General features: G+C 44.4%; 8 protein-coding genes and 2 non-coding genes across 13 annotated transcripts in view; 5 read left to right on the top strand and 5 right to left on the bottom strand.

The window, feature by feature from the left end:
- The window catches only part of Pnldc1 (PARN like ribonuclease domain containing exonuclease 1), a 24,747-nt gene extending 14,442 nt beyond the window's left edge, over positions 1-10,305 (bottom strand). Inside the window, exons 1-9 of the mRNA XM_075959299.1 lie at positions 10,230-10,305; positions 9,764-9,821; positions 9,391-9,464; positions 7,094-7,133; positions 6,357-6,480; positions 6,107-6,195; positions 3,406-3,506; positions 667-743; positions 386-529 (exon numbers count right to left, since the gene is read on the bottom strand). Of these exons, the coding sequence (XP_075815414.1) occupies positions 386-529; positions 667-743; positions 3,406-3,506; positions 6,107-6,195; positions 6,357-6,480; positions 7,094-7,133; positions 9,391-9,464; positions 9,764-9,821; positions 10,230-10,305 (783 nt within the window). The remainder of the gene's footprint in view (positions 1-385; positions 530-666; positions 744-3,405; positions 3,507-6,106; positions 6,196-6,356; positions 6,481-7,093; positions 7,134-9,390; positions 9,465-9,763; positions 9,822-10,229) is intronic.
- Positions 10,306-11,882: 1,577 nt separating this feature from the next.
- On the bottom strand, positions 11,883-15,739 carry Mrpl18 (mitochondrial ribosomal protein L18). Of its 2 annotated transcripts, none has more exons than XM_075950743.1 (4): positions 15,549-15,739; positions 15,101-15,287; positions 13,497-13,579; positions 11,883-12,274 (listed from the first exon to the last, which is right to left on the bottom strand). In XM_075950743.1, the coding sequence occupies exons 1-4, from the start codon at positions 15,598-15,600 to the stop codon at positions 12,207-12,209; spliced, it is 390 nt and encodes a 129-aa protein (XP_075806858.1). In that variant the 5' UTR covers positions 15,601-15,739; the 3' UTR covers positions 11,883-12,206. The 2 variants fall into 2 exon arrangements, with proteins under 2 accessions (XP_075806858.1, XP_075806850.1); XM_075950735.1 differs by having other exon boundaries at positions 13,348-13,579; positions 15,549-15,723.
- A 74-nt stretch (positions 15,740-15,813) lies between these two features.
- On the top strand, positions 15,814-25,117 carry Tcp1 (t-complex 1). The gene is made up of 12 exons (XM_075950687.1): positions 15,814-16,535; positions 17,665-17,750; positions 17,920-18,048; positions 19,700-19,797; positions 20,161-20,271; positions 20,638-20,819; positions 21,268-21,394; positions 22,821-22,996; positions 23,339-23,462; positions 23,752-23,944; positions 24,059-24,222; positions 24,818-25,117. The coding sequence occupies exons 1-12, from the start codon at positions 16,472-16,474 to the stop codon at positions 25,032-25,034; spliced, it is 1,671 nt and encodes a 556-aa protein (XP_075806802.1). The 5' UTR covers positions 15,814-16,471; the 3' UTR covers positions 25,035-25,117.
- LOC142842834 (small nucleolar RNA SNORA29) lies at positions 19,932-20,068 on the top strand. Its single transcript, XR_012909495.1, has one exon. It is a non-coding gene; the product is annotated as a small nucleolar RNA SNORA29 (small nucleolar RNA).
- On the top strand, positions 23,520-23,640 carry LOC142842829 (small nucleolar RNA SNORA20). The gene has a single exon (XR_012909490.1). It is a non-coding gene; the product is annotated as a small nucleolar RNA SNORA20 (small nucleolar RNA).
- Positions 25,061-46,738, bottom strand: LOC142832847 (acetyl-CoA acetyltransferase, cytosolic-like). The gene is made up of 9 exons (XM_075943662.1): positions 46,580-46,738; positions 46,260-46,395; positions 35,959-36,125; positions 31,758-31,875; positions 29,198-29,341; positions 27,948-28,070; positions 26,944-27,098; positions 25,626-25,736; positions 25,061-25,389 (listed from the first exon to the last, which is right to left on the bottom strand). The coding sequence occupies exons 1-9, from the start codon at positions 46,649-46,651 to the stop codon at positions 25,219-25,221; spliced, it is 1,197 nt and encodes a 398-aa protein (XP_075799777.1). The 5' UTR covers positions 46,652-46,738; the 3' UTR covers positions 25,061-25,218.
- LOC142842598 (large ribosomal subunit protein eL33) lies at positions 31,062-31,508 on the top strand. The gene has a single exon (XM_075959298.1). It carries the CDS (start codon positions 31,123-31,125, stop codon positions 31,453-31,455), a length of 333 nt encoding a protein of 110 aa, XP_075815413.1. The 5' UTR covers positions 31,062-31,122; the 3' UTR covers positions 31,456-31,508.
- Positions 46,739-50,692: 3,954 nt separating the features above from the next.
- Positions 50,693-71,586, bottom strand: LOC142836450 (acetyl-CoA acetyltransferase, cytosolic). Its single transcript, XM_075950723.1, has 9 exons — positions 71,436-71,586; positions 70,827-70,961; positions 66,190-66,371; positions 61,859-61,976; positions 57,780-57,923; positions 56,277-56,399; positions 54,815-54,969; positions 52,037-52,147; positions 50,693-51,693 (listed from the first exon to the last, which is right to left on the bottom strand). The coding sequence occupies exons 1-9, from the start codon at positions 71,488-71,490 to the stop codon at positions 51,523-51,525; spliced, it is 1,194 nt and encodes a 397-aa protein (XP_075806838.1). The 5' UTR covers positions 71,491-71,586; the 3' UTR covers positions 50,693-51,522.
- A 7,205-nt stretch (positions 71,587-78,791) lies between these two features.
- Wtap (WT1 associated protein) lies at positions 78,792-106,298 on the bottom strand. 3 transcript variants are annotated; one of them, XM_075950705.1, is made up of 8 exons: positions 106,218-106,298; positions 100,307-100,343; positions 97,624-97,679; positions 94,816-94,874; positions 93,590-93,717; positions 87,978-88,156; positions 81,415-81,569; positions 78,792-80,019 (listed from the first exon to the last, which is right to left on the bottom strand). In XM_075950705.1, the coding sequence occupies exons 2-8, from the start codon at positions 100,334-100,336 to the stop codon at positions 79,433-79,435; spliced, it is 1,194 nt and encodes a 397-aa protein (XP_075806820.1). In that variant the 5' UTR covers positions 100,337-100,343; positions 106,218-106,298; the 3' UTR covers positions 78,792-79,432. The 3 variants fall into 3 exon arrangements, with proteins under 3 accessions (XP_075806820.1, XP_075806810.1, XP_075806828.1); XM_075950695.1 differs by lacking the exon at positions 106,218-106,298 and adding an exon at positions 105,987-106,067; XM_075950713.1 differs by lacking the exons at positions 78,792-80,019; positions 81,415-81,569; positions 106,218-106,298 and adding exons at positions 86,953-87,761; positions 105,987-106,067.
- An 11,860-nt stretch (positions 106,299-118,158) lies between these two features.
- On the top strand, positions 118,159-127,074 carry Sod2 (superoxide dismutase 2). The gene is made up of 5 exons (XM_075950685.1): positions 118,159-118,321; positions 118,436-118,638; positions 120,493-120,609; positions 122,216-122,395; positions 123,977-127,074. Exons 1-5 carry the CDS (start codon positions 118,299-118,301, stop codon positions 124,120-124,122), a joined length of 669 nt encoding a protein of 222 aa, XP_075806800.1. The 5' UTR covers positions 118,159-118,298; the 3' UTR covers positions 124,123-127,074.
- Positions 127,075-141,161: the final 14,087 nt, after the last annotated feature.

The following is a 141,161-nucleotide window of genomic DNA, read 5'->3' as shown; positions in this document are numbered from 1 at the left end:
GTTTTACCAGTCTCTCTAGGTTATATGGGTGTCTGGGCTGCGTGTATGTCTGTACATTGTGCATGCCTGGTGATCACAGAGACCAGAGGAGGGGTCAGATCCACTGGAACTGGAGGTACAGATGGCTGTGAGAAGCCCTGTGGGTGCCAGGAATCAACCCTGGGTCCTCTGCAATAGCAACAAGTGATCTTAACCACCGAGTCATCTCCCCATACCCCAAGAAACACTTATTAAAAAAAAAAAGACAACTTTAATCTCTTCTTGGCCTTCCGAATAAGGGTAGGTGAAAAATACAATTTTATTGGCAGAGAAATCTTCAAAACCCACCACCATTAATACAGAAGATAATGGGGGGAAAAAAAACAAGAAAAGAAATGCTTCCTACCTTCTGGGCTTTCACCAGCATCTGAAAAAAGACAGAAAAGCCTCTTGCAGAGAGAAGAATCTGCTCCTTCCAACAGCTGATTTGATCGCAAGAGTCGTGCTCAAGGTACCAGCGATGTGGCTGACTGACTTTCTTCACAATCACCTGCAGCAAAGAGGAGAGCGAGCGTGTAAGGATGCGGCTGGAAAACTCGGGATACACCCGGGACACAAGGCCAGATCTGACTGAACGGGAGAGGGGTAAGGGAATCACTAAGAAGGCACACCCATGTGAGGACTCACCCCCTCATCCTTCAGCACTGTCCAGATATTGGGGAGGGCCTGCCTCAGCACCAATTGGACCTCAAAGGCTTGGAACCCTGCAGCGAGGAAGCACAGGCACACACAGATCCTGGAACACCATCGGACCTTCCCACCCCATGGAGAAAAAGAATAGAAGCCAAGGCCCTGGGACTGGTGGATTGCTCCAGAAGCCAGATTTCAGGACACCTGAGCCTGGGACTGGTGGATTGCACCTGAGGCCTGCTTCCAGAACATCTGAGCCTGTGACTGGTGGATTGCATTTGAAGCCTGCTTCCAGAACATCTGAGCCTGTGACTGGTGGATTGCATTTGAAGCCTGCTTCCAGAACATCTGAGCCTGTGACTGGTGGATTGCATTCGAAGCCTGCTTCCAGAACATCTGAGCCTGTGACCGGTGGATTGCACCCGAGGCCTGCTTCCAGAACATCTGAGCCTGTGACTGGTGGATTGCACCCGAGGCCTGCTTCCAGAACATCTGAGCCTGTGACTGGTGGATTGCACCCAAAGCCTGCTTCCAGAACATCTGAGCCTGTAACTGGTGGACTGCACCCGAGGCCTGCTTCCAGGGAGTCTGAGCCACGTGCATGTGTGCCTGCTGTGATAGGCTAGGACAAAGTCCTCAAAGGAGTGGGTCTCAGGAATGCTCTTCAGTTGGGGACACTCTTGTGGTTGTTTCTGTAGTTTGCAGCTGTTGATATTAATCCTATTAGAGACTAGTACCATTTACAACTCACAAAAAGCACTTCAGGAGCAAAACAGTTAAAATGAAGTATTTAGTAAATTGAATGTGGTAGTGTATCCCTTTGCTCCTACAACTCTGGAGAGGCAACCAGATCGTTGTAAGTTTGAGGTCAGCCTGGTTTACATAAAAAGTTCCAGGCCAGTCAAGGCTACACAGTGAGATCTGTCTAAAGAAATAAAATAAAATAGAGGGGCTGGAGAGTTGGCTCAGTGATTAAGAGCACTTGTTGCTCTTGCAGAAAACCTGAGTTCTGTTCCCAGCACCTACATGGTGGCTCACAACCATCCAAAACTTCAATTCTGACCCCTAAGGCACACGGTGCACACACATACATGGAGGCAAAACACTTGTATACATAAATCTTTAAAAAATATTTTATATAGGGGTCGAAGAGATGGCTCAGTAGTTAAGCGTACTTGCTGCTTCCAGAGAACCCAGGTTCAATTCCCAGCACCCACACATCAGCTCATAATTGTTTCTAACTCCAAGATCTGACACCCTCACACAGACATACCTGCAGGCAAAATATCAAGTCACATAAAATAAAAATAAATAAATAGAAAAAATATTGTAAATAATAAATTCAGGGAAAAAGAGACATTGTTTTACATATTGCAAATTTCTTTTTCTTTTTTCTTTCTTTCTTTTTTTTTTTCGAGACAGGGTTTCTCTGTAGCTTTGAAGCCTGTCCTGGAACTAGCTCTTGCAGACCAGGCTGGCCTCGAACTCACAGAGATCCACCTGCCTCTGCCTCCCAAGTGCTGGGATTAAAGGCGTGCGCCACCACCGCCCAGCATATATTGCAAATTTCTAACAACTGACAGGCATCATATCCACTTCTGTATTTGGTTTATTGTGCTATGTTGTGGTCCTTAAACACTAGAAAATGAAACAATAAAAAAAGAAAGAAAAAAAACAGGCCCAAACAGATAATGAAGGTAGAAAAGAGAAAATAGCTGGCCTCAAGTGACTCTGAGGGTTGGGAAGCTCTGAGTTTTTTTGGAGGGGGAGGTTTTGCTTGTTTTGAGACACCATATAGACCAGGCCGACTGGGAGTCTTGCTATGATGACCAAGCTGGTCTGGAGCTTATAGAGCTCTGCCTGCCTCTGCCTCCTGAGTGCTGGGGTTAAAGCTGTGTGCTCTAGACTGCTGGCTGCATATGGTCTTTGTGTGCTATGCCAGTTCACTCCTGGTAATTCCTTAGGTACTGGCTGTCACTAAGGAACTTTGTCACTGGGTGACACAGGACCCACTGGCTGCTCTGTGCCTTGCTATTGGGACATCACAAGCCCATTCCTAGAAAGACGCTGGTTTGCAATTCTGTCTTCCAGATGCTCACAAAGTTTGCTACACCAATACCAAGAGAAGGTATGAGTCACACAGCCACTGACCTCACCAGAAAGGTCTCTGTCGAGAGGCCGTCAAGCTTATGACTATGGATCCAACTTTTTATTTTGTGTTTGTTTTGGGACAGCTTTGTGTAGCCCAGGCTGGCTTCAAACTCACTATGCAGATGAGGATAATCTTGAACTTGTGCCATGGTACAGGCAGGTTTTACCCTCGTCGCTACAGCACCAGGACAAACGGCACAAAAACATTAACGTGTCACGGCTGAGCGACACTTCTAAGATACATCTGACCTCACAGACTCCATGGCCAGGGTCCACAGACCATGCTCTGAGCACTGCTGCACTAGGTCATGGATTACCAGTTAGTAAAGCAGGACCTCCAGCAGGATGGAAATGATTGGCTCATGAATGATTCTCTACCCTTGACACTCAGTGCGGGTTCAAAAGCCTCTGAGACTTGGGAACTCAGGTCACGACTTTAACCCCAAGATATTAGCAAATATCTCAGACTCTGTCATGAGGCATCTGAGATCAGAACTTATGGGAAAGAGAATGTGCTCCCCACCGTCTGATGCATTGCCATGACACCCCGTGCTCCCAGGTGGGGAGCAATAGCCTCCTGCCTACCAGCAATGCCGGGCAGGGTCATCTGGTCACCTTCCTCAGCCAGGTCCAGCCACTGAGTCACCTTGTCAATCACCACCTTAATCTGGTCTTTATCCAGAGAGCTGAAAATGGACAAAGGAAAGCAGAAAGGTTGGTGGAGATCACACCAGACTCCGAATACTAAGACTAACGTGTCTGGAACCTCTGTTTTTAATGCTGTGACCTCACAGTGAGAATTAGCAGCAACAATGACAACGGTCATTTGTTCTCCATGTCCTTTCATGCCAGAAGAAGGCAAGCTCTTATCTGGGCTCCTCAGAGGTCTACAGGAATACAAGACAGCCTTGATGAGGTGGAAGAAGTGCAAGGGGCCTACAATGAACATTACCGTCAGGATGTCTGCCCATCCGTGCTCCCAGAGAAATCTGTAATGACCTGGCCGGAAACACAGGAAAAGATAAGGACATGGACGAACCCTCTGCTCCTATGTCAGAAATCTAAGCGCTATCTCCAACACTTGAAAGTAGCAAAAGGTTAAAAATTCAAATGGGGAACTGGACAGATGGCTCAGCGGTTAAGAGCACTGGCTGCTCTTCTAGAGGATCCAGGCTCAATTCCCAACAACCACATGGTGGCTCACAATCACCTTTAACTCTAGTTCTAGGGTATCAGAGCTTATTCTGGCCTTCCCTGGTCCCAGGCACACACTGGTACAAACATACACGCAGGCAGGCAAAACACCCACACAAATAAAATGAAAATTTTTTAAAAATTCAAATTGTTTTCCATCAATTTTTATTCTTGAACTTTGAGGATCATTTCATTAGAGTTTGAAAGGGAAAACAACAGGGAAGGCAAGCTGTAACTCTAGGCAGCTGTGAGAGCAGCAAGACAAAGAGGGGCAGAGCGCCAGCCGGGCCTTTAGAGTTAGGGTTCAAGAAAATCAAGCAGATTTGGTAATGGAGGTCAGCAAGTAGCTCGGGGAGGGGCAAGGCTTTGGAGAAACAGTGGGAAAGTCCAGAAGGTCAGGGCAAACATGCTGAGAATCCTGGCAGGTATCCAGAGAAAAAAGGGAAAGTCATCCCCCTACTTTGAGTCTGAACTCAGAAAAGCGGGCAGGCTTAGCAGTGAAGTTCTATAAGTGACTTCCTGTCATTCCTTTCAAAAACCTATGTTCTTATATGTAAGCTTTAAAAATTAAAATTTAAAAAAAATTTAAAAAGTTAAGGAAAAAAACATCAAAATTTCAAAATTATCGAAACCCTATGAAAACCAAATTTTGGAATCAAAGCTATTTGATTTTTCTTTCTGATGAGGGAGAAAAAAAATCTCAATCCCCAAAAGCTTACATAGTCCAAAACTGGCCACTAAGGAGTAGCCATAGCTGACTGGGACCCAAACTACCACCTCACTGTGGTCACTATGAACCTTAGTGCGAACACACGGGAGGCTGCCATTCTGTCAAAGGAGAAAGAAGCAACCTTGCCCAGGTGACAGAGACAAGACCCGTGTTGAGCAGGGTCAGGCAATTTAGGGCCCACACAGACATTCTAGAGTCTTCGCACTCTCTGTGTCTCCAACCTTGTGAATCCTCTGCTCACACCACAGACCCAACTCCTGTCTCTTTGAGCACCAAACTTGAGTGAACTTCTTTTCTCCTTTCTGATTTTCTTTTTTGGGATGAGGATCATGCTGTGTAGCTCAGGCTGGCCTGCACACATAATCATCCTCCCTCATTCTCCGGAGGGCTAGCAGGATAGGATTGCCAGTGTGTGCCACCGTCTTTGATCCTGTCTGTGAGGCATATGAGCTGGTTGTGGGAGAGGGAGCAACCTGTCCTTTCTCAAGTGTTCTCTACCACTTTGTGAGATAGTTTCTGTCTCTCACTGGCTTGAATCTCACCGGCTAGGCTGCACAGCCAGTAAACCCAAGGAATTCACCTCCCTCTGCCTCCCCAGTGCTGGGATTACAAGCATATTTTTTAAAAATTTGGGTTTTAGGGCTGGTGAGATGGCTCAGAGGTTAAGAGCACTGGTTGTTCTTCCAGAGGTCTTTTTATTTATTTATTTATTTAAGGATTTCTGCCTCCTCCCCACCACCGCCTCCCATTTCCCTCCCCCTCCCCTGATCAAGTCCCCCTCCCTCATCAGCTCGAAGAGCAATCAGGGTTCCCTGACCTGTGGGAAGCCCAAGGACCGCCCACCTCCATCCAGGTCTAGTAAGGTGAGCATCCAAACAGCCTAGGCTCCCACAAAGCCAGTACGTGCAGTAGGATCAAAAACCCACTGCTATTGTTCTTGAGTTCTTCCAGAGGTCTTGAGTTCAATTCCCAGCAACCACATGGTGGCTCACAACCATCTATGAGATCTGGTGCCCTCTTCTGGCAGACAGGTATACATGCAGACAGAACATTGTATACATAATAAATAAATAAATTTTTTTTAAAAATTGGGTTTTAAGGCTCAACTGGGGCCATACACGGCAAGCGTTTTACCAACTGAGTTTCACCTCCCAAGCCATAGTTTTTTCATTTCAAGATTAAAATAGCGTTCACATGGGAGCAGAAAGGAGGCAATGGGAGAAGGGTTTTAGCCTCTCAGCAAAGTAGAGGTGGCCAAAGTCATCTCAGCTGAGCGTGGATGGATGGGCTAGTGTCCCCACCTGCAGAGGCCAGAAACACGGTAATGCAGAAACCAAAGGCACTTGGGAATGTGGACCCTACCTCCGGACTCTCCAGTTCCCTCTCAGGATACTATGCTTAATTTTCTTCTCCTGCTCTTCATTCATGTACGGGATGCCATTTTTGAGGAACTGAAGAAGGGAACAGAACGAGATGACTAGTGAGAGCCGTCTGAGGGCCAGGCAGCAAAGCAAGGGGGGCACCTTGGCTTCGTGTAAACAACGGAGAAGGGACATGGAACATTCAGAGGATCCCTCCCCAGTCACAGCCCCCTCCTCCTCCAGGTTCATACCTTGTTATAGTCGAAGCCATACTGATTCAAAAACTGAACACTAGATGCCTGGAAAGAGAACTCTGAGTCCAAGATCCCAAACGTTGTAGGAAAGAGAAAGAAGTTACAGGAGTGGGCTACATACCTATAGAGCAGAGACAATGGTGAGAAGCCTCAAACTAGTACAGAAGGGAAAGACAGACAGACAAAACAGCCAGGCTCATGCACAGGGCCCTGGACTGAGCTAGATTTTCATTCTTAAGGATCTGAACGTTTTCTGAAGGCTGACGTATTTTAGGTGTTCTGTCTAGGGGCCAGAGAAAACAGGCAATGACACTGTCCTTGGGAAGCAAAGTCTAAAGCACAAATAGCTCACTCAAAGGCCCCCCATATTCAGCCAGGGCAGCCAGGCAGTAACCGCCCAACACACATGGGTCAGCCTCCTGCAGCAGCTTCCAGGCAAGGGTATCCCAAAAGGTGCAGCATGCTTTGGACTGCTGGTGCCTGAGAGCGTTTAGGCAGCTCGGCGTCTCTCTGGAGGCTAACACACTTTGCTACCTCCCCGAAGACAGCACAAGGGCCAGCTGATGGACATTAGACACAGGACAGGAGAGGGAGGCCCCACAGACAAGGTGCTCCTGCCAATCTTCAGAGCCAGAAATCAAACAGAGTGTTCAGGACAAAGAGATTCAGATGCCCAAGGTCAAGCTGTCAAACACAGACAGGACAGTGGTGTGTGTTACCGCCGGCATACATACTTGTTTGACTCTCCTTCGATGCTGGAAAACACAGACAACCCTAGAACAACAGAAGTCATGAGTACCGAAGCAGAGACCTGACGGCAACCAAAGACCAAACGTTCCCGCCCATGCTTTGGCCCCACAGACGTGGAGGGGGCGGCAGAATGGGGGTACATCCTCACTGAAAAACAGACTTGCAACACGAGATCTGCCACACCACAGCTTGTGTTGAAATCACCATATTATGGCGATGGCCAGTTTTCCACACACAGACGTATTAGATCAGCATGTTCACAGTTTTAAATGAGCCGAGTCAGGCCTCATGGCACACACCTGTAACCCCAGTACTCGGGAAGGGGAGGAGGATGATCACAGACTGAAGAGTTTGGCTACATTCCTTGTCCAGAGGCTAGGGCAGGAAGATTTTTGTTAAGTTTGAGGCGATCTGGGGTTTCAGTGTGAGATTCTGTCTCAGAGGAGATGGCTCGGCGGGCAAAGGCTCTTACACATAAGCCTGAAGACCCAAGGTTAATCCCTGGCACTGAGGTAAAGGTGGAAGGACAGACAACCTCCACCAAATTGTCTTCTCATCTCCACACGTGTCGCACACTCAAAAATAAAAACCTAAAAAATTAAAAACTCCAAACCAACAACAAAAAAGACAGATCTGACTACTTTGAAAATCCCTGTATTACTAATAAGCCACTCCAAGTGGGAAATCTCCAGAATGATGGAGAACAAAAAAAAAAAAAACAAACTTAAGAGCAATCTCTTGTTCTTTTCAAATATGTAAGAAATTTTTTAAAAAGCAGCAAAGCCCAAGAATAGAGTGGAAAGCAGGCATGCACACACAGAAATATTTATCTCCAAAAAAAAAAAAAGAAAGAAATATTTATCTCCAGAAAAAGCGGGGGTCCGTAAAACCCTCTTTTTTATAATGTTTTTGTATTTGTATAAAATGTTTTTATACTTAATTTTACTGAGAGTCAGGACCCCTATTACAAAGGCAGGCCTTGTAAAAGAAATCACATGACCTGCAAAACCTTAGGTACGATCTAGTCCTTCATATAAAGCTTGTGACCCCAGTATTAGAAAATGTAAATCAGAATAAAATTAAGAGTATTTTTTAGACTATCAGGTTGGGTTAAATTTCAGACCCATACTCGCCAGGGTTTTTGTATGGGAATGTACACTTGCTGTTGCTGGGGTCGGTCCCTGGAAACGCTGTGGTTGATTGGCAGTATTTATCAACACTTTTAAACGCACACACTTTGATTCTGCAGTCTCATTGACAGAGCTATCCCAGATGTACAAAAGTGTAACAATGTGTAAATATGAAGACCACCAATAATAAAAATCCATTTAATTGTACACAAATGGTTACTAAAGGGCTGGAGAGATGGCTCAGAGGTTAAGAGCACTGCCTGCTCTTCCAAAGGTCCTGAGTTCAATTCCCAGCAACCACATGGTGGTTCACAACCATCTGTAATGGGGTCTGGTGCCCTCTTCTGGCCTGCAGACATACACACAGACTGAATATTGTATACATAATAAATAAATAGATAGATAAATAAAAAACAAATGGTTACTAAATATACCTTATTTAGGACATTAAGTCCTAACTTGTAGTTTGTAATACTACAAAACTGTGAAAATGGACCAGGTCCGTATGGTAGGTAACACAGACTTCCAAACTCCAGTAAATAGAAAAATAAAACAAAAATCCCAAATGTAAATATGTGTACAATCCCATTCCTGTAGGTTTTCTTTTTAAAATCACACACACTGGGGCTAGGGAGACATCTCAGTAGTGACAGGGGATCCGTTCCCAGCACCCACACGGTGACTCACAGACATCAGTAACTCCAGTTATAGGGACCTGACATCCTCCTCTGACCTGTGTGGGCACTACATGCAAGCGGTGCATCTGTACACGCAGGCAAAACACTAAAGACATAAAAAACCTAAAAAAATTTAAATCGCATATACTCTGACATATACTTTTGCTCAAATGATGGAACAGGTTTAACAGTGATTGTCCCTGACTCTGGTCTGTTTAGGACCACGAAATAATGCTGGTAAATTCCTGCTTGTACAAAACCCACCACCTTTCACACTGTAGGTGCCCCAAGTGGTATACACACACATCAAAAGAAACAACAAACAAAAACAAACCTGAAAACAGAACAAGCACACAAAATGATACGTAATGCCTTTGAAAATGGTCAAAGAGCAACGAGAAAGCCAGACAGAACAAAAAAAAAAAAAAACCCTTCTCGAACGATCCATAACAAAGAGCTGAGCATCAGACTCACCAATCTGGCAGATTGTAAATTGTTGAACGCTCTGTCGGGTCTTCACATACCACTCAGATGGCAAATCAAAAAGACTGTGAAGAAAGAGGCATCTCATTGCACAGGCAAGGGCATCAGAGGCAGGCTCAGCTACCCTCAATCAGGGACCGATTGTCCTTGGTACAATTAGAGAGCATCTGCCGGCATTTGGCCAGCAAATGCCGCACCTCTCAACAGGTGGAAGCAACCCATCACACCAAAATACCCAACACACACCAAAAAGAAAAAAGGAAAAAAAGCCAACAGGAACCTGCTGGGAAACAGTGCTGGTCTGGAGGGTCTAATTAAGGAGGCACAGGTGAGGCTCACTCTGTGGGCTGTTAGACAGCCGTACCTGATCTGCTGGGGCCGGGACAAGTTTGAACGCAGACCTGTGAACTCTATGTCGAGACCTAGGGTAGAGCAAAACAAACGGGTCCTCAGGCCCAGAGCAAGCCACCAGCTTTCACATCTGTAAATGCTCCAAGCGGTACGAGTGTGTGTGTGTGTGAGCGTGCGTGCGTGCGTGCACACGCACACACACGCACACGCGCACACACACAGCAAGCACCATCTTTCACACTGGAGCCTAGGGTATGGTTCCAAACAGGGCTGACTGGACAACAGTTACAGGAGCCGCGGGTTTGACTGCTTCAGGCCCCCTGTCGGAGTGGGAAAGCCTCCTCTCCTTCCTTCCTAGGGATGCTCTCTGAGCTCCTCTGGCCTGGAGACCCATCCAGTACTGAACCACACCTACCAGTCCCCAGGCTCTCCGTGGCAGGCGACTCTGATGACAGGGCCAGCCAGCCCAGGTACCTTACCCACGAAGTCAGCACCAGCGACAAGCTCCTGCAGGAGTGGGAGGCTCTGTTCAAACTCATCAGCACCCACGTCCATAGCCGCTAGTTCCAGGGCGCGCCGGATGCGGCCGCGTGCTGCCCACGCGTTTCCGCTGCGCAGGGCCTTAAAGCTCGTGCACGTGGCCCGCTTCGGTCGGAACCTGGTTGGTGCGAATTTGCATGGGATACCCACCGCCTTGGTTTTAACGTGCTGGGAAAGTGGAAGCTGTTGCAATCAAGAACTGCCAGCTGTACTGAAGGCATCCTTGGTATCGGCGATCAGCTAGTGTGGCCTTCATCCTGTAGAAATGCCCGCTTATGGTATCCCAGTGACCAGTCTCCATGCTCACTAGTCAACGGTCTGGTATGCCTCTCAGTTCTAGACTTACAGTCTCCTACAGACCTGAGCTTCCAAGTGAGGTGCTTCAATCTATATTTAACCAGAGGAAAGAAAAAATATATATATTCGTGCTGGTATTATCATTACTTAGCCTCCACTTGGGTATTTATTGAGCAAAGAGGATTCCTATGCCATTAGATGCTGAATGTATCAGAATCAAGACTTTTTTTTTTAAAAAAGGGGGGGGGTACGCCTTTAATCCCAGCACTTGGGAGGCAGAGGCAGGCAGATCTCTGTTAGTTCAAGGCCAGCCTGGTAAGAGCTAGTTCCAGGACAGGCTTCAAAGCTACAGAGAAACCCTGTCTGGAAAAACCAAGCAAACAAAAAAGGTACAGTAGCTTGCCATTTTTCTAAAATAATGAATTCTCAAAAGTAATATATTTATTTCAGTCCCAAGTAAAGTTATTGAAGTACCAATATTTGGAAACTACGCTAAAACCCACATGTTTACAAGTGTTTTTCACATTGTACCAACTTTCTGAGAGCTGCCATGATCTCCCCAAGCTCCAACCTAACTTGCATGACGTTAATAACTTTTTGTGTATGTTTCTCAGGCATGTGCACGTGTGCAGTACCTGTAGAGGCCAGAAGTGGGCGCTGGATTTCCAAGAACTGTAGTACTAGCTGTGAGTTACTATTCTGGCCTTGGGAGTCTGTTCCTAGAGAACCTAGTTCCTCTCTAAGAGCAACTGCTTCCACCATACTGAGCCATCTCTCCAGTCCCTTGTATGACTATTTATAAAGCCTTTTCTAGCTGGGCAGTGGTGGTGCACACCTTTAATCTCTGTGAGTTTGAGGCCAGCCTGGTCTACAGAGCGAGTTCCAGGACAGGCTCCAAAGCTACAAAGAAACCCTATCTCAAAAAACTAAAAATAAATAAATAAAATAAAGCCTTTTCTACAGCCAGATTTGAATTCTCAATGAAGTCATCACCATCATATCCACCTCCCATTGTCTGCTCCTCACACTCACTTCTAAGATTTTCCTGAAATCACTAGGGAGCGAGTCCAGGGAAGTCTAGAAGACATTTGCAGAATATCACCATAGCATTTCTGAGTTTACAATTACACTGACATTCAAAACAAAACAAAACACCAGCCACCATCCTGGGCAGCAAGCAATCCTCTCCCTGATGACTGGCCAGGAGCCATCCATGACAGTCAGTGCCTTACAGAAACTTCACATTTCCTCCGTAGCCACAAGACACTAAGAGAGTAAGACAGCAAGGGTTGGTCGTTTGTTATAAACATTTTAATTTGTTCTGCAGATGGTTATAACTGGTAATTGCTTTTCTTAAGTATATCTCTCATGTCCACAAAAAGGGACAAGCCTGCCCTTCATTGAAACAACAAAACCACACAAGCACACAAAGAAGTGGGAAGAGGTTCACTTTAAATAATTCTCAACTGTTACATTATCACTATGAAGCTTTCAGTCTGGTTCTCCTTCCAAAAGCCTGCCTTTCTTTCTTTGTTTAGGAGCAGATTCTTCCTTCTGGTGGCTGGAGGAGCTGATGGTTTTGTGTTTACACTTTAAAGCAGTTGATGTTTCTGTTTCATTCATAGATCCTCCGAGGCTCCTGAAGCACCACACCACCCTCTGTCATGGCGTTCTGTAGACGTTTTATCTGGTTTGAAGAGCAAAGGAAAACAGTTACCCTTCAGAAAAACCTAAAAAATGTTTGCTTTCCAACAGACAATTTCATCTTGTTGACCGCCCAGCCTGCATTGGTTTTTCTGAGTGATCTTAAGAACATAAGAAAAAGGAAACGGAGAGATATCAGTGATCAGCATCTTCAATTCAACTACATGGACAAGTGGTCAGTCTGACAACAGGAAGTGCTAATATCCTAGACTTCAAGGGCTCCAGCATCCCACATCTGAAACTTGCAATACTGACTGACCTCAGTTTGTGCAGAGAATGGGAGCACTAGCTCCTGTGGATTTGCAAAAATCAAGTCACAGGATGTGCTTGCTGTCTGTCACAGTACCCAGCCACAGGCCTAACACATGATATACCCTCGGAAAATAATGTAAGCATATCTGATACCAAGAACTAACAAAATGCCCTCTATCGATTCTGTATGCTGCTAGAGGCTGCACATGCTAGGCAGTACTCACAGAGCTGCATGCCCAGTTCTGTATCATGTGCGTGTGGGTGTGTGTTCACGCACACATGTGTGCACACACTATGGATTAAAGACAAGGTGTCCAGCATGGTAGGCAAGAGCAACCACTGACTTAAAGCCCGAGTCCCCACTTTTCCTTTTAAAATTTTGAGACAGGGTCTTAGTAAGTTATTCAAGCCTTGAACTTGAGAATCTTCTGCCTCAACCCCTCGACAGCTGGAATTATTGACCTGTGTCACCAATAACCAACTTACCACCTTTTTTTGAGACAGGGTCTCACTATATCCCTGACTAGATAGGATTTGCTTTGTAGACCTGCCCTGAACTCAAGAGCTCCATCTGCCTCTGCTTCTACTACACCAGAACAAATTTTTATTTTATTTTAGTATTATTTTTGGTTTTTCTAGACAGGTTTCTCTGTGTAGTTGTGGCTATGCTGGAATTTACTCTGTAGACCAGGTTGGCCTCAAACGCAGAAATCCACCTGCCTTTGCTGGGATTAAAGGTGAGCACTACCACCAACCCCACCCCCAAATTTTTATCTTTATGTAAATATACAGAAATGAGAATACCGAGTCTGAGGATGCCTCCCAAGGAGTTGGCTGGTAGACCATGAAGTTGATTCCGGCTTCTAAGCATCGCTGTGCCAACACTCGTCCTATACTCTCACAAGCCACCACATTTCTGGTACTATACAGGTGTTTTTTAATAGCCCATTCCCGAGTGGATGCCGAAACCACCACCTGGCCGTTTTGATGCTCAACCACTGCCTCTATGTGATGCTGAGTCCTTATAACTCGCAACCTAAGAGGGATAAGAGAATAAACCATAAAACGATCTATTTAACAAAAAGTTAAATTATTTCAGGGGAATAAATGCCTACGTTTCTCAAGAAATTGGTGACTAGGCTATTAAAACAGCTCCGTGGCTAAAGGCACTTCCTGCCAAGGCTCACCACCCAAATTCAGTCCCCAGGTCTTACAAGCTGCAATGTGATGTAGGTGTCTATGGCACAGGTGAAAACCTGTGCACATGCACACACCAACAGCAAGCTGAAAAGAGAAAAACCCCATGCTGACAAGTACCGAGGAAGCGAGCACATGCCACCTACACCCTGCCACACGGTGGTAATCATCTAACGCTGTGGCTCGACAGCCACACACAAATATGTCTGAATCTTAGCTCATCCTGTTTCCCTTTCAACTCCTCGGTCCCTGTCAAGTGGAGAAAAGTACTACACCTGCTTCACAATGGAATATACATAGTTAAATGAAGAAAAATCACAAATTCAAAGCAACTAGCATAGTTCCTAGAAAATACAACATTTTTAATACACAGCCATTTGGGGGCTGGGGAGTACAGTCCAGAGGCAGAGCATACACTTTGTGTGCTGAGGGTCTGGTCTAACCCTCACAGTTGTCCCAAAATAAAATTTAACATTTACTTTTTTGTGCATGAGTGTTTTGCTTACATGTATGTCTGTTGTTACAGCCAGTTGTGGGTGCTGGGAACTGAACCAGGGTCCTCTGCAAGCTCAGTAAGTGCTTTTAACCAATGTGCTATTGCTCCAACCTCCACAAATTTTAAGAAAAAAATCTGTTTAAAGCAAGTATCTCATTTCTATTAAGTCTTACAGCGGGCCTTCCTTTTATTCCGGCCCAAACTTTATTCTATATTATTTATATAGAACTATTTTATAGTTCCAGCTGACCTAGAACTCAAAGATCTGCCTGCATCTGCTTCCCAAGCGCTGGGATTAAAGGTGTGCGCCACCACTGCCCAGCTCACACTGACTACTCTATTGCCATCACACTTCACACTTTATTCAACTCCGGGTACACAGACCTGAGGGTCCCTCAGAGACACTAACCAATCCCAGCCCAGTAGCCTCCTCTACTAGACTGTCCTTTGTGGCAGATGATTATTGTCCTATTCTTTAGAGCTCGGCTTTTTTGTTGTTTCAAGACAGGGTTTCTCTGTAGCTTTGGAGCCTGTCCTAGAACTAGCTCTTGTAAACCAGGCTGCCTCAAACTCAGAGATCTGCCTGCCTGTGCTCCCGAGTGCTAGGACTAAAGGCGTGCGCCACCACTGCCCACTACTCAAGATTTGACATGTCACATCTTCAGAGTCGTCAGTACATAATCTCTTATTCTCGAATTATCGTTAAATTTTCTTCAGGACAACTATTAGTTGTTTGTTCCATGGTCGCTCTCTACTCTCACGTCATCCTCCTGACTCAGTCAACCTCGGGTTTCTCTGGCCGGGTCGGTCAAGGCATTGATGAAAAAGACGTGTAAGGTGCTATGCATAGCCGACTTAAATTACCTGTGCCAGAACTCACGGCTGGGCCACACTGTAGCCCAGCCCCGCTCTTTCCTGGCTACCCCTAAGAGCTCCAGATTCCGAGGGTTCCGGTTGGTGAACTCTGGGGCCACAGCTTCGTTTTCCTTAGTCGCCACATCGTGCTGAATCGCTGGTGTGGAACTGGTCGCGAGGGCTGCCAGCCCACACTCTAGGAAATGAAAACGACCACATGGATCTTTAAAATGACGAACACAGGCACGAGAGGGGCATGCTCTAACCATTCCCATCACGAGACCCAGAAGCGGGGAGAAATGGCCGTCTGACCACAAACCCATAACGTTCTAACGCCACCCCGGTGTGGTTGTGCGTTCACTTTCCCATGCGGAACCGCGGGTGCCAAATCGGATTTGCAAATTCCCGTGTCCCGTGCACCAGGGCACAGCCAATGCAGCGGGGCGAGATTAGTTACCCAGGTTCCTGCAAACAGACAGGCATTTCCAGAACCGCGGCTGAAGCGCCATCGCTGAAGGGTCGGAGGCAAAGCCTCCCGGTGCCCTGCCTCCCTTCGCTCACGGTCGTCCGAGAGGAGGACTAGCCGCAGCCATTTTAACTGAGGGAAAAGCTACAGATGCCAGCAGGCCCTCGGGGCCTCCAGGACCCGGAACTAACAAGCCCCTTCGTGCTGAGTGGTCGGGAGAGCGATCGGTCTCTCCGGTCCGCCAATCGCCGCTGACGTTGGAGCGGAGGGCGGGGCACGCTCCCGGAGCCATTCCTGAGTCACGCGTGGGCCCAGGCTGTATTTTGGGGGTCTGGTCCGCAGAGCTGCACACCACTGGAGCGCACACGCTTCGGGGCTCTGGGAGAGCAGGGTGCACGGTTTTCTCAAAGAGCGGAAGCGCCTTGTCCGCTCCAGCCAGACCGGATCGAGTCTCAGCCGACTGGCCGAATGCTCCCCGACATCTAAACATGGGGGAGTTCAGAGGAGAGAGCTCGACCGCCCATCCCACCACACCCCAACTCAGCCCTACCAACTTTTCTAGAAAGTCCTAGGATGTACAAACGCGCAAGCGCAACCCGAACAAGCGCGCCACAGCCCTCCTTCGGTCCCTGAGTTCGGTCCCCCACTTTCGCGCCTTTCTTTTCCAGCCTCTAATTGGACGAAAATTGTAGGTGCCCCGCCCTCCACTTCCGGCGGTTTCCGTTTTGCCGTCTCTTTTTTTCCCAGCGTGCCTCGCGGTTAGCGGAGAGTGCGCAGCGGGTGGGGTGTGTTACCCAGCAGCACGCGCGCGCGCCGCTCGGGCCTCTCCACGCTGTGTGGTGGCCGCCGTCCGGCCTCGGAGCGGAGATCCCGGCTGTGTGTGGTGTTAGTGAGGTCGGCCAGGCTCCCTGAAGATGGAGGGCCCTCTGTCCGTATTCGGGGACCGCAGCACTGGGGAAGCGATCCGCTCCCAGAACGGTAAGGGCGAGGGAATCCGGGGCCCGGCCCGCGGCGGCGCAGGCCGAGGCCCGATCGCCGTGGGTAGGCCGGGGCCACCCCCTGGGCACCGTGAAGTCCCCCGAGGACACCGGGCCCAGCGCAGCCCTCAACCGCGGGCCGCTTCTGCGCCCCGGCGCCCTTCCGTATAAGGGAAGAACGTTCGAGCACAGCACGCTTGGGGGGAGCGCCCGGGATGGGTATGGGCGTCCACGCCGGGAGGGAGAGCAGCTCTGCACGGAAGGCGAGCTCAGACCTCCGTGCCTGCCACGCCCCACGCACGGCCCCTTTGTTCTGGTTTTTCCGGGTGGGAGCATCCCTGACACGACCCGTTTGGCCCACGAGGAAATATGCCTACAGAATTTCGGTGGGCTTTGCGGGGCTACCTCCGTCCGGGCGGGTGCTTGCATGTCCAGATCTCGCAGTTGACAGCTGTACCCAGGAAAACCTAACGGAACGTAAAGCGAGTGTTAGGAAGCGTGGGCTGTTAGCGGTAGTACGAATTAACACGTGCTTTGCTGTAGCTAAACCTGTTTTCGAAAGCATTTAGCGGCTTGGAATAGTGGTTGTCTATTAATTTTGTAATTCCCCCTCACCCCCGGAGACACGATCACTACCCAGGCGAACTATCTACTATTCTTATTAAAACTTGCTAGAGTGAAGCAGGCGGAAGTGTCCCTTAGAATTTTTCTTGCAGGGATGGAGAGGTGGTTCAGCAGTTAAGAACACTGGCTGTTCTTCCAGAAGACTCGGGTTCAGTTCCCAGCGTAGGAGCTCACAACTGTTGGTAACTCTAGTTCCAGGAGATATGACACCTTCACACCAATGCACATAAACTAAATTCAAATCAATTATTTTTTTAAAAAAAAAATTGCAATGAATAGTGGCAGGATGTTTTTGTGCTTATTTTTTGAGGCATTGAACTTTTTGGAACTTTTGACATCAGTACTCAAAATAAAAATATTTAACCTTCACTAGTTCTTAAATAGGTAACTTTGTCTTTCAAAAAGAGTGAAGTACAGATTTGTAGATTTGAGAAAACCATATGTGGTTGAGTGTCTTTTAGTTTGTGAGTTGATCTAAATTTTTTTATTTCACTGTTCCTTTACAGTTATGGCTGCAGCTTCTATTGCCAACATTGTTAAAAGTTCTCTTGGGCCAGTTGGTTTGGATAAAATGTTGGTGGATGATATTGGTGTAAGTATATCTTAACTGGTTTTGGTTACCTTGATAAAAATAGCTTCAATAAAACCTGGAAATTATTTTCTCTGTAAAGTCTTTGTTTCTACCTAAATACATTAAAGCTGAGTGTATGGCGTCATGGAGCTTGGCTTCTGTGCTGACCCGCTTCCCTCATATTTCTCAGGATGTGACCATTACTAATGATGGGGCCACCATCCTGAAGTTACTGGAGGTAGAGCATCCTGCGGCTAAAGTTCTTTGTGAGCTGGCTGACCTGCAGGACAAAGAAGTTGGAGATGGAACTACCTCAGTGGTGAGAGGCTCCCTGGGACTGCCTAGAGAACAGTCAGGAGAGTTGAACCCATGGCAGAATCGTTTGCTCTAGGTCAGAAATGAGTCAGGTGTTTACGGTCTCACAGACATCCGAAAACGAATCATTGTGACAGTTTGTACAGTCACAAAGTGTACAGTTTAAGTAGGAAGTGAACTTAGGTAGTTGAATATAAGCTGGGGTCTCATGAATTTGGGGCTTATATTTAATCCCCTTGCAGTGATAATGTTTACATGTAGAAAAGAGTTGTTATTGTTGTTTATGTTTTTCAAGACCAGGTTTCTCTAGCTTTGGAGACTGTCCTAGAACTCTTTTTGTAGATTGGCCGCCCAAGTGCTGTTATTAAAGTGTGCGCCACCACCACCCAGTTTATTAAAGCAGAGAATGTTTGGGCTCCTTGGTTTGTTGTTTAATGGATACTTTTGGATTTTAAATGTAGGCAGGAAATCTTGGGAATTCAGAGTAGAAATTTGAGGGAGTCAATCTGCTACCTTACAGGACCAATAGCTAGTTAGTGAGCGTGGTTAGTGACATACACCTGATGAATTATGCAGTGAAGAGATTTCACTTTGCCTTGAAAGAATGGGATCTGTTCCTAAACGATGAAAATGACCTTTGTCTGACTTGTTTATAGATCATGTGACTTAGCAAATACCTTAACTCCTTTCAAAAAGAAGCGGATAGATTCAGAAAAATGGTTATTAGTGTTTCATATTTTAAATGATTTTAAGATTTAGTTAAAAATACTAGACTAGGGGGCTGGAGAGATGTTAACATGATGTCTCATGTTAACATTAGCACTGGCTGCTCTTCCAGAGGTCCTGAGTTCAACTCCCAGCAACCACATGGTGGCTCACAAACCATCTGTAGTAAGGCCCTCTTCTGGCATGGCAGTGTCCATGCAGGAGGAACATTGTATACATAATAAGTCTTTTTTTAATACCTTTATTCTTTTTTTTAGATTTATTTATTAAGTATACAGTGGTCTGCCTGCATGTATGCCTGCAGGCCATAAGAGGGCACCAGGTCTCATTTCAGGTGGTTATGAGCCACCATGTGGTTGCTGGGAATTGAACTCAGGACCTTTGGAAGAGCAGGCAGTGCTCTTAACCACTGAGCCATCTCTCCAGCCCCATAATAAATCTTTTTTAAAAGCTAAAGTTTAAAAAAATACTAGACTAGCACAAATGATTTCAAATGTTAGCTATTTAGCTTTTGTTGCGCTCAGTCTCTAAATGTAATGGGTATAAATTCTGTTGTACTGGGATTTTAGCGTTTTTTGATGTTTATAGCTTGGTCCATTTCCACAGAGTACTTTGTAGTTGTCTACATTTTATGTTTTCAGCAAGCTGCTACTCACTTGTCTGCTGTGGCTGCTTAGTGATGCTAGGTCATACCTGGGCATAGTGCCGCATGCCTTTAATCCCGGCAGTTGGGAGACATTGGTAGGTGGGTCTTTTGAGTTCAAGACCAGCCTGTCTACAAAGTGAGTTCTAAGACAGCCCCAGCTACACAGAGAAACCCTGTTTTGAAAAAAACAAATAAATAGAGGATGTTAGTTCATTTTAAAGCTTTTCTGTATGCACCGTGCATATTGACTGCCATAAATCTTAATGTAGTGTTTACTCAACAGGTAATTATTGCAGCAGAACTTCTGAAAAATGCAGATGAACTAGTCAAACAGAAAATCCACCCAACATCAGTTATTAGTGGCTATCGGCTTGCCTGCAAGTAAGATTACATTCAAAGAAAATGTTACTGTGTAGTGGTTGTAGTTGTCTTACACTGTGACTGATGTAAATGTTGGAGCTGTTGTACCTTAGCGTTCAGGTGGTCCTATTTGAAGTATCCGACCCAGGTACTTTCTTCCCATTTGACTACCACGTTTTCTCCTAATAGATTTTAGTGGCTATGCTTATGGGATAGATGAAAAGTGCCGTGATCTGAAGGGGGAGGACTTTTCGGTGTCTTCCTTCTATATGAAATGGCTCAACAGAAGACCATTGCCTGTGACATTTAACAGTGTGTTAAATGTGGTGAAATGCAAAATTTTTGAGTAGTATGCTTATATTTTCTTTCCCATGCCTGTAACAGGGAAGCAGTGCGCTATATCAGTGAGAACCTAATTATTAACACAGATGAACTTGGAAGAGACTGCCTGATCAATGCTGCTAAGACATCCATGTCTTCCAAAATTATTGGAATGTATCCTTAAATGGTCTAGTGAAATTTGTCCCTATCACCCTTTCACTCTTAGAAATAAGACTGGGTTTTATAGAATGTTAATTTTATGCGGTAAAACTTAAAATGCTTGTCTAATGCAAATTGATCCAGTTAGAGGAAAAACAATTGAAACTGACTGATGCTGCCTGCTGCTGCTTCTCTAGCCTTTCCACAGTGGAAGGGTGCTTGAAATGTAGATGGTGGTGAGTAGACAGAGGTCACCTCGAGGGGAGTGATAGTACTTTCTTCAGGCTGAATTATTTTTAAAAAGAAAGTCTAGTTGAATTGCTTTTTGTGTCCTTGGGTCTTTTATTCCAAGTCTGTTGTCCTTAACAGAAATTAACTCAGAAATGGTGATTTCTTCGCCAATATGGTGGTGGATGCTGTACTTGCTGTCAAATACACAGATACAAGAGGCCAGCCTCGCTATCCAGTCAATTCTGTTAACATTCTGAAAGCCCATGGGAGAAGTCAGGTAGAAAGCATGCTGATCAACGGCTATGCACTCAACTGTGTGGTGGGATCGCAGGGTATGTAAGATTCAGTGTTACATGGGAATTGAGAATGCTACTGTTCCCAGTCACTTTGTTTTGGGTTTTGTTTGGCTGGTTTGGTTTGTCTCTGTTTGTTTTTCATAGTATACATCTACATAGGGTTAAATAGTTGCCATGGGAGCCAGGCATAGTGGCACTGGCGTTTAATTCCAGCATTGAGGAGTGATCAGTAGACAGGTATCTGTTTAGGGCCTTGTCTACACAGTGAAACTCTGCCAGTTTTTTAAGAATTTACAGTGAGTATAGATTGAAATGAATTGTGTGCACTTGTGACTGTCAGGCTTTCCTGAGGTTTAGTGTAATAAATTGCCATCTAAATTTGGTTTATATGTAACATGAATTTTTTTTGTGTGTGATGTATTTAAGGATAACTGTCTTTTATGAACCCTAGCATTGTTATAGTTGACCTTTTATTCATTTACAGGCATGCCCAAGAGAATAGTTAATGCAAAAATTGCTTGTCTTGACTTCAGCCTGCAGAAAACAAAAATGAAGCTCGGTGTGCAGGTGGTTATTACAGACCCGGAGAAATTGGACCAGATTAGACAGAGGTATATGAGAAGATTTTTGCCTGTGAAAGGATGTTTGTAAATCAATACTTGTGCTATGTTATAAAGTAATGGTTAGGCAAGCCAGGCATGTCCCAAACAGGTGGATCATTTAAGCCGATGGATTGTGGTCAGCATGGACAACGGCATTGCTTCAAGTGTTGATACTGTGTATGGCTTCTCACCTAAGCTACTATGTGCTAAGGTGGTGGGACACAGCTGGCAGTGCTAACTGCAGTTGCTGTGACATCGCTCCAGCATGCATGCTCCGCTCCACTTTACTGTTGTATGACCAGTATGTCCATTATGTAGATGTGACATGACTGCAGTAATTGGCTTTTAATCTCATATGTGCTTATGATTTCCATGGCACATGTGATGCCTCCTGGTAGGTTCATCTTGTTAGAAGTGTCCACAAATGAACCAGGCTGTGGTGACACATCTAGGAGACAGAGACAAGAAGATCTCTGCATTTGGGGGCCAGCCTGATCTACAGAGCACGTTCCAGGACAACACAGGCAGGGTAACACAGTGAAACCCTGTCTTCAACAACCAAAAGGGCTACAAAAAAAAAAGGAAAGGAAAGAAAGAAGTGTCCACAAATAAACTCTCATTGCCTAACTTGGCCCAAAACCTATACTTTGCTTCAGGGGTACCTTGGCTGTGCCTTCCATTACCATGACTTCATAAACTCATACTTTTCTGATCAAGCTGTCTGTCTTATAGATTACATACCTCTGGTTTCTGTCTCTGAAGTCTTTTCGTCTTCCCAGTTGTTTTTACATTAACATAGGTTCATTTGAAGAAAGTAAATTTGGACAATCATAGGCTTGCCTCGGACATTAAAGCATCTTCACCATCTACTCTCTAACATACTCTTAAACCTCTCAGGGTTCTTCATTTCCTGGTCTTACATAACTTCTGCTGGTTCAACTCTACACTAAAACTTTTTTTTTTTCCAAGACAGAATTTCTTTGTGTAACCTTGGCTATGCTGGAACTAGCTCTGTAGACCAAGCTGACCTCGAACTCAGAGAGATCTGCATACCTCTGACTCCTGAGTGCTGGGATTAAAGGCATGCGCCTCCACCGCCCAGCATGAATCATTTTCTTATTCCACTATGTAGGGCTTGAGTTCTGCCTCTCATATAGCTTCAGTGATATGCTGTTTGGGGATTGCCATTAATTCTCTACTGCATCCTTAATGTGGGAGGGGCCTCAAGGGGGTGTGTTTTTCTTTTTGCCACCCTTAATTAGGAATTAATTGTTGGTGAAAGAGCAAATGTTACTTTCAAGTGCTTGAAATTAACATAAATTGGACTGATTTAACTTTTGATTTTAGTGGGAAAGAATAACAAGTAGAGTTACAGCAGTATTATCTAAAATTTTAAAGTTGTTAGTTTGGGTTTACTGAAATATTTTCTCTGTAGAGAATCAGATATCACCAAGGAGAGAATTCAAAAGATCCTGGCGACTGGGGCCAATGTCATTCTCACCACTGGAGGGATAGATGATATGTGTCTGAAGTATTTTGTGGAGGCTGGTGCCATGGCTGTGAGAAGAGTTTTAAAAAGGGACCTCAAGCGCATTGCTAAAGCTTCTGGAGGTAGGTCTCTCCCAGCCCGAGACACACTACTTAGTAGTATGTGACTGGGTCACAGGTCTTCCAACTGAAATATTGACACTAAATTTCAAAAACTTTTTGTTTTTCTCTGTTGTACTCTGATAGATTTATAGAGCCATATTTTATTATTTTTAGGTAATTGGAAAAGTAGTTTGATGCTGAGTTGTTGGAAATGAGTGCACTGATTTGACCTTAAAGTGACAGTTTTGTGTTAAGGGGTAGTGTCTTGTCTGTGACCTTGAAATAATACATTGTTCTTCTCATGAGGAAAATCACTAAACTACAATCATGAAAACAAATGTGTGTCTTATGATTCTCATGTAGCAACTATCCTGTCCACACTGGCCAATCTGGAAGGCGAAGAGACTTTTGAAGCTACAATGTTGGGACAAGCAGAGGAGGTAGTCCAGGAGAGAATCTGTGATGATGAGCTGATCTTAATCAAAAAGTAAGAACGACTGTTGTAAGTTACAAAGCAATGTAGATTCCATTGTAAAAAGACTTCTTTTCCATTTACTTGCTGCTCTAGTCTCAGTGATAGAAGCAATTTAGGCATGGGATAAAATTATATTGGACCACTGTGAATTGAGATAGTATTTTGTCTCTTGTACGTGAACTAAACATTGTTTTTGGTGCCTTATGCTTAAATGTGAGCAGGATTTAACCAAGGGTGTTTGTATTGATGCTGCTTTCATTAATTGAAAAATACTAATGACTTCACTTTTTGTTTTTCATAGCACCAAGGCTCGTACATCTGCATCAATTATCTTACGAGGAGCAAATGATTTCATGTGTGATGAAATGGAGCGATCTTTACACGATGCTCTTTGTGTGGTGAAGAGAGTTTTGGAGTCAAAATCTGTGGTCCCAGGTGGAGGTGCTGTAGAAGCTGCCCTGTCCATCTATCTTGAAAACTATGCAACCAGTATGGTAAGGATGGTTTCAGAAAGGTGCCGGAGACAGTGGTGTTGGGTATTCCTGTCGGAACCTACTGCTGTATGCTGTGTTTGCTTTCGTGACGACACCTTGTGTTTTTCTTTTTAGGGATCTCGGGAACAGCTTGCTATTGCAGAGTTTGCAAGATCACTTCTTGTTATTCCTAATACACTGGCAGTGAATGCTGCCCAAGACTCCACCGACCTGGTTGCCAAGCTAAGAGCTTTTCACAATGAGGCTCAAGTTAACCCAGAACGTAAAAATCTAAAGTGGTGAGTTTACAATTTCCTTGTGTTCTGTTGTCCACTGTCATGGGTCTGTTTTAAGTTAAGCACTTGAAGGGACTTGTCACATACTGAAACTTTACAGGCATCATTGTTAATTGGTGCCTGTATGTGTAATGGTGGCTGCTGATTTTTAGCACTGTTGCTTTTAGGTGTCATCTCTGGACCCCATTCTGACTCCCTGGATAGTCTGGAGGAAGTCAAAGAGGGTGACCTTAGGTTATTCTCACCTTTTCAGGCAGCCCCTCAGCTGACAGTGAGTGCAGTCTCAGAAGAGTGTGTCTTTAGATGATTTGGTCCTTCTAAGGACATAAAACATACTCAACACTAAGCCAGACAGCTGTGCTGTCACTAGGCAAAAGAATCTTTTGACTACCAAACTGTATGCAACTACTTGAACATAATATTATCAGTGTGCAACATGTGACTGTGTGCTAAATGTTTGGCAGATGAGGTTTCTCTGCTCCACTACCAGCTTTTCTACTCCCAAAGATAGACTTGTTAGAATCCCAGTCTTGTGGACCAGAACAGCTGGAACATACCGCTTCAGCTTGGTCATTGAATCACATTTTCACCATGACAGGATTGGCCTTGATTTGATCAATGGGAAACCACGAGACAACAAGCAAGCGGGGGTTTTTGAACCAACCATAGTTAAAGTGAAGAGCCTGAAGTTTGCAACAGAAGCTGCGATCACCATTCTTCGAATCGATGATCTGATAAAATTGCACCCAGAAAGCAAAGACGATAAACATGGAAGTTATGAAAACGCCGTTCACTCTGGAGCCCTTGATGGCTGATTGATTGGATTTCCCTTTTATTTATAAGCAGTGTCAGACGCAATGTCTTAGCCTTGGGTGTCTCATTAAAGTACAGAAGCTGACCACCTGGCTTCCTGTCCTCACTTTGGTCCTCTGATTTCACATACTATAGTGTTTCACTGATTTAGCAAGAAGTGTTCAGGGGTGGTGGCTGTCAGGCAGGTCATCCTCTCTGAACACACATTGCTATCCCCATCCCACCCCCAATGCACAGGGCTACCACACCACGAGTCCCGCCCATTCTCTCAAGGCTGTGTAACAAGGTCACTAGAATCCTGCAGCCGGAGGCTCCCAGAGGATGGCCCAAGGCGATGGCTCCTCCATCGATGTTGACCTACAGGAGGGGAGGAGATCAAGTCAGTCTTTTGTGGACACAAGCTAGCACCCCCAGTTTATCTTTGTCCTCTCAGGGTTATGCTAGCAAACCACCCTTTCAACTCCCACTGTCAAGCTTAGGAGTAAATACTGCTGACTCCCTCACTGTGAAAACAGGTCAACAACACTGGGCAGAAGCAGTCTTAAACTTGGACTGCAAGTTCATTAGCAAACAACAAAGCTTGTGTTGGTTACCTTCTTGGGGTTTAGTCCGAGTTCTTTAGCTATTGCAACAGAAAGAGCTGCATAGGCTTCATTGATTTCAAACACATCAATATCTTCCAGGGTCCAGCCTGCTTTTGCAACCTACAGGAAAAAAATGAAGTTAAATCATTAGTTATTAACAAATTCATGATGCATGGAACTCTGGGAACTATGCAGTTAGGTGTGCCATGGTGACCTCGGACTGTCCTAAGGGTTTAAAAGGTGAACACCAGGCTAAATAATGTTCCCAAAATAGCACTATGATGAACTTTAATGACAACACCACAGTGTGGAGGTTACTCTAGGTAGAGCGGCGTACTTGTAGTGTAGGCACTTAAGAGGCTGAGACAGGACAATTAAATTTGAGACCAGGTTGGGTTGTATAGACCCACCCTCAAAACCAAAAGTCCAGGCTGGAGAGATGGCTCAGTGGTTAAAGATCCTGAGTTTAGTTCCCAGTAACCACATGGTAGCTTATAACCATCTATAATGAGATCTGATGCATTTGGGCATATGTGCACACAAAACATGTTAAACAGTACATAAATACACAAAACAAAGTTTAGCTGGGTGGTGGTGATGCATGCCTTTCATCCCAGCACTTGGGAGCCAGAGATAGGTAGATCTGTTAGTTTGAGGCCAGCCTCTTCTACAGAGTAAATTCCAGGGGGCTTAAAAAGCTATAGAGAAACAGCCTTAAAAAACTAAAACCTGAGAGCATAATCCAGTACTTGGAGACTAGTGTTTTGTTTTGTTTTTGTTTTTTAACTAAAGAGTTTGAACTGGCAAAGTACCTGCAGGTGAAGTTCTTTGAATAGCATCTGAGTTTTAAGTTTTAACCCCCAGAACCCACGTTTTAAGAAAGGCTGCCAGGCGGTGGTAGTGCACACCTTTAATCCAGCACTTGGGAGGCAGATCTCTGAATTCGAAGCCAGCCTGGTCTACAGAGCTAGTGGAGACATATACTTGTATTCCCATTGCTGAAGAGGCTAGGGTGGGCAGGTTTTAGGATTAACGTGCTGCAAATGAAACCTGGTAGCATAAACCAAGTGAAAGCGCCGCCTAACATTCCAGAGTGGAAAGGGGAGCTGACAACAGAGCGGCACACTTGGCACCAGGTACATTGGTACACAGAAAAGTAAAGATTTTAGTTAAGGTCACTACTGATGCATACCTGTAACCCTAGCATTTGGAAAGGTACTAGCTGGAGGAGCAGAAGTTCAAGACCAACCTCTTCCTACGCAATCTAAAAGCAGGCTTCTTCAAACCCTGTCCTACATGTGCCAAGTACATTACCAAAGAGACTCACAGCTTGCTTAATGGCTGGAATTGGTCCTACTCCCATAATGCAAGGCTCCACACCAGCTTGTGACCAGGAAACTATTCTTGCTAAAGGTCTCAGCCTTCGACTCTCGGCTTCTGTCTTCTTCATAAGAACCACAGCCGCGGCACCGTCATTCATCCCTGTGAACAAGTGACTTGGTTTCTACAGTGCTCTTCATCAGGTATGTACCCAGGCCACCACCTTTTCCACCTGAAAGCATCAAGTTACTGACAGGTTGGCAAAGCCCTTGCCTGTGATTCATCAGACCGCACAGTGTACTTAGAAATGGTCAGGTTTGGAATATGATGTTGACCATACATGATTAGATGCCCCCAATAGCTATAAAGAAGAGGGGGTCAAAGATGAAACGAAATCAAAGAGACACCCAAAGACTTCCAGGTGCTGGGGGTTCCTGAAACTGGAAAAGTATGTAGTGGATGAACATAGGAGGGTTTTGTTTTCAGATGGGGTCTCACCACGTAACCCAAGCTATCCTAGAATGTCTGTAGACCAGGGTGATCTTGAAACCACAGAGCTTTGCCCGCCTTTGCCACCTAAGAGCTAGAAGTGAAAGCCTGAGAAACTGGAGTTCTTTCTTTTCTTTGGGTGTGGGGGGGGGGAGTAGTCAGGGGAGATGGTGTCCAGACAGGGTTTCTCTGTGTTAACAGTCCTACCTGTCCTGGAACTTGCTTTGTAGACTAGGCTGGCCTCGAACTCGCAAAGATCTGCCTGCCTCTGCTTTCTGGGAACTGGGATTAAAGGTGTGTGCCACCATGCCCAACTACTCTGGAGCTCTGAATTTTACTCTTTTTACTTGTATGTCTAGACTAGATGTCATAAAAGCAAGTCACTGCAGAATAGATTAATAACCAACAATATAGAAGGGATAAACTTTCCCTAAACTCAGCTTCAGGTATTTTGTGTAGAAAGATTTACTTGGTAGACCTGCCAAAGTTGGTTCTTCCCTTAATGCCCTTCAGAAATCGAACCTGTTGCATTGGCAGATGTGACTGTTCCTGTCCCATCAGAAAGGAAGTAAGGTTTCAGCTTGCCCATGGCTTCCATGTTACTCCCATGGCGAGGAAACTCATCAATTTTCACTTCGGTAGAACCTGCAAAAAGTAAAACCAGTTACCTGGGATGAGTACAGAGAAGGCGGAGTGCTGGGAATTGCTAGAATTCCTGCATGCTCCCCCATGAGAACTCTTCATGAGACAGTCTTGCTGTGTTCCAAATCCACAGCCCTTCCTAAGGACAGAGGTTATTAGTATTGTATGCACATGGGTTTGTGTGGGACAATGGTCAGTTATATTTTAAATAAGTGCTCATTGGCCAGTAACCAGGCAGGACGTATAGATGGAACAACCAGACAGGAAGTAGAGGTGGGTCAATGAGAACAGAATTCTGTGAAGAGGAAAGCCAATTCCTCTGCAGTCCTGACCCAGCCACAAAGCAAGCAAACTGCCTCTCCAAAAAAGGTAACAAGCCATGTGGCTAACATAGACAAGAATAATGGGCTAATATAAATTATAAGAGTTAATAAGAAGCCTGAGCTAATGGGCAATCAGTTTATAGTTAATGTAGGCCTCTGTGTGATTTCTTTGGGACTTAACTGCGGAAACCGGGCAGGACAGAAAACTCAGACAACGGGTTTGAATCACGGCATTCAGCTGGCTACAGCTGAGTGGCTCAGGACTAGGACAATCCACCTTCCGTGAGCTGAGCATGAATGTCAGTTATGGATAGGGGAACTGTCCTGACTTGGTATGTCCTCTGCAGATGGGGATGTGAGAAGCACATGGGAACAACTGGAAAGGCTTTACTTAGACTGTGTAGAAGAGTTGTGTCCCCTAATGACCACAGACTGATGCTCCACTTCTCATGGAGCCGACTGCATACACACTGCAGCCGTGGACAGTTTGAAGATGACAGTTTCCTGTGTGACCATATCCCGTGTAGACAGCACTTTCCAGCCAGGTGTGGTGGTGCACCTGTTATCCCAGCACTCAGCAGGCAGAAGCGGGAGAGGCCAGCCTGGTCCAGAGTGAGCTCTAGGCCATCTACACAGCAAGACCATGTATCAAAACAACACATCACCATCAACTCTCTCACATGCCGATGTGTGAAGCCTACACCTCTACAACTTGTAAAGCCCAAAGTTCACAAACAGCCCTCCACACCCTTGGGTGTCAGTCACACCTATAAACAGGCTCGTGTGTACTGTGGTCTCCACACTCACCTTTCCTGGAAGACACCAGCACTGGCACGATCTCCTTGTCAAAGTGGCCAGCTTTCTGTGCATGCTCCGCCCTGTTCTGGGACAGAACTGCAACCTTGTCCTGGGCTTCTCTGCTCACTTGCCATTTTTTGGCTACATTTTCAGCTGAGGAGAAAAAAGAAAAAAACAGGATTTTCAAGAGCTGGGTGTTGATAGCTCGAGTTACTCACATTTACACCAGAACACACCAGCAGTGCACACCCGCAGGCCTCCTGATAGGGCGAGAGGCAGTGCTCTGCAGGCTGGGTCCGCTACCCTGATAGTATACCTGAAAGCTGCTGTCTTTTGAGAGGCATTTCTTCTCTCTTTCTATACATGGAAGTGGAAACTTCCAGAAACCAGTATCCAGATTCATCATTGATATTTTTGTCCCATTTACCTGAACATTCTCTTCCCTAATCATCTGAGGGAAAGATGAACATACACATTCCCTTTTACCTCTGGTTTATAATTTCACTATATACTTTCTGCAAACAAATTATTTACCTACATAATGGGTTGTTTAAAAGTAGAATCAGTTCAGCTTCAAAATACTGAAAAAAAAAAAGTCAGGCGGTGATGATGCACGCCTTTAATCCCAGCTCTAGGGAGGCAGAGGCAGGTGGATGTCTGTGAGTTCAAGGCCAGCCTGGTATACAGGACAGGCTCCAAAGCTACAGAGAAATCCTGTCTTGAAAAACAAAAAAAAGAAAAGAAAAGAAAAGAAAAGAAAGAAAGAAAGAAAGAAAGAAAGAAAGAAAGAAAGAAAGAAAGAAAGAAAGAAAAGAGAATCAGGACTGGTGATATGTCTCTACAGATAAAGATGCTTGTTGCCAAAACTGAAGACCTGGATTCCACAGAGTGGGGGAGTACCTGACTACGACAGGCTGACCTGTGCCCCCCAGGCTGACCTGTGACCTCCAAACATGCACTTTGGTACTTGCATACCTGTGTGTCCAAGTACACACAAGAATAGATTTTAAAACCTTTTTTAAACAATCAGGAAATTTAACAACAATACTATTTCTTAACTAATCTTCAAAGTTTATTTATTGTACCATTAACTCTTAAGAAAAAGCCAGATGCTTTAATTCCATTCTTGGGAGGCAGAGGCAGGTGTGGATCTCTGCATTGGAGGGCAGCCTGGTCTACTGGCATCTCACAACTCTGCCTTCTTTCTCCCAGCATTCAGTTTAGTTTTCTCACCTAGCTCAATTCTGCCCTATCACAGGCCAGTGCAGATTCTTTATTCATTAGCCAATAAAAGCAACATATATAGAAGGACTTCCCACATCACCTCTAAAGAATTCAAGATTCAAAGGCTGAGGTAGAATCCTGTTCCCCAGAGAGGCTGCATAGCCATCAGCTCACCTAGCTCACCTCACATCCCCCAAGAAATTCTCCTGCTTCTCACCCCTCCTTAAAAACCCTTCTCTATCGGGCTCCTCCCTACAGCTTCCTGTCAGCTAGTTGCTGAGGCAGCCTCCTGACCACAGGTGAATTTTATTTAATCAAACACATCTTTGCATCATTAAACAAATGTTCCAAAGCATAAAGAAAAGCAATATTATACAACATCTGAGAATTATTACATTATGAAAAATGAAAAAATACCTTTTCTTGGCAATACTTGGTGGCATACACTTTTAATTCGAACACTTGGGGGGCAAGGATAGGTGGATCGGTGTGAGTTCCGAGGTATCCTGGTTCAAATTCCACTAGGACAACTGTCTAGATAAGACCCTGTCTTAATTAAAAGAAAAGGCAGAGAGGGAAGGAGGGAAAGAAAGAAAGTAAAACCTTTCTTGGACAATTGAAACAGATTAGTGGATCAAGACACTTGTTGCTCTTTCGGCCATCTTGGCGCCTGTGGAGGCCTGCTGGGAACAGGACTTCTAAAGGACAGTATGTCTGGAAGGCTGTGGTGCAAGGCCACTTTTGCTGGCTATAAGCGAGGTCTCCGGAACCAGAGAGAGCACACGGCTCTCCTTAAAATTGAAGGCGTTTATGCCCGAGATGAAACTGAATTCTACTTGGGCAAGAGATGCGCTTATGTGTATAAAGCAAAGAACAAAACAGTGACACCTGGAGGCAAACCAAACAAAACCAGAGTGATCTGGGGGAAAGTAACCCGGGCCCATGGAAACAGTGGCATGGTCCGGGCCAAATTCCGAAGCAACCTTCCTGCAAAAGCCATTGGACACAGAATCCGTGTGATGCTGTACCCATCCCGGATTTAAACCAATGAAAAGTAAATAAATAAAAGTGGATTTGTAAAAAAAAAAAAAAAAAAAAAAAAAAAGACACTTGTTGCCAAGGTGGATGATCTGAGTTCACTTTCCCAGATCCCATGTTGGACACACACAAAAACACACATGAGAGAGAGACAGACAGACAGATCACCAGGTGAACACCTGTTCACTACCACACCATAACAGCTAAGCGGGACAGCCTTCAGACTCACAGCCTACACTACGAACCTCAAGTCACATGCTCTTGTGAACCTTTTCTAAGCCAATGTTTGCAGCCACATCAGCCTTACCTGTGATGCCCATGTGATAGTTGTGAAACGCATCTGTAAGGCCATCACAGAGGATGCTGTCAGCCAGCGGCATCTCACCCATCTTGACTCCTGCTCTCAGGTGAGCCAAGTGAGGGGCCTGGAAACGGACGTGAGAACAGGTTAGACTTGGTGGTCATTATCCTCTCCTTATGAATGGTCTGGACCTGACTTCCTCCCTCTTCATTTACCCATCAAGCCCTTCTCCCCACTACCTGCTTCCCCAGGTCAGGGCCTGAAACCTTTTGGCATTAGCAGACCATCCCACCTGCCTCCTCTTAGGAATCTCTTCCTCTATACTTGCCCGTTTCCATTTCTCCCTCAAACCTGTCCATTCTGGGTTTTAAGTCCTAATGATTCCACTTTTTCCTCCTAGATAGACAAGTATTACCTTAGGTGATGGCATAAAAACCCCAATCATGTACCTACTTTAAAAAATGTTGTGTTTAAAGCCGGGCGGTGGTGGCGCACTCCTGTAATCCCAGCACTTGGGAGGCAGAGACAGGTGGATCTCTGTGAGTTCAAGGCCAGCCTGGTCTACCAAGGGAGTTCCAGGACAGGCTCCAAAGCTACAGAGAAACCCTGTCTCGAAAAACCAAAAAAAAAAAAAAAAAAAGAAATGTTGTGTGTAAACTGGGTGGTGGTGGCGCACGCCTTTAAACCCAGCACTCAGGAGGCAGAGGCAGGCAGATCTCTGTGAGTTCGAGGACAGCCTGGTCTACAGAGTGAGTTCCAGGATAGGCTCCAAAGCTATACAAAGAAACGCTATCTCAGAAAACCAAAAAGAGAAAGAAAGAAATGTTATGTGTGCCCGAAGAGGCCAGAGGGAACTGGATGCCCTGGAGCTGGATTAGAGGCAACTGCGAGGCCCCTGACTATGACGCTGGGAGCTGGGCTGGAGCACGTGTCAGACAGTACCAGCCCTCCACCGCTCTCCAGTGCTCCAGCACATCTAATGTCCGTTTGGACAGGAGACAGAAGGCCCACAGGGAGAACAGTCAGGTTTCCAAATGAACTGAGAGGAGGGTTTCTGAACAGAAGGTTTTTCTACCTTCCAGCATACAAAGGAAAGGGTAATAATGGACCAGGAGTCCACAGAGGTGAGTCAATCATACAATGATATCTAGAAAAGTACAATGATATCTAGGAATGAAAATGACATAATTAAACCCATAATATCATATGCTTATTGTTTTTAAGAAGCAACAAAACAAAAGCCATGCATTTAAGTGGCAGCTCTGGACATCAGTGTTCCCACCTCTAAATTGGGAATAACAACACTAATTGTTGGGAATAACAACACTGGTTTGTTGACCACACACAACAGCCCTAGGTCCAGGTCTGCACTGTAACTGTATCTGACCAGAAAGACTCCATCTATTGTGTGTGACTTTCAGCCTCCTCCTACTGGCTGAGCTCACTAGGACTCCGACCAGTGGCTTCCAAGGTCAGCCCTGGAGCTGCTTCAACAGGAAGAAGATACTGCTCCATTGCAGTGCCAGCTTCAAGGACAGCACTTGGCAAGACGGAGCAGGATGGCAAACCTCCTGGAGAGGGGCAGCTCTCCATGACCCTTGGTCACGATCTTTCTTTTGATTTTTGACACAAGGCCTTGCCGTGTGATCTAGGCTGGTCCTGAGCTTCTGGGCTCACGTGCTTCTCAGTCTCAGCCTCCTGAACAGCAGGGACTGGGCATGCTTCACCATGGGTGTCTTTTATGTGTTCTACCCTCTAGGAGATCAACAAAGTCTGGTCCCTGGGGTTCCTCCCGACCAAGGGCCATGGCAAGAAGGTTAAGTGGCCACCTGTCACTGGACACTTCCTCACAGTGGGAAAACATAAAGACAAGCTAGCCTGTCTCCTGTTCCCTCTGTCCTGCTCAGGTGCCATGTGCTGTGTGTGTGGATCATGGTCTCGAGTATTTGTGTGGACTGTTCTGAGCTCTGGCTCCCAGTCTAAAGTAGAACACTGTCTGGGGTTGTGCTGTAACCTGGACTGATGATCTGTGTCTAGGAACAGGCTGCTGGAGCTGCACAGAATCCTACCTGACCTGTTTGAGTTCAGTTGCCCTAGGACTTTCAGCTGTGGGGCATTGTCTCTAGAGTTCAATCCAATATGAACTAGGGATTTTAAACAGCAGAGTTTATGAGCTCCACTGACCACTCTGTTTAAAGAACATTTAGATCCATCTCTCCAAAAAAGGGTAGCGTCAGCCCTTGTGTGGGCAGTGATGGGTAGATTTCTGTGAATTTGAAGCCAATCTGAACTACATGAGGAGTTATAGGCAAGTCTAAGGTACATAGGACCCTGTCTAAAAGAGGGAAAAATAAACAGAGCATTAATAGTGCTCACCACTATTCCCATCATTTGAGAAGCAGAGACAGGCAGATCCCTGAGTTTGAGGCCAGTCTGGTCTCTAGAGCAACTTTCAGGACAGCCAGGGCTACCCAGAGAACCTATCTTGAAGATAGATAGGTAGATAGATAGATAGATAGATAGATAGATAGATAGATAGATAGATAGATAGATAGATAGATTGAAAAAAAGGAAAACGGAGTTTCAGTGAGATGGCTCAGTGGTACAGGCAGTTGTACCAAGTCTGATGATCTGAGTTCAAGCCCCACAACCCACCTGGTGCAAGAGGAGACTCTGCTCCAGAAGCTGTCCTCTGACCTCCACCTGCCTAGGGGAAGGGGCATGTGCCCACTTTATTTTATTACCATTTCTTTTTTGATATTAAAGGTGTGTCCCACCACTTCCAGCCTCTGTTATTGTTATTATTTTTAGAGAAGAGGAGAATGATAGCAGTGCATGATGGGAAACAACCTACCACAGAAATGAAAAACTTGACAGCATCTCAGGTGGCAATCTGGGGCCTAACCACGATATCAGTCAGGAGCAGTTACTCCTTTGTTGGACTATCTACTATTTATTCTTTGATAATAAGTAGAGGAGTTGAATTATAAATCTGGATGATTCAGGTGGCTGCAATGACCTTGTGGTCACCTTCGTAGGGATTGATATTGCTCAGAAGTTAGTCACCTGCCTGTGAAACAACCGTCACCTTTCTAGTGTTCTTCATGTAATAGACATGTTTATTAACCTTTTGGGCATGGTCAAAAGGAGTTTTTAAACATTTTTGGATTTTTGGAGGTTTTTTTTTGTTTTTTTTTTTTTAGTTTTTCCGAGACAGGGTTTCTCTGTAGCTTTGAAGCCTGTCCTGGCACTAGCTCTTGTAGACCAGGCTGGCCTCGAACTCACAGAGATCCACCTGCCTCTGCCTCCCGAGTGCTGGGATTAAAGACGTGCGCCACCGTTTTTGTTTTTTGTTTTTTTTTTTAAGACAGGTTTATCTGTGTAGCAGCCTTGGCTGCCCAGGAACTCACTCTGTAGACCAGGCTGTCCTCAAACTCACAGAGATCCATCTGCCTCTGCTTCCTGAGTGCTGGGATTAAGTGTGTGTGCCACCACTGCCTGGCATTAAACTTTTAAAGTTTTAAAGAAGACAACTCCTTAAATAAAGCTTTGGCCAGATGGTGGTGGTGTACGCCCTTAATCCTAGCTCACAGGAGGCAGAGACAGAGGCAGGTGGATCTCTGTGAGTTCTAGGCCTGTCTGGTCTACAGAATGAGTTTCAGGACAACCAGGACTACACAGAGAAAGCAAAATAAACAAATAAAGGAAGAGAGAGAGAAAGTTAGTTTTAGATACTTGGAAAATACCCTAAAATTTAAAAAGTTTTCTTTTTGGCACAGTGGCATATACACATACATACATGCATGCATACAAACATATATATGTATGTGTAAATACACACATGTATATAAGACAGCGCCCAGAAAGCAGAGCTGGAGAGGCAAGAACTTAAGGTTAGACTAGGCTATGTAACAATTCCTGGGCTAGCCTTGGCTACATAGTAAGCAGGGATGAGACAGCAACCAGCTAATTTTGGGGGTTCATTTCAGAAAACACTGTATGCTTCTGGAAAAACAGCTTAGAAAAATCACACCCTGGCTCCACTGCCTGGCTGATGAGCTGTTGTTCATTTCCCATCCAACCTGGAGAACAATGGACATTCAGGCAGGGCTCCAGGCTGAGTCGTTTTCTGTGTGTCCGTCAGCAGCACACGAACCCTAGGTGATGAGGATGGTGAGCCCCTCTGCACTTACCTTGCTCATGCAACCATGCCTCCTGCAACCACAATGCTGGAGTCACCTATGGCTATGGACTGGGCTGCAAGGCACACGGCTTTCAGGCCTGAGCCACAGATCATCTGGCAGCTCCATGCTGGAACCGAGTAGGGGATTCCTGCACCCACACTGGCTTGTCGAGTGGGATTCTGCCCACAACCTGGAACAAGGAACACGGAGGCCTCTAAGCCATCAGGAGAAAGTAAAAGATGGGGGGACAAGTGTGGGCTAAATGCCCTCAGGCAGCTAAGTTCTCACAGAGCACAGATGCCTGCTTCCCTCCCTCCCTGCCACTCCACCTGGGACAGATAACACCTTGTGCAACTCCTAGGTGTTTCAACGAGACGCTTCCTCCTCCACAAGCAAGTTCCCAAAGCCTTAAGACAGAACCTTAAGACCTTTCTCTCTAGAGGCCAGACTTTTCCTCCTACTCGGCAAGAAATGTAACCGAGACCAAGGGTGACAGCCAGCCGGTCACATGACTGTAAACACAAGGCATAATTCAGACATGGCGAGCACTTGCTCCCAGGTTCATAGCATATGATACCTAGGAATAAAGGGGGCTATAACTTATTATACCACGAGAAAAGCGCATGTAACAACCTATATATAGAATCAGGCTGTTGTCGGGGTCACAGGACTCCTTAAGCTTTGGCAGGAGATCGTACACCACAAGTTCAAAGCTCTCCTGGGTTGTACACAAAGTTTGAGACCAGCGTGTACTGCATAACAACTTGTAGGCCAGCCTGCACTACCTAGTAAGACTGTCTAAAAAGGAAGGGTGGGGTGGGGTCTGGTGGTTAAAAGTCCTTATCAGCCTTGCGGAGGACCTGAGTTTTGTTCTCAGTACCCACACAGTGCAGGTCACAACAGCCCTGTGACTCTGGCTCCATGGGTCCTGTCGCCCTCTCCTTGCCTCTGTGGGCATTTCTCTCAAGTACTTAAACTCATGTACACATACATATATTTTAAAATATAGAAAATAGCTGGGTGGTGGTGGTGCACACCTTTAAGGCAGAGGCAGGTGGATCTCTCTGAGTTCGAGGCCAGTTTGCTCAAAGAGAGTTCCAGGACAGCTAGGGCTACACACAGAGAAATGCTGTCTTGGAAAAAAACCCAAAAATAAATAAATAAGTAAATAAAATCTACAAGTAACATACGTATATTACATATCATATACACACACACACACACACATATCAGAACTGATAAATGCCTCTCTTTCTTAACTGAGGGGACTGTCCTCAGATGGAATATAACACATACTTAAAAGTAGCAGCAGGCGGGGAAGTTCTGCTCTTCACCTGCCCAGGATCTTCAGAACCAGGAAAGGCTGCCTGGAGTGCTGAGTGGGAGGAGACCAGGAAAAGACTCACCATCGCCCCTGCCGGCACAGACTGAGGCTGCAGAGCCCAGAGGCTCCCATTCTCTGTGGCAACCCTCTTATGGAACCAGAGGACCTGAGAGCTTTACCTTTCAGCTAGGCTCCGCTGGGCCGGCCGTTCACTCCCTAGGAATTCGTTTCTCTTATTCCACTGATTCTTGCATAGCTCACGATGCTTTTGCTTTTCTGCACATTGCTCAAGTAGGTTTTAGGCCTTTTGTTTGTGTTTCTTCACCCAGTATGCTATACTTCACGATACTCTTTGGACACATCTTAGATACCACCCTCATATTCCTTTGTCCTTCCCCTTTCCTTCTTTTTTCTCTTCTTCCTCTTCCTATTTTCTCTCTCTTTTGGAGACAGGGTTTCTCTGTGTAGCCCTGATTGTCATTTTGTAGATACTTCAAACTCATAGATCAGCCCGCCTCCCAAGTTTTTTATGTTCCTATCTTGAGATTTAGGTATCTGGTATCATTTCTTGGCTTGCTCGCTTTTTTCTTTTAAATCATCTATATTCTTTCAGTTGAAGTATTTGTAATGTTCAAGTGGTACTTGGATATGCTAGTGTTGAGTGTGTAGTTTAGAAAATAATTCCTCAGATCAGAAGCTCTGGATGCTTGACAAAAGCTTTATATTATTCCTTGGGAGACTAACAAGAGATGTTTAATAGTATCATTAGGCAATTATCATACTAGCCAATTAACAACAGTGGGCCCTTTGACATCAATAACTCAGAGAACAAATAGCCAAAGATACTATGGAATGTACTGGATTTCAATGAATAAGATTAGGAGTGGGAGGGAAAGGGGTGGGTAAGGATAAGGATTAAATGTTACAGACTTTGAAAGGAGAGCACAGGCAGGAAGAAGTCAGTATTTAGATGGACTTTGAAAAAGTAGTGTGGATGAGAATTAAGAATTAGATTAACTTTGGCAAGAAAAAAATTGAGGTGAGCAGCTGGGAGGGGAAGGTTGAGATGGTCAGTCCATAGATTTTAGAGTCTGTTAAAGCTACAGAAGGTTACAGTCAAGTCAAAAAGAGAGGGCCAGGTGGTGGTGGCACCTGCCTTTACTCCCAGCACTTAGCGGGCAGGAGCAGGTCTACAGAGCTTGTTCCAGGGCAGCCAAGATTACACACAGAAATCCTGCCTCAAAAAACAACACTAAACAACAACAAGAACATAAACACAACAACATAAGTCCTCCAAAAATCAACCCTAAAACAGCAGTATCTGGTGAAATTAAGTTAAATGAAACCCCAGACATAAAATGTTATAATCATATCCAAGAGCACAAACAAATGGTTGAAAGAAACAAGAAAGGAGAAGGATAATATGAAACAGGAATTCAACAAAGAGATAGAAACTATGAAGAAAAAAAGCAGCCTGAGATTCTGGAAATAAAAAGTGTACTAAGTTAAAAACAAATGCTGAGCAATGGTGGACTCCTTTAATCCCAGCACTCAGGAGGCAGAGGCAAGTGGATCTCTGAGATCTCTGCAGAGGCAAGTGGATCTGCAGAGCAAGTTCTAGGACAGCCAGGGCTACACAGAGAAATCCTATCTGAAAAAAAAAATCAGGGGAAAACCCCTCTATAAAGTCTCAGTGATAAAGTGCACCAAGGACAGACGGACAGTTTGGGCTTAAAGACCAAGTAGAGAAACTGTCACAGTCCAGCAAGGACAAAGACAAGAACTCCAAGACAGGTGCAACAGACTGAAAAGACCACATTCATGGGTTATAGGCAGAGATGAAAAATCTCATTCTAAAGGCATAGAAAAGAATTTCAAAAGAATCATAACAGGAAGTTTCCAAGAGTTAGAAAAGAGATGTTAATCCAGGTAAAGGAGCCATTAGGGACACCAAGCAGACCACACCACTTCTTGTCACATTACAATGAAAACACTTAATATACAGAGGAGAGAAAGTAAACTCTAAACATCAAGAGAGAAGCACCAAGTCACACACGAAGGTGGGCGCATCAGAATGACACGTGATTACTCTACTAAAATGTTTTGCTTTATTTTATTTTTGTAGGAGAAGGGCACTTTTCTTCCCAGCTGCCTAGCTAGCTTAGACCTGAAATAATCACATAGAAACTGTATTAATTAAAACACTGCTTGGCCCATTAGCTCCAACTTTTTTTTTTTTTTTTGGTTTTTAGAGACAGGGTTTCTCTGTGGCTTTGGAGCCTGTCCTGGAACTAGCTCTGTAGACCAGGCTGGTCTCGAACTCACAGAGATCCGCCTGCCTCTGCCTCCCGAGTGCTGGGATTAAAGGCGTGTGCCACCATAGCTCAGCTAGCTCCAACTTCTTACTGTCTAACTCTTACATCTTAGTTTAACCCATTTCTAGTAATCTGTGTATCGCTACGAGGCTATGGTTTACTGGCTAAAGTTTCGACATGTCTGACTCTGGCGGTGGCTCCATAGCTTCTCTCTCTCCGCCTTCCTTCTTCCAGCATTCAGTCTATTTTTCCCCATCTACCTAAGTTCTGCCCTATCAACAGGCCAAGGCAGTTTCTTTATTCATTAACCAATAAAAGCAACACATAGACAGAAAGACCTCCCACATCATATTTTAACTTTTATTTTGTGTGCGTTGGTGTGAGGGTGTCAGATCCCCTGGAACTAAAGTTACAGACAGTTGTGAGCTGCCATGTGGTGCTGGGAATTGAACCTGGATCCTCTGGAAGAACCCACTGGGCTATCTCTTCAACCCCCTCAGCTGAAATCATAAAAGCCAGAGGGCTTAGAAAGATATATAACGAGTTCTGAAAGATAAAATACTGCCAACCTATAATACTAAGCCCAGAAAAACTATATGTTATAATAGAAAAAAAGATAAAAAAAACCTTCCATGACAAAAATAGATGGAAGAAATTTTTGGATACTAAGCCAACTTTACAGAGCATACTTGAAAAAATACTTAGAAGAGATAAACAAATTCACCCATGCATCCACAGGAAAGAATACACCAAGCTAGAATAATACTGAGCAAGAGAGAAAGAGAAAGAGAAAAATAAAACAAACAAAAACAATAAAGTTCGACAAAAAGGCAGGCACCAGTGAGCATCTTTCAAAAATAACACTGCATATTAATGGTCTCAATCCCCCAATCAAAAGACTCAGACTAGTAGACTGTGTAAAAAAACAGACACTCTCTGTTACCTCCAAGAAACACTCCTCACCAAGAGGAGGGTGGAAGATGGCGCTGTGGATTCGTAGATGTATGAGTTTAATTTGTTGAGCTCAGGAAGTTAGAAAGGACACAGGAGCGGAGGGGAGGAAGACGTGTGAAGGAGTGAGGGGCTATTAGCCATAGATAGGACAGTAAAAGGGGGAGTACTGGGGTACAGAGATGCGGATGGATAATGGGAGAGAGGAGGGGATGAATGAAAACCCTTTCCGGAAGCCCACTATTCTGTAAGTTAATTAAAAAGCATGTTTTAAAAGGAAGTTTGAACAAAGATGCCCTACAGAAGTGGAACATACTTTCGCCAGGAGACATGGTTGGTAATGTAAACCTGGTCAAAAACCTATGGGTCAAGAAGTCATAAACCCTAATTGAGGGGACCTGAATTTTGTTCCTAGCACTCATGTCAAGCAACTCACAACTGCCTGTAATTCTAGGATAGGGGATTCAAAACCCTCTTTTGGCCTTCGTACATGCTCACATATATGTACATACACGCACACACACAGAGACACTCACATGCTCTAAAGAAACAGAAATGGACAGAGACAGTTGGATCTCTGTGAGTTCTAGGCTAGCCTGGTCTTCAAGGTGAGTTCCAGGACAGTCAAGGCTATAGCAGGAGACCTTGTCTCAACAAACAAACAAATACATCCCCATCCCCAAAAGAAGAACCACACCCCCAAACTAAAACAAAAACTAACCAGCACAACCCACTGTTGTTAACGCCACAAAAAAAAAATCACTTTTAAACCCTAACTTTTGGGCTGGAGAGATGGCTCAGTGGTTAAGAGCATTGCCTGCTCTTCCAAAGGTCCTGAGTTCAATTCCCAGCAACCACATGGTGGTTCACAACCATCTGTAAAGAGGTCTGGCCTTCAGGCATACAGACAGAATATTGTATACATAATAAATTAATTTAAAAAAAAAATAAACCCTAACTTTTTATCCCTTGTCTCTAATGTCTCAGGTTAATATTGTACTATAAAATGTAGTGCGACTTTAAAAGTCCAGAGTCTTCAAAATCTCCAGTGTGTTAAAAGTCCAAAGTCTCTTTAAAAGTCTAAAGTCACTTAACAGTGATTTCCTAAAAATAAAAAACAAATTATACACTTAAAATATTCTTTCTGGGTTTGGTGGTGCACACTTTAATCCCAGCACTCAGGAGGCAGAGGCAGGAGGATCTCTGTGAGTTTGAGGCCAGCCTGGTCTACAGAGCAAGTTCCAGGACAGCCAAAGATACACAGAGAAACCTTGCCTTCCAAAACCAAAAATAAAACAACAACAAAAACAGCGGTCACACAAGTCTAGCAGTATACCTCAAAACCTGATGGTTCAGGATCAGATAAGCTTCTGGGATGCAAAGGGCTTGGGCAGTCTGCTTTTCTGCCATTCGCCCCTGCAAGGTTTTCTGCTGCTGCTGCTGCTGCTGCTCCTTCCCTATGTGCAGCCCTTGTCAGTGGGCATCCCACAACTCTGGCATCTCCAGTATCGTGGATTCCCATCCCACCTGAGGCTTCACCATCAATAATTGCCTCTCAGAGCCTTTCTGGAAAGACTCTGACCATGCCACAAAGTGCCAAGCCTCACGTGCTCTCCAGATCACCTCACAGTTGCATTTTCATGCTTTCGAAACTAGTACCAGACTCCCGGGAGGCAGTGGCGCACGCCTTTAATCCCAGCACTGAGGATGCAGAGGCAGGCAGATCTCTGTGAGTTCGAGACCAGCCTGGTCTAAGAGAGAGTTCCAGGACAGGCTCCAAAGCTACACAGAGGAAACCCTGACTCAAAAAATAAAAAAAAATAAATCAATTACTCTTAGATTGCCAAGTCTGATTTGCAGCACCAGATGTGGCCTGGCCTGACTTGGGCCAGCTTCTGTGTGCCCACCCTGGGGACACACAGGGGGTTTCATCTCAGCGGTGCAGGTGACCTCTGCTCACAGCTGTTTCTCCAGGCCCACCCTGATCAGCAAACAAATATCACATGAGTGGCCTTGGGCCCAGTTCATAATAAACTCTTCTCCCCTCCGATCTCTCATGAGCCAGGCATCCATTGTCCGCATTTCTTACAGTATTACTGTTTTCTAAGCTTTCCCCAAAACGGTCCATTAAATATTACAAATAGAAGGGGATTTTTCAGCCTAAGTCTTCCACCTCCTCCCAAAGGCAACATGATAGCAATTTCTAGTCTAGTGGGTAAATATCTGGCGCCGTGATAAAATATCTAGACAAACTCGGGAAGGGAAGGCTCATTCGGCTTATTTATTTGACTGGAACAATTCTCTTCCACAGCCCAGGACTTCTGGGGAAACCATGTCACAAGCTCAGTCTCCGAACTGCATCCCAGCCAGTCAAGGAGACAGAGAAACAAAGGCACCACGCTGCCTGCTTCCTGCTGCTAATGCCCAGTCAGCTCTCATTAGCTTAAGCAGCCCAGGGAACAGCTATGATAGGATTCTATGTTCAGGATGGGTCTTCCCACCTCAAACAACTGAGACAAGCTCTCGGGAGAAGCCGCAGATCAACCATGTCAGGAGTTCCTCCTTGTTTAGACTCTTCCAGGTGACCTTAGGTTGTCTCAGATTGCAGGTAAAGCTAACATGCACAGGTATTATTTACTGAAGGAATTATTACATTAGACTACCCTTGAACTCCCAGAGATCTGCCTTCCTCATGCACCTGAGTCCTGGCATTAAAGGCATGTGCCCAGGCCTAGCCCTAAACTTCCTTCATTTTAATAACAACGAATGATAAATACTTAATCAAATAAAACATTTCTAAAATGCAGTATATTTTATACTCCATATCCTCAGGGTTTGGAGCTCAGACGTGAGTTGTGAAGGTGGTAGGTAGTGCCACCATTTAGCAGAATATGAGCTGCGTCCTGGAGACCTGGCCCAGACAGTGCTCACCCCTCAGCTCCGGTGCTCAGCACACGGTGGTCACTCGGTAAGATCCTTCTAACGTGCTTGGGGAAATGTCTTGGCTTAAGCGTGACGGATCTGTGTTCAAGTTCCTGCTCCTTTTCAAACTGTGGCCTCGGCGAGTGTGGGCGTCTCAGCTTCATTCACTCCTTTACGGGATGGAGAATGTAGGATCCACGTGGCAGAGGGACAGGGTTAGGTGAGGCAATGAAGGGGAGGTGCTTTGGCACAGGGCTTCCTAAGACACACACTTCATGGGTCCCCAGTGAGCACTGCCATGCTTTGCTTTGTCATGGTTATGTGAGAAATCCTGCAGAAGCTGGTGCGATGTGGAAGAATGTAACAGAAAAACAGGTGATGGAATGTCCTTTGACACGTGAGAAGGCCTTTAAGGAGGGAGGAAGGAGCAGCTGACTACAGGCAGAACCATGGCAATAGCATCACAGTTGAGCCTTGGGGGACCATGAAAAGTGGTGTGGCTCAAATAAGACTTTAGGCTCCACAAGGACAAGTTGACAGAGGGGCTCAGAAAAGACGATTTCCAAGCCTGGTGTGATGGTGAACACTTGGGTAGTGGAGACAGAGCGGGAGACCCTAAGGTCATCGTCCTTAGCTACACATTAAATTTGCAGTGGCCCAGGGCTGCGTGATAGTCTAAAGTCAAAAACAGAACCAAGGGACGTGAGAGATGATAGCTCAATGGTTAAGAGCACTGGCTGCTCTTCCAGAGGCCCTGAGTTCAATTCCCAGCATCCACGTGGTGGCTCACAACTATCTATAATGAGATCTGGTGCCCTCTTCTGGCTGCAGGTGCACATGCAGACAGAGCACTCATACATAAAATATAAATAAATAAAATTAAAAAACAAAAACCAGAAGCAAACCAAAAACTTTCTGGCAAGATGGCTCACTGGGTAAAGGCACTTGCTACTGAGCCTGACGATCTGAGTTAATTCCTAGGACCTGTATTGTGTGTGTGTGTTGGAGGGGGTGGGAGAATGGGGGAGTGGGGGGGAAGCACACCAACTCCTACAAGCTGTCCTTCACCCTCATCCATGCACTGTAACACCCCTCAAAAATCAGTCGGTAAACTTGATTTTAAAATTTTAGAAAGAAAAATATCCAAGACAAACTACAAAACCAAAAAGAAGAAAAGACCATAAGAAAATACAGGTTGAAGCTGGGCGGTGGTGGCCCACGCCTTTAATCCCAGCACTCGGGAGGCAGAGGCAGGTGGATCTCTGTGAGTTCAAGGCCAGCCTTGTCTACAAAGGGAGTTCCAGGACAGGAACCAAAGCCACAGAGAAACCCTGTCTCAAAAAAAGAAAATACAGGTTGAGCGGTCATAGTCTCAGAGTCATCAATGCTCCACAACATGAAACTTCCTGCTACTCACAGTGCCGGGATTCAACTTGGTGCACGGGGGTAGGCTCTGTGCATGCTGGGGGCTCCCACTCCCTACAGTGTCACCCCCAAGCCTCCCCTCTCTCTCCTCCTGTCCCTTTTCTTCTCTGACAAAGGGTCTTGCTAGCTGTTCAGACTGGCTTCAGCCTTGTGGTGCTCAGTCCCTAGACTCCAGGGTGCTAGGTTACACCCTCGTATCACCAGGCTGGGCAACACGAACTTTCCCACGCTGAAATGATGCCATGGTGGAAGTCACAATGATGGTGCTTAACAGGGTTAGGTCATTGTTAAAGACATCCTGTCCCCTTTACATGGGATGCACGAGATTGGTTTCATGTACAAAATCATAAACATTATGTACAACCTCCAGACATTTGACTATTCAATAAATATACCTGAAATTCAATATATATATTGGAAATTTAAAAATCTGTTGGTGGTTTTTAATTTTGAAATAAGTAGCTTTCTATGTATGGACTATTCAGAGGCTGGAGAGACGGCTCAGTGGGTAGGAGCACTGTCTACTCTTCCAGAGGACAGCTTTGATTCTCAGCAGCCACTTGGCAGCTCACAGCCACAACTATCTGTAATTCCAGTTCCAGGGAATCCAGGGTCCTCTTCTGGCTTCTGCCAGCACCAGGCAGGCAAGTGGTGCACAGACACATATGCAGGCAAAACACCCATTCAGAAAACATGGAATAGTCAGCCTGCACACCTGCAGATGGGCGAGGTCCCAGGCAGAGTAAGAACAGAAGTTGGTTGTGAATACTAATAATCAAATCTCTACAATCAGTTCAGATGTATGCCGAGGGACATACGGGATGGCAAGACGGTGAACTCGTGATTTCACGCATGCTAACCATATACGTCACCACTGAGCTACACACCCAGACCCCATGTCTATTATCAACACGGAATGGTCAGGGTCACTGGTCTACAACCCAGCAGGAAGCAAAGCTAAAGTGAAGGGTTCTCAGGCTCTCCTGTCTCCCTCCAGGGAGTGATTAAGCTCCCACGGGTGAGGAACAACCTATCTCGTGACAAGTGGACAGGCACATACCTGTTCTGCTACAGCCATCCTTCCTGCTGCTGGCACAGTGCCAGGCCCACACGCTTTGATCCAATGTGTGGCATTTTAGGGGTGCGGGGGAGGGTCATGCGAACTCTCCTATGCACCAGGCTGGCCTTGCTTCTAACAATGCAAAGGCGGCACAGGTCGGTGGTCTGGGATCACTCAGGGAAGAAGCTTGTAAAGGAGGAGGGACAGAAGGACTCCTGGCACAGGGAACTCTAAGACAAGAACTGTCCGGTGGTGTGTGTGTTCATGTGCAAATAAATGGTGTGTTTCTAATGAGCCCGACCTGTCCTGGGGTTACTGAGGAGTTACCTGCCGCCAAAACGTGCCCAAATATGACCTCGGACACCTCTTCTGGAGCCACCTTGGCCCTCTGCAGGACTTCTTTGATGACAGCTGTCCCCAGGTCGTGGACAGGCACAGTAGACAGGGCACCATTTGAAAGAGCCTATAACGGAATGGGGGAGAGAGAAGGCGTGTGAACCGAGGGAACACTGAGGATGGCAGAGAAGGAGGAAGGGGCCACATGCATTTTAAACTAATGCTTCTCCAAGTCCAGGGCTGCCCAAAGTCTGCTGAGCTCAGATTACCAGTGCCTGACACTTGATACTACAGAGAGACCGATGGGCCACTATTCGGGTACACCCACCTATGGCGGTCCGGGCTGCCGAGACAATGACCACGGGGTCGGAGAATGTGTTCATCCTGCTGCTCCGCTGGCGTCCGCACAGCTCTGGCTGCAATTGAAGAAAACTTTGCTCAGTCCGGGCAGAGCTGGGGACAAGTATACAGCAGCTAGGCTGGCTCAGCACACCTCTGGCCCGCCCCCACCCCCCAGGCTCAGGGAGGGGCGGGGCATGAGCAGCGTGTAGGGGGGAGGTGTTGGTGTGGTGTAGACAGTGTAGGGTCCCCTGTGGGGTAGAGATCTTTCTGGTGTGTATGTTGGGGTGGGTGTGGTCAGCGTGCAAAAGGCCAAGGAGTTGTTGGGGGGTGGTGTGGGGGGAAGTCTCAGGCTGTGGACTTCAGACACATGTAACAGACCCCTCGAATCTTTCTCTGTATCCGTGTTGATCCCTTTTCACATCATGGTTTCTGTTTTTGTGTATTTTCGAAGCGATGAGGGTGACCAAAAATCTACCTTTGGTTCAGCTGGGAATAGATTCCCCTGGCAGAATTCCCGAACCCTGCCATGAGCCAGAGGGAGCACACTTGCTACTGTGTCAACTCCATAGGACTTTCTCCACGTGCGCCTGGGCCCCGTGAACTGCAGCTCACTTGGATGCGAAGAACTGACCCGGTTCTTGTCAAGGGGAGAACCCCAGGAGCCTAGGACGCGGGCGCTTCTGGAAAGTGCTCTGTGGGTCCTCTCCACTGAAGATCTCTTAGGGCCATGGATCTCTGCTGTTTAAAATACCTGTGGCCACAGTCAGAAGTTGCCAGGACTTTCTAAGTACCTCTATGATGTTAGAAATGGACCCAGGTATGTGGGCAAGCAAAGTTTCATTCTGCAGAGATCACACGACTGTGTTAAATCCTGCAGGTTGTGGTTGACGCTGGGCTTTCATCCCTCCCCTCACTGCAGATTGTTTGGCCTCACAATTTTTTTCTAAAGGGAAAAGAATTAAGATTTATTTCATATATATCAGTGTTTTGTTTGTTTTTGTCTGGCTGCATGCATGTATACCACTTATGTTCCTAGTTCCCCAGGTAAGTCAGGAAAAGGCTTCGATCCCTTGGGATGGAGTTAGGATGGTTTTGAATCACCATGTGGTTGCTAACTCAGGTTCTCTGCAAGAATAAATGCAAGTGCTCTTAACCTGTGAGCCATCTCTCCAGACCCCCCAAATTATTGCTCTCTCTCTGTCTAGACATGATTTCATAATGAAGCCATTAGCTGACCTGGAAGTCACTTTGTAGATCAGGTTGGCCAGGAATTCAGACATCAACCTGTTTCTACCTTGCTACCTTGCAAGTGCTGGGGTTAAAGCTGTGTGGGCTAACTCAAGTATAACTTTTAACTTTTTTTTTTTTTTTAAGTTTTTCAAAACAAGATTTCTCTGTGTAACAGTCCTGGCTGCCCTTGAACTCACAGAGCTCTGCCTGTCTCTGCCTCTCTAAGTGCTAGGATTAAAGGCGTGAACCACCCAAAGTGTAACTTTTGAGATCAGATGTAACCTTGAGTACACATTATTAGCTAGAAAAATGCTGACTGGGGAGGGGAGTTTTGTGAGGTGATGTCTTTTCTAATTGAAGATGGACATCCTTGGTCTCATCTAAACTTTTGATAGAAAAGAGAACATTTCACTTACCTTTCCCACAATGCCTTGTGTTATACCTCTTGCAGACTGGCTCTGGCTATCCTCCCCACCCCCATTCCTTCACAGGGCAGCTGCAGGGCCCTCAGCGTTCTGAAAGGACAGTCATTCTGGTTTGCACCTGCAGCTTCGTGTCTTTTCTATCCCATGTCCCCCCACTCTGTGGCCATTCCTCAGGCCCCTCTGTGGGCTGACTGCCCCTCATCCAACTTCGCAGGTCCCCAGGAAACATCATGTCCACCCCAGATACCCCATTATGTTGGCAGCTCTGAAATCCTTGTTTGCCTATGAGCAGACTGGTCCTCTCTATTTAAATTTCCCAGGACTGGGGCTGGAGAGATGGCTCAGTGGTTAGGAGCCATGGTTGTTCTTCCAGAGGACCTGAGTTCAATTCCCAGTACCCACATGGCAGCTCACAGCCATCTTTAATTCCAGTTCCTGGGGACCCAACACCCATGGCAAAATACCAATGTGCATAAAATAAAAATAAATAAAATTTAAAAAATTTCCTAGGATTGAATTTTACTGCCAGCACCCACATCTCCTTACAACTACCTCTGGCTCCAGGAATATCCACTGCCCATGGCTTCCTCAAGCTCTGTATTCACATGAGTACCCCTGCCCAATTTAAAAATGGACTAGAGGCCGGGCGATGGTGGCGCACGCCTTTAATCCCAGCACTCGGGAGGCAGAGGCAGGCGGATCTCTGTGAGTTCGAGACCAGCCTGGTCTACAAGAGCTAGTTCCAGGACAGGCTCCAAAGCCACAGAGAAACCCTGTCTCGAAAAACAAAAAAAAAAAAAAAATGGACTAGAGATGGGGGCTGGAGCAATGGCTCAGCGGTTAAGAGCACTGACTGCTCTTCCAGAGGTACTGAGTTTAATTCCCAGCAACCACATGGTAGTTCACAACATCTATAATGGGATCTGATGCCCTCTTCTGGCTGCAGGGGATACATGCAGGCAGAGCACTCATATCTTAAAAAAAAAGTGGGGGAGGAGCTGGAGAGATGGCTAAGTCAGTGGTTGAGTACTTGCTGCTCTTGCAGAGTACCTAGGTATAGTCCACCAGAGGATCTCCAAATGTACATACATGAACATGGGAACACACATACATACACAAAAATCCTTGGCTTGTTTTTGTTAAACTTTTGTACAGCTGTAATCCCAAGTTTCTGAGTTAGAGGCAGACCATGTTCCTGATGTGTAGCCCTAGCCTGCAGTGACTGGCTAGCTAGGAGCATATTCTAAAATAATGATTTGTCAAGCCAGGCAGTGGTGGCACACACTTTAATCCCAGCATTCAGGAGGTAGAGACAGGTGGATTTCTGTGAGTTTGAGACTAGCCTGGATTACAAAGTAAGTTCCAGAAAAGCCAAGGGTACACAGAGAAACCCTGTCTCAAAAAACAAACCAGGAAAAAAAAAGAGAGAAACAAATAATAATAATTAGTCAAACCAGAAGTGATGTCCTAGCTTCAGGTGTCTAAAACAGGTGAATTATTTAAGCTTGGGAGTTGTGATCAGCATGGTCAGCATAGTGGCCTCATGTCACATATTAGAAAAATGATGTAAAATAAAAGTATAAATTAGGCTGGAGTAATGGCTCAGAGGTTAAGAGCACTGACTGCTCTTCCAGAGGTGCTGAGTTCAATTCCCAGTAACCACGTGGTAGCTCACAGCTGTAAGATTTGGTGTCCTCTTCTGCAGTAGGCATGCATGCAGGCAGAACACTGTATACACAAGAAAGTACAATAAGCACACAAAGTCCATTGTTTATTATCAAATGTCAGATACTGTAACTGCTACAGTTGTGGATTTTTGAGACAGGGTTTCTCTGTGTAGTTTTAGCCATCCTGGAATTTGATCTGTAGACTAGGCCTGCCTCTGCCACTCGAGTGCTGGGATTATAGTTTTGTGCCACCACCGCCTGGCTTGACACTTTCATCTAAGATGCTATGTTTATGCCACTGTGCAGGTTAGTGTGCAGTACGTTGGCTGTGGTCTGTCGTCAGTATGCTGTAGTCAGCACTGCACTGACTACAGCTGCGGTGACATCTCTCAGCGGTAGGCATTCTTCACTTCATTATACTCTTAGGGCACTGCTGCTGTGTATTTGGCCCATCACCGACCAATCGCAGGGGTGTGACACATTGCTCTATTACAGTCTGCTTATGACTGTCACAGTGCATGTGACTACCTCCTGGCAGGTTCATCTGAGGAACATAGAGGCTTGTTAGTAATATCCATAATAAATGAACGCTTTCTGCCCAACCTGCCCAAAACCTGTATTTTGCTTCAGATGTCTTTGGCTGTACCTCTCAGTTACACACTGTAAAGCATGGCTTTTCTGTTCAAGCTGACTGTCATTAATACATCCTTACGTTCTAGCTTTATTTCTGCTGTCATGACAAAACTGACAAAGAGCAACAGAAGGGAGGAAGGAGTTTATTTGGCTCACAATTCCAGGCTGCAGCCCATCAATCTGGAGAAGGCAAGACAGACATCTGAAGCAGATAACATCTTACCCAGTCGAAAGCAGAGAAGTAAAATACATCAAAACTGCCTGCTGCACACTTTTCTACTCCCAGAGATACACTTGTTTGAATCCCAGTCTCGTGGGCCAGAACAGCTGGAACACACCACTTCAGCTTGGAAGAGGTCACTGAATTTTCACCATTACAGGATTAGTCTTGATTTGATCAATGGGAAACCACAAGACAACAAGCAAGCAGGGTTCTTTTGAATCAACCACAGTTAAAGTGAAGAGCCTGAAGTCTGCAACAGAAGCCCCAATCACCATCCTTTGAATGGGTCATTTTGGGGTCCAGGCATGATGGCACACACCTTTTTAATTCCAGTACTCAGAAGGAGGAGGCAGGTAGCTCTCTGGGAGTTCAAAGTCAGCCTGGTCTACAAAACAATTTCAAGGCTACATGGTGAAGACCTGTCTCAAAAACAAAAACAAAAGAAAACAAACTAAAAAATCGATGATCTGATAGAATTATACCCAGAAAGCAAAGACGATAAACGTGGAAGTTATGAAAACGCCGTTCACTCTGGAGCCCTTGATGGCTGATTGATGGGATTTCCCTTTCATTTATAGCAGTGTCAGACGCAATGTCTTAGCCTTGGGTGTCTCATTAAAGTACAGAAGCTGACCACCTGGCTTCCTGTCCTCACTTTGGTCCTCTGATTTCACATACTATAGTGTTTCACTGATTGAGCAAGAAGTGTTCAGGGGTGGTGGCTGTCAGGCAGGTCATCCTCTCTGAACACACATTGCTATCCCCATCCCACCCCCAATGCACAGGGCTGCCACACCACGAGTCCCGCCCATTCTCTCAAGGCTGTGTAACAAGGTCACTAGAATCCTGCAGCCAGAGGCTCCCAGAGGATGGCCCAAGGCGATGGCTCCTCCATCGATGTTGACCTACAGGAGGGGAGGAGATCAAGTCAGTCTTCTGTGGACACAAGCTAGCACCCCCAGTTTATCTTTGTCCTCTCAGGGTTATGCTAGCAAACCACCCTTTCAACTCCCACTGTCAAGCTTAGGAGTAAATACTGCTGATGCCCTTGTTTCTAGACTGTCCTATTCATTGTGAACTCAGTTCTCCTCTGTGAAAAACAACTAAGTCAACTGAAACTTAACTAGTATTTGTTCATCTCTTGCCAAGATAACCAGGACTGGGAAATAACCTCATTTGTTGGTTTTTACAACCCTAAACTTGGATTGTGCGAGTCCACTGGCAAACTGCACAATTCATGTTGGTTACCTTCTCTGGGTTTAATCCAAGTTCCTTAGCTATTGCAACAGACACTGCTGCAAAGGCTTCATTGATTTCAAACAGGTCGACATCCTCCAGGGACCAGCCTGCTTTCATAACCTACAGGAAAGATGAACTGAAGTCGAATCATTCATTACTAACATTAACAGTATAAACTTGAGGTTCAGTGGTTAAGAATACTTGCTGCTCTATCATGAGGATGAGACTTCAGACCCAGAACTCATGTTGGGTAGCTGCTCACAAACCCCTGCAACTCCAACTCTATGGCATCACATGCCCTCTTGTGGCCTCCAGGGGCAACTGCATGCTTGCACACAATAATTAAAAAAGAAAAGATACAGTGATATACATAATATCCCCCTCAGTGATACCCCTTTTAGGAAACTGCCTATGAAAGTAGGTGTGCCATGGTGGTTTCTGTCTGTAAATACAGGGCTGAGGAGGCCACAGTCAGCCTGCATAATGACACCCCATCTGAAACCACTGGCAGTATGGATTGTTTCTATCTGAGCCTGTGACGTTTCCCTGCTCACCCCCCTACCCCAGTGAAGCTGATGCCATTCAAAAGGCAGATGATGTTCTCTAGGTAGATGTGGGGACACACACCTGTAATCTTAGCACCTCAGGAGCTCAGGCAAGACAGTATCTAAAATCATAGAGAGCAAGGCTCAGCCTCAAAACCAAAAGAATATACTCTAAATACCCCTTAACATAGGAAGTCTAGCCTGTGTTAAACACAAAACAAACATCTGTTATGCACAGGTAATACAGCACACTTGTATCTGACTTTTAAAAAACCGAGGGGCTGGAGAAAGACCAGATGCACTTCCAGATGACCCATGCACGGTTCCCAACACTACCATGGCGGCTCACCATACAGCCTGTAACTCCAGTCCCAGGGGATCTGGCACCTCCACTGGCAGACATATATACAAGCAAGACACTCATGCACATAAAACAAAACAAAATAAAATAAGATAAAATAAAAAATGACCCGGGGCTGGAGAAAATGGTTCAAGAGGCAAAGTGCAAATGTTCCAAGGTCAATCCCCAGAACCCACACTGGGAAAAAATGGTACGCGTGCCTTTAATCCCAACTCAGGAAACAAAGGCAGGTGGCCTACAAAGCGATTTCCACAGCTAGAGCTACACAGTGAAAGCCTATCTTGAAAAACCAAACCAACCAAACAAAGAACCAGGCACGGTGGTGCTCCTGGGATCACACTGCTGGGAAGGCAGAGATGGGCAGATCTCAGGGCTGGAAAGACACCTAGGCTATCTCAAAAATACAGGGGAAGGGTGCAGCTAGCTGGTTTCACTCTGGAGCTCCCCAGGTCTCACAAGTCTAAGGCAAGAACAATTCCTACAAGTTGTTGTCTGACTTCCACATATGTCCCAAGCCTACACACATACACAAACACACACCCTGGACAAGCAGGTCATTCTTCAGTGACAGGGTCCTAGATCAGACGACCAGGAGCAAGAAGAGAGGAAAGCCAAGGCAAGGATGTCTTGCACAAGCTATGTCTCATGCTAAACAAGCTTTTTAATAAGTACAGCACCTTATATGCAGCTTCTAGGGAAGAATGGGACAATGGACAAAGTCAGCAGGAAGCTAACCAAGCAGTGTTGCACAAGAGGAACACAGGGTATCTCAAGTGAGCCACACACCAAGCACACGGTGGCCTTGGGGCTGAGAATTCTGGTCTCTTCAGGGGGAAAAACACAAGCTTCCTTAACTCCTTCAAGGTCTTGACTCCAGCTCCAAACTAGATCTTGCCACACATGTCCCTGGGCAAGGTCACAAAACTAGGTTCCGTTTGTCCTATCAACTGGGCATCTGAGAAGCCTCATCGAGTGGCCTGGCTCTCTACACACACACACACACATTTTTAAAAAAATATACAATCTTTTATTTTGTATATGAGCATTTTGCCTGTGGGTGTGTAAGTTCACCACTTACATGCCTGGTGAGGGTTATGGATTTTAGGAGAAGAGGGCCTAGATCCCTAGGGACTGGAGTTACAGACAGTTGTGCGCTGCCATGTGGGTGCTAGGAATTGAACCCAGGTCCTCTGGAAGAGCAGTCAGTGCTCTTAACCACTGAGCCATCTCGCCAACCCTCATATATGTAGGCTGGTTTTTTTGTTTGTTTTGCTTTGTTTTTCAAGCAGGATTTCTTTGTGTATCCCTGGCTGTCCTAAAACTCACTATGTAGACCAGGCTGGCCTCAAACTCACAGATATCTGTATGCCTCAGCCTCCCAAGTGCTGGGATTAAAGGCATGGGCCACCACCACCTGGCTTTTTTTTTTATTGGAACAACAATGTGTCTCTACCTTCTCACAAACCCAAAGACACAGTTATATACACAAATATGTGACCCGAAAGTTAGGGAGAGAACTAAATTCACTTAAGGCCTGGGGAATACAATGTTTTCACAAAAGACAAACAGCAAATAAAGGCTGGTAGAAGTAACAAAATGACGCATGTTCTTACACTTCAGAATGGCAGTGAAAGGGGAGGGGCTTAAGAGGAGCTTGTACAGAACTGCAGTCAGCTGCCCTCAGAGCATCAACAAAGTCAGGGATGAGGTCCACAAAGATGAGGCAGATAGATATGCAGGTGCAGACAATGGTCTCAGGAGTTGGGGAAAGGAGGCTGAAGGCCCAGGAGTACAAGGCTGCTCAAGATCGTCCTGGGCTACACAGAACTTTGTTACACACATGGAAAACAAACAGCTGAAAGGCTACAGAGTAAGACTCACAGCTTGCTTTATGGCTGGAATTGGTCCTGCTCCCATAATGGAGGGCTCCACGCCAGCTTGTGACCAGGAAACTATTCTTGCTAAAGGTCTCAGCCTTCGACTCTCAGCTTCTGTCTTCTTCATAAGAACCACAGCCGCAGCACCGTCATTTATCCCTGTGAACAAGTGACTTGGTTTCTACAGTGCTCTTCATCAGGTATGTACCCAGGCCACCACCTTTTCCACCTGAAAGCATCAAGTTACTGACAGGTTGGCAAAGCCCTTGCCTGTGATTCATCAGACCGCACAGTGTACTTAGAAATGGTCAAGGTTGCTGGGTGGCCGCAGTAGCGGCCTTTAGAACCAGCCTTTGGGAGGCAAAGGCAGGCGGACCTCTGTGAGTTCAAGGCCAGCCTGGTCTACAGAACAAGTTCTAAGACAGGCACCTAGCCTATTACACAGAGAAACTCTGCCTCGGAATGGAGGGAGAGAAGGAGGGAGGGAGGGAAGGAGGGAGGGAGGGAGGGAGGGAGGGAGGGAGGGAGGGAGGGAGGGAGGGAGGAAGAAAGGGAGGGAGGGAGGGAGGCAGGGAGGAAGGGAGGGAAGGGAAGGAAACGGTAAAAGTCAAGTTTAGAATATGATATTGACCACACAACACTGCAAGACTCTTCCAAAAGCAATGAGGAAGGGAGATGGAAGGAAACTAAAGAAACAAACCTAGGCCTCACTCACAGATACTGGGAACTTTCTGGAACTAGAAAAATATGAAGGAGGGCTGGAGAGATGGCTCAGTGGTTAAGAGCATTGCCTACTCTTTCAAAGGTCCTGAGTTCAATTCCCGGAAACCACATGGTGGCTTACAACCATCTGTAATGAGGTCTAGTGCTCTCTTCTGGCCTGCAGTCATATACACAGACAGAATATTGTATACATAATAAATAAATAATTTTTTTTTTAAAAAAAGGATAACTCTGAAGTCTTTTTTTTTTTTTTTTTTTTTTTTTTGAGACAGGCTCTTTCTAGCCTTGGCTGGCTTGGAACTCCCTATGTGTACCAGGAATATTACGCTGGCTTCACCTCACAGAACTCTGGTGCAATGCTGAAATTAAATGAGTGCCTCTCCATGCCTGGCAACTTTAAATTCCCTCCACTTCGTTGAGACAGGGCTTCTCTGTGAAGCTCTAGCTGTCCTGGAACTCACTCTGTAGACCAGGCTGCCCTAGAACTCACGGCATACTAGGATTACAGGTGTGTACCACCACTGGCCAGACAACTTCATAGTTTTATTCTTTCACACATATGTTTAATCTAGGTGTCAAGAAAGGAAATCACTTCATTAAGTATAGATTAACTAGCCAAGCATATAGAAACGATAAGCTTCCCCCTTAAACCCAGATTTAGGAATCATGTTGTGTAGAAAGACATATTCACTTGGTAGACCTCACCAGTTGGTTCTTCCCTTAATGCCCTTCAGAAATCGAACCTGATGCATTAGCTGGGGTGACTGTTCCCGTCCCATCAGAAAGGAAGTAAGGTTTCAGCTTGCCCATGGCTTCCATGTTACTCCCATGGCGAGGAAACTCATCAATTTTCACTTCGGTAGAACCTGCAAAAAGTAAAACCAGTTACCTGGGATGAGTACAGAGAAGGCGGAGTGCTGGGAATTGCTAGAATTCCTGCATGCTCCCCCCATGAGAACTCTTCATGAGACAGTCTTGCTGTGTTCCAAATCCACAGCCCTTCCTAAGGACAGAGGTTATTAGTATTGTATGCACATGGGTTTGAATCACGGCATTCAGCTGGCTACAACTGAGTGGCTCAGGACTGGGACAATCCACCTTCTATGAGCTAAGCATGAATGTCAGTTATGGATAAGGGAACTGTCTGCAGATTCGGCGTCAGAGCATGGATAGAACCCTAACATGATGCATCTTTAAGGAACTAGAAAGATTGTTTAGTCTTTAAGGTTGCTTGCTATTCATCATGATGACCAGAATTTGCATCTACCTCCATCCAGCAGCTCATAAGAACCTGTAACTCCAGTTCCTAGGGATCCAAGATCTTCAAACAGTCCCAAGGGTATCCACAGACATGTGCATATACTCACAGATACAGATAGACAGACATATGCACACACATGAAAATAAGGTAAGATACATCTTTTGAGAATGTGCTCCCTTCAGAATGCGAGTGTGAGACACAAGATCAACTCTGCAGAGTAGATGCCATTCCGGAAAGGTTTGGAGAGCTATTGTCCCCTAACGACCACAGACCGATGCTCCACTTCTCATGGAGCCCACTGCATACACACTGCAGCCGTGGACAGTTTGAAGATGACAGTTTCCTGTGTGACCATATCCCGTGTAGACAGCACTTTCCAGCCAGGTGTGGTGGTGCACCTGTTATCCCAGCACTCAGCAGGCAGAAGCGGGGGAGGCCAGCCTGGTCCACAGAGTGAGCTCTAGGCCATCTACACAGCAAGACCATGTATCAAAACAACATGCTGGGCAGTAGTGGTCACACCTTTAATCCCAGGACTCAGGAGAGAGAATCAGGCAGATCTCTGTGATCTACAGAGTGAGTTTCAGGACAGCCAGGGCTACACAGAGAAACCCTGTCTTGAAAAACCAACCAAACAGGGGCTGGAGAGATGGCTCAGAGGTTAAGAGAACTGACTGCTGTTCCGGAGGTCCTGAGTTCAATTCCCAGCAACCACATGATGGCTCACACCCATCTATAATGAGATCTGGTGCCCAGAACCCTATATACATAATAAATGAACTTAAAAAAAAAAGAAAAACCAAGCAACAAGCAAACCTAACAACAACAACATCACATCACCATCAACTCTCTCACATGCCGATGTGTGAAGCCTACACCTCTACAACTTGTAAAGCCCAAAGTTCACAAACAGCCCTCCATACCACCCTTGGGTGTCAGTCACACCTATAAACAGGCTCATGTGTACTGTGGTCTCCACACTCACCTTTCCTGGAAGACACCAGCACTGGCACGATCTCCTTGTCAAAGTGGCCAGCTTTCTGTGCATGCTCCGCCCTGTTCTGGGACAGAACTGCAACCTTGTCCTGGGCTTCTCTGCTCACTTGCCATTTTTTGGCTACATTTTCAGCTAAGGAGAAAAAAAGAAAAAAAACAGCATTTTCAAGAGCTGGGTTTTTTGGGATTTTCTTTCTTTCTTTTTTTTCCCCCGAGACTGGGTTTCCTCTGTGTAGCTTTGGTGCCCGTCCTAGAACTCACTTTATAGACCAGGCTGGCCTGGAACTCATAGAGATCAGCCTAGAACTCACAGAGATCTGCCTGTCTCTGCCTCCCAAGTGCTGGGATTAAATGTGTGCTACCACTGCTTGGCTTCTCTCATTTTTTTTTTAATTTTAAATCAGGAAATTTAACATTGATACCATTTCTTGGCTTCTTCATCAAACCTCACCTTTTGATATAATATGACTTAAGAATAAGCCAGTTTAGTTGGTGGTGGCGCACGCCTTTAATCCCAGCACTCAGGAGGCAGAGGCAGGAAGATTTCTGAGTATCAGGCTACTGCATTAATTAGGATCTGGTGCTCTTCGCTGTAAATGTCTTTAGATCTTCAGACTACCTGTGCTCCTTAAGTTTGATATCCATTTTTCAATTTTAAGAAGATTTTTATTTATTTTACATGTGTGTTTGTGTCTGTGTGCACACGTGCAGTTGGTTGAGGAGGCTGGAACATGGCCTCAGATGTCTGGCACTGAGCCACCTGACATGGTTGCTGGGAACTGAATACTGGTCCCCTAAAGTACAGTAAGCACTTTAAACACTGAGTCATCTTTCTAACCATGGCTAGATAGCTCCTCTCTTCCATCACATTACCTTGTTTCCTCACTGAATAATGGCGTGTTGGCACAGGTGGTAACCAGTTTATCTTGCTCATGGATAGTCAGTGAGGCTTGGAGCCCTTGGAGATGAAGTTTCTGTGTTGTTTTCTTTGTTTGAGTGCTTGTTTTGGATGGAGCCCAGAACACCACATATGCTGAACAAGTGCTCTAACCTGAAACTAGCTTCAGGATCTAAATTTTTAATGACCATCTTGGTGATGTTCAGGCAGCTAGTGTTGAAGGAGCTGCGGGCCTCTTCCCACAGCCCGGCTCCTGGCCGCTTGGCTAGCTTACACCCCGAAATAACAACACACAAATTGTATTCATTTAAACACTGCTTGGCCCATTATATCTAGCCTCTTCTTGGCTAACTCTCGCACCTGGACTAGCCCATTTCTAATAATGTGTGTAGCACCCTAAGGTGTGCTTACTGGGAAGATTCTAGCTTACATCCATCCTGGGTCGGAGCGTCATCACATCTGCTCCAGAGAGCAGAGCTATAGAGTCTGAGCTCACTTCCTCTTCCTCCCAGCATTCTGTTCTGCGTACTCCACCCACCTAAGGGATGGCCTATCAAAATGGGCCAAGGCAGTTTGTTTATTACCAATGACCTTCCTCCATCAAGCTAGTATGAGTATCTATCTTGAGAAACTAGCTAGACACGAGGTGGCTAAGATCCAGGTAAGAATCAGGACACCTTCCATGGTCTGCTGGTGTTTTTTAGCTTTCTGGGCTGTTGAATCCCTGACTGACACATCCCCAAGACCTCCTTGCATTTGCACACGCTGTCTCTTGTGCCTACACTCTTGGCCTTTTCCTATCACCCTATTCCTATGACTGGTACTTCTCATGGAACCTCAGTCATTGCTGCCAGCTTTAGAACAAGTTGCTTCACTTCACAGGGTTTATTTAATTCACAGTCAAATGTTACTTCTGTTTAAGATTTTAGAAATATATAGATTTATTTATTATTGATGTTTTTAGAGACAGGGTTTCTGTGTAGCCTTGGAGCCTGTCTTGGTACTTGCTCTGTAGACAAGGCTGACCTTGAACTCACAGAGATTGGCCAGCCTCTGCCTATCAAGTGCTAGGATTAAAAGTGCTACCACTACCTGGCAAGTTATATTTATATATCGTAAAAATATTGATTTTTCAATTGCTTCATCTGTCAACACAGGATACAAGGACCAAGATCGGTGGTTCTCAACTTTCCTAATGCTGCAGCCCTTTCATACAGTTCCTCATGCTGTGGTGACTCCCAACCATAAAATTATTTTTGTTGTAACTTCATAACTGTAATTTTGCTACTATTACGAATCGTAATGTAAGTATCTGATATGCAGATGGTCTTAGGCTGCCCCCGTGAAAGCGTCTCTCAATCACCCAAAGGGGTAACAACTCTGCTTCCTTATTTAATGAAATGAGGGGGTTAATCCAGAAGATCATAGCATTCTTCCACGCCAAGGATTTATAAGTAGAGAGTATCGATGTACTCATTTCAGTTCTGCAGAGAAAATGTGTCTGTAAAGAGAGCACACTAAGGGGCTGGAGAGATGGCTCAGCGGTTAAGAGCACTGACTCTTCTTCCAGAGGTCCTGAGTTCAATTCCCAGCAACCACATGGTGGCTCACAACCATCTGTAATGAGATCTGGTGCCCTCTTCTGGGGTGCAGGTACACATGCAGGCAGAATACTGTATACATAAAAAACAAATAAATAAATCTTAAAAAAAAAAGAGAGAGCACATTAAGGAGAGCAGGCAGTTTAGAGCAGTCTGTATGCTGTCTCTCTGCTAGGCTTAGACCCTGTGGAACTTCATAAGAATGTGGTACCTTCTACTGTCAGCTTCCTGGGCAGGATGAACCTTCTGGAATACAGTTTTCTTTTAAATATTTTTTTAAAAAAATATTTAATTAATCCAGCCCTCTTTTAAACATATTTTTAAAAATATATTTAATTAATTTAATTTTATGCTTGACTGTTTTACTTGCATGTATGTATATGTACCATATGCATGCTTGCTGTCCTTGGAAATCAGAAAAGGGCATTGGATCCTGTGAAATCATTTTGTGGGAGGTAGGAATTGAACTTGGATCTTCTGCAAGAGCACTAAGTGCTTTTAGCTGCTGAACCATCTCTCCAGCCCCTAAACTATAGCTTTCATACCTACACATAACAGTTATGTTTTTAAGGATTTTTTTGTCTTTTGTTTTTGAGACAGGAACTAAATGTGGTGTATTTCTGGCTGGCCTAAAAGCCCACACAGTACTAAGAAAAATGGTCTAAAACTCACAGAGATCTGTCTGTCACTGCCTCTCAAGTGTTGAGGCTAAAGGTGTGTACCACTATGCCTGCCTAAGTTCTTTAAAAAAAAGTTTTTTAAATTTATTATTTTTATTTATGTGTATGTATGCTGGGCTGAATTAGCTTATGTACACCATGTATGTATAGTGCCTGTGGAGACCAGAAGGCATATGATCCCCTGAAACTGGAGTTACAGATGATTGTGAGCCACATGATGTGGGTGCTGGGAATCAAACTCAGGTCCTTTGCAACAAGGCCAGTACTCCTGACCACGGACCCATCTCTCCGATAATAGTCATCATTACACTGGTAGCTAAGCCATGGCATCATCAAAATGTGCCTTTCAGGACGTCACTTGCTGTCCATTCAGGTTCCTAACAATCTTCTATTACTGTCTCACTTTCTTGGTTCTATGACCTTAAAATCTGGTGAAACTCTTTGTCATCTTGTGGCTGCTTTGTATTGTCATCTACCCTCTGCCAGTGACAATGTGGACATACTGTCAGTAGGTGCTACAAGGAACATTAAAGACAGAATGAGTGAGTCACAGACATTTGGAAGGCATGACCTCTTTCTCCTTGCCTGTGTGCAGGGTCTAGCTACTAAAGTCCGATGCTGATCAATGACATCTACAGCTGTAACAAATTCTCTGGAATCAGGTCAAAAGCAGATCACAGGCCCTAGGGAAGCTCCTTGAGTATGCAACACTATACATATTCCAGGACTCCTTGGGAGCTACTATATGCCTTAGCTTCCTGACTAAAGCAGATGCTGGACAGGAGAGTAGCATGATGGTCACCAGACTCACAGCCTACACTACGAACCTCAAGTCACACGCTCTTGTAAACCTTTTCTAAGCCAATGTTTGCAGCCACATCAGCCTTACCTGTGATGCCCATGTGATAGTTGTGAAACGCATCTGTAAGGCCATCACAGAGGATGCTGTCAGCCAGCGGCATCTCACCCATCTTGACTCCTGCTCTCAGGTGAGCCAAGTGAGGGGCCTGGAAACGGACGTGAGAACAGGTTAGACTTGGTGGTCATTATCCTCTCCTTATGAATGGTCTGGACCTGACTTCCTCCCTCTTCATTTACCCATCAAGCCCTTCTCCCCACTACCTGCTTCCCCAGGTCAGGGCCTGAAACCTCTTGGCAAGAGCAGACCATCCCACCTGCCTCCTATTAGGAATCTCTTCCTCTATAACTTGCCCGTTTCCATTTCTCCCTCAAACCTGTCCATTCTGGGTTTTAAGTCCTAATGATTCCACTTTTTCCTTCTAGATAGACAAGTATTACATTAGGTGATGGCATAAAAACCCCAATCATGTACCTATTTTAAAAAATGTTGTGTGTGGGGGCTGGAGAGATGGCTCAGCGGTTAAGAGCATTGCCTGCTCTTCCAAAGGTCCTGAGTTCAATTCCCAGCAACCACATGGTGGCTCACAACCATCTGTAATAGGGTCTGGTGCTCTCTTCTGGCCTTCAGACATACACACAGAAAGAATATTGTATACATAATAAATAAATATTAAAAAAAAATGTTGTGTGTAAACTGGGTGGTGGTGGCACATGCCTTTAAACCCAGCACTCAGGAGGCAGAGGCAGGCAGATCTCTGTGAGTTCGAGGACAGCCTGGTCTACAGAGTGAGTTCCAGGATAGGCTCCAAAGCTATACAGAGAAACGCTGTCTCAGAAAACCAAAACGAGAAAGAAAGAAATGTTATGTGTGCCCGAAGAGACCAAAGGGAACTGGATGCCCTGGAGCTGGATTATAGGCAACTGCGAGGCCCCTGACTATGACGCTGGGAGCTGGGCTGGAGCACGTGTCACGACAGTACCAGCCCTCCACCACTCTCCAGTGCTCCAGCACATCTAATGTCCGTTTGGACAGGAGACAGAAGGCCCACAGGGAGAACAGTCAGGTTTCCAAATGAACTGAGAGGAGGTTTCTGAACAGAAGGTTTTTCTACCTTCCAGCATACAAAGGAAAGGGTAATAATGGACCAGGAGTCCACAGAGGTGAGTCAATCATACAATGATATCTAGGAAAGTACAATGATATCTAGGAATGAAAATGACATAATTAAACCCATAATATCATATGCATATTGTTTTTAAGAAGCAACAAAACAAAAGCCATGCATTTAAGTGGCAGCTCTGGACATCAGTGTTCCCACCTCTAAATTGGGAATAACAACACTAATTGTTGGGAATAACAACAATGGTTTGTTGACCACACACAACAGCCCTAGGTCCAGGTCTGCACTGTAACTGTTTCTGACCAGAAAAACTCCATCTATTGTGTGTGACCTTCGGCCTCCTCCTACTGGCTGAGCTCACTAGGACTCCGACCAGTGGCTTCCAAGGTCAGCCCTGGAGCTGCTTCAACAGGAAGAAGATACTGCTCCATCGCAGTGCCAGCTTCAAGGACAGCACTTGGCAAGACGGAGCAGGATGGCAAACCTCCTGGAGAGGGGCAGCTCTCCATGACCCTTGGCCACGATCTTTCTTTTGATTTTTGACACAAGGCCTTGCCGTGTGATCTAGGCTGGTCCTGAGCTTCTGGGCTCACGTGCTTCTCAGTCTCAGCCTCCTGAACAGCAGGGACTGGGCATGCTTCACCATGGGTGTCTTTTATGTGTTCTACCCTCTAGGAGATCAACAAAGTCTGGTCCCTGGGGTTCCTCCCGACCAAGGGCCATGGCAAGAAGGTTAAGTGGCCACCTGTCACTGGACACTTCCTCACAGTGGGAAAACATAAAGACAAGCTAGCCTGTCTCCTGTTCCCTCTGTCCTGCTCAGGTGCCATGTGCTGTGTGTGTGGATCATGGTCTCGAGTATTTGTGTGGACTGTTCTGAGCTCTGGCTCCCAGTCTAAAGTAGAACACTGTCTGGGGTTGTGCTGTAACCTGGACTGATGATCTGTGTCTAGGAACAGGCTGCTGGAGCTGCACAGAATCCTACCTGACCTGTTTGAGTTCAGTTGCCCTAGGACTTTCAGCTGTGGCGCATTGTCTCTAGAGTTCAATCCAATATGAACTAGGGATTTTAAACAGCAGAGTTTATGAGCTCCACTGACCACTCTGTTTAAAGAACATTTAGATCCATCTCTCCAAAAAAGGGTAGCGTCAGCCCTTGTGTGGGCAGTGATGGGTAAATTCTGTGAATTTGAGGCCAACCTGGAATACTTGGGAAGTCCCATGCCAGTCTAAGCTACATAGGACCCTCTGTAAACTCTGGGGGTGGGGAAAATAGCATGGTGGTACACACCTTTGATCCATGTACTCAGGAAGCAGAGATAGGCAGATCTCTGAGTTTAAGGTCAGCCTGGTCTACAAAACAAGTTTCAGGACAGCCAGGGCTACCCAGAAAAGTTGTTTTTAAAAACCAGAAATAAATGAATAAAAACAAAAGGGGGAAAAAAGAGAAGGGCGGTGGCGGCGCACACCTTTAATCCCAGCACTCGGGAGGCAGAGGCAGGTAGATCTCTGGGAGTTTGAAGCCAGCCTACTCTACAAGAGCTAGTTCCGGGACAGGCACCAAAAAGCTACAGAGAAACCCTGTCTCGAAAAAAAAAAAAAAGAGGGGGGGTGAGAAAAAGAAAGACATTTCAGTGATATGGCTCAGTGGTACAGGCAGTTGTACCAAGTCTGATGATCTGAGTTCAAGCCCCACAACCCACCTGGTGGAAGAGGAGACTCTGCTCCAGAAGCTGTCCTCTGACCTCCACCTGCCTAAGGGAAGGGGCATGTGCCCACTTTATTTTATTACCATTTCTTTTTTGATATTAAAGGTGTGTCCCACCACTTCCAGCCTCTATTATTGTTATTTTATAGAGGAGAATGATAGCAGTGCATGATGGGAAACAACCTACCACAGAAATGAAAAACTTGACAGCATCTCAGGTGGCAATCTGGGGCCTAACCACGATATCAGTCAGGAGCAATTATTCCTTTGTTGGACTATCTACTATTTATTCTTTGATAATAAGTAGAGGAGTTGAATTATAAATCTGGATGATTCAGGTGGCCTCAATAACCTTGTTGCCAACTTCTTAAGTATGAAGATAGTCTTTTATCTTTTTAATGTTCTCAAAACGTTATTTCCTGTAACAGACATGTTTACTACCTTTTTAAGCAGGGTAAAAAGGAGCTTTTAAACCTTTAAAGTTGGGCCGGGCGGTGGTGGCGCACGCCTTTAATCCCAGCACTCGGGAGGCAGAGGCAGGCGGATCTCTGTGAGTTCGAGACCAGCCTGGTCTACAAGAGCTAGTTCCAGGACAGGCTCCAAAACCACAGAGAAACCCTGTCTCGAAAAACCAAAAAAAAAAAAAAAAAAACCTTTAAAGTTGGGAAGTAGAAAAAGATAAGATATTCTGCGTAAATTGGGACATTGGGACCATGGGAGAGGGTTGGAGAGACGGGGAGAGGCAGGGAGGGGAGCAGAGAAAAATGTAGATCTCAGTAAAAATCAATAACACCCCCCCCCAAATGTTGTAAAGAAGACAACTCTTAAAGAAAAGTTTTGGGGCATGTGGACGTGGTGTACGCCTTTAATCCCAGTACAGAGACAGGCAGATCTCTGTGAGTTTCAGGACAGCCTTGTCTACTGAGTGAGTCTAGGTAAGCCAGGACTGCACAGAGAAACCCTACATCAAAAAAGCAAAAGAAAGAAAGAGAGAGAGAAATGATGAGAGAGAAAGGAGGGGGGAGAGGAAAAGGGAGAGAGGGAAAGAGGGAGGGAGGGGGAGAGAGAGAGAGAGAGAGAGAGAGAGAGAGAGAGAGAGAGAGAGAGAGAGAGAAATTAGCTTTGGATACTTGGATAATATTCCAATATTTAAAAAGGTTTCTGGGCACAGTAGCATATGCCTGTAAACTTAGCACTCAGGAAGCAGAGCTGGAGAGGCAAGAACTTAAGGTTAGACTAGGCTATGTAACAATTCCTGGGCTAGCCTTGGCTACATAGTAAGCAGGGATGAGACAGCAACCAGCTAATCTTGGGGGTTCATTTCAGAAAACACTGTATGCTTCTGGAAAAACAGCTTAGAAAAATCACACCCTGGCTCCACTGCCTGGCTGATGAGCTGTTGTTCATTTCCCATCCAAACTGGAGAACAATGGACATTCAGGCAGGGCTCCAGGCTGAGTCATTTTCTGTGTGTCCGTCAGCAGCACACGAACCCTAGGTGATGAGGATGGTGAGCCCCTCTGCACTTACCTTGCTCATGTTCTCCATGCCTCCTGCAACCACAATGCTGGAGTCACCTATGGCTATGGACTGGGCTGCAAGGCACACGGCTTTCAGGCCTGAGCCACAGATCATCTGGCAGCTCCATGCTGGAACCGAGTAGGGGATTCCTGCACCCACACTGGCTTGTCGAGTGGGATTCTGCCCACAACCTGGAACAAGGAACACGGAGGCCTCTAAGCCATCAGGAGAAAGTAAAAGATGGGGGGACAAGTGTGGGCTAAATGCCCTCAGGCAGCTAAGTTCTCACAGAGCACAGATGCCTGCTTCCCTCCCTCCCTGCCACTCCACCTGGGACAGATAACACCTTGTGCAACTCCTAGGTGTTTCAACGAGACGCTTCCTCCTCCACAAGCAAGTTCCCAAAGCCTTAACACAGAACCTCAAGACCTTTCCCTCTAGAGGCCAGACTTTTCCTCCTACTCGGCAAGAAATGTAACCAAGACCAAGGGTGACAGCCAGCCGGTCACATGACTGTAAACACAAGGCATAATTCAGACATGGAGAGCACTTGCTCCCAGAAGCCTGCCATATGACGACGACACTTAGGAAGAAAAGAAAATTAAAGAGGAGAACTATGCATAAAAGCAATGTTGAAAATCGTGCTGGTGTTTTGTCGTAGCTCACACCTGCAACCCCAGCATTCTCTTAAGTTGAAGCAGAAGGTTCACAGTAAGTTCGAGGCTAGTCTGGGCTACATATTCAATTGAGACTTGCATGAACCATGAGCAATTCAAGTCAGTCTGAACTACATAGTGAATTCCAGGCCAAACTGTACTACATAGTAAGGCCTTTTCTCAAAACATAAAAACTAAAGTTAAATATATATAATAGAATTAGAACCAACAGGGCTGGAGAGATGGCTCAGTGGTTAAGAGCATTGCCTGCTCTTCCAAAGGTCCTGAGTTCAATTCCCAGCAACTACATGGTGGCTCACAACCATCTGAAATGAGATCTGATGCCCTCTTCTGGGCTGCAGGCAGACACACAGACAGAATATTGTATACATAATAAACAAACAAACAAACAAATAAATAAATAGGGGGTGAGGAAAGATACTCCTTTAAAAAAATAATTAGAGCCAGCAAACGCCTTTCTGTTGGCATATCCGTGATATCCTTCAGCTGGCAAAATCAGAATAGTTCCTTAAAAGAAGCAGAGAAGTAGACTGTCTACTTCCTGTTGCCTGCATATCAACATGTTCCTTCTCCAGCACCATGTCAGTCTGTATACCGAGCTCTGCCATTCTGGTAATGGACTAAACCTCTGAAACTGTAAGCCACAACCTCAATTAAATGTTTTCCTTTACAAAAAAGGAAAAGAAGCAGCAGCAGGGAAGGGTTGGAGTCAAAACTGTGAAATGCTATCATATCTGTCCTTTGCAAGTTTCACATAGACCCACATCTATGACACTTCCTTGCTGTAACTACAGTTCAAGGGAATCCAATACCTTTTTCTGGCCTCCCTGGAAACCTGGCATGCATGCAATATACAGACACACATGTAGACAAGACACCCATACACAAATATAACACAAATATAAAAATATATAAAAATAAATAAACATGTATACACACACACACACTTTTTTTAAAAGAAAGAGCCAGGTAGTAGTGACACAAACCTTTAATCCCAGCACTTGGGAAGCAGAGGCAGGCAGATCTCTTAGTTCGAGGCCAGCCTGGTCTACAGAATGAGTTATAGGACAGCCAAGGCTACACAGAGAAACACTGACTAGAAAAGATAAAGAAATGAGGAGAACTACAAAACTAAACTTAGCAAATGCATGTCAAATATCTGTATTTTAAGAATCTCAAAAGCTCCAAAGTACTGAGCCTAGTATATATTCTTCTTTTTTTTGTGCAAGGTATTGAACCCAGTGGCGTGTGCATACCAGCCAAGTGGTCTACAACATTTCCAGCCTTTCCTGGCTTTCCTTCTTAGGAGGGATCATCTTGCTAAGGGCTCAGGCTGACTTCAATCCCATGACCCTCAATTCACAGGTCTCAGAGTGCTGAGGTTATACTCATGGATCAGCAAGCCAGGCAATATAAAACTTTTGTAAGCTGAAGGGACACTGTATGATCCCTTATATTCTAGTTAGAGCAAAGATGCAGTTTGACTTGTAGCAGGCTTTCTCACACCTCCAGCTCTCAAGTCATGACTCAGAGGCTTAATATTAGTTATGAATGCTTGGCCTTATGTATGTATGCATGTATGTTGGAGGGTGCCTGGTACTTGTGAAGCCCAGAAGAGGGTGCTCAGTTCCCTGGATCTGGAGTGAGGGAGGCTATAAACCTCCAAGAGAGTGCTAGGAACTGAGCCCAGGTCCTCTAGGAAAGCAGGAGCATTTCTTAACGGCTGAGCCATCTCTTCAGGCTCTAAGAGAGGAAGACATGTTTTAGAGACACTTGTATTCCTCAGTCTTTCAGACTACTGAAACAGTGACCCCCAAACTGGAAGTCCCCACAAATCCTGTGCAGGAGAAGGAAGAAGTTGAGGCCTGATAGCAGGCAGAGGTGGAAGCTACCTCTTAGAAAAAGATCTTGTGGGCTGGAGAGATAGCTCAGAGGTTAAGAGCATTGGCTATTCTTCCAGAGGTTATGAGTTCAATTTCCAGCAACCACATGGTGGCTGACAACCATCTCTGTAATGAGATCTGGTGCCCTCTTCTGGTATTCAGGCAAACACACAGACAGAACACTGTATACATAATAAATAAAATAAATCTTTAAAAAAAAAAGATGCCGGGCAGTGGTGGCGCATCTCTTTAATCCCCCACCACTTGGGAGGCAGAGGCAGGTGGACCTCTGTGAGTTTGAGGCCAGCCTGGTCTACAGAGAGAATTTCAGGACTGACCCCATAGCTACTGGGAAACAGTAAGTGCTTGAGCTGGACTTGGTAGTGCGCTCCTATAATCCCAGCACTCAGGCGGATCTCTGTGGGTTAGATGCCAGTCTGGTCTACGAAGCAAGTTCTAGGACAGCAAGGTCTGCCACTCAGAGAAACCCTGCTTTTACAAAAAAGATATCACACACTTTGACAACTTGTCAGACCACTTTGCTAAAGAGACCCAGGTGATGGGTCAATAGTGGGTGTGGCCATAACTTGACTATTTAAAGCAACACTCACTTCTGGACCATGAAGATGGACGTGAGGGCTCAATGGGTCTCTTTGCCTCTCTTCCCAGTTTAACCAAATTAAATAAATTCCCCGTGACTGCCCATTTTCTATCCATTTTGCTATTCCAGGCTTAATATTTGCTATTATGAAAGACAACTGGCTGAACCTGGCTTGAGATAATAATTGTGACATCAAGTTTGGTAACAATGATACTTCATCTTATATATATACACACACATACACGTGTGTGTTTATACATGTATATATATACATATATGTGTCATGGAATATTATTTTAAGGTGTGCTACTTTAGTTGATACTCTGGAACATTTGTTTAATGATGCGAAGATGTGTTTGATTAAATAAAATTCACCTGCAGTCAGGAGGCCAAGTCAGCAACTAGCTGACAGGAAGTGGTAGGAAAGAGCCAGGTGGAGAAGCTTTTTAAGGAGGGGAGAGGAGAGGCACTTTTGGAGAGACAGGAGAAAGAGGCAAGCTACTTGCTATTCAGCCTCAAACCTTGAATCTTGAGTTAACCTTTAGAGGGACAGAGATTTAGTTAAGTTCCTTTAGTAGCTTTGAAAGAGTGGGTGCCTGAGGGAACAGAATTCCCTCAGGCCCTTGTGGCCTGTTCTCTGCAGATCATGGCAGAGTTGCAATTGCTGATTAGGAAAGCTGTGGATTAAGAGATAGCAATAATTTAGAAAAAGGACAACATATACAGATGTTGCAAAATCCAGTGAGGGGATCTGAAATGAAAACAATCCCGGCTCCAAGTATTTCAAACATGGAATAATCAGCCTGCACACCTGCAGATGGGCGAGGTCCCAGGCAGAGTAAGAACAGAAGTCGGTTGTGAATACTAATAATCAAATCTCTACAATCAGTTCAGATGTATGCCGAGGGACATACGGGATGGCAAGACGGTGAACTCGTGATTTCACGCATGCTAACCACATACGTCACCACTGAGCTACACACCCAGACCCCATGTCTATTATCAACACGGAATGGTCGGGGTCACTGGTCTACAACCCAGCAGGAAGCAGAGCTAAAGTGAAGGCGTTCTCAGGCTCTCCTGTCTCCCTCCAGGGAGTGATTAAGCTCCCACGGGTGAGGAACAACCTATCTCGTGACAAGTGGACAGGCACATACCTGTTCTGCTACAGCCATCCTTCCTGCTGCTGGCACAGTGCCAGGCCCACACGCTTTGATCCAATGTGTGGCATTTTAGGGGTGCGGGGGAGGGTCATGCGTACTCTTCCTATGCACCAGGCTGGCCTTGCTTCTAACAATGCAAAGGCGGCACAGGTCGGTGGTCTGGGATCACTCAGGGAAGAAGCTTGTAAAGGAGGAGGGACAGAAGGACTCCTGGCACAGGGAACTCTAAGACAAGAACTGTCCGGTGGTGTGTGTGTTCATGTGCAAATAAATGGTGTGTTTCTAATGAGCCCGACCTGTCCTGGGGTTACTGAGGAGTTACCTGCAGCCAAAACGTGCCCAAATATGACCTCGGACACCTCTTCTGGAGCCACCTTGGCCCTCTGCAGGACTTCTTTGATGACAGCTGTCCCCAGGTCGTGGACAGGCACAGTAGACAGGGCACCATTGAAAGAGCCTATAACGGAATGGGGGAGAGAGAAGGCGTGTGAACCGAGGGAACACTGAGGATGGCAGAGGAGGAGGAAGGGGCCACATGCATTCCGTGCAAAGACGGCTAGCGCCGGGCGGGCACGGGAGACGGGGACCTCGGGGACAATGCCAAGGCCTGCCCGGAACCCCTGCTCAGACCCCTGGCTCCCGGCCCCCACCACCACGGCGTGACCGATGGTGCTTGGCAGAGCGGGCCAATCACGGATCAGGAGAGAGAGCGCGTCCCACAGGCAGCCAATAGGTGATCCCGGCAGAGCGGTGGCTCTACGGCAAGGAGCCAATCGCAGCGCGAGGGGCGGGGCCACGGGCGAGGCGCGAGGCACAGGTCCGCGGAGTCCGCGGCCGGCTGACCCGCCGCCCCCCTCCCCGTCACGCGAGCTCGGTTCTCGGCGCAGCTGCCCGGGCGAAGGGTCGGGGGCCGATGGGTCAGGACGCTCACCTATGGCGGTCCGCGCCGCAGAGACGATGACCACGGGGTCCGAGCCGGCACTCATCCTGTCGCTCCGCTCCCTGCCAGCTGTCAGCCGGGCGCAGTCTGCGACTGAGGTAAAACTTCCTCCAGTCGCGTAGGCCGGGCTGGGGGGCGGAGCTGGAGCCTCCCCGCCACGCCCCCACGCGCCTGCGCGACACGCTGGGCGGGCCCAAGAGCCGGAGTAGGGTGGGTAGAGGACCGGTTTTCTAGGATGGGGTGGGGTCAAGGCACCCGTGTGTGTCTGGTTAGCGTGGTCGTAGGCGATCCGGGGATGTTGGGTGGACCTGGAGAGTCTGGGGGTGTGGGAGACCGATATGCTGAGCCGACTGTCTAGGAGTCTGCGGTGGGGTCGGGGGTAAAGGGTCTTGGGGGTCTTCAGGGGACACACCCCAGGGAGCCGTCTAGCCTTTCCTGGGTAGGCACCTCCCGCCCCTTCTGGGGGTCCTCAGCGCTGACAGCTTCTCGGCGCGATGGGATCTTCTACTTAGCTGTCTTCCTTGTGTCATTCATGCCTTTTGGCGACTCCCTCTGGCCACCGCCCCCCCCCCCCCGGCTCTCACGCTTCATTTTTAATACATTTTTAAAAGATGTATTTATTTTTATTCTGTGCACATTGATGTTTGTCTGCTTTCTTTTTGTCTGTGTACTGCGTGTGCATGCAGTTCCCGAGGGGCCAGAAGTTGTTAGATCTCCTGGGGCTGGAGCTACTGACAGTTGTCAGCTGCCCTACTGTAGGTCCTAGGAACTGAACTCCGGTTCTCTGGAAGAGCAGTAAGTGCTCTTAACCCCTAAGCCATTTCTCCAAACCCCCAAAATAATAAATGATTTCTTCCTGGGAAAAAAAAGAAAAAGAAAAAAACCTGTCCTTCTTTTCTCCATTCATTACTTTTAGCTTGTATCTGGCCCATGTGTAGCTCTCAGTAGACAGCTGCAAGGCGCTGCTACAACAAGGGCTTCTCGGTGTTGCTGCTGGTCAGGCAACAGAAGCAGTTAGCTTCTTGAGATTTTCTCCTTTGCATACGTGCCTGTGCCTAGTGTCTGCAGAGGGCAGAAGAGGATGCTGGATGCTCTGGAGCTGGAGTTACAGAAAGTTGTGAGCTACCATCTGGGTGCTGGGAAACAAACCCAGTTCTGTGCAGTAGGTGTAAGTACTCTAACCACTGTGCCATCTCTCCAGTCCCCTATTTCCCCACAACTCTAGCCACTCTTTAGTCTGTTTAGTGAACTTACTCTGACTGCTTCTTGACCAATTTTGCAGCAGTTCCCGGGAAGCACTGCGTCCACCCCAGCACTTCAGTTGCCACCCATTATGTTGACAGCTCTGAAATCTTTTCTCTAACCTTGTTGCCTATGAGCAGACTGGCCCTCTCTATTTAAACTTTCTATAAAAATATCAAATTTAGGGCTGGAGAGATGGCTCAGAGGTTAAGAGCACTGCCTGCTCTTCCAAAGGTCCTGAGTTCAATTCCCAGCATCCACATGGTGGCTCACAACCATCTGTAATGGGGTCTGGTGCCCTCTTCTGGCCTACAGGCATACACACAGACAGAATATTGTACACATAATAATAAATAAATAAATATTAAAAAAAATATCAAATTTATCACATCTAATCCAAAGTCATTATATCTACCTCTTCAGTTTATTTCTTCTATCCGAAGACAGCAAGTGGTGTATCCTTCTTTGGCAACGCTAGAAATTTCTTGAATCAACTTAGATTTTACTTCCTCCAGGAAGCCTTCCTAAATCCTATAAGAGCTGGTGTCCCTTCAGATTTTATACCTAATCTTATCTTTCTACTTAAACATATAATCCTTCGTTTCTGGTTTCCTCTATTACGGTTATACAAAATATTCTTGCTCCCTTCTTATACTGTTTTATTCTATATGGCTAGCACATTTTAGGCAGTAAATCAGATGAACACTAGTATATCCCTTATGCTCTACGCATGAGAATAAATGGATATGAGCTAGGTGGGGTGGCACAGGCCTATAATCTGAGCATTTGGAAACTAACAGAGGAGGGTCAGGAGTTCAAGGGTAGACTGAGCTACATGAACAATTTTTTTTTTTGCTTTGTTTTGTTTTTCAAGACCTGGTTTTTCTGTGTAGCAGTTCTTGCTGTCCTGGAACTCACTTTGTAGACCAGCCTGGCCTCTAACACAGAGATCCGCCTGCCTCTGCCTCCTGAGTGCTGGGATTAGATGTGTGAACCACCTTGCCCGGCCTTGTGGTTTTTTATAAAAAAAAAAAAGCATGGTTCTGTGGAGTTATCTCAGTGATTAAAGCATTTGTGCGAACAAGAGGATCAGGATTTGGCTTCCAAGAACTCACATAAATGTTGAGTGGATATGGAAGTCCACCTATAATTCCAGTCTCCCAGGATCAAGGTGCCTAGTTACACAGGCTGTATTGTTTAGCTGTTGGTGTACTGATTGATCATGTCTCAAGAGTAGATCAACTAAGAAAGATCTCTGACAGCAGTCTCAGGCCTCCACACATAAACACAGGAAAGTGAGTAGGGTCAGGTGGTGGTGGCACACACCTTTAATCCCAGCACTCAGGAACCAGAGGCAGGCACAGCTCTGTGAGTTCAAGGCCAGCCTAGTCTATAGCGCGAGTTCTAGGACAGGCTCCAAAACTATACAGAGAAACCCTGTCTCAAAAAAACAAACAAGATGGAAGGAAGGAAGGAAGGAAGGAAGGAAGGAAGGAAGGAAGGAAGAAAGGAAGGAAGGAAGGAAAGAAAGAAAGAAAGAATAAAGGAAAAGAAAAAGTGAGAAGGAACGTATTCTTTTAGGGGCAAGGTTTGTATTTACTTGTCTCCTGCCTGGAGGCTCTACCTGGAACCAGCAAAGGAGAAAATCTCAAGAAGCTAACTGCTTCTGTTGACTGACCAGCAGCAACACCGAGAAGCCCTTGTTGTAGCAGCGCCTTGCAGCTGTCTTCTGAGAGCTACACATGGGCCAGATGCAAGCTAAAAGTAATGAATGGAGAAAAGAAGGACAGGTTTTTTATTTTTTTTCCTAGGAAGACATTATTTATTATTTTGGTTTATAGTTCCAAAGGGATAGAGTCCATCATTGCAAGAAGGCACAGCAACAGGCAAAGGAAACATGACTTTTTTTTTTTAATACACTATACATACAATGTTCAGCTGGCATGTACATGCCAGAAGAGGGCACCAGATCTCATTACAGATGGTTTGTGAGCCACCAAGTGGTTGCGGGGAATTGAACTCAGAACTTCTGGAAGAGCAGTCAGTGCTCTTAACCTCCAGCTCAGAACTCACTTTTGTAGACCAGGCTGGCTTTAGACTCAGAGATTTACCTGTCTCTGCCTCCTGCGTGCTGGGATTGATGGCATCCATCGCCCTGCTTTTTTCCCCCTTAAATATTGTATTTTAGTGTATGTCTGTGCATCCCACATGTGTAGCCTGTGAAGGTGAGGGGGTTTCAGATCCCCTGACACTGGAGTTATAGATGGTTGTGATCTACTTTATGGATGCTAGATACTGAACCTGAGTTCTCTGCAAGAGCAGTAGCTGCTTTTCACTAAACTATCTCCCCAGCCTCTAGAACAGTTTCTTAAATGATACCTAGATTCGTATGGTGCTAGGCTAGCAAAAGAAGGAAGAATTTAACAGTGCCACAGACAGTTTGTCCTCAAGGGAGGGGCCTTGCGATCATTCTAGGGTTGTTTTAGGAATAGTTACTGGAGTTCAATTATCAGAACAATGCTGTTTTGTGAATATTGTTTTTACAAAAAGCCGTATTAAATACACTTGAGGACAAGCTTATCTGTTGAAGTCTCTTTAGTAAGCACTTTTACACATGCTCATATTTGTCTTCCCAGTCATAGCATTCATTACAACAGTGGCTTCAGGTTGGCCGGAATTCTCCATCCTGCTTCACCCCCACAATGTTGTTGGATTAGATATTAGACAACAACCACAGCCAACTGTTCATTCACAAAACTATCTATCTTCCAATGCTAGGCTTAAAGCTGCTTTTAATTCCTTTTGTCCATAAACGGAATTTTTTGGCCATGCTAGGGATAACCTGGGCTGTGACCCTGCGAGGCAAGTACTCTATCACGAAGTTACTCCCCTATCCTCAAATGCTTCCAAAGTCCGTATTTAACCAAGCTGGTTATCTTAGCCTGCTACTTTTAACTGTATAGTTACAGCTTTTAAATTTGCATTCTCTCAGTTACTGCATAGCCATCACGTTGATCATCTCCAATTCCAATCTCCAAATATTTGGCACAGTAACCTCAAAGACTATCCTCCCAAACTCAGTTTTTTGTTTCTTCTTCCTTTTGTTCAAAAGGGTGAAAGCACGCAGAAAAACATTAAAGGCTGGGCTCAGCTGGGTGGCCTGCCATCTTCAGATATTATCAAGGGACAGTAAATGATATTCTCTAAAGGGCACCCTCAGTGTTAAGTATTGAAGGTGTCATTACCACATTTTATGGAGAGGATGATGACAAAGTCCTGGCAGTTGCACGGGTGCGGAGAAGAGGAAGGGAGGAAGTATCATTTGAGTTAGGCATGGTGGTCAGCCATGTGGTGGACAAGCTGCTAGGTGGCAAAAAGGGAGTATGGGGGGCACATCTGTTAAGAGAACTTGCTCTTGCAGAGGACCCAGGTTCCCAGCTCCCAGATGGCATGAGGCTCACAAATTGCCTATAAACTCCAATTACAGGGGATCTGATGACGGCTTGACCTTAGCTTTTTTTTTTTTTTTTTTTTGGTTTTTTTCGAGACAGGGTTTCTCTATGGCTTTGGAACCTGTCCTGGAACTAGCTCTGTAGACCAGGCTGGTCTCGAACTCACAGAGATCTGTCTGCCTCTGCCTCCCGAGTGCTGGGATTAAAGGCGTGCGCCACCACCGCCCGGCCAACCTTAGCATTTATTAGGCACATCTATGATACAAATACCTACATACAAACACTATTAACATAAACTTTTTTTTTTTAGTTCTTTGTTATTTTTAGAGACAGTTTCTCTGTTTAATAGCCATGGGTGTGCTGGAACTAGCTCTTGTAAACCAGGCTGGCCTTGAACTCAGAGAGATCTGCCTGCCTCTGCTCCTCAGTGCTTGGAATAAAGGCCACCATAGTTTGAGTCAGGGTTTCCCTGTGTTAACAACTCTGGCTATATTGGAACTTGCTTTGTAGAACAAGTTAGCTTTGAACTCACAAACTTTTTTTTTGGAGATGGTTTCTCTGTAGACCAGGCTGGCCTCAAACTCACAGAGATCTGCCTGCTTCTGCCTCCCAAGTGCTGGGGCTAAAAGGACTACTAGGCTCACAAATCTTTTTCTTAAAGGGAGATAGGGTATGCCAGAGAGAGCAAGGAAATGCAGTATTGGGAAATCACTTAGACCAGGGAAAGAAGGAAACCTTACTGTAATTCAGACAGGAGGCCAATTGAGGAAGCTGCCTGGCTTTGGCTTTGTAAACTACTCCTATAGGGCAGAAATTCTAGGAAGAAAGGCTACATTATATCTACTAAAGGTATTACTCCTCAGCATGCCTTAAAGGTGGATTTGCCTTCATGAGCAGTGGTCCCTTAGCCAGGTGACTGACTGCCCAACTGTATTAACTCTTAAAGGAGAGCACAATAGCATGTCTCTACCTGAGGTAGATTCTAATCTGGGTAGGAGGCAACAGCTTCCTTTCAATGGAACTTCAAGGCTCTAACACCAGAAAAAACTACTCTTCAAATTTATTTGGTAAGTTATTAAGTAAAAATTTGCATTTGGCCGGGTGGTGCTGGCACATACTTTTAATCCCAGCATTCGGGAGGCAAAGGCTATGAGAAATGAATTAACCTTTCTACTTTGTGGAGATACATGTATGGTCCCCACCAGGAACCAAATGAGCCAGCACAAAATCACCTCATACATCCTAGCCTCCAGAACTGAGAAATCAGTCTGTTGCTGACACCCAACCTGAGCTTAAACAACACTTCACTTCGACCAACTCAGCTAACAACGTTTTATGGAGCTGGGCTCTAGTCATATGACATCACCACCAGTAATGGCAGGACTCAACCTTACTGCTTTCACAAACCACTTAACCTGGGTAAGTTCTATCACCTTTGCTCAGCAAATGAAGCATCCAATTCCAGAAATGAGGACTGCTGACTTCACATACAACCATAAACCTTAAGTTATTTACCAAGCAGACTCAACAGAAATGTGAAATCTGTTAATGATATTATTAAGCCTATATTAAATTTAGTCAGTTATGTTGCTATTGAACAATTTCCTTTTACCAATGATTAAATACCAATAGGATAGGAAAAGCTATTTTTGTGTAAATTGGGTAAAAAGATGTTTATATATAAAGCCAAAGTCCAATAGTATTTCATAAATCAAGAAAGTCTTTTAGCACATATCAAACTGGTTAATTATATACAAATTTGTTTAAAATCATATAGGCTTTATCCACTTAAGACTGCATAAAAGCTTTGTTTTATTGAGACAGGGTTGCTCTGTCCTGGCTGTCTTGAAACTTGCTCTGCAGATCAGGTTGGCCTTGAACTCAGAGGTCTGCCTGCCTCTACTTTCTGAGTACTGGGATTAAAGGCATGTGCCACCACTACCTGGCACAGTGCAACATTATTTTAAATGTGCCTCTGAAGACCATAGGTACTTACCAGCCAGGCAAGCAAAAACACAGCAGTTCTTCTCAAAGAAATGCTATCTCAGTTTCAAGTGTTAAAATTTCACTTTTAAGGTTCCTTGATTATAAGTTAACTAAGGATCCTGCTGTTCTTAGAAAAAACATTTCATAATTATCTATGAAAAGTTGTAGACTCTAAGACCTCAATATTTAGTATTACTAATTACACTAACAGTGAAACAAAATGCAGCAACCTTTTACAACACTTTTCACATATTCACACCTGTAGGTTTCCTTATAATCTGTGCAAGGATGCTTTAGGAAAAACCATTACATGGCTAGGTCTTTAAGACAAACATCTCTGACTAAAGATATACTAATTCCCTGAAATCAGATCTCAAGAACAAACTGCTTTCCAATTAAAACCTAAATTTAGCTATTTTTTAAAATGAGATTCTTATGTCAAGGGAAAAAAACAAAACCTTGAACCACAGCCATAACATAAACTCCTACTTCATTCTGCAAAAGAAAAGTATGAATTAAAAATGAGGTGCAGTCAGACATAATGCATGGACTGTTTTAATCTGACCTTTGTATATGTTACAGGATAAGTAGGAATCCAGCAATTCAGTGAAAATAAATAGCAACTGCCAAACACACCCAAAACAAAAGGGAAAAACGAACAGAGGAATCATAATAAAAATTTTTTTATTTAGGTTTGGTCAGTACAGGTGAGATATACTGGAGTCACAGGGCAATATGCATTAACAGGACACAACAGCTCATAAAAACTTAGTAACTATGCACACAGATTTCTTAAACATTCGGTCACCTAAAGATGAATGCACAGATGTATGGTGGAAAAACTATCTAACACTGAAACTACTATAGGACTCCAAGTCCAACTTCTTAGTGATAAAAACTACTGTACTGGGCAAACTTGGCAGTCCTAACCCACATCTACTCTAACAAGTCTGAATGGTGCATAAGTATATAACAGCATGAGAAGAATGCCCTTACACAGCACAGCTTCTAGATAGACAGATTTATACAGACATCATTGTTATAGATTCCCATTTACAACTTCACATTAACTCATATAAAAATAACTTGACCCTACACAAATGTTCTTTTAGCAACGTTCAAAGTAATTAACTGTTACGATTTTCAAAGTGGCAGAGGTATTGAAGCAATAAAAAAAGGAAGAAAAAAAAGGAACCAAACAAAAACACACCCACAAAAAGGCAAATTGTGACAAAAGTATGCATTAAGTTTTGACAGCATCCTCTCCCCAAATTTAATGACACTGTATAAAAATTTGCTGGAAAAATATTACAAAACTGAACCCTGTACATTTACACTTGAGTCCAAGCCATTCTGAATGTGGCGGGAACCCACAGTTCGGTTACCTTTCCCACTCACTGCTTTCTCCTCTTGAGGGTCATGACTGGAGTCTGTATCATTTGAGTGATGTGTGAGAGAGTTTTCACTGCCCGTGGGAGAGTCTACACTTTCATACCCCGCACTGAGTGGGTTTATGTAACTACTACCTCCTCCTCTGCCAGTTCTCTCCTCTGAGCTGTTGGAGGCCTTATTACCATTCCCTGAAGAAGAAGGAAAGTCATCCTCAGTTGTGTTCCCCTCCCTGTGAAATCCAGACCCAGACGTCCGCTGGCGGGAGGAGCTGCCATTACTTGGTCCATTTGCCAGACGACTGCAGTCTTTGCTTGTGGCCTCTGCCTGATCTACAGGTTCAGAAGATGTAGTCCTGCTGGTACTTGGAGCTGAAGCTTGAGACTGCTGTTGTTGGTACTGCGCCAACTGCTGTCGTGTCTCCTTTAGCTGTTGCTGAAGAACTAGAATGGTGCTCTGCATACCCTCTACTTCTTCATCAAGTTGAATGATGAAGTCATTCAGTTCTGTGCAAAGAAGAGTCAAACCTACTTTAATACGTTAACATATTTTAAACATTTCTGTTATGTGTGTACACATGCACTCACCTGTGCATGTGTGTATGAGAGGCCAGAGGTCAACATAAGGTGTCTTTCTTCTATAGCTTTCTATCTCTCACTGAACCTGGAACTTGCCATTTTGGCCAGATGAGCTGACCATCAAACCTCAAAATTCACCTTCCACACCCTAAGCACCGGAGTTAACAGACCACTAGTTCCGTACCTATTTCATTTGGGTGCTGGGATCCAAAATTAGGTCCTCATATTTGTATAACAAGCGCTATGCCCACAGAGCTAATTCTCCAACCCCCTAAATATTAGTCGCCAGCAACAAAGCTAAGTCAATAAATGCTTACCAAGAGAATACTGTTTTAAAACTGAAACAGCATACTTAAATAATTTACCTGGAATTTTAATCATCATACAAGAATGAGTTTGAAGGGTAACTGGATGCTTTAAATATATTATTAAAGTAACCAAGTTAAAATTGATTCCAACCTTCCTGCCTCATACAATTGAGACAATAGCCGGTAAAATCTTATCTATGTTGACCTGAGAGTCCCTTCTCTTCAACCTCAGCCAGTCTTATATTAAATCTACAGCAGGTCCAGCCCCCTGGACAGTGTTGATAGCCCCCATCCCTCCCCCCACAAAGAGGTCTGTTTCACACACAAAAATACAATCACATAAGAAATACCTAGATACTGCTAAAATATGCAAGTCTATTAACTTCTAAAAAGGTTTGGAGAAAAATAGCCTCTCAGTTGCTACATAACATATCCCTCTTAACATCTACCAACTTTCTTTGCAACCAACCATCAAATACACTAATTCTCAGTTTACATGCTCACAGTGTCTCCATTTCTTACTATTAATCCATTTCACAAAACAAGAAAAAAATGCAGCTACACTAAGACAAAAACAAACAAACAAAAAACAACAATAAAAGTATGGCAACAATTACATTGGTTTGTCTCAGCAGATCTAAATATTGAATCTCCTTTTTATTGAAGAGGACATTAAGGAATAATTATGTTACTTTTAATCACAATATTGCCAAGTGTTTCCAAGATTCATACTTAAGAGAAATGATTAATGATACTTAAGCACTGAATATAATTTTTACACCTTAAACAAAACACCTTTATTCTACAAACAAAAACTTACAAAAATTTCCCAATATATTATTAGTACCTTGGGGAACACTCTAAATTAAATCATTTAGTTTTACAAGTCAATGGTAGGTGTTGCATGCACAATCTTATGTAACCAGAACATGCACAGAAACTCATCTACCACAAGCCTGGCAGCCTTTAAAGCCAGTGCAAAGTTAAGCAAACTTTAAACAACAAACCCCCTTACCATCCTGACTGCTTTTAAGCTCCTCACTATATTTCTTCTGTAAAGCCAACTCTGCTTCAAGCTGTGCAATACGGCCCTGGGACAGCTGCCTTCCAAGCTCTTGGTTCTCCTGGATAAGCATTCGACACTTCGCCATTAACTTTTTGCCTGTTTGGCTGCAAAGGAAAGAGCCGATCATCACAAAATGCAGACAAAGCTCTCTATAGCCTTTGCTCACAATCATGACAGCAGATGAACACAGCTACGTCACAGCAGATGCACCCTGTGATACCATCTTCTTTTCTGGAACATGTCCATCTTCTGTACTTCGGTATTTATCAATATTGCAGCAAAAATAAACCTTAAACAAAAAGTGCTACATAGCCACTTTTTGTTTCTATCACATCAACATTTTCATCCTAAATTATCATTTGAAGCATAAGCAGGCCATTTAACGTATATCTTGGATATACTGTTAATGTAACACTAAGGTACTAAGCTTTATCAAACAAAGGTTCTTTAAAAAATATCTGTAGAATCAGTTATAAATGAATGCCCCTTTACTACCCATAAAATACCTGTAAAAGAATGAGAATATATTCTTATTAATAAACACACATAAAGGATTCCTTTTAATAGGTAGTTCTCTGGTACAAGTCTCTTCTATACAAGAATATAGCTTTTAAAAAACTTGCCAAATAGAAATCCATTAGTTCTTTATTTAACTTAACTGGGACATAAATTTGTTTTTTCTTTTTTTGGCTATGTAGAAGAGGATGACCTTGAAATTGCAATCTTCCTCCTAAGTACTAGGATTACAGGTGTGTAATCCTAATAATAATAAAATACACTATGCCTGATGAGCATTTTAACACTGCTATGTGATTAAGACTGTATATTCCCAAATCACAAAGACCAAGGTTATTTTCCAAACCTTATTTATCTGTCAGATTAGGATCACCGTACTTTTGAACACTTTAATTTTTAAATAAAAGTGCAGTTATTCAACTTATATAGTTGAATACCAACTGGTAATAAAACTGCAAGTAACACTCCAGTAAAACCTCACTGCTTTTAGCCTTAGTAATAAAAACAGAAATGGTAATTTCAAAGGGATTTGGCTTCAATTCACAATTGTGATACTGACTTTGAAAAGTGCATACGAACAATTTTATATTTTTCTCATTGGATAAGAACACCTTTTTGTTTTGTTTTTCGAGACAGGGTTTCTCCGTGTAACAGTCCTATCTGTCCTGGAACTCACTTTGTAGACCAAGCTGGCCTCAAACTCACCGAAATCCGCCTGCCTCTGCCTCCCAAGTGCTGGGATTAAAGGGGTGCACTACCACTGCCTGGTGATAAGAACACTTCTGTACTGTACCGTTCTTCCTATTTCTAGTGAGATTTATATTTGCCATACACAGGGTCCATCTGATTCTAGCAGACACCAGAGCACTAACAACAGGAGTACTTTGTGGAGAACTCTTAGTGGGATGTTGCAGGTTTCCTTAAAGTATAACTTTTGTTATAGTACAGTTTCAACAACAAAAATTGTAATTAGAATTTCCTTTAAGATATTTGTGGAACATTAAAAACCAGGTTACTATTGTTCAAAGGAACCAAGGTCCAAGCTCTGAATGCACACAGAGTTTCATTTGTTCAACACATTCCCTTCACTGCTCCTGTAGCTCCAGGCACCTTCCATTTCCTATCAGCCTCTTCAGAGTTCAGTTTCTACTGAACAAGTACTTAGAAATTAATGAGGAAATAAGATGCAGACACCACTGTAAGACAGTGGATCTTCTCCTTCCTTCTACTGACTGCCCATATAACAACTTTGTTTCTTTTCTCTTTTTTGAGATAAGGTCTAGCCAAGAATGGTGGTGTTTGCTTTTAATCCCAAGCAGAGGCAAGAGGATCTGTAAATTTATGGCCATCCTGGTCTACAGAGTGAGTACCAGGACAGCCAGGGTTACAGAGAGAAACCCAGGCTCAAAAACCTAAACAAAAAAGGGGGAGAGAAAACAGGATCTCATTATGTATCCTTGGCTAACCTAGAACTAACTGTCCTCAAAAATCACAGAATCTGTACACTTCTGTCTCCCAAGTGCTGGATTAAAGACACGTGCCACTAGGCCTAGCTAACTGTTTCCTGCAAATCATATGCATCAGATTTTCAACCAGAAAGTTCTACTTTCCAAAAAAAAAAAAAAGAAAGTTCTACTTTCCTGTTAATTAATAAAGATTAAGGGAGAATAAACAATTGTAAAACACATTAACTGGTCACTTGACCCCATAGAAAATATCAAGAATTTTATAATTATTAAAATACTCTATTTAAAAATGCCTAAGAGCTTAACTACTCTGCTGATGAACGCTTAGGAGGCTGATGAAGTTCTAGTGTAAGTTGAAGCTAGTTCTAGGCCACCATGGCCAGAGAGACACTGTCTTAGGAATCACCTCTAAACTTACTCTTATCTAAAACACCTTAAAACTGCTTCAATTTTATGTTAATAACGATGCTGAATAAAATTGATGGTTGTGTTCCTCACAAAACACTCCAAGGGTTGGAGAGATGGCTCAGAGGTTAAGAGCACTGACTGCTCTTCCAGAGGTCCTGAGTTCAATTCCCAGCAACCACATGGTGGCTCACAGCCATCTGTAATGAGATCTGGTGCTCTCTTCTGGCCTGCAGGGGATACATGCAGACAGAGCACTGTGTACATAATAAATAAATCTTACACACACACACACACTCCACACGTAAAATGGTGTGGGGCTGGGAGTGTACTTGGACTTTAGCATTGAGGCCTGGGGTTAAATTCTTAGTACTCTCCACCAAAGAAAAGGCTGAGGACACAGCTCAATTATAAAGTGCGTATGTAGCACGGTCAAGGCCCTGGGTTCATCCTCAGCACCAGAAAATAAGTTAAAAAAAAAAAAAGAGAGAGAGAGGAACTAAACTTCAAGAAAATATTCCTTTAATTTTTAAAATTCTTTTCATTTAATAACTGAAAAGTTAGCTCAGCAGTTAAAGAGCATTGGGTGCTTTTCCAGAGGACCCATATTTAACTACCATTATGGTGGCCCAACCTTCTTGAACTCCAATTTCAAGGGATCTGATACCCTACTTTGGCCACATAAACGTGGTGCATAGACAGACATGGAGACTTATCACTAATATAGAAGCAAAAATAAACCTTAAAAAACAAATCGTTATCTTCTCATATATATGGGTGTTTTGCCTGCATGAAAGTCTGTGCATCACATGCATTCCTGGTTTATGAAGGAAGTGTGTTAGATCCCCTGGACTGGAGTTTTAGATAGCTCTAAGTGCTATGTAGGGGCTGGAAACTGAACCTGAGTCCTCTGGAAGAGCAGCCAGTGCTCTTAACCACTGGGCCATCTCTCTAGCTCCTCTTTAAAAACATACAAACAGGCAGGTGATGGTGGTGCACGCCTTTAATCCCAGCACTCGGGAGGCAGAGGCAGGCGGATCTCTGTGAGTTCGAGGCCAGCCTGGTCTACAGAGCTAGTTCCAGGACAGGCTCCAAAGCCACAGAGAAACCCTGTCTCGAAAAAACAAAACAAAACAAAAAAACAAAACCAAAACAAAAAAAACAAAACAAAACAAAAAAAACCATACAAACAAACAAAAAAAACAGAGTCTTAATATGAAGCCCTGGCTGGCCTTGAACTCCTAGAGATCTGTCTTCCTTTTGTCACCCAAGTGTTCAGGTGATTTCTAAAACCTGATAGCCACAAACTGATAGGAAATACTTAAGAGAGTTACAAAATAGAAGGGGCATCCATATATTGCTTTAATTACCAAAGGAAGGAAGCCAGATTATTTTGTGGAGATGCATATACAATTGCTTAAATGACTTAAGTGCAAACTGAAGATTACCAGTATATTCCTAAACACTGTGATGTCTTGTCAAATGAAATAGTTTAAAGTGGACAATATTACAGAGAGAATTATAGTCCATCTCTCATTAGCTCTTTTGTTTACTTTTCAAGACAGGATATGAGTATATTCCCTGAATTTCCCGTTCTCCTACACCAACCTCACCATTGCTGGGATTAAAGGCATAAGCCACCACACCCAGATAAAATATTTTTATCCCTCAATTGGACCTGAAACAAAGAGGGGAAATACCATATACACATACAAGGAAACGCAAACCCAATCACCTGAATCATTCCACATAGATTACTGATTTAATCGCTACTATTTTTCAAATTAATAATGTATTTTTAATACTTGATATAGTCTGGTTTAGGATTTAATTTTATGTAATAAACCCCATTTATGGGTTGTTTAAGATTAACTAATAAAAATAATACGTAGCCATTAAAAAGGTGTAATCTAGATATGCTAAAAAAAATACCCAAGAGATAAAAATGGAGAAAAAATAACGCTTTGAAGCATATATGTACGGCATGATTACATTTCTTTAAAACCAATATACATAAAATCATTGCATATGCACAAATTATCTTGATGATACCCAAGATATTTAATAGCGGTTACTGGTCCTGCAGAGCAGAATGGGGCAGGTTGATGTCAGTTCACCAGTGACTTTCCATCTCCCCTTCCTCTAATATTTCAATTGTATACACGAGCATGTATTGTCTTATTAAGATAGAAGTTACAATAACAAGAAAGCAGGCCCACAGGCCTGTTACTGTATCCAAGTAGCAAAGAAAGACTGGCTAAATTTGAATACATGTTAGTAATACATTTTACAAATTACTACTTAACCTACTAAAAATATACTTAGGCTTTTTTCTATTATGATCTGGAAATGCATAAAATAAATACAAAAGATCCAATTTGGTCACAATAGACTACTTTTAAACAGTTGGTTACTTACCCTCCAAACCCCCAGAGACAATTTTAGAAAAAGACTTGTCCCTGAAAAGTCATACAAACCACTCCTCCAACCCACCCCTGCCCCACAATCAGTTCCCTAAAGCAAACATACAGGATACTTACAATTGATTTGAACGATTAAGAGAGAACTTAAGTCACCCTTGTTAAAACTGCACTTAAACGTTGGGACAAGCTGGAACTTTTATCTTCTACTCATCTCAGACTCCATTATCACCAAGCGAAAATTCAAACTGGTGACTTATAGACGAAAAAAAATTCACCTCCAGGATTGGATGGAAGCATGAAGAATATAATGCCTCATTTATCTAAATGAGCAAATGAACTTGCTAGAACGATCACTATACCTTTTTTTCAATGTCTCACTTGTGCCAGCCCAGAGTTCCAACACATTATCTCCCCAATCTTCTGGCAGGTACCTTGTGAGACTGTCCCACATTATGGTCTATTGCAATATCTTGGGGCCAAATGCCAAGTCTTTTCTTTTATACCACCTGGAATAAAGTCTTTTAAATGAGACAGCCTTTTCCTTCATTTTGAATTTGAAGAGCACGGGATAATTTTTCCAAAGTCTTGATCTGCTCTCCATAACCCCCCCAAAGTAAAATATAGAGTACAACAAAATTATCAGAGTATTCCTTGAATTTAAAAAAAAAACCCAACTATTTCAAGGCACATTTAATTTAATATCAAGAATTCGATACAAAAAGCCCAAATACAATGAAGGAACACATTCCCCCATTTAACACCAACGACAATGCTGTTTAACATGTGCCTGCTGAATGAGATGAGGGTTTACTGAATAACGTGAGTCTCATCACAGCCAATACCTTATACAATCTAATTATAAAACGAATTCTTATAATGCTTCCAACAGTTTTAAACCTGAAGAGTGAGACCACACCTTCACGTTTGTACAGTCCTCAGTTAAGGTTAAGATTATCTACAGTTCCACAACCATTCAAAGAACAAACCATTGATAAAAACCACATATTTAAGGCTCCATTATGTAATATAGAGCTGAGAGCTAATGGATAAATATATGCTCTACTTATACTGGTAGCTATGGCTTGATTGTCTCACGGCTATTAGAAGTTGGTTCTTAAAATGTAAACCCTTTAAAGGCAAAATCACCTCATTGAGTTTTGACCCAGTAGTTCAACAATCATGAAGTCCACAGTCTTATTGGCAAAACTGATGTACAGTGTCTATAATCACTATGCTCAAGGTTAAGAGCGATGCATATTCCATTTTTACATTTTACTGGAATTTTACATGTTCAATTCATGATTTAAAACCTCTAGGTTTTCAATCCTCCAAACTGTCTGAAGACACAGTGTGCCACAGACTTAAGACTTCTGTTTTCCCCTCTATTTTCTTCAAACAGAAACATTTCTCAAGTGTCTACATGTTCTAGAAGGGGAATTTTTCGGAGGTGGCCTCTTCTTCGGAATAGTCCGACGGCATCAGGCCTCTGAAGCAAGGGGAAGGGGAAGAGAAAAGCTGAAACACAAGGTTCATCTGGTAAGTTTTACATTAACCATTACAAGCTGGGCAGTATAAGAATGTGGCTTTTTTGGCTCAAAAAGTCTGAGTCTTGGTGTGGAAACGAGTACTTGGCTGTCCCACCACAGCTTTCTCGAGGTGGGACTGTCAGGGAAGTCTTGACTGGGGAGTATGATTTGTTTACCTATCAGGCGTAAACTTCCAGGCACTCAGTTCATTTTGGGCTTGTTCCAGTTTGTCTTTAGTCTGTTCCAGTTCACCTTTCATTTTTAGGAAAAACAAGTTGATGGCTGGGTCTACCATTGTTGATCTCAGTTGGGCAACACTGGGCTGCTGGACTTGCTTGAGGTACTGGATTTGAGTCTGTGCAAAGCAAAAGAAACAATTACTACCAAACCAGCAGAAATCTTTAAAACAGAGAAATTCCCTTTTATTAACTTGACAGTGGATCAGTCTGCTTGTCAGGTGTGTAACCGTTACCCTTTGATATCAAAAGTCTCCCTAAGGTTAAGGGTATAGTTCTCTAAGTCAAGAACATGTGCACCAAGGCCCTTGAGTCCAATCTCCAGTACAAATATACACCATTTCAGAGAATAACAACAAATCCTTAAAAAGTACCAATTAAAACTGAGCATGGCGACACATGCCTATAATTTTACACTTAGGAAGTAATGCAGTGGATTTTAAGTAGCCTAGTAGTGGACCATTTGCCTTATATGCACAAGGCCCTAGGTTTGGTCCCTAGAACCACAAAAGAAAAAAAAAAGGACACACACACACACACACAAATTAAAAATCAAGTATTTAAGACAATTAAGATGAGGTTATGTCTTACTTTGCAACCAAAATAGTATTAAAACAAGGGTGTAGCATGTTTAGCAGTTAAGAGCATGAATTGCTCTTACAGAGGCAAAAGACGAGAGTTCTAGCTCTTAGCACCCACACTGGGCAGCCCAAAAGTACCTACTGACTCCAGCCCAGGGGAGACTTAATACCTCCGGCAGAAACCCACACAGACACATGCATTATTAAAAATAGTGTCTTAAGCCCAAACCAACCAGACAAACAAAACAGGCTGAGCATGGTGGTATGCGCCTTTAATCCCTGTATATGGGAGGCAGATAGTTTGATCTATACAGTGAATTCTGGGCCAGCCAGGGCAATATAGTGTGTGACCTGGTCTCAAAATAAAAACAAGCAACAATGTTTTTATTTTAAGGACACTGGGGACTGCTGGAAAGAAGCAAATTTTAAAGTTCTACCACCGAAGAACTGGCGAGGTCTTAGCTTACTTGTCTGAACAAGCTCTGCCTAAGCCAACCTGATAGATACAAGATTAGAATATATTACAATATAAACTTTTAAATTTAAAAACAGAGTAGTGACATGGCTTTATAGAAGCAAAATTCTATAGCATCTTTAGCAGAAATACATTCCTATTTTCTCTTCCATGTATGAATCATAGAGCAACAATGTTGTACAAAGTAACTAAACTAGATTTAGCAAGCTGGATGTGAGCAGAATCCTAGCATTCATGCTTCTTGACTCCTAGTGGAGAATTTTTTGCGTGGTACTAGAACCCTCTTACACAATTTCAACCTCAATTCTGCCACTTACTATAGCTCTAAAAACACATTATCCAAAACATGAATTAAAATCCTCTCATTTCTTTTGTATCCAAAGTACATCTGAACCCAGAGTATTTTGCTGCCCTAATGTTTGTTTTTTTTTTAATTTTTTTTCTCTCAAGAGAGGGTTTCTTTGTAGCTTTGGAGCCTGCCCTGGAACTAGCTCTTATAGACCAGCCTGGCCTTGATCTCACAGACCTGCCTCTGCCTCCAGAGTGCTGGGATTAAAAGTGTCTGTCACCACCACCCGGCTTGTTTTTTAATTTCTAAAACATTACATTTATTATTTTTGTTTGTGGCAAGTGGTGTGATCAGAGGAAAGCTTGCAGTCCCCTTCCTCTCACCATATGGCACTAGGATTGAACTCAGGTCACTGGGCTTGGTAGCAAGCATCTTTGTCCATCTGCCCTACTGTACCCTAAGGTTTAATTAGGATGAAAGTTTAAATTCCCGACCATAAATTTAACAGAAGGCACAGATATATTGACTTTAATTATGAGGTCCCTGCACACAAACAGAAAGGAATGTTTAATTTATGGAGATACTACATTTTTCTTTTGAGACAAAGTTTAACTATGTAGACCTGCTGGTCTGGAATTGAGAAATGTGTACTTTATAGAGCAGGGTTAAAGCCCATCAAATCTGCTCTATCTTAAAGAGATTTTTTTTATATTTATTTATTATGTAAACAGTGTTCTGTCTGCATATATGCCTGCAGGCCAGAAGAGGGTGCCAGATCTCATTACAGGTGGTGGTGAGTAACCATGCGGCTGCTGGGAATTGAACTCAGGACCTCTAGAAGAGCAGTCAGTGCTCTTAACCTCTGAGCCATCTCTCCAGCCCTTATTTTATTTATTTATTTGGTTTTTCGAGACAGGGTTTCTCTGTGGTTTTGAAGCCTGTCCTGGAACTAGCTCTTGTAGACCAGGCTGGTCTCGAACTCACAGAGATCCACCTGCCTCTGCCTCCCAAGTGCTGGGATTAAAGGCGTGCGCCACCACCGCCCGGCCTTATTTTATTTTTGTATGTTATTTATTTCTGTATGTTAATTAATACGAGCAGATGCCTGAGTGCTCTCAGGCCATTAGATCTGGAGCTAGAGTTACAGAGATAGGTGTGGGTGCTAGAAGAGAACTTCAGTCTTCTGTATAAGCAGCAAGTAAGCAATTTAACCAATGGGTCATCTTGCCCAGTTCTTATGGAAAAAATTTAAAGTAATTCATTTTAAACAAAAAGTATCACCCTTAATTCAAGATAATGCCATCTACTAAAGTAATTTAATAGGAGAATAAAATACATCACATAGTGTGCATCATGTGTCCTCACCATTAACTGAAACAAGCCTCACGACACTGACTCAGACTAAATCCCAACAGTCAACACTTTGGTCATGAAAAGGAGGCAAATATGACTAGAATAAATTCCCTTTGCTAGGGAAGAGAACACAAGGAAAGTGAAAGATAGTTTAACCTGAAATTAATTCCCAGGATCCTCATGATATAGAGAACCAACTCCCACAAGTTGTCCTCTTATTCTCACGTTTGTCATGGAATGAGTGCACTCATAACCATACTAAACAAACATTAATAAAAAAAAAATTAAGGACCAGTAAAGTGGCTCAGAGGGTGAAGGCACTTGCTACCTTAGTCTGCTGACCTAAATTCAATCCCCAAGATCCACAGGGTAAAAGGAAAAAATGAATCATACATGTTGTCGTCTGACTTTCATACTTAAATTTTGCTAAAGATGGAATCATGTGTTTCTGTGTAGGCCTGAGAACACCCAAGTGTTAGCCTGGGTATAAACCTCTGGTACTTTACGTCCACAAAACATCCACTTTGTTTTTGGAGGCCAAGTATCTCACTGGCTTGACACTTGCTGATTATGTCCAGGAAGCCCAGTGATCTGCCTCACTCCACTGCTATACCTCCTTAAGGCTGGGATTACAAAACACCTCCCATGTGCAATATTTTACACGGTTCTAGGGAACTGAACTTCAACAGATATAATCTTAGCCTCCATATTTTTAATTAGAATAATTACCTATTTAAATTACTACGATCTTCCTTCAATACTAACCCTCAATAGTAACAGGTATTACTAAAGAAAGCAGCCTATTATTTTCCTGACTGCTAAATTCAACAATTCATAATTCCTATTTAAACTAAAACTAACCTCCTCCTCCTTTTAAAGATTTACTCATTTGGTTGGGTGTGGCAGTGCACAACTTTAATCCCAGCACTCAGGAGGCAGAGGCAGGTGGATCTGTGTTTGAGGTCAACCTGGTCTATACAGTGAGTTCCAAAACAGCTCTATATAGACAAGAACCTATCTCAACATATAAAACAAACCAAATATTTATTCATTTTATTATGTGTTATGGTGTTTTGCCTAAATGTCTGTATGAACACCACATAAAATCCTGGTGCCTAGAGAGGTCAGGAAAGGGCTTTGGATCCCTTGGGACCAGAGTTACAGTTCATAAGGCACCATCTGGTTGCTGGGAATTGAACCTGGGTCCTCTTCAAGAGCAACGAGTGTTCTTAATAGCTGAATAACTCTGCCCTGCCTCTGATCACTCACTCTGATCAATACCTAGAGGCTGGTGGGGGGGGGGGGCAGAAGAGCAAGATTACAGCTTCTGTTTTACTAACAGTATATTCTGCTCTTCCTAAATTCAATCTCTTTCCATCACTCTGTTACATAATATAAACTTGAGATTCACCTATGATTCATTCTTAAATCCTTCCCCAATAATATCTAATTGATCAAATCCTACTGATTGTGACTTGAGACTATCTTATCACATCCTACTGGTGAGTTTATTATATGATGTAAAGACCCTGCTTCCCTGCCCAGCTAGTTTTCTTATTCTAAATCTCAGCTAGAGGCTGCTGGGCTGTCACTCAGTACAAAGTGTACCTATCATGCACATACAGTCGCATAAACAAGGTGTACTTGGTGAGCTCCCATAATCTCAGCAATCAGAAAGTAGAGACAGGAAGATCAGAAATTCAGCCACTCTCAGTTACTAGAGATTTTAGGGCTGAGCCACATATTTCAAGAACACAAACAAGAGAGAGAAGAGAAAGGAAGAAATCTACCTTCCATACCCAAAATATCAGTTCACAACCCCGTGAGTATCTTGCTGAAAAATTCTGCATAGGTAGCTGGGCATGGTGGTGCACTCCATTAATCCCAGCACTGAGGCAGAGGCAGGTGGACTACTAAGAGTTCAAGCCAGTCTGGACTACATAGGAAGTTCTAGACTAGCCAGCGCTACAAAGTGAGAGAGACCCTGTCACAGAAAACAAAATATTGAAAAAATTTTAAATTAAGAAAAAACTTCTTGCCATTACTTATACCTAGGATAAAACCTAAGTCCCCAAGCCTTTAACTACTTTTCAGCCTTACCCAAAACTCCCAACTTTATGTGTCCTTTCCCCTGCCTTTTTATTCAGAACTGCCTGCAAAGCTTCAGTTCTGAATCCTAACTACAAGAACACTGCTGTACTATTCAGTAGAAAGGCATAAAAATATAATGACCAGGGTTGGAGAGACAGCATGATTGTTCTTGTAAAGGATCTAGGTTCAGTCTCTAACACTCATGTTGTGGCTCACAGCAGTTAGTAACTCCACTGTCGGGGGATTCAATCAATGCCTACTTCTGGCCTCCACAGGCACCAGGCATACATGTAGTGCACAGACACTAAATGTAAGCCAAACTCACATATACATAAAATAAAAATATTACCAGAAAAGGTTAAGGCAAAAAAAAAAAAAAAAGGTAAAACAAACAAACACAACACAAAACAAAAACCTAAAATTCAAAATCAAAATTTTGATGGAGTACCACCACCCACACAGTCTCACTAGGCATGATGATCCAAAATACCACGATGTAAACAATAGCCGGAGATTCCATTGGTATAGTGCAAATTGTCTATGTCTGGCAATAACAAAAAAACAAAATCCCAAACTATGTAAAAATTAGGAATCAAGACGAAAGCATTCAAGACCCTTTAGTGACATAGGAACCTTCATTCCCATGCACTCTCCATTTCACCCTTAACCAAATGTGCACTTATATTTGCCATTACCACTGTTTAAAAATTACTTGTAGTGATGTTGATTCCTCAACTAGAGATTGCAATATTGAAATACTTACAGTACACTCCTGCATCTCCTGTTCCTTGGTTGCTAATCGCATGACAAGAATGTTTTCTCTGCGTGCAGACTCCTGCTGTTGCTGCTTTAGTTTTTCTTCAGATTCTCTTAAGCCAGTCACATCATTTGCTGAGAAAAAATCCAAAACATCATAAATCCCATTTCAAAATCAAACTGAACTAACCAAAACAAAGCTCTCTCAAGAGTAATCAAAATCACAGTTTTTGAAACATGGTACTTGTTCCTGATCATGAGATCTCCCCCAGGAAGCAATAGCTAATGCTCCCCAAGAATACTATTATACTGAGCTGTTTCTTTACTTAAATCAGGAAGCCACACTATCAACACTCAAAGTTCATTTAATAATTACAAAACCCCCAATAATACATTCTAATCTACTCTCTATAACAATGACATTAAGTCACCTGGCCTGGCAGTAACCTGCCTTTACTACAACGCTCTGGAGGTGGTGGCAGGGAGATCTTAGGTTCCAGAGCAGTTTTGGCAACACAAAACAAAAACAACTAACTGGGGGGGGGGGGGGGGGCCTGGAGAGATGGCTCAGTGTCCTTAAGAGCATTGCCTGCTCTTCCAAAGGTCCTGAGTTCAATTCCCAGCAACCACATGGTGGCTCACAACCATCTGTAATGAGGTCTGGTGCCCTCTTCTGGCCTTCAGGCATACACAGAGACAGAACATTGTATACATAATAAATAAATAATAAAATAATAAATATTAAAAAAAACCCACTAACTACATGAACAAATAGCACCATAAACTTTTATAAGTCACATCTATATGAGTAATATAGTCACAAAATTTGTCATTTAGGTTCTCAAAAATCTATTACTAGTTGTTTCCATGCATGTCTTTTCTATGCTAACAGTTCATGTACTTAAAATTCCCGTGTAGAAGGTAGTTAGGTACATACCAAAGATCCAAGCAGGTGTAAGTTATCCTAATTGTACTTAATTTTGCTAAAATCAGGCATGCCATTGTTTACTAAAATAAGTATCTGTCTTCCTCGGTGCCTGGGAGTCTGTCAGAAGAAATCACTTTTAAAGCATCATTCACTACATTTTCCAACTCCCTACAGGGCCTGGACACAGTTCTTATAATAAAATGCTTGAACAAAAAAAGCAGTATCTACTTTGACAAAGCTAATTTAGACTGTAACAAGTTTTCAAAAGACAACTACACAATCTTCATTTAGGAAACCAAACTTACAATTGAGATCTGTGTACTTTCCCTCCAAAGCTTGAACATATGCTTCATATTGTTTCCATCTAGTAAAAAACAAAGTCCTATTAGTGTTTCTATCGAAATTACCTTGATTAAAAAAAACAAAAACAAAAACAAAAAACAACTCCCCCCAAACAAAAACAAAACCCAAAATACATGCCGGGCTGTGCACACCTTTAATCACAGCACTTGGGAGGCAGAGACAGGACGATCTCTGCGAGTTCCAAGATAGCCTGGTCTACAGAGCAAGTACCAGGACAGCCAGCCAGGACTGTTACATATAAAAATCTTGTCTTGGAAAACAAAACAAAAAGACAAAAATACCCACAATCATAAGACTAAGAACTGTGTTGGATTATTTTTAACTTTGAGATAAACCACAAACATAGCTTAATCAGAAATATACTCATTAGCCTCATTATTTCTTCTCAATTTACATTAAGACAGGTAAAAGAAAGTATATTAAGGTAAAAGACCACATCTAAGCTGGGCACAGTGACAACCAGCCTACAATCCTAGTTACTAGGAAGGCATGCTCCAAGCTAGTGTAGCAATTTATCACGACTATCTCATACTGAAACAAAAAGAAACAGGGCAGTGGTAGCACACACATTTAATACTAGTACCTAGGAGGCAGAGACAGGCTGAGTTCCAGGTCAGCCTGGTCTACAGTGTGAGTTTCATGACAGCCAGAGCTACACAGAGACCTTGTCTCCAAACAAACACAACCAAAAAGGAGCCTGATCATGGTTGATCAATAAAGCATTTGCCGAGCATGAGGCCCTTGGTTCAATTCCCAGTAGTGTGTGTGCATGCTGGGGATGGGGATACAAAGATAAAAGTGTTCTCTACTGTGGCACGCCAAGCTTCATGCTCTTCTCAGATTCTGAGCAAGATCACACCACATGTGTTTAGATATTACCAATTATTAAGATTACAAAGCATAATAAAAAACTATTCTAGTTTCAGTTATGCTCTCCTCTGAAAGAGAAAAATGTGCTTAACTGTATGAAACTATTCTTTTTGAAAGTACATTATCTCAAAATAGTATTTTTCCCAATCATAAATTATCATGTCCACACTTTTGGGTACAGTGAGATAATTTAATATATCCATGCATGCAGTGTGAAATGACCAAAACATTAATTAGCATTCCCATCTCTTTAAAATGATATTTAATTACTTGCGTTCAGAACCTTCAAACTTCCCTCTATTTCTTGGCAAAGCAATGTTTTTTTGTTTGTCTGAAGACAGTATCACTATATATATCTTTTGTGGACTACACTGGCCTTGAAAATGATCCACCTGCCTCTGCCTTGACTGTTGATATTGAAGATCCCCAAACAGCAGGGACTTCCTTGTCCAGAACCCTGGATTAGTCACAAAACACCCAAACACCTGTGTTCACAGAGAGAGCCTTAATAAGGGGAGGTAGGGGGAAGAAAAGCTAAAGTGACTGCCTTAACTTTCTGACTCAGGCAGAAAACAGCAGCAAATGACCCTGCAAGCATAATTTTCTTTAAGATTTTAAAAAACCTATTTTTATTTTATGTGCATTAGTGTTTTGCCATGGGTGTCAGATCCCCTGGGACTGGAATTACAAACAGTTGTGAGCTGCCATGTGGGTGCTGGGAACTGAACCCAGGTCCTCTAGAAGAGAATTAGGTTTAATTTTTTTTTTAAGAGGAAAAGGGGAGGTCTGTGTCAGAATGGGCTACAATACAGTGGGTTAGTTTGATTGGGCTTTTGAGTGCTAAACTTTGGTACTTATCCTCAGAAATGAGTCTGGCATAGGAAAGTACCCAAATAAGGAAAAGGACCTTGGTGGCTAGCTTTAGGGATGTAGTCTAATGGTTTTTAGCAAGGAGGGAATGGGGAGAGGGAAGGACAAGGTCGGCCAGAGTCACATAATTCAAAGTAGATTGTGTGTGAGGTCGCATTTGCCATAATATTCACGTGTGGAAGAGCCCAGAGGATAGTTTTTTTTTTTTTTAATCCATCTACCTTTATGTGGGTTCTAGGGATTGAACTCAGGTTGAAGCCAGGTTTCTACAAGAAGAATCTTTATATACTGAGCCATCTTGCCTTCCCTGTGTCTGATTTATTAAACTGAACATCCCCTCTAGCAAGTCATGTATTAAATAAAAATGCTTGCCATGTAACAAATCTTAGTACTTTAGCTCTAAAAGAAAATTTGGTTTCTGTGTCAGTCTAGAAATCACCCAAGCTAATGTTATAGTTCTTGTTTATCTACTGAAGAACCATAGGAAACATGTCCAAAAAACATACAAAGTGACTTAAAAAAGTAAAACTGAGCTGGGTGATAGCAGCGCTCGCTTTTAATCCCAGCACCTGGGAGGCAGAGGGAGGCGGATTTCTGTGAGTTCCAGGCCAACCTGGTCTATAAAGCTAGTTCCAGTAGAGCCAGGGTTACACAAAGAACCGGTCTTCACAAGATCTCCTGAGTAAATTGGGAGCATGGGGACCATGAGAGGGTTGGAGGGGAGAGGAAGGGAGGGGGAGCAGAGAAAACTGTATAGCTCAATAAAATCAGTTTAAAAAATCTTTACAAAAAAAAATCAGCAACAAAGTACACATCTTTATTATTCCTAGCCCTTGATGAGCTAAGGCAGGAGGATCCTGACTTCTACAGGAAAACCCTGTTTCAAACAATCAGCAACAATAAAAATCTGCTGAACAAGCAAACCCAGAGTACAGATGGCATAAAGTTTACAGTAGTCACAATATGTTGTCTATAGATTTTTTTGAATTTTTGATGAATGAACATTTTACCTCAGAATTAACTCATCCCGTGCCATAACTTTGAAATCTGTTTCACTCAGACGGACCTATAAAGAAAATTAAAAATGGATTGAGTACTCTTCCAGAGAGGCGCTCTGTGCTGAGCTAGGAAACATCTCCCGAACTGGATTATTTAAATAGCTCAGTACTTCACAACTCTGAAAACTAGTCTGACTGTTCCTTTTCAACTAAAAGTGAGGACTAGAGAGACAGCTTAGTGGTTAAGGGTGCCTGGAGAGCTTCCAGAGAACACCAGTTCAGTTCCCAGCACCCACATCAGTAGGGAGTGACAAATCCCACTAAGTCCAGCTTCAGAGGATCCAAATACCCTTTTCACACTGCGGGGTGCCCCCACAACATACAGATACACAAAAAAACTGAAACAAAGAAAAAATAAAAACCAAACCAAAAACAAACAACTCCCCCGAAAAATCCCTACTAAAAATGAAAGTCAAAACAAGATTAAATTGCACATGCCAATATGACCCAGTTGCATTCTTTTTGTTTCATCTATTTAAATTTATTTTATATGCAGTGGTGTGAAGGTGTCAGATCCCCTGGAACTGAAGTTACAAACAGTTGTGAGCTGCCATGTGGGTTCTCTGGAAGAGCAGCCAGTGCTCTTATCCACAGAACCATCTATCTCTCCAGCCCCCAGTAGATGTATTCTTAAGCATATATTCATAAGCAGCTTTACTTGTGATGGCCCAAAGCTGGAGTCATCCAAGTGTCCCTTAACAGGCTAAGTATGTATAAAACTATGATTCAGCCATATCACACAACATTCTTCAGCATTAAGTGAAAATAAGACTATTGATATAGGAAACAAATTTGAAGGAAGTTATGGCTGAATGAAAAAATAATCTCAAAAGGACACACACGCATGATTTCTTTTAAACAGCACTCAGGTTAGTTAAAGAAGTGGAACAGATTATAATAACAAGGGTTGGGGATGGAGAGAGAGGGTCAAAGTGCCTATAAAGGAGAGCCTGTGGTGACCGTTCAGATGCTGACCTTGATTGGTGGTTCCCACACAAAGCTGCACACATGGTAAACCCCAGTATACCAGTTCCCTAGTTTTTTTTTAACGAGGCTCTTAGAACATCCCTGAATATTTTTAAAATTTATCCATCTATAACTTTCCAATAAAGTTTAAAAGTAAAACATAACTGAAATTGTTTCGTACATTTAGAAATGTTTTCCCTTATATTTTTTTTTTAAAAAAAAATGCTAAGGCTTTTATTAATTTCTGTTATAAGAAAAAAAAAAAGAAAATTCGGGGCTGGGGAGATGGTCAGTGGTTAAGACCATGTACTACTCTTCCAAGAGACCCGAGTTCAATTCCTAGCACCCATGTCAGATGGCTCATAACCACCCGTAACTCCAGTTCAGGAACCTAACGCTTCCAGCCTCCATAACACCTGAGGCAATGTATACATCCCCAACACACATATACATACACATAACTAAAAGGTAAATAAGTATTTTTTTTTGTTTTTTTTTGTTTTTCGAGACAGGGTTTCTCTGTGGCTTTGGAGCCTGTCCTGGAACTAGCTCTGTAGACCAGGCTGGTCTCGAACTCACAGAGATCCGCCTGCCTCTGCCTCCCGAGTGCTGGGATTAAAGGCGTGCGCCACCATCGCCCGGCTAAATAAGTATTTTTTAAAAAGGACAATTCTTGGTGGAGGGAGTATAGCTCAATAGGAGTGCCTGCATAGCATCACGAAGCCTAGCTTGATGCCTGGAAGCAGAGAAAGCATTTTCTTTAAAGTGTCTAAGTATTATTAACCAGTGCTGTTCTACAAAAGAGAGAAACACTAACCCATTGAAAGCAAGTCACAGCTCCCACATACTCAGTGCTTCATTGACTCCAGGAGTAATGTGACTCAATTTTAAGGCAGAATCTTTATACAGCAGATAATAAATCAGTCATTTAAATATTTAATGAACAAACACTAAGCTTTTCCAATTGAGTTACAAAATCAAGTCTTCCATAAACTATATTATTCTTTTTAACAAAACCTCAGAGTATATGTAGTGTATCTATGCTATAAATGTAATAAGCTAAAATTCAGTGTAGGAATATAGAACTGGGAAATCAAAAGTTAGGAAAGGAAAGAAGAAAACACTGTAAGAACTAACTGGCTGTAGCCTTGAAAAATCCACAAGAGGATGGATTAAAGTTACAGTCCTGGGGTTTAATAAATTAGGAGGGAAAATTAAAAAAAAAAAAATCAGGGGCTAGAGAGAGATGGCTCAGTGGTTAAGAGCATTGCCTGCTCTTCCAAAGGTCCTGAGTTCAATTCCCGGCAATCACATGGTGGCTCACAACCATCTGTAATGAGGTCTGGTGCCCACTTCTGGCCTGCAGACATACACACAGACAGAATATTGTATACATAATAAATAAATATTTTAAAAAATAAATTAAAAAAATCATCTGTAAAAGAAAGATTAGAAATTGTACATTTAATTCAGGCTAAGAATTGCAGACCACAGTATCGCCTTCTAAAAAGCTGTGATCCTTCATGCTAAATAGAGCACACGCAGATACACATCCAACACTCTGTACCCCTGATGCAAATTACAAGGGAAAGGAAGTGAAAAATAAGAACAAAGAGTAGTCCTTTAGGCTTTAACAAGCAAAGTGTCTGAAGCTGCTCAAACAACATACCTTTTTAGGAAGAGGCTCTTCGTTGGTCATCTTGCACCTAAAAAAGCAGGGGGAAGGGTGTTGGAGAAAAGATTTTCAGTTGATTTTCTTTCAATTCAAAGTTATTCTTCTCAAAGTTAAAACTGCTTCTTTCACACAAATGTTCAAGCAAATCTTAATGTGCAACAGTTATTACTGCAGTGGAAGGAACTCAGTCCAGGATAGCTTCCTTCACACTCTGCCTGGTAAGAGCTGTCACTGACTTTAGCCCGGGATAGCTTTAATTTACAAAAAAAAGTACAAAGCATGAGTTCCTCTGTAGCTTTCAACAAATTTCCTCTTTGTTAACATCTTTCATTATCATGGTTATGTAATTCTTAAAAGTTCCCTATAAGTCCCGACCTCAGAGGACCAGCACCAGCCAGTCTCCCTCCGGACTAGACTTCTATAGCATCATGCTTTCACCATGAAGCAGAATGCACCATCTAATCACCACTCTGATAACAGTAACTACAGAGTATACATATCTTAATGGAAATATGCTTACACCACATGCCAAAGCAATCTATATTTCAAAATTAGCTTCTTTAGATATATTTACACAAAGTTCATCTAACTGTTGCAAAAGATAGGTAATTTAACATAACCACTACACACTTCTATCAGCAGCCAGTCCCCCTCCCCTTGATTTTCGAGACAGGGTCTCGCTGTGTAGCTCCTGGAACTCACAATGTAGATCAGGCTGGCCTATGAACTCACAGAGATCCACCTGCCTCTGCCTCCCAAGTGCTGGGATTAAAAGTCTGCATCCACTACCACCTGGCAGTCATTACTTACTAAACCACAAATTCACATACTACAGAAAGACAGAAACATGTAACAAATGTACCTTAAATAATGCATTTCAATACAAGTTGGGGACAAATACATAGAACAGAAAAAAGCTAATCTAATAAATATAAAATTTTCTTTCTTTCTTTTTTTTTTTTAGTTTTTCGAGACAGGGTTTCTCTGTAGCTTTGGAGCCTGTCCTGGCACTAGCTCTTGTAGACCAGGCTGGCCTCGAACTCACAAGATCCACCTGCCTCTGCCTCCCGAGTGCTGGGATTAAAGGCGTGTGCCCACCACCCGGCTAAAACTTTCTTTTAAAGATTTTATGAGCACTAAATACTATTTGACTTAAGTCTGGGGTCCAGTATTTTTTTCTCCAAATCTAAATTGATTTGAAGTAATAATTTATACACAATTAAAACTTCAGTTCTTGGGTTGGGGGGAAGGCTTAGCAGTAAAATGTTTTTGGTTTTTTTTTTGTTTGTTTTTTTCGAGACAGGGTTTCTCTGTAGCTTTGGTGCCTGTCCCGGAACTAGGAACTAGCTCTCGTAGACCAGGCTGGCCTTGAACTCACAGAGATCGGCCTGCCTCTGGCTCTAAAATGCTCTCATGAGGATGTGAATGGGTGGTGGAGGCCAGCCTGGTCTACAAGAGCTAGTTTCCGGACAGGAACCAAAAGCTACGGAGAAACCCTATCTCGAAAAATCAAAGAAAAAAAAAAGAGGACATGAATGCAGTTCCCAGCATCCACGTAAAGTGGCTTACAACTCCAGTGCCAAGGGATTTGATACTTCTGGCCTCCACAGGCAAGCATGAACACTGGCATACACATCCACAATTAAAAATAAATCTTTAAAAAAGTTCTTTGGGGAGGGAGAGATAGCTCAGTGGTTAAGAGCACTGGCTGCTCTTCCACAAGTCCTGAGTTCAATTCCCAGCAACTGCTTGGTGGCTGTGGGATCTGATGCCTTCTTCTGGTATAAAGTCAACAGAGCACTCATATATATAAAATAAATCAGTAGATCTTGGGGGGGGGGTTCTTATAACACAGCTGTTTTCTTTTTGTTTTTCTTTCTTTTCTTTTTTCTTTTTTCTTTTTGTTTTTTTCAAGACAGGGTTTCTCTGTAGCTTTGGAGCCTGTCCTGGAACTAACTCTTGTAGACCAGGCTGGCCCCTTGAACTCACAGAATGCTGGCTTTAAAGGTATGTGCTACGCCCTCCCCAGCTGTTTTTTTTTCTGTTTTCTGATATTCAAATATAACCAGGAAACATAGTTATTCCTAGGTCCTAGTTCTCACAGACTATTCATCAAAATTCCCTTACATCTTTAACCACTTTTTTTCATTTTATTTTACTCACCTATACTTAACAGAAATTCAACACTATAAGTTAGGTGTGGTGGTACAGGCCTTAAATCCCAGCACTCTGGAGGAACAGGCAGGTAGATATCTGTAGTTTGAGACCAGGCTTATTGAGAGTTCTAGACAGTCGAAGGTACATAGAGATCTGTCTCAAAATTCTGAACTATTAAAATTTTGACTGAAGAATTTGTTGTATCCATTTTTAAAAGATATTTTTTTTTCTTTTCTTTTTGTTTTTTTCGAGACAGGGTTTCTCTGTAGCTTTGGTGCCAGTCCTGGAACTCGCTCTGTAGACCAGGCTGGCCTTGAACTCACAGAAATCCGCCTGCCCAGCGATATTTAATTTCTTAATGACTATTTGAGATTTATCAAAATTTACCAAAGTAAAGATTTCCCAATATCAATTTTACATATACTCCTAAATGAACTAGATATTCTAATCATACCACCACTAAACTCTGGTTCTCAAATTAGGTCTGTTGTACAAAGAAATTAAAATTTTAGGAAAACACTCTAAATGACCACATTATAAATTATAGCTTAAGTCTTCTCTATTCAAAAGTCTTTCAAGGATTAGGGAAATGATATATAGTTGTGGACTGCATGATACGCGCATGCAGAGTCTGGGGTTTGAGCCCCTGGAATTGCAAATGAGAGAAATAATACACACTTTTATATTTTGAGAAACTGGGACTTACTGAGTTCCAGACCAGTCAGGGCTACACAGTGAGACCCTGTCTCAAAAACCAGAAACAAAAACACAACAAGGAAGCATGCCGAGTGTGGTGCAGCACATACAGCTCATACAGCACACACTCAGGAGGCACAGGCTGCACAGTTTCAAGTTCTACACAGCAAGGAAGTTGCAAGCCAGCTAGGGCTACAAAAAGACACACCATGTTAAAAAACAAAGACAAAACAGAAAAATTCAACGCGACCAACTTGCCAACCTTACAACAGGGTTAGAAATGAATGGTTTTAAAATTATGTAAGGGGGGAAAGCAGCTGGAGAGATGGCTCAGAAGTTAAGAATACTAGCTGCTGCCGGGCGGTGGTGGCGCACGCCTTTAATCCCAGCACTCGGGAGGCAGAGGCAGGCGGATCTCTGTGAGTTCAAGGCCAGCCTGGTCTACAAGAGCTAGTTCCAGGACAGGAACCAAAAGCTACAGAGAAACCCTGTCTCGAAAAATCAAAAAAAAAAAAAAAAAAAAGAATACTAGCTGCTCTTTCATAGGACTGGGGTTTCATTTCCAGCACTCATACTGTAGCTCATAACTACTGTAACTCCAGTTCCAGGAGACCCGACACCCTCTTCTTCCAAGGGCACTGCACAGACATGGAACAGAGACATACATGCAGGCAAAACACCCACACACATAAAATAGAATAAATAAGTCTATATATACTTATTTAGAATGTCATCGATGCCAAGATTAGATTGTGGAATTCAGTTTTAGTTGATAGGTGCCTAGCATTCCAGATCCTAACACTATGATCCCAAGTTGGGCAACTTAGTCTCTGGAGAAAGGCGAGCACAAGTCAATACAACTTTATGCAAGACATGTATATTCCTCGCAATAAATCACAATGGATAAAAGAAACCTACTACCTGACAGTGCTGGAGCCTCAGCATGCACTACAAAGGGACAAGTTACAAGGCAGACCACTATTTCAGTCAGTTACAGAGGCTTACTTGAACAAGTAAGTCACTTAACTCGGGGCTTCAGTTTCTCTATCAGCAAAAGAGAATACCAACCAGTGTTGGTGCACTAAGTGCTGCAGACCTCTGTCACTGGCGGCATAAAAAGACTATACAAACAATGACTGTTTGAACACAACAGAAAAAAATGTAACAAACATTAGGAAAATAAACTCCACCAGTTTCATCTTTAAGGCACATAAAGAACACTGATAACATAAACTCTAGTCTGATGGAAGAGTATTATTATATCCAATAGCTTATACAATTATGGGAATACTGAAATTTTTCTTCCAAGTTTAGTTAACTACAAGAATATAAAGTATTCAAAGGTAGAAAAAAGGAGGTAATTAAAAACATTATCTTACATCTTGCTTTGCTAAAGGGTCCACTAAAGCAAAACTGCTCCTTTGCTATGGAGTGAAGAACTAAAGCACTCTTGGAAACACTACCGGAATCTTTACAAGTCAACTTCAGTCCCATCAGAAGCCATTCAGTGAACTGCAGTCTTTCCCGGACTCCTGTCAGTTGTTACTGGATCAGTGAAACCTAGCCACCTCGAAAATGTTTTCAGTCGTTTCACAAGTCTGTTTACCTATGAGAAAACCTGATGCTCAGGTTTTTTTTTTAAATCTGCCATTTTTAAAAAATTTATTTTATGTTTATGGATGTTTTGTATGTAAGTATGTACACCACGTGCAGGCCTGGTGAGGAAGTCAAAATCACAGAAATAGGGAGTTAAGGATAGCCCCGAGGCATCATTTAGAAGAGTGGAAAGTGCCCTTAACTGCTGAGCCAACTCTCCAGTCCTAAAGCTCAATATAAAGGGGGGAGGGTGGGACAACAAAAAACAGAATTTGCACTAACAGATCTTCCACTTTTGAAACAATAAAACTAAATGGAAAAAGAGTGAGGAAAGAGGCATAAATAAAACTTACTAGCAAATCAAACTTATGACTATAACATGCTCCCTGAAGCTGTAACATACTCGCTGATCGTTACTTAATCCTTTGGGGTCAAATTAGCTTAACTTCCTCCTCATCAAACCAAGAACTGTGGGCTGGAGCAATAGCTCAATGGCAGATTGTTGGCCTAGCACGCACAAGACCTAGGATTCCGTTCCTAGCCGCCCCCCCCCGACCCTCTGGGAAAAAACACACACATACACACACACAAAAGCTTAGGCCTTTTCCTACTGTGCTTTCACGCTTATGGAAAACAGTTTTAAATACGGTCAAACCAGCCTCACAGAGATCCAAAACAAGACTGAAAGTTGACGAAAAATTTCTCGAAGCTGTCAAAAAAATCAATTATTCTCCTCAAAATGCATGCACTTATTTAAAAATGGAAGTCCACGGGAGAACGTGGCTGCAGTGACAAGCTACTGCGTGACGTGAAATTCGGTTTAAAAAGAAACCGAACCCTTCGTTTGTGCTTGGCAGAACTCGTCGGTGTCGCTGGGTCGCCGGGAACCAGTCCTGGGAGGTGGGAGGGGGCGACAGAGGCGGGGAAAGGGCCGGCGTGGCCAGTCAGCCCCGAGAGGGCGGCCTCCGGCCTCCCCGCCTCCCCGGCCGCGGGAACGCCCGCTCGCCTTGTCCCCGGCCGCCGCCAGGGACGGAAGGAAAATGGCCCTGACGCGGCGGAGCGTCCCCGCGGGCAGCGCGCCGCTCCGGCTAACGGGAAGCCAGCGCGGTCCCAGGCCCGATAGCCCTTCCGGCCCGGGCTGCGTCTTCCCGGGTCTGGGGCGGCCGCGCCTCGATCCCCGGCCCCGCAGGCCCTCGCGGCCATTGCCGCTGCCGGCCGCACGTACCTTTCCAGCCCGAGGCTGCGCGGGCGCCGCCAGTCACACAGGCCGAGGCCGCGCCGCCGCCGGCCCCCCCGCGCTCCTCCCGCCGCAGCCCCGGCGCTAGCCTTTATTTGCGGGTCTCGCAGCCACAAAATGGCGCTGAGGGAGGAAACCAGGCCCCGCCGCCGGCCCCGCCCCGCCCGAGCGCGCCCCGCCCCGAGCGCCCCGCCACCACCCCGCCCGTGGCCCACTCACCCGAGACGCGCCTCTCGGGTACTGCCTCGGTCACCGCGCCCGGGAGGAGCGGCGAGGGGAGGACCGGCCGGCCCGCTCGGGGCCTCGGGGCACGGAAGAGCCGCCGCCGCCAGCCGCTGCACCGAGACCGGCCTCCGCGTCCCGCGCCTGCCCCGTGGGGGCTCTGCAAGCTCAGCCGGGTCTGGGAGGGAAGCGGCCGGAGAGGAGGGCGGGCCCGCGAGGTCGGAGGTCACCCGCGAAGCATCTCGGGACGGCGGCCGCTGCCGGACACGCTCGGCAGGGCCACCTGCGGCGGCAGCACGGCCTGGGCGGAGGAATCCGGGCAGGCAGCTCGGGATTGGCTGCCGCGGACGCGCTGCGCCGCACGGGATGCTTCCGCGCGCCGTCGTCGGAACGCGCAGGCGGAAGCCCGGCTCCGAGGTGTCCCTAGATCTGAGACTGGGGGAGTACGACAGCCGCTGCCGCGCCCCCTGGACGGCTCCGGGCTTGGATCAAGGAGCGGGGCGGCTGCGTGGGGGCCGCCCTAGGACGGACCGTGGACCGGAAGCCCGGGAAAGCAGCCGGGCGAGGATTCCAGGAAGACAGTCCGCCTGACTGCAGCAAAAAGGACATCGCTCCTCAGATGGGACAGCCATTCTTAGGCTCGGCCGGCTTAGCCAGCTGTATGAGAACTGTTGATCCCCAGTGAAGCTGTCCTGGCTGAGGTGATTCATAAGGATACGGTGACAGTACAGACCAGATAATGAAAGGACCCATGGTGTGTAGTCGCCCTAGGCTAGAGAAAATACTCCAGTTCCAGTTTACATAGCAGTAAACTAAAGAAAACGAGGAAGGACGTGAAAAAAGACCCTTTACCATGGGAGAAGGGTCAACTGTGTTTATAATGGAAATATACATTGAAATCCCATCTTATGGTGAGGATGCAGCTATTCATAGTTATTGGCGGTGCTGGCGCGCCTTTAATCCCAGCACGGGGTGGGGGTGGGGGGTGACAGAGGCAAGCCGATCTCAAGACCAGCCTGGTCTGTCTGTAGAGTGAGTTCCCGGACAGCCAGAGCTTTTACACAGAGAAACCCTGTCTTGAAAAACCAAAAACGAAAAAAAATAAAAAAGTTGTTATTTTGGAATGAGTCCTGGTTTCTGTTAAGTGAGTAAAGCAAGGTGTAAAAATAAATATACACAAATATGGGTATATAGTCGGAGCTTTTCGTGGGGACCATGGTCAGCTCTGTTTTGCAGCGGCTTCCAAATAACTACTTGGAGACTTATTAGTAAAAATGCTCAACCGTTAGCTGTCTTGCACCCTCAGCATTTCCTGACAACTCCCCTGGCTCCATCTTCCTTCTTCCCAGCATTCTCTCTGCCCTGAAAATACTGTCTAGCCATCGACCAATCAGCTTTTTATTGACAACGAGAGCAATACATATTTATGGTGTGCAAAGACTGTTCCACAGCATAAGTAGGCACATATTCATTGGAAAGAATGAAGGATAGTGCAGAAACGGAAAAGTTATTCATAAAGAGGGAGATAAAGGTAGAAGCAAGACATCTGAATTTTCAAAGTTGACATAGCCAAATGGTAAAACAAGAAAAAAAAAAACCTGAAGTCCAAAGTAAATTGAAACAAACCAATTCACTCTAAGTACAATTGATGTGTAACTAAGATACACAAGGGAAAGAATACATTTGCAGTGTTTGAGCGCCACACTCTGGTACTGTGCCTGTGGAGGACTCTGTCCTATAGATAATAATTACTCAGTTTCATTAAGTGATTTATAATTAACCATATCGTTGCTGTGATTTTGAAGCTGTATGTATATTGTAGTACAAATATTTTAATGTTACTTTCTCCAAAGATGTCCAGGGTAAAAAAAAAAAAAAAGAAAACACAAACACAAAACCAAAGAAGCACTTGTTGCTCTTTCAAAGGACCTGGGTTCAATTCCCAGCACCCTCATGGCAGCTCATGAATGTATGTGACTCCAGTTACAGGGGGTCTGATGCCCCCTTCTGGTCTCATGTAGGCATATGTGTGGTACACAGGCGTAACACACACACGTATGTGTATATATATAAATACTTTTTAAAAAATCATTTTTAGATATAAAATTTTTATTTTATATGTATGAGTGTTTTGACTGCATGTATGTCTGTGTGCCTGGTGGCTTTGGAAGTCAGAAGAGGGTACCGGATCTGGACCTATAGATCATTGTGAGCCACCTTTTAAGTGGCTGCACCTAACTGGGAACTGCTCCTGCATCTCTGAACAGCCCGTGCTCTAATGAGTGAGCTTTCTCTCCAGCTTCTTGAACACATTTTAAAGTGAGTGACCTAAGAGGATCAATAGAAGAAAGGACAAAAAAATAGTAATGAGGTAGAAAAATGATCAAAGTACAATATACACACATAAAAATAATGAGGCAGGCTTACCAGAGTGTTCGTGAGTTAAGAGCATTTATTGCTCTCCTAGAGGACCTGAGTTCAGTTCTTAGCATCCATATCAAATGGCTCACAACCACATGTAACTCCAGTTCCAGGGGAGTCTGACCTCCTCTTCCGGTTTCTGTAGGCACATACACATAGGCACGTAGGTATATATAAATTAAATATTTAAAAATGAAGTTTGGCTGGGTGGTGGTGGCGCACACCTTTAATCCCAGCAGAAGCAGGCGGATCTCTGTGAGTTCAAGGCTAGCTTGGTCTACAAGAGCTAATTCCAGGAGAGGCTCCAAAGCTACACAGAAACCCTGTCTCAAAAAACAAAAACCAAAAAAACGCTGTCTCGAAAAACCAAAAAAAAAAAAAAGTAATGAAGTTATTTTGTATGATTAATGAATACCCGTTTAAGAAAAAAGATAAAAGTCTTAATTTTGTGTACTGAAAGGGCTTTGAAGGGTGATAGATTGTCAGTTCTTCCCAGGTATTACAGGGGTTTCCTGGGGTAATGGCCATTTGGTTTAAAACTCTCAGACAAGGGCTAGAGTGATCCAATGATCAAAAGTTCTTATTGCTCTTGCAAAGAACCTGGGCTCAATTGCAAGCACCCACATGGTGGCTCCCAATCATCCATAATGCCCTCTTCTGACCTCAGTTGGTTTCAGGAGCATACATGGTAAAAATACATACCTGCAGACAAAACATTTACACATATAAATCTAAAACCGTCTTTCAAGGCAAACCAGGATGGTTTTCCCTAATGGTATCAATAAGTAGATGATTGGTTTCTAACTTCTATTTTCTTTTAAATTTATTTATGTATTTTATACATGTGAGTGCTTTGTCCGCATGTATGCCTGCACGCCAGAAGAGGGCCATGGATCATGAGCTGTGCTGGGGTTTCTGGAAAATGAACTAGGTCTCTGGAGGAGCATCTAAGAGCACTTAACTGCTGAGCCATCTCTCTAGCACTTAAGTTCTATTTTACACTTAAAAAAAATCCAGAGGCGCGATGAAGCTCCGACCCAGGATGGACGTAGGCTAAAATCTTCCTGGTAAGATTCCTCGTGGTGCTACACACATTAATAGAAATGGGCCAAGCAGTGTTTATATGGAAAAAAAATCAGAGCTTCTGCTACTAGTTCTGGGGGGCGTAAGTCAAATATTTCGCTATGTCTTAAATGCAGAGGAAGTGTCTGAGTTAATGAGATACGTCCACAGGATTTAGGAGAAAAGACAAAACTAATAATGATAGATGATATCAGCAGGTAGTAGGAGTGGAAGAGAAGAAGCAGCAACTGAAAAGTAAGATTGAGGAACTTAGGGTTGGAACCGGTGTGTGGTTACCCAGGTCTATGTGTTTGTTCTTTATCTTGGTTACCCAGATATGCACACTTATCAAAGCAAATCAAACCAGCACTAAAAGGGCACATTTCTTGCATGCAAGTTACTTGTCAAAAAAGTTTGCAATAAACCACAACAAACCACATGAGAAAAACCAAAGGCTCAAAAATAAAAATTAAAAAGTTAGTAAGCAGAGGCTATCTTTTGAGGGTTTGGTACATGGAAGGAGAAAGTCAATCTAATTCATGACTTGAGTTGGAAGAGATTCCAGGGCAGGCAGAGGATGCTTCCCAGTGGGAAAGCGGCTGTTCCAGCTGTGACTAGGCTGGGGACTGGGCACTGGGCAGCCAGAGGCAGGTGACTAGTTGGAAGCCAATCACCCCATCTGTCTGCTTTAGAGGGGTGTAGCTGGCCATGTTAAAAATGGAGACAAGGGCTGGGGTAGAGTTCAGCAGGTAGAGTGCCTGGCACACGCGAAACCCTGAGTTCAATTGTTGGACTCTAGCGTCCAAACACCGAGAAGGAGTCGCCCCCAGAGACCATCTCACACACCACAGCCGATGCAAAAGCATGAGGATTTTATTAATTCTGTCATGACAGGGTCCCCCAGCATTCGGGAAGCTGAGGGACCCCGAATAGCGGGTACAGTCTACTTTTAAAAGGGCCGCAGAAGCAAGGGGGGGGTTGTTCTTTGACTATTCTGATTGGTTTATTTGAAAGGACTATTACCAATAATTGACTGGAGAGCTGTTGCCAGATCAGATGAGGTAAGAGGTCATTTTGACCCCGTTTCCCAGGGGACCTAACCAAAGCATACGTATATGGGTAATTGTTCAGGAACTGAGTACATGCAAGTGTAGCTGTTAGGTCCTTGGTTCCCAGGGGAGGAGGGGAAGCACTATGGCACAGAGGCTGAGAGGATTCAAAAATGGCTTTAGGATTGTCTTAACGTTTTACACAATCTCCAGCACTTGCACACTGGGTGTGGGGCTACACACACAGCACTCAGGAGGTGAAGGCAGGAAGCCCAAGGTCATCCTCAACTTCATAAGGTAGGAGACAAAATTGGGGGATTGGAGGAGCTGTCAGTGTTGAATCAAGCCCTGGGTGTTTTGCACTGGTTGTTGCACAGGGTATGGTCCAGCTTCCTGAATGATGAGTGGAGAGCACACTGACTTCTTTTCGGCCTCAGTACAGCAGGGTGGCTTCCTGGGGTGTCATCATTACTAAAGCTCTGACTTCTTGAGAGAGTTGCTACAGGGTGTAGGTTACAATTCTATTTAATACAGGATATAGCCTGGCCATGGTTCATTATATAGTGAGGTGCCAGAAGTAAAATTTGAATCCACAGGAATCAGCTGGGAGGATTCCCCACAAGCCAAATTAGGGGTAATTTTAGCATCGAAAGGGAAATGAGAACAACCGACAGCAAATACTGAATACCTGAAAACTTTAGCATGTTTGTGATCCCCAAACCCAGGAGCAGACGCAGAGATTATAAATGTGAGGAAAGCCTGGGTTACGTGGCAAAACCTACCGCAAAAAAACCTGAAACCAACCATGAGCCCATAGTTATTCTTGGACGGAGAGAATAGTTCGCCCATTATTGGAATTGACTATTAAATCAGTGTACTGCTCTGACAATTAATTAAAGAAAATAGCATATATTCTGCCTTACATAACTGTGCACCAGGCCTGATGGATGGTGCATTTCCGTACACTCAAGAGGCTAAACACTAGGTTCTAGGCCAGCCTGGGCTACCTAGAAAGAGCCTGTCTCAAAAATCATTAATAATAACAATAGAACAATGATTCACCCCCACTTAATGAAGGATAAATTTTCTTGACGTTCTGGGTATGGACCTAGCCTTTAACTACAGAGCCATCTCTCTAGCCTGTTTTCTTTACAATAGAGTACCTCCTACTAAATGTATAATAAATGATAGAATTAGAAAATAACCCCTGGCCGGGGGGTGGCAGCACACAACTTTAATCCCACACTGAGAAGGGAGAGGCAGGCGGATCTCTGTGAGGTCAGCCTGGTCTACAGAGAATTCCAGGGCAGCTAGTAACTTTTTTTTTTCTCCAGGATAGGGTTTTTTTGTGTAACAGCTCTGGCTGTCCTGGAATTTACTCTGAAGACCAGCTAGGACTGGAATGCACAGAGATCCACCTGTCTCAGAGATCCGCCTGTCTCAGCCTCCCAAGTGCTGGGATTAAAGGCGTGCGCCACCACCGCCCTGCATGACAACTCTTTTTTTTTTTTTCGAGACAGGGTTTCTCTGTGGTTTTGGAGCCTGTCCTGGAACTAGCTCTTGTAGACCAGGCTGGTCTCGAACTCACAGAGATCCGCCTGCCTCAGCCTCCCAAGTGCTGGGATTAAAGGCGTGCGCCACACCACCCTGCATGACAACTCTTATAAAGGAAATCATTTCATTAAGGTGGCGGCTTACAATGTCAGAGGTTTAATCCATTATCATCATGGCAGGGAGCATGGCGGTGTGCAGGCAGACATGGTGCTGGAGAAGTAGCTGAGAGTCCTACATCTTGCAGGCACAGAAAGTCAACTGAGACACTGGGTAGTATCCTGAGCATAGAAAACCTCAAAGCCTGTCCCCACAGTGATACACTTCCTCCAACAAGGCCATATTCACTTCAACAAAACCATATCTCCTAATAGTGCCACTGCCTATGAGCTTATGAGGGCTAATTATATTCAAATTACTACATTCTACTCTCTGGTCCCCATAAGCTTTCAACAATATTATAATGCAAAATTCATTTAGTCCAATTTCAAAAGTCCCCATAGTCTATCACAGTCTCAACACTTTAAAAATCTAAAGTTCAAAGTCTCTTATGAAATTTATGCAATCTCTTAATCTTCTATAAAATCAAAATCAAAAACCAAATCACATACACCCAGCATATAATGGCATCTCTAACACCTTGGGGTCTCCAAAGCAATCCAGGCTTCAACTTCACAGCTTCATGAAATGGCCTTTCTGGGCTTCCATTCAGGGAGCACACTGACACATGCCTGGTCTCAGGGCTTTCCTTCACGTGGAGGCAAATTCCATAACCCAATTCTTCTATCCTTAACTCTAAAGCCAGACCATGTGGCCAAAGCTACCAAGTTCTGGTGCTTGCTGGGGCTGAAACATGGACCCCTTGTTCAATTACAACTTCACCAGATATCTGTCTTTCACCGCCCAAGCTTGGCTGTCCTGAAACTGGATCTCTAGACCAGGATGGTTTCGAACTCAGAGATCCGAAAGCTTCTGCCTTCGAAGTCCTGGGATTAAAGGTGTGCACCTTCACCCACCTGGCTCTAAGATGCTCTTTAACTTCTTTTCACAAGTTGGAAACTTAGCTGGGGGGATCTTGTCCTGAGTCCACCATTCTTTTTATTCCATTTCCTAATCCATTTATCTCCTTGAACACAAGACTTAGTTCCATTTCACTTCCTTTGTTCTTTTTGTCCTCAAAACTTACATTTTTGTAATCTACCCTGCTCAACTTGCTCCTTTCCAGTACAAATCTTCATCAGAGTTATCACTAATAACCACATGACAGAGTCCATAGTAGGCTGTTTTGAGATCCCTCTGCCAGTGGAATTAATCCAAAACTCTTCACTTTTGCACAGGCTGACTTTTTAGACAAGGGCAAAAGGGCAGCCACTTTCTTCCCCAAAATATCACGACTATCTAGGCAACTGCTAACAGAATTAAGATGTTGTTATTCACCGAGATACCCAGCGGGGCTATCCATTGTCCAGGCATATGGGACTGTGGTTATTGGGCATACTTTGTCAACAAAAACTATTCTGAAAGGTCTGTATAGTACTGTACTCTGGGAAGGAGCACCACCTGGTGGCCACACTGAAGCAAACCCTGTTTCATTGCAGTAGTAGGTGTGAGGGGCATTTATTTCCCCAAGGAGGCAGAGACCTTGCCTAATCATCCATGGGGGGGCTTTTGGAGGGACTCGATGGTTTTAAACATGGGATGAACCTTCTTTCACCCTTCCTTGGTTTTGTTGGGTTCCTTGTAAAGGTGGGAAGAGATGGTCTGGGACCAGTCAAAGGAAAAGACAGGAGGCTGGCTTTTCACTGACGCTGGGGAAAAAGCAAATGTAGTCTAAACATAAATGGCTCAAGGCCAAACAAAGGGATAGTAGCAAGTCTTGGGTTAAAAAATTATGACTTAAGATAGATGCAAGAAATACAATGAGAAGTTAGGAATTATGATGGTAGGCATAAGTGGGAGAGGTGCACACACATGCACACATACACACATACACACGCGCGCGCACACACATGCACACACACATACACACGCGCGTGCACATACACACACACACACGCGAGCACACACACATACACATACACACGCGCGCGCACACACATGCACACACACACATACACACGCGCGCACATACATACACACATGCACACACACATACACACGCGAGCACACACACACATGCACACACACACGCGCGTGCACATACACACATGCACACACACATACACACGCGAGCACACACACATGCACACACACATACACACGCGCGTGCACATACACACACATGCATACACACATACACACGCGCGCACACACACATGCACACACACATACACACGCGTGCGCACATACACACATGCACACATACATACACACGCGAGCACACGCACACATGCACACACACGAGTTGGCTGGGAGGTGGCTAACTGGGTAAAATGTCTGCTGTGTAAGCATGAGGATCTTAGTTCAGATCCCCAGCACCCACAAAAACTGGGTGTGGTGGTGCCTGGCTGTGACTCCAGTGCTGTTGGGGTCATGGTGGAGACAGATGGGACCCAGGGAATTGATGAGCTCCAGCTGCAGTGAGAGACCCTGTCTCTAAAAATGAGGTAGAGACCGATTTAGGAAGATACCTGCTATGGATCTCTGGACTCCAGGAGAGCAGTGCCTACAGACATACAGCTATACACCCATATGAACACCATATACATATGAAAGGGTTGAGTTCTGTCTTTTGGGTGTGAGATACAGTTCACATGCATGTCAGAGCACAGATCTGGAGGAAACAACCCTGGAGACTAAACAGCATCACCACTGTGTGTCTTTTTACAGCATGCATATAACGACTCAGCAACCAGTTAGTGACTCTCAAGCTCTTGATCCTAGATGACAGGATTTCAGGGCATGGCCACGGTAGAACTGAGACAAGCAACTAGATGCGGTGGTACAGGCCTGTACTCCAAGCACTCTAGAGGCAGGGGAAGGAGATTTCTTCAAGTTACAAATATTAAAATAGGGAAGACAGGCAAACCCCCCTTCTTGGGACATCAGCCTAAGCTGGTCAACTTCAGTTTAAGCCAAAGCGAGACAATGGTGATTGAGGAAAACCAGCATGAGGAGGAGCAAGGCTTCATGGAGTCGTGGGTGAGGGGAGGCAAAAGTTAGGTAATTGTCCATTAGTCATAAGCATGATTTCAAAAGATGTTCTTTTTGTGAGCAACCACGGGCCTTGAGGTTTCCAGGGTGACAGACAGGCAGAGGCTAACCAGAGTGATGTGGGAGTGATTTCTTATTAATAAAGAAACTGCCTAGACCCATTTGATAGGCCAACCCTTAGGTAGGCGGAGTAAACAGAATGAAATGCTGGGAGAAAGAAGCTGAGTAAAGAAGTCGCCATGGTTCTCCCACTCCAGACAGACGCAGGTTAAGATCATTCCTGGTAAGCCAGCTTGTGGGCTACACAGATTAATAAAAATGGGTTAGATCAATATGTAAAAGCTAGCCAATAAGAAACTGAAACTAATGGGTCAGGCAGTGTTTAAAAAAATACAGTTTCCGTGTATTTATTTCGGGAAAAGCTAGCCGTTCAGGCGGCCGGGTGCGGGGACTCAGCCCGCCGCTCCTACTACTACACCAGAGGAACTGCTGAGTCTTTCTTGACATCATCGTCTTGCAAAAGTATCTTAGCCTCACGGTTTGGTTTGGACCATACAGTAAGGCTGAAGGAGAAGTCTAGAGGTTCAGAGAAAGGCAGGCTGGGGCGGAAGAAACACACATCTGCTCCAGAGGGCAGGAGGCCAAGTTCACACTGGGCCATGGTCTTCAACAAAACATTTCCCAAATCACCAACAACTTGAGTTGAGTCTGACTCTCACACAATATGGAGACGGCGAAGTAACCCTTTCACGCCATTTAAGTCACCCCCTACGTGGCTTACTTTGGTATAGTCACGGCTTTTAGCAAAAGTTGCCGAGGCGATGGTTCTCAAAATCTGCTTGTCAAAGCTAGCAGGAAACTAACGATGTGCTGTTCAGCTGTGTGGCCTTCAGAATGAACCATTTTTAAGTTAAGCGGGAGTCACTGAAGCTGGAGGGGTTTGGGGACGTTCGTTACTCTGGTTTCCTTGACAGTTCCTCCTTGATTTTGTCATTGGTGTGGCCATCTTGAACCCCACTAGTTTTTACTTAAGTCATAAGGGTTCCTGTTCTATAAGCACTGTGGACCTACATGGTGTTGAGAGCATGTGTTAGTGGGTGTTTGCTCCCCACCCCCATTTGTGGTGGCCCTGACCTGATGCGAATGTATCTTTGAGTCAGCTGAAGGAATGTCAGGACAGATGGCACATCTGTGGATTCTTGCACTCTGTATTCTGTGACTAGAAATTTCCTTAGAATTTGGTTTCTACCCCTTTTATTAAACCTTTCTTTTGCTTTAAAAAACATAGAAATTGAGATTTTTGGACTTTGGCTTCAGGATTTCAGAAGGGATTTGGCTCTTTTGGACTTCAACATTTGGGATGATGGCATTAGGGCCTGTGTCTCTGGAGATTATGAACAATGCCAGGTACAAGTCATTTTCACTTAGGTTCCTGCCTGGGTAAGGTTTGTGACATGAAAGAAAAAGAAATAGAGATGAAAACGCCATAATGAAACCCATTACTTTGTATGTTAACCTAAAACATTAATTTTGGGGGGAAAAAAAACCAAGACAAAACAGAAGAGGACACAGCTAAGATCTATTCATGAGAGATTTTAAATCCAAGCATGTGGAATTGACTAGCCTGCCCCTCAGGGTAACAGCATTAGACCACCTCGCTGGAGGAACACCTCAGGACTCCTTTTTCTCAGCTAACACGGTTCACTTGTTTTCAACCATACTGATCTAGGCTTTTTGAATTTTAAAGGTATCCATAACACAACCCAGGTCTCCTCCACCTGAGCACAGACACTCAGCACTTCTCCTGAGTGAACAAGTCTCTATGCCTGAAAGCATCTTCCCGAATTCCTCTTACCCCAAGCCCATCCTTGTGTGTGTGTGTGTGTGTGTGCACAGGGAGTGGAAGAAAACACTGGGAACTATGCAGCCACCAGCCTTCTGTTTCCTTTGATAGTGTTTTTTAACCAAATAAAGGCCTAAATCCAAATCCTATCCGTTGCAGAGGAAGACTGTCTTAAATTCTATATATAATCGCTCTGAAAACATTTGATAGCCATAGCTTATTAGACTATAAGGCCAGAAGGGGAAACAGTGGTTTTATTTTGTTGTTGTTTTTGAAACAGTGGTTTTTGAAGTCACCAAAGACACAAAACGTGCAGGGTACAGGCAGGATTTAGGAAACATTTAATCCCGATGCTTATTCGTTAACTGAGATGCACCTGGAGTCAGTAGTACCAAACCCACGGGTAACAAAGATGAACACATGCAAATCTGCAACATGATTTTAAGTTCAACATTCCTGCTGCTGGGCATCCCGTGGGTGATCGAGACACTTGGCTACGGTCCTGACTCCAGCCCGGAGAAAGCCCCAGGGAAGGTCATTCCGGGCACAAGTAACTGGGTCATAGGGGCCGTGGTTACACCAAGGTTCTGACCAGCAGCAGGGCCGTGGCTTCCCGGAGAACGATCTCCGGGACTTCCAAGGGGCGCGCGTGGAAGAGGAGGGGAGGCGCCACAGCCCAGAGTCCAGGTTGGGCGGGGCGGACCGAGAGGGGGCGGGGCCGGGGCTGAGGATGGGGGCGTGGTCACACCGGGGGCGGGGCCCTGACAGACTCGCGGGCCCTACCAACTCACCGCGGGGGAGACGCGGCCTTCTCCGGGCGCCGCTTAGTCACGGTGCGGGCGCCCGCGCCGCCGTTCTCCCCTCCGCGGATGGGCGCGGCCGGCAGGGTCACTGCCGCGCGCTGTCCTTGCGGACGCGGTGCGGACGCCGCAGAGCGGACGCGCGCTTGAGAGCGAACGGCCGTGTTCCGCGGAGATCGGCGGCCTAGGGCGTCTCAGTATGTTGTGTCGGGAGGTGTGCAGGTGAGCGGCGGGGCCCGGGGCCGCGGCATCCTCCGTGGGGGGATCTCGGGGTGGCGAGCGTGGCTGGTTCGTGCTGTGGGTGGCGTGACGCGGCGTCCTCTGTGTCCCTTTCAGCGCGGGCCGGAGGCTGGCCCCGGCGGCCAGTACCGCGGGCTCCCGGCACAAGCACAGCCTCCCCGACCTGCCTTACGACTATGGCGCGCTGGAGCCGCACATCAACGCGCAGATCATGCAGCTGCACCACAGCAAGCACCACGCGACCTACGTGAACAATCTGAACGCCACCGAGGAGAAGTACCACGAGGCCCTGGCCAAGGGTAGGTGCGAGGCCCCTGCACGAGAGACACCCCGGGTGGGCACCGCTTGCCACCGGCTCCCCCTTTCCCAGACGGTTGTCGGTTTCGATGCAGGAGAGTGTCTGCGTTGGTTTGCACAAACGTCCTTTGCTATTCCGGAAAACGCAGCACCTCCCGAAAGTACATGCTACACTTGACTGTTCTGAGTTCGTCTTTGACACCCGTGTTGCTGGCTAACATTGGTAAATTGGAAGTCGTTTACAGACTGTTCCCGGACGCCACTGCTTTTTGCATAATGAATATTTATTATTTTCGTTTTGCATTTGGATATTTAAAATCTGCGGTTGTTGTTATATAACGTGGCTTTGGGAAAGTTTGCTTTTTTCAGGTAGCCTTGGCGGCCATTTGCAGAAGGGCTGAGAGTGCCCAGGCTGGGTCAGTCAGGTGCCCTTGAGGGGCAGGATGGCTGGTGCTAGGAGTGGCTGGGGCTTTGCTGGGAGCGCGGTCCGCGGGTGGCCTGGCAGCAGGTGAGGGAGAGGGTCTGAAGTGCGTGGCATCAGGAGTCTGCAGCCCACGTCGTGATTATTGTCATTATTTTGGACAGCAGTAGGATTGTTCAGTCTGGGGCTTGGGCTCCCTGACCCCTGAGAAACGCCCGCAGACTCCCATTTCACACCTTTTACTAGGTGGCCAACTACAGGACAACGCAGGAGTTAGCACTTAACTTAGCAGACGCCCCGGCCAGCACCGGCTAGTCATGGTTCTTTTCTTGATTTAACTTTGGGGTCAAAGTTCACAAGAAAAATATATCTATTTTGTGATAAACAGTATCTGTCACTAAATGGAAAAATAGTTAAGTTTATTTATCTATGTTTTTAAGCCATAACGTGTGGACTTTTGTGTTTGCACCTCGGATGATGTTTATGGGAACACCGTGGTAGAAAAAAACCTGTCTGTGCATGTGTGGATGTATACTTGACACATCGGGCTGGTAGGGGGCAGAGGAGAACTTTTGGGAGTTGATTCTCTCCTTCCACTGTGGTATCCAAGAACTGAACTAAGACTGTCAGCTCAGGTCGGGTTGTCAGGTTTTCCAGGCAAGAGCTTTTTGTTTGTTTTTCACCTGTTGAGCCTCCCACAACACCTGGGAATATTGTTTTAATGGCTAGTCAAAGTAGTATGCCGTCTCTTTAGTCCGTTAGTAGTTTTTCAGGGAAAATGATTGGTAGTCATGTCTCTAGATTAGCTGCATTGCTTGAAGAACTGCAGAGTAAAATTTACTTTTTCTTTAATGTACTTTATTGACTCAGATCTGGGAAATTGGTTGAGTCAAGTGTCAGTGGCTGGCTAGGGGCATCTAGTGGAGAAGTGTGGTATTTCAGCATGACTGTGTTTGCGGGAAATGGCCAACCCAAGAGAAGAAAATTACCACATTCTGGAAGATTTACTTGCAATAAGTAAGTCACATGAGCCTTGACTCCGGGAAGAGACTCTGATTTAGGAACTAGCAGGTGGGGAAGGATGAGGTCATGGCAAAGCGGGAATATCCCAGCTGGGAAAGTGTTTCCTTCAAGGCGACATCTGATATCTGAAACTTTCCCTAGTGTTGTAAAATCATCTTAAATTTAATACTTTTTTTCTGTGTGTGTAGCCAGAGCTTTGTTTGTTTAGTGAGTGCTGCTGTAATGCCTGACTGTAATACTCTGTTGCAGGCTTAGACAGGAAGTTTTGTTTTTTTTTTTTTCTCTCCGAGACAGGGTTTCTCTGTTTAGCCTTAGCTGTCCTGGAACTTGTTCTCTGGACCAGGCTGGCCTCAAACTCAGAGCTCTGCCTGGAGAGGAAGAATTTCTAATAGGTGTCTGTTTTGTATTTCAGGAGATGTTACAACGCAGGTCGCTCTTCAGCCTGCACTGAAGTTCAATGGTGGGGGCCATATCAATCACAGCATCTTCTGGACAAACCTGAGCCCCAATGGTGGTGGAGAACCCAAAGGTTGGTAGATGCTGCTACAGCTTTATATTTGGTGTACAGCAGGACTGATGGTTGGTTTTGTTTTGTCCTCTTAATTTTTTTTTTCCAAGACAGAGTTTCTCTGTGGAACTAGCTCTTGAACTAGCTGGCCTTGAACTCACAGAGATCTGCTTGCCTCTGCCTCCTGAGAGCTGGAATGAAAGGCGTGGAGCTGGTTTTCTTTTTCTGCCTTACCAGGCTTGTAGAGCAGCAAGTGCTATTGCTCTCTGAGCCATCTAATGTAGCATGCCCCCTCTCGCCTCTCTACTCCTTACCCTGCCTGTCTTTTTTTCTGGTTTTTCGAGATGGGGTTTTTCTGTAGCTTTGGAGCCTGTCCTGGAACTAGCGCTTGTAGACCAGGCTGGTCTCGAACTTACAGAGATCCACCTGCCTCTGCCTCCCTAATGCTGGGATTAAAGGCGTGCGCCACCACTGCCAAGCTCATGTACTTCACCCATAAGTGACTGTGACTTGATACTTGTGAGGTTTTGGCCGTGACCAGGACATAGAGTGTGTCGGAGTCAGTCAGCGGAGTCGGTGTTTCAGGATATAAAGTGTGTCGGAGTCAGTCAGCGGAGCCGGTGTTTCAGGATATAAAGTGTGTTGGAGTCAGTCAGCGGGGCCGGTGTTTCAGGATATAAAGTGTGTCGGAGTCAGTCAGCGGAGCCGGTGTTTCAGGATATAAAGTGTGTCGGAGTCAGTCAGCGGGGCCGGTGTTTCTGTTGCACAGTTTGTACCACTTGCTGCATTAGCTGTGTTTGTAGAAGATAATTATGTTTTGGTCAATAGAATGGGAGAGGTGAGATGTTGGACCCATTTGATTCAGCGATATACTTAATGCAGAATTAATTCTGTATTGCTGCAGAATAAAAGATTGAACTAGGGATATGGTACTACATGCCTGCAATCCCAGCATTTGTGAGGTGGAAGCAGGAGGATTTGAGGCCAGGTTTTGTGTGTGTGTGTGTGTGTGTGTGTGTGTGTGTGTGTGTGAGTGAGAGAGAGAGAGAGAGACAGAGACAGAGACAGAGAGAGAGATTGTCTTTCCCTCTCACCCCTCCTCTCTTTCTCTCTTTCCCTTACTTTGTTGGGTTAAATGTAGGGCTTCACGAATGCCAGTCTGGTCTGTTCACTGAGCTGTGCTCCAGCCCTCTTTAGTGCACCGTTAGCTCAATGACGAAAGAACGACGAACGCTTCTGTGACATAGTATGGTAAAGATGGGGAGATGTTGGTGAGCACTGGAGAGCAGCAGTAACTTTCAGTCTCTAAGTGGGGATGCCCAAGTTGAAACTATTAGATGGGAAAACCAAAGGAAGCCAGTGGAGAACGTTATTTCTTTCCTGGTGAAATAGCCCAGGGACTGAAGAAATCCCTAACTGCATTCATCAGCCTTCATTAAAAATGTGTCCAATGGAAACTCAGCTTAGTGTCTGGCGCCAGGAGCAGGAACTTGGCGTTACATAGGCTTTCTGGGTTGTCTGTGTCTTCAATTGATGTTGTCCAGTTGGTTCTTGGACAGGAATATTTTAGTGTTAGGAATATAGCATTTTATTGTAGTTTTTGAAGTCTTTTTCTGTCCCCCCTCAGGAGAGTTGCTGGAGGCTATCAAACGTGACTTTGGGTCTTTCCAGAAGTTTAAGGAGAAGCTGACTGCTGTATCTGTTGGAGTTCAAGGTTCAGGCTGGGGCTGGCTTGGCTTTAATAAAGAGCAAGGTCGCTTACAGATTGCTGCCTGCTCTAATCAGGACCCACTGCAGGGAACCACAGGTAAGCTTTGAAACTCATCTTTTCGTTTTGGAGGTACTAGAGAGTACATTAACCTAGAAATAAGGTAAATTAGCAGAGTTTAAACTTATGAATGTGTAATAATTCGAGCAAATGTTAGTAGATTATACCAGAGTCTTCACAATAAATTGATACTTGGTAAAATAAGCACATGTGATTTTTTTTAATTTATTTATTTATTAAAGATTTCTGTCTCTTCCCCGCCACCGCCTCCCATTTCCCTCCCCCTCCCCCAATTAAGTGCCCCTCCTCCTCAGCAGCACATGTGATTTTTGCAGGCTCCTTAATAAGAATGTTTTAATTGTAAGTCCTGCTTCATCCTGTAGAAAATTAGGGTCAGTTTTCATTTTAATATACACAACAGTAAAAGCCTAAGTTAGATAAGCAATAAGAAGGAAGAAAGACGTAGAAACTGAGCCTGCCTTGGTGGGATCTTCTGCTCCCCTCTGGTGAGTGTTGTGGTTAAACTAGGACAGAACTCAGGACCTTTCTGCAGGGCTTCAGGGCACGAAACAGCAGCTCAGCAACCCTTCCTTCTTCCCTGGGCCTGACTGAACTAGACGTCTGTTGTAAACATCACTGAGGAGCGAAGAAGTGGAGAGCCACAGTGTGTAGCAGTAGGCTGTGGCTCCATCTCTGATGTGATGTCAAACGGTCGCTCTTTGCTCCTCCTCTCACCTCTGCCCATGTCACTCACGTCTCGACATACACTCAGATTTTGAGGAACATGAATGGGAGGTGAGATGCCACAGAATCTGATAACATGGAAAACTTGGGTACAGTAAGTTCTTCAGAGTCCGTCTGCTGCTCGGGCGCCTCGCTGAGAGGTCTTGGTTCCTGCAGTCCTCTGCATACAGAGAGTGCATTAGAATGAAAAGTTATTAAAATATTGCTGTTCTATTAGTAGCAGGTTACGTTCCTCATAACTGATCTGGATAAACTGGCTGAGATGTTTTTATAGAGAGGCTTGAGTCTGGCTTTGCTGTTTAAGCTGGGCTGGCCTACTTGATACCCCCTTGCCTCAGCCTCCCATGGGTTGGGGACACAGACCTGTGTCACTGTATCTGGCTTGAGGATTTAAAAATACATATATTTAAATCCTTTATATATGTTCTTCATTCATACCATTTAACTTCTGAAGGTAGTGATCATTTTCTTTGGTCCTGTTTAGTTTCTTGGTAATCTATTCTTTTAGTGGCTCATTTAGAAACCTAAAATTAGCCTTGGAGAGTAGAACAGGCTTCTTAGGCATCTCCCCTCCAACCCCCTGGTGCTCAGAACTTGGAAGGGAAGCTTAGGGCCTCAGCCTCCCCTAGGCAGCCTACCTCACTGTGTCTCTTGACTGACGTTGGGAGGAAGGCCGGGGCTCAACATTAGGTGATTCCGTTGCTATTTTAAGAGGAGGTCTGACTTTCTGGGAGCCTCTTACACATTATATTTTCTTCAAAAATAAAAATGTAAAATGTTTTTGTAGGAATAGTCATCCTGACGCAAATTTTCTGTGATATAAGAAACAAGTGGATGATGCTGTCTGAAAGAGTAATTTTCCCTTCTTCTTGATAGGCCTCGTTCCCCTGCTGGGGATTGACGTGTGGGAGCATGCCTATTACCTTCAGTATAAGAATGTCAGACCCGATTATCTGAAAGCTATTTGGAATGTCATCAACTGGCAGAATGTCGCTGAAAGATACGCAGCTTGCAAGAAGTAAAGCCTTGTCACCTTACTGAGTATGTTAGGCCCTCGATGGCTATTTTTGTAGTAGTATAGAATACTGCAGTAACTATGACTGCTTTATTGTAACATTTATTGATGTCTATCCACATATTTGATGAACATGTTATGACAATTTCTTATTTTTAATTAAATTTGTTATTAGGCAACTGTTTGAGAACAGTATATACTCTGTATGAATTACTCTTGATTGACATTTTCATTAAAGCCTTGTTGCTAGGATGCTATAACTGTCATTATAAGACCATCAGAAATATTCCTTCTCTATGTTTTTGGGGCCCATGGGAGTCTGGAATCTTGTTCTACTGCACTTAGAAAAAAAATAGAATTTTTTTCCTCTTTTCCCCTGAGTTGTTAATAAAACAGAGAACTGAATAGTTCCCTTTCCTATTAAAAATTCCTCATTTTGGTAAGTAATCCTCTGTTTAGAGGATGTCACTTAGTAGTCATTATTTATGGTCCCAGTTTCCCATTCATTTGAAATCTGTAACTTGAGGCTAAGGATATAGTTCAGTGGTAGAGCTTTGTCTGAGCGTGCAAGGCCCTGGGCCTACCTCGGTACTGAAAACAATCATCGGATCCCATAGCTGGGTTGCCGACTGAGAACTGTTACCATGAGAGGAAGTGATTGTACCTCTGGGGCTTTCTACAGGCAGAGAGATGCAAAGACAACGTTGTCTTTAAAACCAACTGTGTGGTGTATGGAAGTGCTCGAGATGGACAAATTAGGGCCTACCTGATGATGTCAGCCATGGGGACTAGGCCACAGTGCATTCTGGGAAGCCATTCAGTCCCATTAGTTGTATATCTCAGAACTATACCCTGGGCCAGGTGGCACCTTTCTGAGTGAGTGAGTGAGTAGGGTGTCTCCCTGAGAGTATTAGTTTTTCAGAGATATTTATTCTCATTTCTTCTGTAGGTTGTTTTAATAATTTGTAACCCCCAGAGGAGTTTTATATTGTTCATAAAGGGAAGACCTTTCCATGACAAGGTGGCAGTGTTTCTGATTGCATTCCTGTGCAGCGTCTGCACATGGAGTTGTATGCTGTGCTGATGACTCAGGGACCCTTTGTGAATTTTCTTTTCACATTTTGTTTCACCATCTTCGAAATTATCTTGGTGACTGTGTAATGTTTTATCAGTTGGACCTGTCATTTAGAGTTCTATTACTGAATAGTGTTTAATTGTTGTTTATTATCAAAAAGACTGAGGCCAGCAGCCCCATGCATGCAGATTTTACTTCTTATTGGAGTATTTTTCCCCTAAGGTTTATTTTGTTTTTAGCTGTGTATGATTGGGTAAGTGTGTTCACATGAGTGCAGGTGCCCATGGAGTCTAGAAGAGATGCTTGGATCCCTTGAGCCAGAGCAGTTACAGGTGACCTGGAGTCACTTGATGTGGTTGCTGGGACTTGAACTAGGATCCTTTACAAGAGCAATAAGGACTTACCCACTGAGCCATCTCTCTGGCCCCTGGAAGTTTTTTTTTCTTTCCAAGTTTTTTAATTCTCCACTCAAATATATTTTCCTTAAGTGGAAAAATGGAGTAACTTAGCAGTTTCAATATTGAAGACTGAAGTTAAAAAAAAATACTTAAATTCATAGCACTTTTTAAGAATTTGCTGTAGAGGCCAGTCAGGTGTTTGATGTCAGTGCTGACCCATTCCTGATGGCTCTTTGTGTATGTTTCTGCTTGTGCATGGAAGGACTTAGAAGACTGAGTAGCATCTATTGTGTGGGACAGAGGCAAGACCGAGCAACGAGAGTCACGTGGTTGCCACTCACCTTCGTTCAGGAGGCTATGAACGCTTATGCAGACATTTTGGGAAAGTAAACTTTGATACAAGTCTGTCGGGTTAGAGTTGATCTTGAACTAACAGATTTACAGAAACTACTGACTTATATAACTTTGACTCCTGCTAAGCTTTCAGATTAAAAACAAAATTCAATGTTGAAATTTCTATGAGGCTCTATTTTTCTGAGACTTTCTGTCGACGACGAGAATGGTGAGTTACACTGTGTCCATTAAGTTAAAGTCTTCTCCCCATGCATAAATTATAAGAGACCAAGAGAATTTTAAACTTCTCTTCCAGTGTAAAATGAGGCTTAGATGATTAGCTCTGTCTTTTTAAAAGTAGAGACAAGTAAATTGACATTTCTTCTGAAAGAAATACCTGAAATGCGCCAGGTGGTGGTGGCTTGTACCTTTAGTCCCAGCTCTTAGGAGGCAGAGGCAAGTGGCTCTCTTGAGTTTGAGTCCAGCCAGGTCTACAGAGCAAGTTCAAGGATGGCCAGGGATACACAGAGAAATCCTGTCTTGAAAAACCAAAAAAAAAAAAAACCCCAAAAAACCCAAAACTGAAATGGAATACGTGAAATGTATATTGTTTGTCCGGGAAAGTGCGTGCAGGGCTAGATCAGCAGTGCGTGCTCCAGCCATGGTTGGTCTTGACCGACATTAGCATGGTTAGCCCTGGACGGAAGCAGGGAATAAGTATTCCTTTGAGGTGGCACCGGCTGCCGGAACTTCATTAAATAACCTTGGGGTTCAGAAATTGCCTTATTGCACCCAAAATTCTTGGTCTAAAGTGAGATCTGAATTTCTGTTGAGCATCTTTATAAGAAAGTATCGAAGCCATATAATAGGACTTATTCATGCTGTGTGTGAGTCATATCTAAAACAGTATAAACACTGGCTTTTTTTCCTGTTGTAATTTCAGTTAAACTATTAGGAAAGTCGTTAGGTAAATTTTTAAGCAGATTATAGCAAAGCGCTAGCCTACTGATCCCAGTGTGCTAACACCTGTCTTTTGAAAAGCCTGTAAGGCCCTGGGTAGTTTCCATTTAATTATTGATCAAAGACGCCTTTATTTTCCTATTGTAAGTGCAAAGTGTTTTTGATTATTAATAAAAAAATCTGTCAAATATTATCAATAGGTTTGTCTGGTGTGTGTGTGTCAGTGTTAGTAATCCTGTCATGCTGTCATTTCCGTTGCTTTCGGAAAGAGGATTAATAAATAACGGAAGTCATGTAAACTCTTTAATAATACATTTAATTATGTAATGGAGAGTGAACAGTATTAGGGGTATAGGAGAAAACTGTTCATCCTGCTCCTAAATCCCTCTGCACTTTCTGGTACCAGAGTCTCCAGGGTAACCAGCTGGCGGTTGTTTAGCTGGCTCTGTCTCAGGTGTGAGGCAGGTCCACAGGTTGAAGGCTTAGTTCTAACAGGACAGTTAGCACAGCGGAGCTTGGCTGCAGTCCCTGGTGTGTAAATTTCAGACCAGCCATCTGTAAATTGGATGTAATGGTAAATTTGGAGTGCCCACTTGATTGGGTTGTGAAATGCCTAGACTGTATAAAGGAATATGGTGAGGTACACTTTTCTGTGAGGACGTTTTCAGAAAAGATTAACTGAGAGGGTAAGAGCTGTCTTGAATGTGGGCGATACCCAGACTCCTTAAGAGGAGGAAGAGGAGAAAACCAGCTGAGCTCGCAGGTGGTTCCTCTCTGCTTTCTGCTCAGTGGAGACAGGTGAGGGATCAGCCATGAGCTGCTGTCACCTGCTCTGCTGCCTGTTCTGTTTCCTCAGCATGTGATGGACCATCCCTCAACCGCCACTCAAACCTCAGCGTGTGATGGACCATCCCTCAACCGCCACTCAAACCTCAGCATGTGATGGACCATCCCTCAACCGCACTCAAACCTCAGCGTGTGATGGACCATCCCTCAACCGCGACTCAAACCTCTCCAGTTGCTGCTTGTCGGGCATTTGATAGCGTTGGCGAGAAAAGCAGCTAATACACTGGTGTTCCCAGTTTGATTGCCTTCTTGGGGTGATTAACTCAAAGACCCCAGAAAACACTTAAATGTTTGTTCCTGTTATGAAGGGGTGCAGGTGAATAGCTGCAGATGATGGGGAGGTGTTCCGGGGAGCCCCATTCATTGTCCCCCAGCCACTTCCACAGGCCCACCTGCCTCAGAGCACACTACACTGCTTCTGGAGACGTCATTAATAGGTTGACTCTAATCCCCCATTGGCACTGGTGACCTCTTCACCCTTCTGCCTTTTTCCTTTCCTGGGGGTGGGGTTCAAATCTTACCACCAATCTTGCCCTGGTTTTTGGTGTTCAGCTCCTATCCTACAGCTTCACCAGTCTGCACTCATATCATCTACAAGACAGCTTCCCACACAGTTTGACCATTGTTTATCAGAAAAGTTTGAATACTCATGTTCTGAAACTTAGGAGTAAGATACTCATTGCTGGAGATCCCAGGCATTTTGAGGATCAAGAAACAAAGCCAAGGACGAAGAACAAACATTTACTTTTAAATATAAATCATAGTATCACATAATGTTTTGTATGTGAATTTTAAAGTTCTCATAATGTCTCAGAGCAGGAACCAAACAATACTGCCTTGACTCTGGGAGAAAGCAAATGCTTTCTTTTCTTTTCTTTCTTTTTTTTTTTTTTTGAGAAAGGGTCTCACTATGTAGCTCTGGCTAGCCTTGAATTCACAGATCTGCCTGTCTCTGCCTCCAGTGTGCTGAGATTAAAAGCATGAACCATTATATCTGGCGAAAAAACAAAAAATCAAGCCTTTTTATCACATATTTTATATAAGATTCTGACGTTTTCTTTTGCTGTGATCATTGGGGAATAGGTTGCCTGTTGGCACTTTCCATAGACAACAAGCTGCTAAGGGAAAGTAGCCCTGTTCTGCTGTAACAGCAGTGGGCCGCAACAATGACCAGCATGGCATGACAATCTGAGAGGTGTGATAGTGGCGCTTACATCCTGGGGGTAGCCAACAGTCTGGACTTAAGGCCCACTCCATAGGAGAGGTTCCATGCCTGGCCCTGTAATTTAGCCAATTCCCTGTGGCTGGTGAGGCCATGGGACCTAGAAGAGAACCCAAGACTAGTTTCCTAAGCCATTACAATCTCACAGCGTTCTAAGTACTGATCCTTATTCCCACTGGTGAGTGTATCTCTCACCCCTCATCAAAGAAACTTCTTTTTGTAGCCAGCAGAAATCTACAGCTGGTCAAATGCAGAGATCAACTCACCATGACTTGCCTGCTCCCAATGAATGTGTTTACAACACAACCCCTACACTTTAGGCTCAGGGAAGAGGGGGTGGAAAGCTGTAAGCCGGAGCGCAGGGCATCTGCTGTGACAGAGTCTTGTATATAATATGTAATATATATACATGACAGGAAGTGTGTGTGTATCTGAATATGATCAAGATCTGTATCAGTGGTGGCTCCTGCCTTTAATCCCAGCACTTGTGAAGCAGAGGCAGGCGGATCTGTGAGTCTACAGAGTGAGTTTCAAGATGGCCAGGACTACACAGAAAAACCCTGTCTTGAAAAAAAACAAAGAAAGGTTGACATGACTTGTTTTCATGGCACGTGGCCTGCTTCTCCATGCGTGCTTACAGTAATGAAACGTCTGTTAGGATGTTTCTGGAAAAGGTGCCTCAGTTTAGTTTATGAAGAGAAGGAGCACGAATACTTTCAGATTCCCATCAGCATGTGGAACTCTACTTTGCACACATGCTGCCTGCACCGGTGGTCTCTTGGTTCAGGGTGTCACTTCCACATTTGTGCCCACAGACACACTCTGGAGGCCAGGCCACAAGGTTCTTCTTCACTCGTGTGCCTTTGGTTCTGAGTATAAAACGCAAGCTGCTTATTCAAACAAATGATGTGATTTGTCGTGTATAACATAAGTATGAGTAGCCCTGAGGCACAGAAGGGAGCGTCTGAGCTACAAAGAAGCTTGAAGGCAAGGGAAGCAGGAGTCTCCCCCGCCTCGCCCCCCCCCTTCCTTCAAAGGGTAAGCCATGGTCCAGGTAAAGAGACTGGAGGTTCTATCTGCAGGACAAGTCTACACTTCTGGCAAGCCTGAATCCAGTTAGAGGTTTTGGTAAGGAGATTCCCACCATGATGGGTGTATTACTCAAGGTTCTCTAGAGAAACAGAAAAACTGATAGAATTCCGTCACATATAGTGCATATATATATTCAGCTCAGTTGAATGGTTTTTTTGCCATTCACCTGACTTCAGTAGGATTATAGTTCAAGTAGTCCAACAATGGCTGCCTTCATGCTGAAGAGGCAGAGAACCTGGTTGATGCATACTTCATGAAGCTGGATGTTTTAGAAGTTCCAATTTGGTTTGGAAGGCCTGGAAGGTTCCCTGAGAGCCATCTGCCTTTAGTCCTTTAGGACAAGGAGGCTTACGTCTGATATCACCAAAGCTTGTCAGGCTGTCAACACTGGCAGCATCAGCACCACCCATTTCAATCCATTTTATTTACTTAGCTTTTCCTGTTTATCCCAAGGAGACTGGCAGCTTGTGCCCAAACATTGCTCACACCTGACTCTGATTTATACACATGTTAATCCTTGGTGGTGCACATTGGGTGGGTAGCATGCTCCCATTCACCTGCCTTCAGCACTGCGGCTGAGGGGAGCTGTGCATATGCTTGAAATGCATCCAGTTTTTACCCCAAGTCCCAAAGTATATCACTGTTTTCAAAACAGTTTTCTCAACAATTTTCATTTAGCTAAACTTTTCTACAAGAATGCCTGAAATAAGTCCACAATAAGTGTATTCCATGTAGGCGGAAGGCGGGAAGTGTAGCTAGCTTCTAGTGCTGTAGACTCACAGTTAGTAACGGTCCAAGAGTAAGAGTTCTTGTGAACAAATTGATGGGGATTGAAAGTGAGAGCTTTAGTTTTTCAGACACAATGGGATACTTTGGCGTAGAGTTCTGGCCTGCCCACAGCGGATGTGAGTGATAGCTTCTCTTTCCTTGGCGTCCATACCGCCCATCACAGGGTATCACTATGCCATTGACAGGGCCTTCTTTCTTAGCTGTACCTCCTCTACGGAGTGTTAACCCGTTATCTAGGAGGTTGAGTCCTTGGGAGGGCAGCGCTCACACACACTGCTTTTTAACTCTCAACATGCCCACAGTGCCTCTTCCATGTGTATCTGAACAATGGATGAACATCTGTAGTTTTGTTTGGCGTTTTCGTCATACCTACACTATGGTTCGTAGTCAAGCAAAGGCTTCTTGTCCCACAGCGGGGTCATTGGTCCCTCTCTTTATCACTGAAAGTCGTTAAAGATCCTTTCCCTATTTCAACCAAACAATTCTCTGTCCTGGCTCCATATTAGCACCGCTCCAGATTAGCTTTCCCCAAATACTGGAGTCCAGGATCCCCGCCTGAGGGGCTCGTTTAACTGATCTGTGTATGGGTAATTTTGGGGAAAGTTTTCCAGGTAATTACAATATGCATCTAGGGGAGACCAGTCCAGAAAGCATGGGCTGGTGAAAGTCCATGTTAACGACTGGACTTGAGGTCAGATGCCAGAGACGAGAGCCGCTGCCTTAGCCTGCCCAGCACCTGAGCAAAGCCAGCTCAATTCACCAAAGCCTGACACTTTCCTCTTGAATAATAATACAGTGTTTTCTCAGCCTGGCACTCATACCTCAAGACTTCCTTCCTGGAGAACTGGTCCTATGGCTACTTCTGTACTGTGATACAGGGAGTTGAGAAAGGGTGTGCCTTCTCAGCTTTGTTTGCCTTTTGCTGGCTCAGTGGACTGAAGTGCCCTCACTCTGAAGCCAATTGTAGGACATGGCCAAAATCCATCATGAACATGCAGCTTAGACAAAGAGCAGGGACTAAGGCCTCTGTGTGTAGAGATGGTCGGCGCTAGTGACCCAGCACCCACTCTCAACTCTTCTCACTGTAGTTCTCCTGTAGTCTCTGTGGAAAGAACTTTTGCTCATCCCACTGGGGCTGAGTGTGCTGGAGAGTTTTATGTCAACTTGACACACATTAAAGTTATTTGAGAGGAGAAAGCCTCAAATGAGAGAATCCTCCATGAGATCGAGTTGTGGGCCAGCCTGTAGAGCATTTTCTTAACTAGTGATTGATGGGGGAGGGTCCAGCCCATTGTGGGTGGTGCCATCCCTGAGCTGGGTTCTATAAGAAAGTGGGCTGAGCAGCACCTCTTCGTGACCTCTGCATCAACTCCTGCCTCTGGGTTCCTGTTCTGTTTGAGTTCCTGTCCTGATGTCCTTCAATGATGAGCAGTGATGTGGAAGTGTAAGACAAATAAACCCATTCTTCCCTCATTGCTTTTGGTCATAGTGTCTCCACAGCAATAGAACACTGACTAAGACACTTGGTGAGGTGTGGACCCCTGTGTGTAGCTCCTGCTTCTGAGTTTGGCCCACAGGGTGTGTTCAGGACCTAGACCATTCAAGTTCTCCATTTTCTTGGGTGCTTGATAAGCTTAGAGATGGCTTTATGATTCAGATCATACCAATGAAGGAAGGCAGAGTTGAGCGATGGAGATCAAAGCCTGTGTTGTGGTGTAGGTCTCTGGATCAGATTGTGCCTGAAGCCATTGCTTTTGATTACTCATGAGAGCCAAACACATTGGAATGACTATGAAATTTTTGTTTATTTTCTTGCATTTTTATCCTTTGGTATTGAGAGAGTGCTGATGAACAATGCTCACGTTCCCAGCTGCAGCATCTACTCTGCATGGGAGCTCACCGTCCCGAGTTCTATATGCGGAGGGGAAGCATTTTAACTTGCTCTGAAGATGACTTAGGACATAATAGATCCTTAGCTGGCTCATTTCTGAGTTTTCCCATTCTGGGAAATGGTGACGTCAAATTGCTTCAATGCACAATTTAAGTTATTCCTTCCCCTGTATCGGTCCGTAGGTGTGCACATGTTTGCGTGTGTGGAGGGCAGGGCAGAGGTCAGCTCTCTTCCTTCTTTTCTCAAGACACAGTCTCGGTGAACCTGGAGCTCATCCATTGGCTATACTGGCCCTTGAGCTCCCGGGATCCGCTTGTCTGTACCCCAGGCACTGAAGCTGCAGTCATTCCGACACATGCCTGGCTTTTCATGTGGAGCCAGGTTCTCATGTTGGCACAGAAATCTCTTCGCCGGCTGTTGTCTTCTCAGCCCTTAACTTATTCTTAAGTCTCTCATTCTGTTTATCCAATTTATCAGCGAAACTGGCCATTTTCCCCTCCTAAATATACTTTTCTCACCCCATCCTCCCTCCCCTGATTTCTTCTCAACCCACTCAGTGGTCTTCAGCTTCCAACCCTGCTTTCCTCAGACCCCGACTTGTCCTTTAATGGGAATCAGCCCAGAACACAGACTTTTCTGCCTCGAATTCTCCAGTACTAGTCTTTGCAATTAGACTACAGTCTGTGTTCTCCGCAAGACGTGTGTGGCCTTGCAAGGTGGCCCTTTCCTGCCTCCAATGTCCTCCACGTCACTCTCTTAGCTCTCTGTGTTCCCAGTGGCTCAGACTCTGCACTTCCAGGCCACTCTTCATGCCATTAACCTTTCTTCTAGTGACATACTTCCTCAAGAGGTCTGCCTGACCATCCTGGGACTCCGCTCCCTACACAGCCTGCTTGTTTCTTTCAGGGAGTGAAATAAGTATGTATGTACGTGTGTATGTGTGTGTGTGCATATGCATGTACCTTAACCATTTGTTCTTTCGCTTATTTATTCTTTGCATCTCCCTATTAAAACACAAATGCCAAGAAGGCAGAGGCCTTGTGCTCTTCACGTCCTTCATGGCCAAGTCTCCAGGCACTGTGCTAGTATATAGCTGGTGCTCAATAAAGAATTAAGCCTCCCTATGGAGGCCCCGGGAGGTCTTCAGAGTGAACCAGAGAGCCCCAGACTAGAGCCTCTTGGTCCCGCTGGTCTCAGGGCTCATGATCATGCGGAACTACATGCATATCAAAAAAGGCAAACCGATTAATGTCATGTAGATTGTGAAATAGGGACACATAGCCTTGCGGCTTACAGTTGTGTTTGTAAGCTGCATGGGATGTTTTGTTTTTCTTTTCTTTTTGTAATTATTGTATAAATGATACCATTATTTTTCTGAGATAACTAATTTTGTTAAACTAGAAATGGAACAAAGCTCTGCTATTTGTTTAATTTAGTCTGTATTCACCAATTTTTTTTTTTAGTTATCTTTTTAGCTCAGTGTACAGAACAATCAGTTTCACTGTGGCTTCAACAGACATGTTTTTACTGGCTGTTTCCCAACAGGACGCCAACACGGTGACCAAGTTCGTTTAGACTGCTACGGTGCAGTGCCGTACAGACGAGGGGCTGAGCCCTCAGGCATTTCTTTGCTCATCATTTGGAAGCTGAGGGTCTAAGACCAAGATGCTGACTGACTCAGGGTCTGCTGAGGGCCGCCTTCCGGCTTGTAGCCAGTCACCTTTGTGTCCTCACGTGGGGTGGGGAAGGGATGAGAGTAGGAGGAAGAGGAGTGAGGGGAGGAGAGAGGAGGGGACAGCAGGGGAAGGGAGGGGAGAAGAAGGAAGGGAAGGGGAGGAGAGGGGAGAGAAAGGGAGGAAAAACAAATGAAAGGGAGAAAGGTATCTTTTTAAAAAAATATTTATTATTATTTTATGTGTACGCGTGCTTTGCTTGCATGTATGTATTTGTACCATGTGTATGCAGGTGCGCTCAGAGGCTGGAAGAGGGTGTCAGATCCCCTAGAACTGGAGTTACAGATGTTTGTGGGCCATTATGTGGGCACTAGGAACTGAACCCAGGTCTTCTGCAAGAGCCCCCTTCCTCATTGTATGAGGTCACAGGTATCACAGATGGATGCTCAGTGCTGCTCTTATGACCTCCTTTGACCTCCATTGCCCACTAAAGAACCACACTCCAGATTCAGCTCTGCAGGAGCTTGGGTTCAATTCAAAACACCTCACTTACACGTGAGTCCAGGGTGGGGCTTTAACAGTCTTTTGTAGGGCACATTCTTGTTTTAGACTTATTTAGGGCAGTACCTCAATCTCCTATGCGTACAAGAGATACAGCAAAGGAACCTTCCAGCAGTGAAGATCTTCAGTACGATATGTCCACCCAAAGCTGTCTCAGGGATCCAATCAGACGGTCCCCTCTCTCTAAAAAATGCTTGTTCTTAGAGAATTTGAACATGATTTTCTGCTCTTCTGAAGCTTTAATCTGAGTACTGCCCAGCTATACAAATATTTAAACTTTCTCCATATCCTTCCTTCCTCCCTCCCTTCCTTCTTTCTTCTCTCCCCTTTTTCCTTCCTTCCTCCCTCCTTTCCTTCCTTCTTCTCTCCCCTTTTCTTCCTTCCTTTTTCCTTCCTTCCTTTTCTCCTTCCTTCCATTCATTCTTTTTTTCTGTTTCTCTCTCTTTCTTTCTTGTGCATGTGTGTCTTCTGTCTACCATGTCAATCCTGGGGATTGAACTCACAGGCTTATTGACAGACAGGCGTCTTTGCCCACAGAGTCATTTACTGACCCTTTGATAACTTATTTTACTTTTAAACTTACTTCTTTTTAACACTTAATGATATTCCATCGCCCAGATATTTGTACCTGTTTATTATCTGCCATCTGTTAAAGCTATTTTGGTTTCTTCCCATCTGGATGTATTTAATTCATTTGGATTGAATAAGAAGTATGTAGATGGGCAATTTGTTTAATTTTATAGAAATAGAATTTCTAGAACAACAACAACAGCAAAAACTAAGTAATTAAATATTCACCTAACTCTCAGGGGCAATGAATCAGTACCCAAGTCTGCTGTGCGAAGTCAGTGAGCCAAGCCCCATACAGGGTGCCGGGTCAGGACAGGCACTAGGCTAGGTCCAACCTTCCTCCATCCTGGCACGGAGTCACATCAGCTCAGTAGAAAGGAAGACAGTGTTCCGTTTCTTTTCTAGAGAGTTTATTTTCTCCAGAGGTTCCTGGAAGTGTTCCTCTTTTGCGGAGTTAGACCGAGGAATGGAAAGTTGTTTTACTTTCTTATGTTTTCCACATGCACCCCTTGCTCGAACTTGTCACTGAGGAGTATGCCCCGGGGCTCATCTGAAAATCTAAGCGCTCTTCCCTCTGTCAGGAGTCTCAGAGTTGACTTTTGGGTAAGCACCTGCTTCTCTTGTTTTATGACAACCTGTGTAGGCCGGTGTCTGTAAGAAACCTCACCTCTTTTATTTAAACAGGGTCTCATGTAGCTCAGGCTTTTAACTCCAGATCTTTTTTTCTCTGGCTTCCAAGGACTGGAGTTACAGGAGTGTGCCACACCCAGCTGAGAAGCTATGCATCCCTTTACATGAGGAAATCCTATTTTTCCCCTTTTGACCTAAATATATTTGTGACATGACCAGTAGGGGGCAGACCTTCTACATTTTTTGGTGCTGGAGTCTCGGCCCAGGATTTATGTGAAACCCAGAGTGTTCTGGATGTTTTTGGAAGAGGCCCTGCTGGAATACACATCACCCAAGACGGTTTAGGTTTTTTTTTCCACCCCTCTGAACAGTGATCATCTGAACATGTTTTACTTTTCAAAAATTTATTACATTTTTGAATATTTTTTGCTTTGAAACACTCTTAAATTTATACAAAAGCTACAAATACGGTATAAGAGTCTTAGTTTTCCCATAATCACTTGGGAATAAGTTGCTGAAGTGATGTCTCACAGCCTCTAAGCATCTTACATATTTCAGTAAGCAAGGACTTTTTCTTACGGAGTTACATATACCCTTTGTATAGCAAAATTCCACGCCAGAAGCATCCATTGGGTTTAGTTATCACGTCTCTTACTATCTTTTTTTTCTTTGCTTTTTCAAGACAGACTATCTCTGCATTACAGTCCTAGAACTCACTTTGTAGACCAGGCTGGCCTCGAACTCACAGAGATCCACCTGCCTCTGCTTCCCAAGTGTTGGGATTAAAAGCATGGACCACCACTGCCTGGTGTCTCTTATTTTCCATAAAGTTAGACATTTATTTTGTATATGTTGTGTGTGTGCATGTGTGGAGACTGGAAGATAACATACAGGAGTCAGATTTATTTATCCTTTCTCTGTTTGTCCCAGGAACCGAAGTCAGGACTGTGGACTAGACAGCAAGAACTTCTACCTGCTTAGCTATCTTGTGATTATTATTTCTACATTCTCATAAATATTGGTGAGCAGAAATCTTGAGGGGGGACTCCTGACCATTATCCATAGTGAAATTATACACATCACACTGGATTTTGTAGGTGTTTGTCTCCAGCATGCCTCCTGTGTCCTTGGCGAGCGCCCCCCACCCCAATGACAGATTTCTCGTTGTCCCTGGCATCTGCTTCCTTTTGCTGTTGCAGTCAGGTTACCTTTGTCTTTGGTGACAATGTAGCTAAGTAAATCAACTTAAAGAGGAAGATTAATTTTGGCTAGAGATTTCAGAGGCTTCAATTTGTGATCTCCTGGTGAAACAGTGAGGGCGTGTGTGGGTCAGAGCTATTGAGCTGGTTGTCATGGAACCTCCACTCAGGGGACCATAGGCAGCTGTGTCACTGGGCCCACATCTAGAGAACGTGCTGTAACACTGTGACAATGGGACATGGGCCAGAGGGCCACGATTAAGACTTAGCAGTTTTCTGAACTCTTCTCCCTGTCTATTGTAAAGTCAGAGATTTCAGAGGAATGGGATCTCAAAAATAAAGACCATTGTGTGGTCGTAAGTCAAAGAATTCATGACAGCCTGTTAACGTTTTTAAAAAATAATTTATTTTATTTAATATGCTGTGGTGTTTTGGCTGCATGTGTGTCTGTGTGAGGTGTCAGATCCCCTGGAGCTGGAATTGCAGACAATTGTGAGCTGCCATGTGGGTGCTGGGAATTGAGCCCAAGTCCCTTGGAAGAGCAACCAGTCTCTTAGCCTCTGAGCCATCTCTCTAGCCCCAGTTAACTTTTTAAAAACCTATTTTTTGGGCTGGGTGATGGTGGCGCACACCTTTAATCCCAGCACTCGGGAGGCAGAGGCAGGCGGATCTCTGTGAGTTCGAGACCAGCCTGGTCTACAAGAGCTAGTTCCAGGACAGGCTCCAAAACTACAGAGAAACCCTGTCTCGAAAAACCAAAAAAACAAAACAAAACAAAACAAAACAAAAACCTATTTTTTTTACTATATCTCATAGGAATACATAAAAGCATAAGCCTATACGAGCTTTTATGTCATTCAGCTGTAAGATAAAATTGATGCAACACAAACAAAATTATGAAATGACACAAACTGCCCCGTGACGCTAAGTCCCGCCCAGTGAGCTGTACGCTAAGTCCCGCCCAGTGAGCTGTGTGCCAAGTCCCGCCCAGTGAGCTGTGTGCCAAGTCCCGCCCAGTGAGCTGTGTGCCAAGTCCCGCCCAGTGAGCTGTGTGCCAAGTCCCGCCCAGTGAGCTTTCACCAATCATTCGCCACCCCCTTTCTCCTGGTTTTCCTCACAGGTAGACACGTAGCGAGTTTTCCTAGCACATTCCTTTATGCAGAGTCTTGCAGAACACTCTGCGACCTGCAAGGCCATCTCCCTCATTGAGTTGAAAAGTTTCTTCTAGTAAGTCTACCTGTGCTGAGCCAACCAAGCAGTGATGTATTGCTAGATGGTCATGGGACCAATAAGCACAACCACAATGACATCATCTTACCATCTTTAAATACTAAACACGCATTCAGACTGCTTGAATATACGTGCATTTAAAACTTTAGGTTTCTGTTCTAGTTTCCTTCTGTTACAATAAAACTCTCGGATCAGAAGCAACTCAGGGGAGGAAAGGGTTTATTTGGCTTATACTCCCATGCCGCAGTCCACGCCACAGTCCACGTCACAGCCCATGCCACATTCCCATGTGACAGTCCATCATCCAGGGGTGTCAGGGAAGAAACTCAAGCAGGAACTTGAAGGCAGACCTTCCTGCTGTTCCAAGAAGCAACACTTCTGTCCGGGAAATTCACTCACAGCCAGGGAAGAACAGCAGAAACCATGGAAGATGCTGCTTCCTAGCTGGCTTGTGCAGACAGACTTATACGTAGACGACTTTCTTATATAGCACAAGCCTGCTCGTCTAGGGAATGGTGATGCCTGCAGTGGACTGGGAGCTTCTACATCAAGAAAGTTCCCCCAGACATGCCCACAGATGAATCTGATCTGGGCAATCCCTCAGCTGGGACGCCCTTCTCAGGTGATGCTAGGCTGTGTTGAGTTGACAGTTAAAGCTAGCTAGAACAATTACTATTGAAATTAAAACAATGAAAAATTAGTAGGTAAGGTAGAAAAACTTGGCTGTATCTAAAAACATGCTAGAACAGTGTCAATTAAAACTATTCTAGGGTCTGGAGAGATGGTTCAATAAGTGTATTTACTCTTCTTGTAGACCCCGGTTTATTTCCCAGCAAATGTAAGGCAGCTCATAACCATCTGTTAGCTTCAGTTTCAGGGTATCCAATGCCCTCTTCTGGTCTCTGCTGGCACCAGGCACACACATGGTACACAGACATACATGCAGACAAAACACTCATCACATAAAATAAAAATGTTATGTTAAATATTATATATTGCCTGTTTACTCCGACCTAAATAATGCATTTGATATTTTTCTTTATGTATGTAATTTTACAAGATATTTGTGTGTGTGTGTGTGTATGAGAAAAAGAGAGAGGGAGAGAGAGAGAGAAGATAGTGGAGTCAATTAAATAATCGCTGAGCTTAGCTGGTTTTATATTTTGATGGGAAGGCAGCCTCTCTTAGAGGGTTTTGAGAATCAGACAGGAGAATCAGCCCTGGGTCTTCTAAGGACTTTCAACGTTTATTTGGAACTTGTGAGAGGAGAGTCTCTGTTGACCTAGTAAATAAATCCAGGCATTTGTGAGTGCATGTCCTGAGAAAATGCCAACAATCTTAGCATTTCGTTTGGAGGCGGTATTTACCATATTGTTATATGCTAGCGTGTTCATTGGCTAGTTAATCTGAAATTTGCTGGTGTTTATTTAGATTGTGATAAACAGGTTAATGATGTGGTTTTAGTCTTTCCTTATTGTCGCAAGGGCGGCTTCATGTTAAGTAGGCGGTTACTTTTTCACTTGACCTTATACAAACATTGACTGAAGCGTTCTGTGAGCTCCTCAAATGCCAGCATGGATTTACTACCACCAGGAATGCACATAGCGTAAATCTGAGTTTTTCTGCGCTAACGTCTGTGAGCATTTATGATAAATTTTGGCTTCAAAATTAGATTGTCAACAGATGGGGAATGCACATCCTGAAGACACACAGGATGCAGATGATCATTAGGAGGAGAGACTTGGGACTTCGGGTCAGTTCCCTACCTTGCTTTCTAGTTCTGTTGGATGGTGGTTTACAAGTGAACTGTCAGCTCTTCGTTAGCAATGCTAAATTATGCTATTAAAACCTGATCCCGACTCAATAAAGACGGTATTATAGTTTGATTACAGGGTGAAAACCTCAATGGGCAATTTGGTTTCATATTCTCTACCCTTGACCTTTTGGTGACACTCACAGCTTGTGGCAAGGTGTAACCCACATTAGAGAGTTGAATTAAGGGCAGGCTGGCACCAGCAGGGATCTAACTCACAGAGAGCACTGCCGGCAATCAGACCTGTGGCTCAGGGGCTCAGTCTTCAGTTTCTGGAGGGGGGTGGTCCAGCTCTCCCAGCGCAGCAAGCACCTTGTACATCCGTCCTGGATGGCTCGTGTGTGGCGGCCCTTGCTCAGAACTATGTGCTTGTGCTTGTCATTGACTGTAGGAGTAAACACTTCTGAGGCCCCCCAGCTGAGCAGCTAACCTTGCTGGAGGGAACCCCTTTGGTGTACGACTTGATGATAGAAAAGCTGCTGGGGCTACTTCTCACTTCTGCTGAATTCGCTGGTTTTTCACTTGAACCCAAGTGACCTTTTGGTGTCGGGAGGCCACTGACTTCCACCTCAGATTGTTTTCTAAACTCTCACCCTGAGAAGAACTGTAAAGACTACCATGATTAGACATGCTTCCAATTACTCTCCTCCATCCCATGATATCCTTGAACTTATCCTTGGCAAAGCCATCTTGGGACTCAGTTGCCTGTCTCCACCCTTGGCTACTTGGTGAATCATCCGTGTTTCGAAAACCTCTTCCTCTCG

This window comes from Microtus pennsylvanicus, chromosome 1 (genome assembly GCF_037038515.1).
Source record: "Microtus pennsylvanicus isolate mMicPen1 chromosome 1, mMicPen1.hap1, whole genome shotgun sequence".
Classification (NCBI taxonomy): domain Eukaryota; kingdom Metazoa; phylum Chordata; class Mammalia; order Rodentia; family Cricetidae; genus Microtus; species Microtus pennsylvanicus.
Note: the sequence above shows the minus strand (reverse complement) of the source record. Positions and strands in the feature narration are given on the sequence as shown.

Coding starts and splice junctions, on each gene's coding strand:
- LOC142832847 (XM_075943662.1), bottom strand. CDS start 46,651: ATGAACACATTCTCCGACCCCGTGGTCATTGTCTCGGCAGCCCGGACC. Junction 28,071..29,197: donor GCTGGTGTCTTCCAGGAAAG/GTGAGTGTGGAG, acceptor TACTTTTTGCAG/GTTCTACCGAAGTGAAAATT. Junction 25,390..25,625: donor TCGGACTAAACCCCAAGAAG/GTAACCAACACA, acceptor CCCCTCCTGTAG/GTCAACATCGATGGAGGAGC.
- Tcp1 (XM_075950687.1), top strand. CDS start 16,472: ATGGAGGGCCCTCTGTCCGTATTCGGGGACCGCAGCACTGGGGAAGCG. Junction 20,272..20,637: donor TCTTCCAAAATTATTGGAAT/GTATCCTTAAAT, acceptor AAATTAACTCAG/AAATGGTGATTTCTTCGCCA. Junction 24,223..24,817: donor GAACGTAAAAATCTAAAGTG/GTGAGTTTACAA, acceptor TCACCATGACAG/GATTGGCCTTGATTTGATCA.
- Sod2 (XM_075950685.1), top strand. CDS start 118,299: ATGTTGTGTCGGGAGGTGTGCAG. Junction 120,610..122,215: donor TGGTGGTGGAGAACCCAAAG/GTTGGTAGATGC, acceptor GTCCCCCCTCAG/GAGAGTTGCTGGAGGCTATC. Junction 122,396..123,976: donor CCCACTGCAGGGAACCACAG/GTAAGCTTTGAA, acceptor TCTTCTTGATAG/GCCTCGTTCCCCTGCTGGGG.
- Mrpl18 (XM_075950735.1), bottom strand. CDS start 15,600: ATGGCGCTTCAGCCGCGGTTCTGGAAATGCCTGTCTGTTTGCAGGAAC. Junction 15,288..15,548: donor GTCTGTTTGCAGGAACCTGG/GTAACTAATCTC, acceptor TTCATTTCCTAG/AGTGTGGGCTGGCAGCCCTC. Junction 12,275..13,347: donor GGGAGGCATCCTCAGACTCG/GTATTCTCATTT, acceptor TCTTCAAACCAG/ATAAAACGTCTACAGAACGC.
- LOC142836450 (XM_075950723.1), bottom strand. CDS start 71,490: ATGAGTGCCGGCTCGGACCCCGTGGTCATCGTCTCTGCGGCGCGGACC. Junction 57,924..61,858: donor CTATCACATGGGCATCACAG/GTAAGGCTGATG, acceptor TTTTCTCCTTAG/CTGAAAATGTAGCCAAAAAA. Junction 56,400..57,779: donor GCTGGTGTCTTCCAGGAAAG/GTGAGTGTGGAG, acceptor TACTTTTTGCAG/GTTCTACCGAAGTGAAAATT.
- Wtap (XM_075950705.1), bottom strand. CDS start 100,336: ATGACCAACGAAGAGCCTCTTCCTAAAAAG. Junction 93,718..94,815: donor AAAGTACACAGATCTCAATT/GTAAGTTTGGTT, acceptor ATTTTTTCTCAG/CAAATGATGTGACTGGCTTA. Junction 88,157..93,589: donor AGGAGATGCAGGAGTGTACT/GTAAGTATTTCA, acceptor TGCTTTGCACAG/ACTCAAATCCAGTACCTCAA.
- LOC142842598 (XM_075959298.1), top strand. CDS start 31,123: ATGTCTGGAAGGCTGTGGTGCAAGGCCACTTTTGCTGGCTATAAGCGA.